Raw genomic sequence first — 121,788 nt, forward strand, 5'->3', positions numbered from 1 at the left:
TCTCCGTATTTAAAATATCCGACATCCATTAATTAATTAGAGCTCTGACAGCTTAAATTAATTAATCTCTTAATAATTCCTTAAGCAGTACCACTCAATCTTTATTATTACGCCTGAACTTAATCAACCTGCAGGGTTTAGCGTAATAAACCTTATTGAGCTCCTTAAGGGGATGTCATTATCCTATACCGGATACGGGTACTAATACAGATAATCAAATATCATATATTAACCGCTATCACCCAAGATACAGAGTACTCGAGTTAGTATTTAACTCTCGCCCATAGTAAGTCAAAGTGATATACGAATTAACATATATATCTGAATACTTATTAGTATTAAGATTTATGAGTCACCGAGATCTTGATTCTTCACTTAAGTCAGATAGAAGAATACATCTCAACTGTTGGTCCTATCAATACGTAATGACGTACCAGTATAGACAAGTAGCCAAGACAAACTACTTCCATCTATACTGCAGCCTAAACCAATAACTTGTCCTAGAGTTATTTCGGCTGTGATCATATTATATCTCTTAAGGTTATTCCAATTATATGGTCTTCTGTGATCTACAACACACCATATAATCTACTTATACAGAGATAAAGAACATACATATGCAATCATGAACACAATCAGATAGGAGATAAGAATAGTGAATAACAGGAATCATTGTATACAAGCATAAAGTTCTTGCTTTCAGTATACAAATCCAACAATCTCCCACTTATACTAAAGCAAAACTTTTAGTATACAATGTGTCTAAATACTAGCTATTACAAAACTTCACTTCATCTCTCCCACTTATACTGAAAGTTTTTCTCTAAGTGGGTGGCATCAACCGCAATCCCATCCCTCGAGCATGCTTCTCATAGGTCTTTTGCGGTAAGCTTTTCGTGAAAGGATCAGCTAGGTTCTCCAATGTATCAATCTTTTCTACTAGCACATCTCCTCTGTTTACGATTTCTCGTATGATGTGGTACTTTCTCTCTATGTGTTTTGACGCCTTGTGGCTCCTGGGTTCCTTAGAATTTGCCACTGCACCCGAGTTATCACAATAAATTATGATACTCTTAGGCAAATTAGGGACCACTCCTAGATCCAAGAGGTAGTTCCGGAACCATACAGCCTCCTTAGCAGCTTCCGAAGCAGCTACATACTCGGCTTCCATGGTGGAGTCTGCAATGCACTTCTGCTTTGCACTCCGCCATGATACGGCTCCACCTCCCAAGGTAAACACATAACCAGAGGTAGATCTCTTCTCATCCCGGTCAGCCTGGAAATCCGAATCGGTGTAACCCAAAGGAAATAGACTGTCTGACTGGTAAACTAGCCTATAATCTCGAGTCCGTTTCAGGTACTTGAGAATATGCTTTACCGCAGTCCAGTGTCCTGGTCCAGGGTTCGACTGATATCTTGCAACCATGCCAACGACATAGCAAATATCAGGTCTCGTGCATAGCATCGCATACATGAGGCTACCTACGGCGGAAGCATAGGGTATCTTCCTCATCTCCTCAACCTCACTAGGCGTCTTAGGACACATGTCCTTAGACAGAGGAATGCCATGTCTAAAAGGTAGCAAGCCTTTCTTGGCATTTTGCATGCTAAAACGAGCAATCACAGTATCAATGTAAGACGCTTGAGATAAGCTCAACATCCTTTTCTGGCGATCACGAACGACCTTGATCCCCAGGATGTACGCTGCATCTCCTAAGTCTTTCATTTGAAACTGTTCGGATAACCACTTCTTTATGTCCGATAATAGCTCAACATTGTTGCCAATGAGGAGGATATCATCTACATAAAGTGCAAGGAAAACCACGTCACCATTGGCATCTAAACGGTACACGCAACTTTCGTTCTCACAACGAGTAAATCCATAGGATTTAATGACCTCGTCAAAATGTTTGTTCCATGACCTCGAAGCTTGCTTAAGCCCATAAATGGACTTCTTAAGCTTCCACACAAGATGCTCTTCGCCCTTCTTCACAAACCCTTCAGGTTGCTGCATATAGATGTCCCTTCCTTCCTCAAGGAAACCGTTTAGGAAAGCGGTCTTGACATCCATTTGCCAAATCTCAAGGTTCATGTGGGCTGCTATGGCAAGGAGTATTCGGATAGACTTGAGCATGGCAACCGGCGAAAAGGTCTCATCATAATCTATACCCTGTTCCTGGGTATAACCTTTCGCCACCAGTCTAGCTTTAAAAGCTGCGACTTCGCCATCCGAATCTCTCTTTCTCTTGTATACCCACCTACTACCTATAGCTAAAAAGCCATCTGGTAGTTCGGTCTTCTCGTATACATCCATAGCACCCATGGATTCTATCTCAGAAACCATGGCCTCGTACCAAGAATCTGCATCTTGATCTTTCATCGCTTGTCTATAGTTATCAGGGTCGACATCCTTTTGTTCATCAACAGGGAGTAGATCCGAAGATTCTCCCAAGAACATAAATCGATCGGGTTGAACTACAACCCTCCCACTACGACGAAGCGGTGGTGGTACAGCTGTGACAATGGTTCGTGCAGTGTCTTGTGGTGCATTCACTTGCACACTTGGCTGGGGTGATGGAATCGCCTGTCCATTGCCTTCGATTTCTTGAAGGACAATCTCGGACTTAGACTTGTGTTTATCTATATAATCCTGTTCCAAGAATCGTGCGTTGGTGCTAACAACCACTTTCTGATCCTTAGGATTATAGAAATAACCACCTTTCGTTCCCTTAGGATATCCTACAAACAACATTACTTCACATCTAGGTTCCAATTTCTTCGCCTCCTTGTCTAGCACGTATGCAGGACAACCCCATATCTTTATATGGCTTAAGTTGGGCTGGCGCCCAGACCATAACTCGATAGGAGCTTTAGGAACCGATTTGGACGGTACTAGATTCAGCAAGTAGGCCGCTGTTTCCAAGGCATATCCCCAAAACGAAATAGGCAATGATGCATAACTCATCATTGATCTTACCATTTCCAAAAGAGTTCTATTTCTTCTCTCTGCTACACCATTCTGTTGGGGAGTACCCGGTGCAGTCAATTGGGATGTAATCCCTGAATCTGACAAGTATTGCAAGAACTCGTTCCCGAGGTATTCGCCACCGCGATCAGACCGCAATGACTTGATAGATTTACCCAATCTCTTCTCCACTTCCGCCTTGAATTCTTTGAATTTCTCAAAGCATTCAGACTTGCGTTGAAGTAGGTAAATATACCCATATCTTGAGTAATCGTCAATGAAAGTGACGAAGTACTCATACCCTCCACGAGCCTTTGTGGACATCGGTCCACACAAGTCAGAGTGAATCAATTCTAACACATGCGAGGCCCTATTCCCCTTTGCCTTAAAAGGCCTTGCCGTCATCTTTCCTTCTATACAGGATTCGCAGGTTCTAAATGGAACAGCTTGAAAGTCTTTCAAGACTCCATTTGAAACGAGCCTTTGGATCCTATTTAGATTGATGTGGCCTAACCTTAGGTGCCACGCATGTGTATATTGTTCATGAGAATAATACTTCCTCTTATTTGGATTTGGAAGAATTTGTGATGTAGATGCAACATGGACAGAGTTATTCATTGGACATGTAATAGTATAGAGAGAGTTGTTCAAAATTCCAGAACAAATAATCTTGTTATCTCTCATGATAGAGACACCCCCATCAAAAGTAACAGAATATCCATTCAAAAACAACTTTGAAACAGAAATTATGTTCCGCCGAAACTCCGGCACATATAAAATATCTCTCAAAACTAAAATGTCATCACCAAAACATAAAGATAAATCTCCAATGGCAACAGCTGCGACCTTCGACGCATTGCCCATGGAGATGGTGATCTCATCACTTGCCAGTTCCCTTGTTGGCTTGAAGCCCTGCAAGGTGTAACAAACATGGTCAGTTGCCCCCGTATCCACTACCCATGAATGAGTAGAAAACGAAGCTAAACATGTTTCAGTTACTAAAACTTGTGACGTACCTTGTCCCTTTGCCTTGAGCACTGGACAATCTTTCTTCCAATGCCCAACCTTGCCGCATTTGAAGCACTTTCCCTTGCCCGTTGGCTTCTTCACGCCGCCGGTAGGGCCATCTGCTTTGGCTTTACCGCTCCCACTAGCCTCATGGTCATGCTTGCCCTTTGGACCTTTCCACTTCTTTTTCCCGCCTTTCGACGAAGAAGCAGATCCCTTGGCAGCAACAAGGACCTCTTTCCCATTGCGCGTGCCCATGACTCCCTCTGCCGTAACTAGAGCATTCAATAACTCATTAAGAGTATAGTTGGCCTTACTCATAACGACGTTGAGACGGAAGTTCTCATAGGATTTGGGGAGAGTGTTGAGGATGATATCGACCTTGGCTTCGCCTTCGATACCCCCTCCTAGCAGATCAAGCCTGTCAAACAAATTTGTCATATGCATGACATGATCGTGCACAGGACTGCCCTCGCTCATCTTACAAGACAAGATTTCTCTCATCAAGTTAAAGCGAGCAGACCTCTCGGACTCCCCATAAACCTCCTTGAGGTTTAACATGATGGTTGCCGCGTCATCCATGACCTGATGCTGGAGTTGCAAAGTTTGCGACATAGTCATCATAATATAGCACTTGGCCATATTATTCGACTTATGCCACCTTTTATGCGCCTCACGTTCCGCATCAGTCGACTCATCAGTTAAGGCCGCGGGACGTGGAGTGGTAAGCACAAAACTGTGCTCGTCAGCGTCAAGTATGTACATAATATGGCGTTTCCATTCGGTATAATTAGGACCGATGAGAGGATTGTTTGCTAGAATGTTAATAATCGGAGACATAGACATATCTGAAAGTAAACAAATAAACATGTAAGAACATGAAACGCATATAGTTCGTAACAATAATATTGTAACCTTTTGATAAACCAATATTAGTGAAACCTCCAACGGCTCAAAGAATTCCACATGTAAGCCACGTTCGTGTGGACGTTTACACATGAATTCCTCAACCAGACTATTTACCTAGTCGTTTAATTTCTATCCATGTCAACTTAACCTTTTGACAAAAGAAATTAATAGTTGGACTTATAACTAGACCATATCATATTCAAGAAGGGACTCCGTTGGGGAGTTGTACATTGTACTTGAAATGATATCTAAACAATAACCACAATTTAACCTTGACAATTAAATTCTCGAAATTAGCATACTCACTAGGACCATACCGCTTTCAATTTAATCTCTTGGTTATCTTATTTAAATTCCATCCTCTAAAGTACTCATGAGAATTATACGAGTAAGCCACGTTCGTGTGGACGTTTACCGCATAGCTCCCACTACTTAAATGGATTTAAATATTTTTAATAGAAACCTCAACTTGACAAACTCGTGAAATTAAATACAAAGTAAGCCACGTTCGTGTGGACGTTTACTCATATTCTCAATCACTTTGTCTTGAGGCCGCATGTGGAGGTCTTATAATAATTTTTAAATGCTTTAAAAATTATTAAAACTGTTTAGTCTTTTTCTTTCAAAAGGTTTGTTCATGCTCAAGCACATAAACCTAAACATGCTTCTCTAGAATGCAACATGTAAATCATGCTCGCAGAATTCTAAAACATGCTTAAGAAAACGGCAAACCTACTAGCATGCTCGTCTAAGCGCAATTAATAAACAAATATTAATAAACAAAGACGGGCAAAAGCAGGTAAAGAGCATAAGGGATTAACAACCACGACATGCAAAGAACATAATTAAAGAATTAAAAATTCTTCGTGACCCATTCGTGGAAACCCAACATCTATTCTATTTTAAAAGAAAATAAAATAAATAAAAATGGACAAAAAAAATGCCCAAAACCGCCTAAACAGGCTGAAAAAACGAACCAGCCCTTGCTTAGGCCCAAAACACGCGGCCCAGCCGCACAGGCCCGTCCAGCAGCTGCCAAAACCGTGATTGGGCCAAAAAAACACCCAGCGCACAGGCCCAGCCCGGGCAAAAGGCCCAAACTCGCGGTCAAACCCAGACCCGCAGTCAACAGGTCCTACCCGTGAACAGTACCCGGATCCGCGCCTCGGATCCGGTTCTTCACCCTTCTGACCCGCGACCTGCTAGGGCTTTTGAAGAACTTTCGCGCCGCCTAAGCTTTTCTGCTGCCAAGAGCGGCGCCGCTGGCAGCTTCTCAGATCACCCACACGCAATGACGCCGCCGCACGCCGCCTCCGCCCTGGGAAACAACCGCCAGCGAGATTGGGGTGGAGATGGAGCGCGATTAAATCGCAGCTGCTCTCCTGCCGGCGACGTCTTCAGCCATCGCTGCTGCTCCGGTGAGCTTCCACCCGACACCAGCGTTGCAGCGCCGCGACTTCCCTCTGTCGCCGCACCCTCCGTCCGCACGCTCTGGCAGTCGAGCCAATAAGGAACGCCGGAGCGCCCCCAACCGCAGACGCCGAGAACGATTCTGCTAGCACCAGACACGGCGGCGCCCACCAGCGGCGCGGCAGCGACAGCCTGATTCCGGTGCCGGGCTCCCGCTGGTCGCCCGGAAAGTTTGAATTGGCAAAAAGCCTCATTCCCGTTCTTCGTGTTCTTCGTTTGTTCTCCATAATTACAGATTACAACAGAAAAACGAATACAATTCGAAAATCTAATCTAACCACGGATTTTCTCGTGGTGGAAAAACAATTACAACGTCAAACCGACGTATCCCACGAATCAACAAGCCACGAAGAACAACAGCAGTTAAAAACAACGCACATTATTAATCGTACACAAATTAATAATAGAGCCAAGAAATTAATCCTGGGCTCTGATACCAATTGTAGGAATATTAAATTGAATTAATACTCGATTGCCCGATGATCGTTTCTTGGATTATTATTAATTCATCATACAACGATTAATTCCTAACATGCTCCTATGAATTTAACAGCTGCACACAGGTGTTAGGAAAACTTACTTGAGAATCGGATGCACAGATGGTTGATGATCGCGTCGAATGATTCAGACTCCAGCTCTGATCTTCTCGACTGTATCCCGCTCAATTCCCAACGTTGGATGGACAACGAACTATGAGAACTCCCAAGACAGAAAAGCCAATCACGTTCTGCGCCCCCTCTCTGCTCTCAAAACCCTAATTTTTGATCAGTGTATTTTCCTGAGAGCTGACATCTGTATTTAATAATACAGAAAGAAGAGTGGGGCGCCAGTTTTAGGGTGTAGGCGTTTTTCTGCCCTACTTGGGCTAGGAGACATTGGGCCAGCCCAGGGACCAGATACAAGGAATAAAGATGGGCCTCAAATAAATTAATTTATCTATGGTCAGCCCAGACCATAATTAATTTATAAATATCAGTTCATTCCACTAGAGAACCGATACTGACTTACCCCTTTATTGCCGGTGATGAGTCGGGGCTTGTATTTAGACTTATTAAATCTCCGTATTTAAAATATCCGACATCCATTAATTAATTAGAGCTCTGACAGCTTAAATTAATTAATCTCTTAATAATTCCTTAAGCAGTACCACTCAATCTTTATTATTACGCCTGAACTTAATCAACCTGCAGGGTTTAGCGTAATAAACCTTATTGAGCTCCTTAAGGGGATGTCATTATCCTATACCGGATACGGGTACTAATACAGATAATCAAATATCATATATTAACCGCTATCACCCAAGATACAGAGTACTCGAGTTAGTATTTAACTCTCGCCCATAGTAAGTCAAAGTGATATACGAATTAACATATATATCTGAATACTTATTAGTATTAAGATTTATGAGTCACCGAGATCTTGATTCTTCACTTAAGTCAGATAGAAGAATACATCTCAACTGTTGGTCCTATCAATACGTAATGACGTACCAGTATAGACAAGTAGCCAAGACAAACTACTTCCATCTATACTGCAGCCTAAACCAATAACTTGTCCTAGAGTTATTTCGGCTGTGATCATATTATATCTCTTAAGGTTATTCCAATTATATGGTCTTCTGTGATCTACAACACACCATATAATCTACTTATACAGAGATAAAGAACATACATATGCAATCATGAACACAATCAGATAGGAGATAAGAATAGTGAATAACAGGAATCATTGTATACAAGCATAAAGTTCTTGCTTTCAGTATACAAATCCAACAGTAACCACGCCAACAACAACAACAACAACAACAACAATAGCACATGTATGCTTGAGCTTAAAGCTGAACATAAATTCACTCAAAGCCATGGTGAATAACTCGTATGTTATACCAATGGGAGACATTGACGTAATCTTAGGAGTGGATTAGCTAGCTGTGAACCAAACTACCATCATTTGCAACAAAAGACAAATTTCTTTTCGACCCCTTGGAAATGAACTGACACTTTCCCATGGAATCAGCATGAGCAAGAGGGAGGCAATCATCTCCACCCTCGACGCAATAAAGATGATAAGGAAAGAATATTCGGACTACCTTGTGTATTTTCATGGAGAACAAGGAACCGAGAAAAGCATTAGAGACGTGACAATCGAATGAGAATTTCTTGATGTTTCCTGAAGATCTCGTCGATATGCAACCGTTCTTTTCGAAAGAGGAAAATTGGCACATTGAGAATGTGTATAGATTATAAAGAGTTGAACAAGGAGACATTCAAGAACAAGTACCCCCTGTCGAGGATAAATGACCTTTTCGATCAGGTCAGAGGAGTGACTGTATTCTTAAAGATAGACCTAAGGATTGGGTATCATCAACTAAAGATTTGGTCAGGGGATGTACCTAAGATGGCCTTCCGAATTAGATATAGCCATTATGAGTTCGTAGTGGTGTCATTCGGATTGACTAATGCACCGGTCGTGTTCATGGATCTCATGAACCGAATGTTTCATCTATCCTTAGACAAATTTGTCATAATTTTCAGAGATGATGTCTTGATCTACTCGAAAAACAAGAAAGACCATGAGAAACACTTGAGAATTGTCTTAAAAACGTTGAGAACATAGCGTCTCTATGCCAAGTCCAACGAATGCGAATTTTGGCTCAATGAAGTCACATTTTTGGGACATATTATCTCATGAGAAGGGATCAGAGTGGGTCCTGACAACATACAAGTTGTACACAAATAGAGATCGCCTACTAACCCTAAGAAGATCAAGAGTTTCTTGGGATTAGTAATTTACTAAAGGAGGTTCGTAGAAGGATTTTTTTCAAATAGGAAGACCAACGACGCAACTACAAAAGAAGTGAATCAAATTTTCTTGGACAGAAGGATGTGAGAAAAGATTTTAAGAGCTCAAGGAGAAGTTAACCACTGCACCAGCGTTAGCTGTTCCAACGACTGACAAAGAATAGGTGAATTGTGTATACACGTCCAAGAAAGTACTCGGTTGCGTGTTAACACAAGAAGGAAGAGTGATAGCATACGCATCATGAAAGCTTAGACCGCATGAATTGAACTATCCAACTCATGATCTAGAATTAGTTGTAGTAGAAACACCACCTATATGGATTTAGATGTGAGATGTTCACAAACCATAAAAGTTTGAAATACTTTTTTTTCGAGCAAATGAATCTTAACATGAGACAGATGAGATAGCTCGAACTAGTGAAAGACTATGGCGGTGCTAATAACTACCACCCAGACAAAGCTAACATGGTAGTTGATACCTTGAGTCATAAGACTCAATTTAAGTTGGGATCTCTCATCACTCGGGATGAGGGACTCATGAAGGATTTTTGTAGAATAAGTTTAGAAGTTGTTTAACCACCAGAATCTGTAGAAGGGATTATCGCAACGATGGTAGTAACACTCGATTTGGGAAGAAAGATTTTAGAAGCGCAAACAAATGATGAGACCTTGGAAATTACGTATAGCAATAAGATCAGGCACACCTAGAGGTTGCTACAAAGCATCAGGTAATGTTGTGGTGTTTAAGGAAAGATTGTGTGTGTTCACACGATGAACAATTCAGAGATGAGATAATGAGCGAAGCTCATGACACGCCATATACTGGCCACCCGGGAAGCATAAAATGTACAAAGACTTGAAAGAAGAATTCCGATGGAAAGATATAGCTACACTTGTTGAGAGATGCCTAGCATGCCAACGAGTGAAGGCTTTGCACCATAGACCATATGAAAAATTACAACCATTGGAGATTTCATAATGGGAGTTAGAGCACTTTGCAACAGATGTCGTGACTAGTTTACGAAGTCGAAAAGAGGGAGTGCTGCCATCTGGGTAATAGTGGAGCGACTTGCGAAATGAGCTCGTTTTATATTAATACCGATCACATACGGATCAGACAAATTAGGATAATTATATGTTTGAGAAATTGTGCGTTCCACGGTATGCTCGTGTCAATCACTTTGGACTGAGATTCGAAGTTTACATCTGGATTCTGTATGAACTTGTAGAAGAAATTAGGCACAAGGTTAAATTTCAGTACCACCTTTTGCCCACAAACATATAGATGGTTGAGAGAATAATTCAGACTCTCGAAGACACGTTAAAAGTAGTACTAGACAAAGGTGAAAGTGATGAACAGTGATGTTATTGATTGAGTTTGCCTACAATAATAGTTATCAGGCAACAATCAATATGGCGTCTTATGAGGCAATGCATGGAAGAAAATACAGATCACCACTCTACTGAGATAAAGTAGGTGAAAGGAGAATTTTAGGACCAGACACGATGAATGAGATGATTGAAATAGTCTGACAGAAATTAAGATGAGAGAGTACCCAGAACCTTTTTGCAATGATATGCAAATTTCGGGACAAAATTTTTGTTAAGAGGGGTAGTATGTAATAGCCCGCTATTTTATTTTATGATTAAGAACAATAAATGCAATATTTATTTATTACATCTTTCAGTTGTTTTAATCCAGTGATTAATATTCAGCTCAGAGTTCTGAATTAGATGCCATTACCTGAGATGACCACGATTGAATTATTGAGTAGTCAATGATTTATTTCAGAATGATAATTGACTTAGCGAAGTCAAGTTATTATTTTATTTGTAATAGAAATATTATTTCTATTTATTTAACTTTATTACTTGAGTCGTGAGTTTACTCCGAATTGTGAAGTGAATTAAATCTACGGACTTAATTTAGATTTATTCTACGAGTCACGATATTAATAGACGAAAAGTCAGCTATCGAAATACGAGAATTGTTAGAGTATTTAGTATTATTAACAAAACCCGGGATTAGAATTACAGATACGCTATATTAGCAAGACCCAGGGACTAATATCAGATACCGCTTTATCAAGATACTGAAGGATTTTATTAGTCACACCACAACTTTTTAAACTTTACAATCACTCATTTCCTACATACCTATTACAACACCAGCTAGCAAGAAAAAGAAAAAAAAGGGAAGTGTGTGAATGTACTGAATAGCTGCAGCAGCAGCTTACTCCCTTCCCTGCAATAGCAACAGCTATTCTACCTCTGCAGCAAGCCACTTTTCCATTTCTCCAGCCATACACAAGGTACACAAAGGGCTCAAAGCAGCCACTCTACTGTTGTACCAACCCTGTAGACTACTCAAGTATAGCTACTAATGCACTCCTTCAAACAAACATATCAGCAGCAACTCTCTTCCATTTCACTTCTCATTTCCCCTCCATTCTGCACAAATAACCCACGTGAAGGAGGAACTCCATTCATTGCTCTTCTGCCAAACTTTAGAGTGAAATCCACTGATTCAATCACACAGCAGCCACCCAAACACAAGGATCAACAGGTATATACTAAGCTCCCTTATTCAATCCATTAGCATTTCATCCAACAAGCATGATCAGTTAATGAATACTAAGTATACAATGAGTATATATGCATAAGGGGCTTAGCAATCACGAAGTCAGTAAGAACTCCTATGATATAGAAACAACTACATGCTTAGTTTAATCTCTTGCATAATCAAATAGGAAACAAGATGATTTATGGGCTGCACCAACTGGAATAACACTAGAAACCAAACTGATGGATTTTCGTTTAGAACACCTTAAACCTGTGTGAGTGAGAGACTTGAAATCGGACGGAGGATGGCTGCCCTGACCCCGTCGAGACAGAGGAATCGCCGACAAAGGCGAGTCTTCGGGTGAGACAGGCGGCGGATTGCGAACCACGACGATAAGAAATGACGCGTCGGACCCGTGCATAGGACGGCGGTCCCAGCGGCGATTTGAGAAAGGAAGGAGTTAGGGCTCGGTTCCTGTTTTCGATTGAGCATGCTTGAGTCTGACTTGAGTAGAGAGAGGGCAGGGCCGTTGAACTTGGCCGGATTATCAGGAGCCGCGGCGGCGGCTGGAACAGTCAAGAGGTGCGGCTTCGCCGGTCCTTCAGATAGAAGAGCAGACTTAGAACGATGACCTCTCGCCGGGCCTCCAGTAACAGAGGCGGCGGCGGCGGTTTTAATGGTGGAAACTAGGGCTCGGGTTGAAGAATTGAGGAATTGAATTAAGAAGTGGAGGAGAGAAGGAGAGGGTAAGACGAAAGCAAAAGGAAGGCGACGCCGGGGATGAGGACGCCGACTCGCCGGCGGCGCGGACTTCAGAGGCAGCGCTAATTGTATTGAGAGAGAAGGCTATTTCAGCCGTGACATTGAGAGAGAGAGAGAGACGGACTTTGAGGATGAAACGAGAAAGGAGAGAGAGACCGAAAATGAAGAAAAGAAAATAAGGATGGGCTAGCTACTTGGGCTGGAGTTAATAGGTGGGCCGACTTATTTCCTATTGTGAGCTCAAGTATTTATTTAGTAAAGTGGGTTGTATTCGTGGGCTGATTTATTTAATAATTGGGGCTTTCACAATTTATTTTAGTTCAATAAAAGACAAGTCTAGATTAAGTGATTAATTAGATTTAACTATTTTTTTTAATTATGGGTTTAATTTAGAACGAGGTTATGAGATTAGTAAGCGGGTTAGCAAACTTTAAGACGAGTGGATTAATTAAGATTGATAATCCGATCTCATAAGACGAGCTTTAATACTATAGTTGGATTTTTAACAACAGAATATGAGTCATGCATAGTTAAATTACGCATTTTCATTTATTCGAGAATTTTTCCTCGAGTTAAAGTCTTACTTTATACTCTAGGATTAAAGGTCAAGTACAAGAGTAAGAGCTAGTCAAGGAGTCTTTGCTATCAGGTGGGCATTACTTTCATATATATTGAATGAGTTTCATATTATAGTTGCACAAGTTATTTCATGACAAAACCTTTGAATTGAAGTTATTTCAAGTATTGTCTTGCCATAAAATATTTCAATTTCAGTATGATATCTATCTGATGTGGCTTTGCCAAGTTATGTAATCGAATTCGGGTCCTGAGCAATTGATAGCTATCCTGCCAGGGCTAGTGTACACCAGTGACCGTGAGTCATCTAGCGGGTTGGCCGGTCAAGTGACCGTGAGAGGTGGCCACCTCTCCGGCACACAGCTTCAGATATGATAGATTATGAGAACTTAGACTGCAGTCGAACTTTAAGAATCACAAATGAATTTAGTAAGCTTGGGCCTTTTAGCTAAAACTCCCTTGATGTACTGTTTATGATGGCATGACAATTTACAGTTTCACGAAGCATGTTTATGTTTATACTTAGGCATACTTGCCCACTGAGTACTCTCGTACTCAGCCCTGCATATATTTCTAAATGTGCAGGTTGAGCAGTGGTTGATGAAGATGAAGTGATGAGCGGAGCTTTTGTCATAAGTTAAATAAATGAACTCTTGGATACATGTCTTCATACATGTAATCAGATTATATCATTCCGCTGTGTGCTCTCAAGTACTATGTCTTTAGGTTAAGTTGGATTCATCCGAACTTACAAGCTTATTTGAGTCTCTATGATTAAACTCCAATTATCTTATAAAGTCCTCTTCTTCTCCTTCATTAACAATAAGTTAAGTTTGATCCCCTATCATTTTCTCACCCCCTTTTCTGCCCCCGCTTCTAATCTCCATCCCTTAGTCACGATTTCTCGACTTAATTATCCTTAATTAAGTCCGGTCGTGACAGAATAGTATCAGAGCAGTTCGTTTGCTCTGAATCCAAGTGTTATCCAATTAGTCATAATTTGAATATTAGTATAAAAGAGTCAATCGACAAAAGCTCAGCACTTCATCGCATCGTCACGCTCAACAAGAAAGGAAGTGGTAATGACTTTCAAACCTTGAAAAGTTCACGTTTCATGCGAATGTACAGATGCTTACATTTATGTTTTATGCTTTATTGATTGATTAGAGATCTCAATGAACTTAGATACGTTAAGAATGCATGATCACTGTTACGAGAATAACAGTAGAAGCTAGTAACTCTTTCACTACAACCATGGTGAAGAGCCAAGAAAGATGAAGAAAATCAAATGTTGCTTGAAGAGACGTGAGAACTCAATGAGAAGTGTTGGGATGAGATTAAAAGAAGAGTGTCACACACGAGTCAGTGACACGGGCATAGTTCCTTATTCGGGCTATCTACACGTGATACAATACCGAACCAACTATTGCCTTACCCGACAAGAACTTACGTGAGACATTGCTCATAGCGATGAGTGTGACTTATGTAATTAGCTAGCAGTTACATAATAAGCTAAGCCTCATTTCAAACCCCTCAACTATCACCAGTTATGGCATGAAGAGAACCTTCATGATTTATGTTCAAACTCTTGAGTAAGACTCGCGTGTAGTCATGACGCTTTGTTATGATGTTATAATATTACGATTAGAGCTGTCACCTTATAGTTTTAGATATTCAGAACCTCTTTGCTTACAGTTACCTATTACATTACACGAGACATGATTGGGAACCCCTATTGATTATGATCACCTATTACGAATCGAAATGATGAGTTGTGGCATGGGTAATTAGCAATTACCAACCATTATGATTGATTAGAAAAAAAAAATCTACGCAAGTGCTTAAGATGGGGGAAGTTCCCGAATATGGCTTGGAGCTTAATAAGAGCTAAAATCGTCGACATCGATTCGATGCTGGAGCTGTGGGATTGAGATACTATTGAGACACTAAAGGTATACTCAAGTTAAGTATACATACTTTAACCTATCAGAGACATTTTTCCGGTTAGAACATCTGGGGTGGGACATTCAGTTTAGTAATTAGAATGAAAGCGATACCTAGGGTCATTCCATGACTTAGTATTATGTGTGGTGACACATACCTTGTAAAGATGCTCAGAGAAGCAAAGTCCATTTTCTTATGGAAAGTATGATGATTCAGAAGGTATTTCACAAGGGCATGAGAGAGTGCTTCAAATTACATGGTTGCATTCAAGCGCTATGTGAATGAACACTAAGTACCAGAAGTACTATATTAAGATCGTTTAGTGGAAGATTGTTGAGCAAGTTTGAATATAGTTGAAAGATCTTACTTCACTTATAGAAGATTTTGAGAAAAGATGTTGATTATAGAAACTAGATTTCAAGCTTGAGAATCTCCAAAATATTTTAAGGATAGATTTTTATGTTAAAAGGAAAGTAGAGACTTTATACCAATCACCTTTGCAGCCAATGATCAAGACCTACCTACCAAGTTTGGAAAAGTATTTCCGTGTGACTGAGAAGTAATTGTGTTGGACCTGGCCAGTCCACATGACCAAAATCTCGGTAGTCATCATATATAGGTCTGTAAACCTACATATTTAAACTTTCATTTGAAAGAGCTAAACGGGTTCAGACTATTATGTCACTTCGTTTCGACCTTCTAGTCAATTCATTTCTACCCGTGGTTATTCCTTGCAATTGTTTGGCAATTGTTGAAACACTTAGCCTAATTACCATCTACAATTTCATTCATTGTGATTTACTAACAGTTAGTAGATTTTCTTTGACCTAAGGACAAAATGTATTTCCCAGACTAAATCAGTCAGACACTTATGTCTCGACCCAAGTGTCAAACATGTGATGCATCTAGACCATCTCTTGTGTACTTAGCAGGACGTTATTTATGTATTTCGAAAATGATAACTGTTCTGATGCCACTACTACAAAAATGCACATACATAACACTTCATACATAACGGTTTTTTAAAAAAACCGTTATATATGAGCGCATTTTTGGAATAGATAACGGTTTTTACAAAAAACCGTTATCTATGTAGTGTTGTCCATACACTTAGATATCGGTTTGAGTTAAACCGTTATGTTTGTGCGTTATCTATTAGTTACATACATAACGGTACTACAAAACCGTTAAGCCGACCGTTATCTATGAGCATCTTTTTATAACGGTTGTTTTAACCGTTATATATGAGCGTCTCAAGACCGTTATATATTATTTTTTATATTTATTTTTAACTTTAATAATATTATAAAAAATTAAAATCCTAATTTCCTAATACACACTAGCGAACCCACAGTCTCATTCTTCTCTAAAGTTTGAAACGGTACCCCTCTCTCTCCCCATTCTCTGTCGACTCCGGTGAGCGGCCGCCCTGAATCGCAGCCTCCCTCTGGCGCGAAGAGGTCGGCCCCTGTTCTTCCTCCTCCTCTCCTTCCCTTTTGTGCCCTATTTTTTCCCCAAGAACAAAATCCTCAATTTCTAGGGTTTTCAGCCTCTCTTTCCTCTCTGAATTTCGCCCCTCCGGCGAATCCCGCCACTACCACCGCCGCCTCGCACAGCTGCTCCCTGCCTCAGGTAACACCTTTTCTCTCTCTCTCTCTCTCTCTCTCTCTCTCAAGATCTATTTCTCTCTCATTCTCTCAGTTCTCCATCTCGATCTCCATCTTTCCTGTTCGCGGCGGTCGCTGCGCTGGCGGTCGCCGCCGCCTCTGCTCTCCTCTCTCTCCCCTCATTCTCTTTAATTTCAGATTTGGTCTTCACTAATTTTATTTTTAATTTTTAGTTTTACTATTTTTTATTGTTAAATGTTGTGAAAAATGCTTAGCTTTTTAACTCAAATGATGTTTTGATGAGCTATTATCTTCTGAACCATCACCACTTATCTATTGTTTAATTTAATCTCTAAATTTCAGAATAATTTCTCGTTGCTGATGCCATGTTGGGAATTGATGTGAATAATTTCATATGGTGTTCTACTACTTCTTCTGTTTGTGTGTGTTTTTTGCTATCAAGATTCAGTTTTAGAACCAACCCATTTTTTTGGATTCGAGTTTGAATGATGAAATGTGGCGTTGGTGGGCCAAGCCATCGAGACAGGTATTCATGAGAAATACAATTTTCTTTCCTTTTATTAGCCATTCCCTCAGTTCAAAGAAATAGATAATATTATTGTGTTTACCCATATTAACTGTGAATTCTTTAGTGCCCTTCTTATCATTTCTTGGATAAAGTTATATTTTTTATTGGAAATGGGGATGTCCTGTTTACTGCGATTTCTACACACACACACACATATATAAATTCTTTGGTGAACAGGCTCGTATTCTTCGTGTTGCAGATTTGGGGATAACCATCCATTTTGACTGCATTTTCCAAGAGCTTCAAGTAAGCACTGCTCTCTCAGACTCTTATTTGAAATGGGTTCTTGTTTCAGACAATCTGATTTGATTGACTTGGCCTCTTTTTTGTCATTCACGCACACACGCGCAATTGCAAGTGCACGCACAAACTATACTCAAGATTTCTTTGTTGTGTTGATCTTTGTTGTTTGATGAAATGTGGGATCTGAAATAATTGGACAGTTATTACTGATTTGCGATCTGAATATCTATAGGACCCCCATTCTGCAGATGGCCTGCGTCTGTTTTGCCACAACCATGATAGTGAATTCTCTTTTATTAATTAAGTTTAGACTTTCATTTATATACGCTGGCTGGTATGATTCTTATTTAGAGACTGTAATTCATGCTATACTATGTTATGGAGCAATTGAAGCCCTAATGAATATGGAAAGCTCGGTCAAAGATGCTTGAGTATGTGATTGTTGTTAAGATAATATTTGGTTGAGTGTAGGCACAATGTGAGCTAGATGAGGATCATTGCTAGTTGACTTGTAGGCACTATGTTGTATCACAAGCTAGTAAATCTACTTTCTTATTAGCCTTGTGTCAATTAAAAGTCATTTAGCTAGAGAACATTTGAGGAGTGAGCTATCTATTCTTCGACAGCATGAACTAACAAAAAAAATGTAGAAACCAAGAACTTCTTAATTAATTAAATACTTTAGATATTTTTTTGATTATTAGCCTTGTGTTTTTGGAATTAGAATTACAAATTTGCTTGAATTTGTTTCGAATTTTACTCTGTTATTGTAGTTGGGTACAAGGAATATTGCTTAGTTTCATCTTCTTTGCTAAACTTAATCATGTGAAGCTTTTATTATTAAATGAAATATAAAGTATTTTCATAGGACTAGCAGATAGCTTGAAATTTGATATTTTGGTACTTTGATTTGGTATCTATTTTTTTATATTCATAGCTCTGATTCCATGAAGCATAGATGGTGTGTATGATTTTTAGTTGTCATTCTAGCTAGGCATTGACATTGAACAACGTGATGAAATCTTGAAACCAAATTGCCATTTAATTTGTAAGGCATCTGAAGTGTGGTCTTTTCTTTTCTTTTCCATATTAATTAATGTGTGTGTTGTGTTTGATTTGATGGGACTAATTGCAGATGGTGGGATATGGATGGGCTGAGATGTTGAGAAAATACTTGGTTGATCCAGTTGAGATGTGGTGGCCTTCCAATGTCACACAAGTTTCCTTGTTTAGGTAAAATAAATCAAAATTCTGTTATTAATTTCTATTTCCAAGAGTATTGCTGTAGAATACAGAATCACTACCTATGTAGTTATAGAAAGATTTAGGTTGTTAATATCTTTCATATTTCTTTTATTTAAGAAGCTCGGGTTGGCTATGTTTTGCAGGTGAACTCGCTCGTGTTGGTGGAGGGTAATCTTCTTTTCATTTTAACAATATAGATAGAATATTGAGATCTTGAAGATTACTTATGTGTTTTCTGTAAAACCTTTTACCAAAATATTGAATCCAAACCAATGTCTTGCTTTTGAGAAAATCATTCATCATATTTATATATCTATCAAATTTGATTTAGATTCTGCATTCTGTTATATTACTATGCATCAATATTTGATATAACTCACATGTTGCCGGATTTTTTTAATTCTCCAGCTCATTAGTGTAATTGAGTTTATCATCTTGGCGGATCAAGTAGATGGGAGTCGATGAGCTATGAGGACTACTACAAAAGAGAAGGCTGAAGCAGAGAACGTCGTTTCAAATGTCTAGCAAGTTGCGCGCATTTGTAATATTTTTTAATTAATCATATAGCTAACTAGAATATTTGTGTTTGTTTTCATTATATTTGGATGATAATGTATGAATATTTCGGATATTATATAATATATGTTATCGATGGCAATGTCATTTGTTGTTTTAAAATTATTAATTTAATTTTTTAGATAAATAATAGGAAAATAAAAATATATATATTACAGTTATAAAAAGTGTAAAAAACTGTTATAAAAAATGCATAAAACCGTTATGTATTTCTATCAAAGATAACGTTAAAACCGTTATAAAAAGTGCAAAAAACTGTTAACTATGATGGAAAAAAAAAATATATATATATCTAATACATAACGGTAAAAACAATAATACATAACGGTAAGAACCGTTATGTATCACTTGTAAAGATAACGGATATTAACCGTTATGTATGAGTGCATATACCGTTATCTATACGACTATACATAACGGTTTTTTTACCGTTATGTATGACCGTATCATAGATATCACCACTATACTTATCGGTTTTTTGGGGTCATAGATAACGGATTTTATCCGTTATCTATGAGCGTTTTTGTAGTAGTGTGCTTTTGTATGCCCTTATGGTGGCTTAGTTATTTTTATTAGTATTAGTACGAAAATGTTGGTCCACAGGGCAGTCCGTGATTAAGATCTTTGTGATGACTTTGCTATACAGCTAGTCCATCATGTGTAGTACTTGGATATATCAATAGATCTAGATTCATAAGTTGATGTAAAAGTCCTCATCGAGGCAATTTCTTATGTCTATTTAGCAACCTTGTCGGTCTTTTGCGGCAAGTCACTTCCACCATGGTTTACTTATATGCTTGCATGAGAAAGAGTGTGGGCAAGATTTGAGAATCAAGAAATGGTTTACAGAAGTGATGATATACAACTGTATGTTTTGATGATTGTATGTCAACTCATTAGTATGCCACCAAAACAAGTGCATCCAAGAAGAGGGAGGAGAATTCCCTAAGATAATGAAAGTACTAAGGCTAGAAAAAAAAAAAAAAAGCATAGCCCCATCACCCATACAACTAGAACATAGAATAGATGAACTATTTCACGACAAAACTCACCTGCCTTCAGTAGGACAGGAGATCCAGCAAAAGCTGAGACTTGGGTAAGAGCTATTGAGTGCATTTTCAATTTCATTTGCGTTTTACATACCAGGAAGGAAAGCACAGAGAAAAATGATGACAGTTGATCAATTAGAAAATTTTACGCGGGATCATTCTAAAATAGAAATATATGATAAGTATATACCCCAAAGCTATCGCAAGAAGAAGAAAAGTGGATTTTACAATCTAAAGTAGAGAGTAATGATCGTTACTCAGTACGATAGGATGTTCTGTGATATGTCGAGATATGCGCCAGAGCAAGTAGACATGGATGGAAAAAAAAAGGGGCTGAAAAACTTTGTGCCGCTCTGAGGCACGAGATTAGGATGGCTTTGGCAAGCCATGGTGGATTGTCTTACACTGCGCTTAGAAGAGCATTAAACATTAGGGCATCGATGTCGAGAGAAAGACCAGTAACGATGCCTATGCCAACACCTCCACAGGCACAAACTCATAACATTTGAGGAAAAAGAAAAGAGGACAACAGTAACAATTGTCAAGCGAAAAAAAAAAGACACCATGACAGGGGCAATCATCCCAGCAACAAGGCTACAAAAGCCAAAAGGGTACTCCTAGACAGATAGGAGATAACCAACAAAGAATCCTGCCCTGCCCAAATTGTAACAAGAACCATGGGAGATGCTGCAATAATGGAAGAGTGGAAGTGAAGGTTGTTACACAGTAGCTAGAAGGGCATTATGTAAACCGTTGTCTGAATAAGGAACAAGGGACGGGTCTATGCTGAACTTGCTTGTCCAGGCTCCGTATCTGCAAGCAATCCATGTTTTGCCCCAACCACACCAAGAGTAGTAACCACGCCAATAACAACAACAACAACAATAGCACATGTATGCTTGAGCTTAAAGCTGAACATAAATTCACTCAAAGCCATGGTGAATAACTCGTATGTTATACCAATGGGAGACATTGACGTAATCTTAGGAGTGGATTAGCTAGCTGTGAACCAAACTACCATCATTTGCAACAAAAGACAAATTTCTTTTCGACCCCTTGGAAATGAACTGACACTTTCCCATGGAATCAGCATGAGCAAGAGGGAGGCAATCATCTCCACCCTCGACGCAATAAAGATGATAAGGAAAGAATATTCGGACTACCTTGTGTATTTTCATGGAGAACAAGGAACCGAGAAAAGCATTAGAGACGTGACAATCGAATGAGAATTTCTTGATGTTTCCTGAAGATCTCGTCGATATGCAACCGTTCTTTTCGAAAGAGGAAAATTGGCACATTGAGAATGTGTATAGATTATAAAGAGTTGAACAAGGAGACATTCAAGAACAAGTACCCCCTGTCGAGGATAAATGACCTTTTCGATCAGGTCAGAGGAGTGACTGTATTCTTAAAGATAGACCTAAGGATTGGGTATCATCAACTAAAGATTTGGTCAGGGGATGTACCTAAGATGGCCTTCCGAATTAGATATAGCCATTATGAGTTCGTAGTGGTGTCATTCGGATTGACTAATGCACCGGTCGTGTTCATGGATCTCATGAACCGAATGTTTCATCTATCCTTAGACAAATTTGTCATAATTTTCAGAGATGATGTCTTGATCTACTCGAAAAACAAGAAAGACCATGAGAAACACTTGAGAATTGTCTTAAAAACGTTGAGAACATAGCGTCTCTATGCCAAGTCCAACGAATGCGAATTTTGGCTCAATGAAGTCACATTTTTGGGACATATTATCTCATGAGAAGGGATCAGAGTGGGTCCTGACAACATACAAGTTGTACACAAATAGAGATCGCCTACTAACCCTAAGAAGATCAAGAGTTTCTTGGGATTAGTAATTTACTAAAGGAGGTTCGTAGAAGGATTTTTTTCAAATAGAAAGACCAACGACGCAACTACAAAAGAAGTGAATCAAATTTTCTTGGACAGAAGGATGTGAGAAAAGATTTTAAGAGCTCAAGGAGAAGTTAACCACTGCACCAGCGTTAGCTGTTCCAACGACTGACAAAGAATAGGTGAATTGTGTATACACGTCCAAGAAAGTACTCGGTTGCGTGTTAACACAAGAAGGAAGAGTGATAGCATACGCATCATGAAAGCTTAGACCGCATGAATTGAACTATCCAACTCATGATCTAGAATTAGTTGTAGTAGAAACACCACCTATATGGATTTAGATGTGAGATGTTCACAAACCATAAAAGTTTGAAATACTTTTTTTTCGAGCAAATGAATCTTAACATGAGACAGATGAGATAGCTCGAACTAGTGAAAGACTATGGCGGTGCTAATAACTACCACCCAGACAAAGCTAACATGGTAGTTGATACCTTGAGTCATAAGACTCAATTTAAGTTGGGATCTCTCATCACTCGGGATGAGGGACTCATGAAGGATTTTTGTAGAATAAGTTTAGAAGTTGTTTAACCACCAGAATCTGTAGAAGGGATTATCGCAACGATGGTAGTAACACTCGATTTGGGAAGAAAGATTTTAGAAGCGCAAACAAATGATGAGACCTTGGAAATTACGTATAGCAATAAGATCAGGCACACCTAGAGGTTGCTACAAAGCATCAGGTAATGTTGTGGTGTTTAAGGAAAGATTGTGTGTGTTCACACGATGAACAATTCAGAGATGAGATAATGAGCGAAGCTCATGACACGCCATATACTGGCCACCCGGGAAGCATAAAATGTACAAAGACTTGAAAGAAGAATTCCGATGGAAAGATATAGCTACACTTGTTGAGAGATGCCTAGCATGCCAACGAGTGAAGGCTTTGCACCATAGACCATATGAAAAATTACAACCATTGGAGATTTCATAATGGGAGTTAGAGCACTTTGCAACAGATGTCGTGACTAGTTTACGAAGTCGAAAAGAGGGAGTGCTGCCATCTGGGTAATAGTGGAGCGACTTGCGAAATGAGCTCGTTTTATATTAATACCGATCACATACGGATCAGACAAATTAGGATAATTATATGTTTGAGAAATTGTGCGTTCCACGGTATGCTCGTGTCAATCACTTTGGACTGAGATTCGAAGTTTACATCTGGATTCTGTATGAACTTGTAGAAGAAATTAGGCACAATGTTAAATTTCAGTACCACCTTTTGCCCACAAACATATAGATGGTTGAGAGAATAATTCAGACTCTCGAAGACACGTTAAAAGTAGTACTAGACAAAGGTGAAAGTGATGAACAGTGATGTTATTGATTGAGTTTGCCTACAATAATAGTTATCAGGCAACAATCAATATGGCGTCTTATGAGGCAATGCATGGAAGAAAATACAGATCACCACTCTACTGAGATAAAGTAGGTGAAAGGAGAATTTTAGGACCAGACACGATGAATGAGATGATTGAAATAGTCTGACAGAAATTAAGATGAGAGAGTACCCAGAACCTTTTTGCAATGATATGCAAATTTCGGGACAAAATTTTTGTTAAGAGGGGTAGTATGTAATAGCCCGCTATTTTATTTTATGATTAAGAACAATAAATGCAATATTTATTTATTACATCTTTCAGTTGTTTTAATCCAGTGATTAATATTCAGCTCAGAGTTCTGAATTAGATGCCATTACCTGAGATGACCACGATTGAATTATTGAGTAGTCAATGATTTATTTCAGAATGATAATTGACTTAGCGAAGTCAAGTTATTATTTTATTTGTAATAGAAATATTATTTCTATTTATTTAACTTTATTACTTGAGTCGTGAGTTTACTCCGAATTGTGAAGTGAATTAAATCTACGGACTTAATTTAGATTTATTCTACGAGTCACGATATTAATAGACGAAAAGTCAGCTATCGAAATACGAGAATTATTAGAGTATTTAGTATTATTAACAAAACCCGGGATTAGTATTACAGATACGCTATATTAGCAAGACCCGGGACTAATATCAGATACCGCTTTATCAAGATACTGAAGGATTTTATTAGTCACACCACAACTTTTTAAACTTTACAATCACTCATTTCCTACATACCTATTACAACACCAGCTAGCAAGAAAAAGAAAAAAAAGGGAAGTGTGTGAATGTACTGAATAGCTGCAGCAGCAGCTTACTCCCTTCCCTGCAATAGCAACAGCTATTCTACCTCTGCAGCAAGCCACTTTTCCATTTCTCCAGCCATACACAAGGTACACAAAGGGCTCAAAGCAGCCACTCTACTGTTGTACCAACCCTGTAGACTACTCAAGTATAGCTACTAATGCACTCCTTCAAACAAACATATCAGCAGCAACTCTCTTCCATTTCACTTCTCATTTCCCCTCCATTCTGCACAAATAACCCACGTGAAGGAGGAACTCCATTCATTGCTCTTCTGCCAAACTTTAGAGTGAAATCCACTGATTCAATCACACAGCAGCCACCCAAACACAAGGATCAACAGGTATATACTAAGCTCCCTTATTCAATCCATTAGCATTTCATCCAACAAGCATGATCAGTTAATGAATACTAAGTATACAATGAGTATATATGCATAAGGGGCTTAGCAATCACGAAGTCAGTAAGAACTCCTATGATATAGAAACAACTACATGCTTAGTTTAATCTCTTGCATAATCAAATAGGAAACAAGATGATTTATGGGCTGCACCAACTGGAATAACACTAGAAACCAAACTGATGGATTTTCGTTTAGAACACCTTAAACCTGTGTGAGTGAGAGACTTGAAATCGGACGGAGGATGGCTGTCCCTGACCCCGTCGAGACAGAGGAATCGCCGACAAAGGCGAGTCTTCGGGTGAGACAGGCGGCGGATTGCGAACCACGACGATAAGAAATGACGCGTCGGACCCGTGCATAGGACGGCGGTCCCAGCGGCGATTTGAGAAAGGAAGGAGTTAGGGCTCGGTTCCTGTTTTCGATTGAGCATGCTTGAGTCTGACTTGAGTAGAGAGAGGGCAGGGCCGTTGAACTTGGCCGGATTATCAGGAGCCGCGGCGGCGGCTGGAACAGTCAAGAGGTGCGGCTTCGCCGGTCCTTCAGATAGAAGAGCAGACTTAGAACGATGACCTCTCGCCGGGCCTCCAGTAACAGAGGCGGCGGCGGCGGTTTTAATGGTGGAAACTAGGGCTCGGGTTGAAGAATTGAGGAATTGAATTAAGAAGTGGAGGAGAGAAGGAGAGGGTAAGACGAAAGCAAAAGGAAGGCGACGCCGGGGATGAGGACGCCGACTCGCCGGCGGCGCGGACTTCAGAGGCGGCGCTAATTGTATTGAGAGAGAAGGCTATTTCAGCCGTGACATTGAGAGAGAGAGAGAGACGGACTTTGAGGATGAAACGAGAAAGGAGATAGAGACCGAAAATGAAGAAAAGAAAATAAGGATGGGCTAGCTACTTGGGCTGGAGTTAATAGGTGGGCCGACTTATTTCCTATTGTGAGCTCAAGTATTTATTTAGTAAAGTGGGTTGTATTCGTGGGCTGATTTATTTAATAATTGGGGCTTTCACAATTTATTTTAGTTCAATAAAAGACAAGTCTAGATTAAGTGATTAATTAGATTTAACTATTTTTTTTAATTATGGGTTTAATTTAGAACGAGGTTATGAGATTAGTAAGCGGGTTAGCAAACTTTAAGACGAGTGGATTAATTAAGATTGATAATCCGATCTCATAAGACGAGCTTTAATACTATAGTTGGATTTTTAACAACAGAATATGAGTCATGCATAGTTAAATTACGCATTTTCATTTATTCGAGAATTTTTCCTCGAGTTAAAGTCTTACTTTATACTCTAGGATTAAAGGTCAAGTACAAGAGTAAGAGCTAGTCAAGGAGTCTTTGCTATCAGGTGGGCATTACTTTCATATATATTGAATGAGTTTCATATTATAGTTGCACAAGTTATTTCATGACAAAACCTTTGAATTGAAGTTATTTCAAGTATTGTCTTGCCATAAAATATTTCAATTTCAGTATGATATCTATCTGATGTGGCTTTGCCAAGTTATGTAATCGAATTCGGGTCCTGAGCAATTGATAGCTATCCTGCCAGGGCTAGTGTACACCAGTGACCGTGAGTCATCTAGCGGGTTGGCCGGTCAAGTGACCGTGAGAGGTGGCCACCTCTCCGGCACACAGCTTCAGATATGATAGATTATGAGAACTTAGACTGCAGTCGAACTTTAAGAATCACAAATGAATTTAGTAAGCTTGGGCCTTTTAGCTAAAACTCCCTTGCTGTACTGTTTATGATGGCATGACAATTTACAGTTTCACGAAGCATGTTTATGTTTATACTTAGGCATACGTGCCCACTGAGTACTCTCGTACTCAGCCCTGCATATATTTCTAAATGTGCAGGTTGAGCAGTGGTTGATGAAGATGAAGTGATGAGCGGAGCTTTTGTCATAAGTTAAATAAATGAACTCTTGGATACATGCCTTCATACATGTAATCAGATTATATCATTCCGCTGTGTGCTCTCAAGTACTATGTCTTTAGGTTAAGTTGGATTCATCCGAACTTACAAGCTTATTTGAGTCTCTATGATTAAACTCCAATTATCTTATAAAGTCCTCTTCTTCTCCTTCATTAACAATAAGTTAAGTTTGATCCCCTATCATTTTCTCACCCCCTTTTCTGCCCCCGCTTCTAATCTCCATCCCTTAGTCACGATTTCTCGACTTAATTATCCTTAATTAAGTCCGGTCGTGACACAACGACAATTAGTTGTTCAATTCTCAACTCAGTTTCCCAACATTGAGGTCCTCAAATCTCAAATTGTTTCCAGAGCAAGTGCAAGTTGTTTCAGCTGAATAGCAATGCACCTTTAATATCAAGGTTTCCAGGTTGGCCTCTCTTCTCATCTTAGCCCTGCAAATCAATTTTGAGTCACCATCCATTTTATAAAAATAATGCATCTAACTTTACAAATCGATAAAACTTGAATCTTTACACTTAGTTGGAGAATTGATATAGAAGGAAGCATTGTGCATATTAAATTGTGAACTTAGCCTTAGGCCTGGTGATTGTTGAGTGATTTGGAAATAGAGACGGAGATGGGGTTTTGATGGTGAGAATCAGAACGGCGGCGGTCGTGGGGCCGTTGCTGTCCGACCAGAGGAGAGGCGAATGCGGCGGCGATTCTCGCTATGAGAAGAGAGGCCGGTGGCTGTTCGCGGGCTAAGATTGAGAGAGAAGGGTTTCTGAAATTTGGGGGAATTATGGGTGGAAGGTCTGAGAAGGAATAGAGAAGGAGAAAGAGGCGGCAAGGGAGATAGGGAAAAAGAGAGATAGAGAGGGGGAGATGCCGGTGGTGACGGGGGCCGAAGGCGGCGCCCTTCGCCAGGGAAGAAGGAGAATGCGGCAGCGCTGGAGAGATCGAGAGAGTGAACAGAGAGAGAAGTCCGATTGATTAAAGGAGAGAGAAAGTGCTCATTTGGGCTTTGGAAACTGGGCTTGTTATTTTACTCTTCTTGGGAATAATTTAATTTTTGTTGGTCTTACTTTAATAATCAGATTTTGGGTATTATATCAAATGATCGATTAGGCTTTCATTCTTTTTAATAATGGGCTGAGACTAATGAGTTGAATTATTCAATTGAATAGAATATAGATTTGATAGCATAACACATTTAATTGTGTTGATTAAGTAGATGATGAGAATCATCATTAGTTTATTAAGTGACTTGTGATTAATCAAGTTAGATTGATTAAGAGTTATTCTTTCATATATACTATTAATTACTTGATTCATGAATTGATGAATGAAAATGCATCATAATTCTATTATGTGTATATAGTAAGTATGATTCACATATTATTTGATTAAAGTATTTATGAAATTATATTCTGATTTTGAAAGAAAAATATTTAAGCACAGAAAATATTTTCAAGTTAAAAATTTTCAACAAAAGTCAAGCAAGGATATTGTTGTAGGTGCCCTTAGCCGAGCAATTGATTTTCAAGATTTTAAAGTGAGTTTTAAAACCCAGGCATAGTGATTTAGAAATTAGTAAGCTTTACCCTACTTTGAACTAAGACTAGTATCACGAGACCTATTAAGATTAGATTATCTTGTAGGCTCAATTGACCAAGAGGAATAGCACCGCATTTTCAAGACGAGTTACGTTTGAACTTCAGGCTTTGTCCTATCAAGGTGGGCTTTATTTTCAAAAATTATGCTTGAGTTATATAAACTCGCAAATGCTTTATGAACTGTTTATTATCCATGAAATATTATCTGTGCACGTTTTGTATCAGGTTACTGCTATTTCTTAATTCATCGAGATTCATCGAGCTGGCCTAACACGTCGCGCGAGAATTGTGTACACAAGGTTAGTTGTGTAGTGGGTTAATCCCTTGTACCACCGCCAAGATTTCAACCATCATAGCACTTGAGATAGGCTGAGTGTCATAGATAAAACACCATTGTGCCTTCATGATTTCTAATTATGATTCCCACCCCATACGCTCCCTGATCTAGATAAAACAAAGCATTGACGTCAACACGGAAGCAACTATGCATCGGCTTAATCCACTTCTTCTTCTTCCCCAATGAGACACCCAAACATTTATCCGTCAAGTATGTGGGCTTGGCTACTACATATGCTTTCTGAATACGCCTTACTCGTCTCTTCATACGACAATTCAACAAACTCATTTGCACCATGCTTTTTGGTGCACAGATAAGTAGCACCATAACTCATATTCATCCCTTCATCATTCCTTCAAGATCACTTCTGCAATATCCATGAGTTGCATCCATGTTGCTTTTTGCATCACATCCCAAAAAACGTGATTGTCGGCATATTTGTTGCACCTCACAGCAAGACTCACAGATACCATCCGTAGGAACATAATGGTTTCAGAGGTTGGCCGTCGTCGGGATTAGATTAGAGAAGGCTCGCCAGAGAAAAAATTTGTATAACCCCATGCAGACCTTAGACCTATGAATACAATCATATCCGTTTCATTCCACACTTTCCATATCAAGCCCTCCTTAATCATCGATCTGCTCTAGGCAATAGAGTGCCAAAACATAAGACGATCTCGAGGGAGCATGAGCTTGCATCAAATCACCATTTTTGAAGTATTTAGCTTTAAAAACACGGGCTACCAGTGACTCATGATACAAAATCATCGCCCAAGTATGTTTCGCCACTAAAGCTTTGTTTCAAATCTTTAAATCCCTGAACCTCATGCTTATTTTTTGTTTCGGCACACACATGGGTTCCCACCTGGCCTAATGCATACATATTTTCTCATCCTTATTGCCCCACCAAAATACCGCGCATATTTTATGGATATCATCACAAATAGTATCCGGGATTATGAAGCACTGCACAGCAAACGTTGGCACCGCCTGAGCTACCCGCCTTGATAAGGACCTCTTTTCCCCCGCAGAGAACTTACTTTGATTCCAGCATAAAATTTTCTTCAAATACCCAAATTGGATTTCTTTTTGGTTTAAAGAGAAAGTAGGAAGGCCAAGATAGGCGTTGTATCCCACCTCCAGAAAATATAATAATCAAATACACCCTCCGTCCATGGAAGAACTTTATAGGGTGGAGTGATATGATTTTTAAGAAAAAAAATTTGGGTGTATTGAGTCACTTGAGTGTATTGAGAATGGTGAGAAAATATTGTAATTATAGTCCAAAAATAAATAGAAAGTGTTTTTGTGAACGTCCCAAAAAAGAAAAGTATGAAGTTCTTTTATGGACAAAAGGAATATAATAATTCATCGGTGCTCAAAAAATATAATATTCAAATTCAAATAAAATAAAACATGAAAAGAAAAAGAAATTTGAGAAAACTAATGGCTGTCGGAGAAGTCTGCAAGACTGCAATCGTCATTGAAACAGCAGATCCACATTCCACCACGACCCACCTTCTCTCCCTCCACTCACGATGGCCCGACGAACTCCACCGCCTCAATACCGTAGGCTCGGCTCTTCGGTCAATCTTTCTCTGCTTAGGCCGAAAAGCTGTTGGAATATCACGAATAGCTCACTCAACCATTGATTGAAAATTTAATTCATTCCTAACCTAGTTGATGATTGGTTGTTGAAATTCACACTTATGTCTGAGGTATGCCTATCAGGGTTCTTGGTGTTTGTTGGTCTATTATGTTCTATTATCCTTATTTGATTCTTGTTCAGGCCTCACACAAGAATCTGATGTACATATTGTTCGACGAAATGCCCCAGTGACTAATTGCGGCTACATTCTATCTCAGAATCGAACATGGCATGGATAGAATTAATCTCTTCAGTGCTAGTGCTCTGGTTTGCTTCTCTCTGCAAAGTTTTTCTAGAATCTCTGTCCTTCTCAAAAGCAGCATTCTTAAACGATGGTAATTTGTGAATTTTGTCCATGAGCAAGATGACATGTGATGAATTGCAGCATTTCAACATGAGGCACACTCCGCCCTAATTAAATCCAAATTATAATTATCAAACCATAATTGGAGACTAATAAATTCTGGGGAGGATGCACACAAGTTTTTGCCCTTTAAAATATGTTTCTTAAGTATTATTTTCTTCACTCTCCAAGAAAAAAATTGTCTGCTATTCAGCAATCCATAAATGTGGTTTATATAAAACTTAAATGTTTATAGTTGGTTTCTTGAATGATAGGTGCGAGTTCTAGAAGGAGAAATATCTTGTTGGTTATTGCTCATCCTAACGATGAGTCTATGTAAGATTGAAATTTCAGTATTCCCATTTGATGTCAAGCACCACTTATGCTTTCCTGAAGACTTGTTCTCTATCTTTGTCGTGCTTGATCCATTTGGGATTAATGTATAATTTATTGATCCACACTCGCAGGTTCTTTGCTCCTGTGATTAATTACGTGACTTCCAGGCATCATAATGTGAAGGAATATTAAACTGAATTAACGTTCCGTTTGCCCGATGATCGTTTCTTAGAATATTATTAATTTATCATACAACGATTAATCCCTAACATGCTCCTATGAATTTAACAGCTGCACGTTGGAGTTCAGAAATACCTGAAGAATTCAGAAGAATTCGCAGATTCGTATCTGAACAGACCAGTCAGCTTCAAGCCTTCGTTTGAAGCCTCAAACGTCCTCAAATCGTATTTCTCCCAGAAATACGACTTCTTCGTCTTCGAGAGAGCTTTCCGTGGCCGTCTGATTCGTCTGAATCGGAGTTCTGTGGAGGAAGTTATGGCCGTTTTACGGAGACTGCCAGAACTTGGTTTCCTGCGAAAATCTGACTCCAGCTCAGATCTTCTGAACTGTATCCCGCTCAGCTTTCACCGTTGGATGGACAACAAACTATGAAAGTCCCAAGAGAGAAATAAGCTCCACACGTTTTTTTCTTTCCCTGCGCCCCACAGCTCTCAAAAACCTAATATTTTATCAGTGTATTTTCCTAAGAGCTGACAGTTGTATTTTAATAGAATTAAAATACATATGGGGCGCTCCTTTTCTTGTGAGGGACGATTTTTATGTCTTCTAGGGCTAGGAGACATTGGGCCAGCCCAGGGACCAGATACAAGGAATAAAGATGGGCCTCAAATAAATTAATTTATCCATGGTCAGCCCAGACCATAATTAATTTATAAATATCAGTTCATTCCACTAGAGAACCGATACTGACTTACCCCTTTATTGCCGGTGATGAGTCGGGGCTTGTATTTAGACTTATTAAATCTCCGTATTTAAAATATCCGACATCCATTAATTAATTAGAGCTCTGACAGCTTAAATTAATTAATCTCTTAATAATTCCTTAAGCAGTACCATTCAATCTTTATTATTACGCCTGAACTTAATCAACCTGCAGGGTTTAGCGTAATAAACCTTATTGAGCTCCTTAAGGGGATGTCATTATCCTATACCGGATACGGGTACTAATACAGATAATCAAATATCATATATTAACCGCTATCACCCAAGATACAGAGTACTCGAGTTAGTATTTAACTCTCGCCCATAGTAAGTCAAAGTGATATACGAATTAACATATATATCTGAATACTTATTAGTATTAAGATTTATGAGTCACCGAGATCTTGATTCTTCACTTAAGTCAGATAGAAGAATACATATCAACTGTTGGTCCTATCAATACGTAATGACGTACCAGTATAGACAAGTAGCCAAGACAAACTACTTCCATCTATACTGCAGCCTAAACCAATAACTTGTCCTAGAGTTATTTCGGCTATGATCATATTATATCTCTTAAGGTTATTCCAATTATATGGTCTTCTGTGATCTACAACACACCATATAATCTACTTATACAGAGATAAAGAACATTCATATGCAATCATGAACACAATCAGATAGGAGATAAGAATAGTGAATAACAGGAATCATTGTATACAAGCATAAAGTTCTTGCTTTCAGTATACAAATCCAACATAATGTACACATACTTTGCATGTCAACTGGTAATGCTGCACATGTACTTACAATTTTCAGTATGTGCCAATAAAATTTTGCCCCAGACAACATTTGGTTATACCTGAATCTTAAATTATCAAAATTTGGAACTAACAAGGTTGTGAAAAAGAACTCAAACTTAGTTTCCAGAACCATTAGGCCTTGTTGGCTTGAGGATAATATTCAATTGACACAGGATATAAGATCAACTGACTTTGGCTTTTACAATTTTTGATCTTCTAATTCATGTTAGAGGGATTTCATTTTTTACAATAGAGCTTAATCTATATGTCACATAATGAAATGTAGCTCTATCATAGATCAGAACCAAGTTATTGATTGTAAAGATGGTTATTAGTTTGGAATATTTTACTCTTAGGTTTTGAGAATTTTCTCAGACCTTACAACACTTTTTGGTAATGTAGGCATAGCAGACGGCATGGGAAGTATTATAAAATAAGAGTTATACATGGCCACCGTGGTTCTCAAGGTTTGCATTTTGACTTTTGGTTTGTCTGCTGAAATAGAAATTTTATTAAAAAAGAAAAAAGAGAGAAAAAAACCCCTGAAAGCACAGACGCTAACAGAGGGCCGTGTCAAAAAGGAACGTAAAAAGCAAAACAAAAACCACAGAAAACCCGCAAAGGATCACGGGTGAACAAAATCAGAAACTATGAGGAGAAATCTAAATAAGCTTCGTCGTCCCCAACATCGTCGTCATCCACCTCTTCGTCGTCCAGCATATCTTCCCCATTTTTTCTTTTTTGTAGAGACCACTGCCGACATAGCTCGGGCTGCATCTGAAGAGGAGTGTATCACAAAGTTTTGCAGAATCGCCCCTCTCGACTGAGCATGCTGCACTTTATTCAAGAACTCCACCGGTAAAGCATCAAGAACAGCCCTCTGTAAAACTGCACCAGCAGCACCGCCTGCTATTTTTTGGAAATCCGAAGACATGCCATTCTTGATAATACGCCGGAGTCGATGCTTGATAGAGGAGTCATAAACCTTTCCCTTCTTAGTATCCCCCTTTGGTCGCCCTCGGCCTCGAGGAATGGGAGGATCCTCCATCGTCGTCTTAGCTGGCGTCACAACCAAAGCCAGATCTAGATTGCTCTCGGGAACAGAAGTATCAACCTCCATAGTGAACTGCTCGCTTGAAGTGAGCACTTTCAAATGATATGTAAATGATATATTTCTCCTAATTTTATCGTGAACACTTTCCATACCAGATACATAGTTCCTAATTTTGACGTGGTAAGATTTATTTTGGTTAACATGTCCCTATTATCCAATCAAGGAACACTTGTGTTGATATTTGAGTTGTTTGTGCTGGTGGAACCACAATTTGGTAGTACCTGTGCGCATTCTTTAGCTAATCGATACTGTATTCTGTTAAGCTCTTGTATTTTCTTTATTAGATCATTACATTTTACGATTACGGCATATCTGGTCATTGCAACCACTGCGACGTTCATCAAGGAGTAATATAAGAGCTAGATGAACTCGTAGGTTATGCTCTGTTGGCCATAAGTCGATTAAAAGAAGTTTCGGTGTTGTGTGCATCTGTTTAAATTGAAAATTAAGGAAATTCTAGTAGCATTGAGCAACATGTCAAGCTGTGAGATTGCTCACTGAGATGAATGCATCTCTTAGTTTTTCTTTTATTTAAGAAGATTGTATTGGAATGGCAGTTCTTTAATTTTATTCAATCAATACATAAGGTTCTTTTCTTTGTATTCCAGAAAGTTGTTGCACGATGCTTCAGGGAGACACCTCGAGGCTTGGGCGATTGTAAGCTACCCCAGTCATTTTTAATCTAGATTCATGCTTTAGATATTTCAGTTCAACATTTGTAAATCAACTGTACGTCATATCTGAAAAGTTCCAAACTATTGTTCCATATTTTTTCAAGTCTTGATTGACTTTACTACTATAATATTTTGACCCAAGTATATTATGATAAGTTTTCATTATTTTCAGGTAAGCCCTAACATAGTACGCATGTACATCGGACCAGTAGATATTTGGTTATCCATCTTGTTTAGCAGACTTAAAAAAGACGGACCATCTTGATAAGATAATATATCTTGAAAATGTGAGAACACAAATACTCCGCAGTGTCAAATATGCGACAAGTGCACGTAGAAGGATAATTTTCCTTGTTGAACTGAATATGCCTCCGCTTCCCACCAACACAACCCGAGGACAAAATGAATTCAAGGTCATCCGAATCATACTTTGATGGACCTTTGATTATATCCACATTCAAAGAATGATTGGCCTCATGCTCAAATTTACGAAAAACACTTCTCGTCAAGACTTTAGCTGCATTCTTCATTAGTTCATTGTGATCCACATATAGCCTAGACATTCCTATACATAGTGCATGCTCTTCACTTTCTTTACGCCTCCATTCAATTTGAATTTCATCAAACTTAAACACAAAATCATGCAAGGATGTGCTCGCATGTAATACCCCGCTCATTTCTATTTAGTTTATAATTTATTTTAGGGTTTTTTTGCAAATAAAATCACGAACAATTTTAAATTTGCAATTTTAACGTGACTTTTGAAGTGTGGCGAATTAAATCATAACCTTTTCAATTTTTACAATTTCGTCCCCTCAATCTTTTCCGACCACCGAAGTGATGAGTTGGAGCTTATGTGGATTATTTTTTTCCACGTAATTAATTTCTAACTAAGATTAAATTGCTGACTAAGATTAAAACAAAATCAAAACCTAATTCTTTTATTTTACTTCTTTTTCGTCTTTTATAAAAATATATTTGATGTGTATCTTAAGTTAAACATTATGACAAGATCTTAAATTTGATTTAAAATTCATTAAATATGAATTTGAAATAAATAATTTATTATAATTTAAAATTTTAAAGTGATTGTTTTTCTCCCTCCTATCTCTTTTACAATATTCTTTATTTTTTTCTCTTTCTCCTTATTTTGTTATTATATTATTTCTATTTGTATCTCTTTCTCCTACAAAATTTATATATCTTCTCTTATCTTTTGATTAAAAAAACATAATATTTATTTGTTGAATTATTTTATCAAAGAATACATAAAAATATTTAAATTAAAAATATTAATTAAAAAATATAATGCACAATTATCAACAAATATCGAGACAGTATTACAAAAGTATTTATTAATTTTAATTTTAATAGAAAATAATAATCGATAACAAAAAACTTTCGGTAAATTTAATTATTATTATACAATACTCATTGAACTTAATATTATACTCCTACTCATTAAGTTGATAAAATTATTACTATACACTACTTTAAATCAAATACTAATATTTAAATTAATATATTTTTTGTTAGTAATTAATTTGATTCATAAATAATAATATTTTTACATAATTTCAAATTTTAAAAATAAATAAATATATCGTGGCCGTGCATGGTACGGGGGGGCGTACTAGTTTAAGGAAAATGGGGGATACTGAAATAAGTTCGACGAAAAAGAAGAAAAATAAAATAATTAGGTTTTGATTTTATTATAATCTTAGTCAGAAATTAATTAAGTGGAAAAAAAATAATCCACATAAGCTCCTACTCATCACTCCGGTGGCCGGAAAAAATTGAGGGGACGAAATTGCAAAAATTGAAACGGTTGTGATTAATTCGCCACACTTCAAAAGTCGCGTTAAAATTGCAAATTCAAAATTGTTCGTGATTTTATTTGCAAAAACCTCGTTATTTTAAACTTAGATTAAACGATTTACGCCGGAAAAATAAAATAAATATATTTTTAATGCCAACCAAATGATTTACAAAATCGTTTGAAAAATTCATCTATTCAAATCTTTATGCATTTCATATTATTTAAAGTGATCATATGTGATTTATCTCTATGATTAAGTATTTATTTGTACATAATTTAATTTAAGTTTATGTTGAATTTTAACTATTTAATTGTGTTGGGCTTGATAATTTTTATTTGGGCCTTTTAGTTAAGGTTAATTGGTATATATATTTAGCATTTAATCCTTAGTCCAAACCCAACCCCATTTCTCTTTATGCCAATTCTCCCAAGTACAGCAACTCATTCTTTCATTCAAACCAACACATCAATTTTTACAACGTATGAACTTTATGAAATGTGTATACAATTTAGAATACAAGTAGTGGACAAGCATGTATAGAACTAGCCTTATAAACTGTAATTTCAAACTTGAGTCTTGGTTTTGGCTGTTGAATGTTGAGTGTGTACTTGAGAGAGATCTTTTGTTGAACTTGTGGTGTGTCTGTTGCTGTCATGAGAGTCGAGAGTAGAGGGGAGGGCAGCGACGGCTTCTCGCTGTCGTTCGCCGGAAGTCAGAGGGAGATGGGGGCGGTACGGTCGGCGGTGGCTCCGAGCTGAACAAACGGAAGAGAGAGGCAGGAGCTAGGGCACGGTCGCCGGAGTGGGGTCTGGTATTTGGGGATCTAGGGTTGGAGGTGGTGTTGTCGCCTGATATACGGGCGACGGTGGCTGCTATCGCCGGGGAGCGGCGCAGTACCTGTGTTCAGTGTGTGTGTTCTGTTTCTGGGGGAAGAAGAGGTGAGAGACGATAGAGGGAGATCGGAGGGAGAGGACGAACGAGTCAGTGGCCGGCGGCGGAGAAGATGAGAGAAGAGCGGTGGTGGCCGGCTCTTCGCTGCTGCTACCGTCGACTGCGGAGTCCAGAGAAATAGGTTGACCGGTGGCTGTCTCGCCGGTGAAGAAGGCGGCGCGGCGGCCGGAGTTTGGTGAGGTAGCGAGAGGGTGGTGAGTGTGTGGAGTCGGCAGGGATTGAGAGAGAGAGAGAGAGAGAGAGATCAGCATTGGTTGTGTGTGTGTGCGTGACTTAGGTTGTAGAAGAAGGGTGAGGGTTTGGGTTTAAGAGTGGGCCTTTGGGCCGAATTTGTTTTTGAAAACTTGGATTGGGTAATTTGTTAAATGGTGGACTGCTATTTACTTTTATTTGGGCTGCGAATTTTTGAAATAAAAATATGGGCTTCCATTTAATTGTTGGACTTGTTTAATTGATTTATTAATTTAACTCTTTATTTGAGTTTAATTAATTATTTTTAGAAAAAGTTTGCATAATAGTATTTTCTTATTATGTGCATATGTTAAATATATTTATTTAATTATGTGAGTTAAAGCATGAATTAATTTTGCATCAAACATTTTACATAGAATCATTTATGATTAAATTGGTTTTATTATTAATTCAATTATTTAAGAAAAATCGAATAAGGATATTGTTGGTGTTCTTGACTCAAGAATTTATTTTTCAATTATTTATTTATTAAAATATGAAAACCCGGCTAAGTGAATCATAGGATGATAAGCACTTCACTATGACTTAAGATTAGATTCAGGAGACCTATTAAGATTATAGATTTCTTGTAGGCTTTGTGGATCGTGAGGACTAGCACTGCTATTCCGATTCAGAGTTAAGATTAAACGACAGGCTTTGCCTAATCAGGTGGGCATATGTTACAAATGTATGATTTAGCTATTGAGCTTAAATGTTTCAATGAAATGAAAACTGTTTATCCGATAAGATATTTTTGTGCACTCTGCTCTGTTTAAAGCTCGCATAAGTTAATCGATCGAAGTTCTCTCTTGACCTAACACGTTATTTGAGAATTGTGTACACCTATTAGCTGACTCGGTGGGTTGATCTCCATTCGGGCACTAATCATGTATGAGGCGTTATAAGGGTGGTCGACGAGATGTGTTCCGGAGCATTGGGTCCCAAATGGGAACATGGCTGGGTTACGCCCTCAGTTCAAGTAAGCAGGAGTAATGGATTCGTCGGTGGCTAAAAGGTCCGTGATCACAGCGAGTATCGAAAAGGGAGTGTGACAATTGCGCGCAATATAATAAAATATTTTAACATGCTTAGAAGTTATTTCAATTTAAAACCTTCTAAGTCATGTCAAGTATAATTGGATAAACTGCTCTTATGATTTATGAAATGTTTATAAAATGCTATCCCACTAAGTACATTAGTACTTAGCCCAAAAATACTTTCAAATATTTTTCAGGTTGATTGGTCGGTGCTGACGGGGCAGATCTGAGGCTAGGGTTCAACTCCGTATTTTATCTTCCGTTGTTGTACTAGCTCTTATTGTCCTTTGTTTCTCTAACTTAAGACTTTTATGTTAAATTCTGAATTATGTTCCTTATCGAGCTTAGACTCTAAACTTCTGGTACTATGTTATTTAACATTGGTTATCAGAAGCATGAAACCAAACTTGTGATCCTAAGGTTTAGAATGTTGTTAATTGATTAGTATCACTCGATTTCTATCTTTCTTCATTCAAAGGGCGCTGCCAGACTTTTTATCCTATTATTTGAATTTCACAAGGTTCTCCCCTTGTTTATTTCTATGATTTTGGTCGCACCTCGATTATAGTTTATTCCTTCAAGAATTGGGGTGTGACACACTACAAATAGTCTTCAGAACTTTGTTTGTTACCTCACTCCGTGAGGTTGCATGTAGCCCGGCGAAAAATCTGTGATTTGTAAAAGCAGACGACCATCTTTTCTTCAATCCATACATGGTATTAAACCATCTATGCTCACCGAGGCCATACTCATGAATCATAGCCTTCCAAGCCTCTTCAAATTCGGTCTCCGTATCACATCCATTCATACAGTGAAACTAAGCTCTCTTGAAAGTAGCACTCCCGTTCAATTTGCCAAAATGAGATGGCGCGTTTTGGTTCATATTCCATTGGCAAAGACGATGACTAAAAGTCAGAAATACGGAATCAGTTGCATTCATAAGAGATTGACATTGATCGGTAAAAATAACCTCCGGTTCTTTGGCAGACATGCTGGTCCAAAAAGTAGTGAACAATCATTCATACGATCAGGTTGTTTCATCTGATGAAAACCTTAGGCCAAACAGAACATTCTTCAAGTGGTGGTTGACACTAACAAATGGAACACAAACAAGCTTGTACTTGTTTGTTCGATACATACTATCCACTGATAAGACGTCGCCAAAAGACTCATAATCCAAGGAGCTGCGCGAGTCTTTGAAAAAAAATTTCATAAGGTGGCCATCATCATCTAGTTGAAAGTCCCGATAAAAAAATGGCTCGCTATTTGCCTTCGGCGTAAAATATTGAACAAGCCACTTTGCATCACCATTCTCCACTTTTGTCTTCATCTTAAGGCTATTTATATGATTATATGCATCATTCCTCGTAAAACCGCCATTTTTTAGGACCACCAGACTCCTTCTCCATGAATCTACAAGCCCTAGCAACGCTAATGCCTGCTGAGTTCATCGCTTCTATCAAATTTTTCTTAGTCTTTCACAAATTACGTGTTGAATGTAGCAAATAGGACTGCTCACTGGGAAATAAATCATGATTGTGCTGTTTGTAGAAAGAAGAAACTTTCCATTGCCCCTCCCTCTTGCGTGACACCCTTAGCCTTGCCGTACGCAAAGATTTCCGAACTTGCTTCTTGAAAGTTGGCAGCCTTCCATTTAATGGTTTCGCTTCACTCTTCCCATGCCAACCACAAACAAATTCTTTGTAACAACATACTCTAGTACCACCAAAGTAACCTTGTTTACCTTTTGTCACACTAAAGCCCTTAAGTCTTCCATACTCACAATATATAAAGTGAGCAGCATCAGGATCTTTCACGGGGAACCCTGGTTCTAATTTTTTCTCAAATTCATCCACCAAGTCAAAATCTTCATCATTCAAATTTTGAATCTCATCTTTCAAATTTTGTTCACCAGCTTAAACATCTTCATCCCTTGCTACATCTTCAATAATAGGTTCTTCTACATATGGTTCATCAGTAACCAATACTTCGTCTTCAAAGCCAACATCATCAAAAAGAGGCTTATTCAAATCAAATTCCATGATTAACCTAAAATGTTACAAAAGTGATTCATAATACGAAAACATTACATCATACCATTAAAACAAGTTTCATGCCGAGTTAAAAAGTAAACTTCAGCCAAAATATTGACTTGCCAATATCGGCATATTTTTATTCAATAAAAAAACAGGCCTATCTATGTACTTGCCGAAATGAAAAACTGTCAAAACTCTACCAATATTTAAATTTATGATACTATTACAAAAAGACACTTTTCGAATTAAAAACAAAACTTTGCCGAAATATGCACTTGCCAAAATCGATAATTATGATATTCAATAACACACACAAAAAAAACTACATAAAAATATGATATTATCAAACTAAAAATACACAATAAACAAATAAAATGAACAAAATTCACTAATAATCCGTCAAAACTAGAAAAATACGTAACTTACAATGGAGCTTAGAATAGCTTGAATATGGACACTTCACAATAGAAAAATCGAGCTTACAATTTCAATTTTCATATAAGAAGAATAAAAATAAATGATTAAAAAATGAACAAAATTCACAAATAATCCGTCAAAACTAGAAAAGAAACATAACCTTACAATAGAGCTTCAAATAGCTTGAATATGGACACTTCACAATAGAAAAATCGAGCTTACAATATAAATGTTCATTTAAGAAAAATGAAGAGCTTCAGAATCAGCTCAGACTTCGTGTGGAAGAAAATCGAAGAAAGTAAACCCAAAAGTCATGTTTTGATCCCCCAAAAAATTGGAATTCAGAAAATGGCGCGGAAAATTAAGCATGTGTCATGCTTGCCGAGTGTTTCGGTAACAAATTTTGCCGAATTCTGATGCCATGACATCACGGTTCCCAAGAATCAATTGAGTGCTAGACGGAATCCATAAACGGAGTTAACTCAAAACTACAAAAGAAAAGGATAAATTGATTAAATGAAAAGCGCTACATGGCGCATCGGGAATAGGAGTGTTGGGCACCCAGGTGTAGCATAAAATTTACCCACATTTACACCTTCTCCTTAATTCCTGTGTCGAAAAGTTTTGAGCCACTTATAGTTGGACGGAGGGAGTAGTATTTAGTAGTGGGTGAGTTAGTGGGCATGTGATAGAAAACTGTATAATTATTTGTTTATAAATTGCCCTTATTTTATGATTATAATTGCAAATTTAACACTAATTTGGCGGCAAAATATTAGTTGTAAAACTGATGTTTTATTTATTATATAGATATCTGATTAAGGGAGGTGTGGACCTATATTTGTATTAAGAGCAGAGACGGAGACAGGGGGGTGGCTGGCAGTGGCCACCGCCCCCCTCAAAATTTTAAATTTTTCTATGTATATATATGCATAAATATATAAATATATATAAATGTTTATTTAAATATATATGTGTATACAATTTTTTTAGTGGCCCATTCTATGATCGAGCCCAATATAATTTCTACTTAAAATCCAATTTAATAAGTTGAACTAAACAAAATTTATTTAATAAAATATAGTGAAACTTGGTTATACAAAAATTGATTTGCTTGTTATATTCACTCATATATACTTAACTTAAGGATAATCGTGTTATTTAAAACTATATAATCTATGAAAATATTGTTCATTATTATTATTACTATTATTATTATACTTGTCTTTTAATAGAAAATGTATGAAATGCCCCAAAAAAAAATTGTTTGTTATTTAGATTATGCTTGTATTTTAATAAAAAAATGCTTAAAATATACGAAATGTTCAAAAAAAAATTGTAATGTATTGAAACTAATTTGTAATATATTGAAACTATATAATCTATGAAAATGTTGTTTGTTATTATTATTATTATGCTCGTATTTTAATAAAAAATGCCTTAAATATACGGAAGCCCAAAAAAAATTCTCGGGGGCTACCGCCCCCGAACCCCCGTAGTAAATTCTGCTCCCCCTGAACTTAATTTCTGGCTCCGTCCCTGATTAAGAGAATCTATGAGAGCCCAATGACATGCTATTTTTTAGCCCATTGTCCATTAAACCTCAATAGCTCAATCAATTACTCATTTTCTCACCCCTAAAAAAACTTACTCATTTTCTCACGTTTTCATTTATAGAACATAGTTGAAACTTGAACATAGAAAACAAAGATTTTTTTATTTTTTATTTCATTTCATGTATACAAAGCCTTCACCCTTTCACAGCGACAATTAGTTGTTCAATTCTCAACTCAGTTTCCCAACATTGAGGTCCTCAAATCTCAAATTGTTTCCAGAGCAAGTGCAAGTTGTTTCAGCTGAATAGCAATGCACCTTTAATATCAAGGTTTCCAGGTTGGCCTCTCTTCTCATCTTAGCCCTGCAAATCAATTTTGAGTCACCATCCATTTTATAAAAATAATGCATCTAACTTTACAAATCGATAAAACTTGAATCTTTACACTTAGTTGGAGAATTGATATAGAAGGAAGCATTGTGCATATTAAATAAAATTGTGAACTTAGCCTTAGGCCTGGTGATTGTTGAGTGATTTGGAAATAGAGACGTAGATGGGGTTTTGATGGTGAGAATCAGAACGGCGGCGGTCGTGGGGCCGTTGCTGTCCGACCAGAGGAGAGGCGAAGGCGGCGGCGATTCTCGCTATGAGAAGAGAGGCCGGTGGCTGTTCGCGGGCTAAGATTGAGAGAGAAGGGTTTCTGAAATTTGGGGGAATTATGGGTGGAAGGTCTGAGAAGGAATAGAGAAGGAGAAAGAGGCGGCAAGGGAGATAGGGAAGGAGAGAGATAGAGAGGGGGAGATGCCGGTGGTGACGGGGGCCGAAGGCGGCGCCCTTCGCCGGGGAAGAAGGAGAATGCGGCAGCGCTAGAGAGATCGAGAGAGTGAACAGAGAGAGAAGTCCGATTGATTAAAGGAGAGAGAAAGTGCTCATTTGGGCTTTGGAAACTGGGCTTGTTATTTTACTCTTCTTGGGAATAATTTAATTTTTGTTGGTCTTACTTTAATAATCAGATTTTGGGTATTATATCAAATGATCGATTAGGCTTTCATTCTTTTTAATAATGGGCTGAGACTAATGAGTTGAATTATTCAATTGAATAGAATATAGATTTGATAGCATAACACATTTAATTGTGTTGATTAAGTAGATGATGAGAGTCATCATTAGTTTATTAAGTGACTTGTGATTAATCAAGTTAGATTGATTAAGAGTTATTCTTTCATATATACTATTAATTACTTGATTCATGAATTGATGAATGAAAATGCATCATAATTCTATTATGTGTATATAGTAAGTATGATTCACATATTATTTGATTAAAGTATTTATGAAATCATATTCTGATTTTGAAAGAAAAATATTTAAGCACTGAAAATATTTTCAAGTTAAAAATTTTCAACAAAAGTCAAGCAAGGATATTGTTGTTGGTGCCCTTAGCCGAGCAATTGATTTTCAAGATTTTAAAGTGAGTTTTAAAACCCAGGCAGGCATAGCGATTTAGAAATTAGTAAGCTTTACCCTACTTTGAACTAAGACTGGTATCACGAGACCTATTAAGATTAGATTATCTTGTAGGCTCAATTGACCAAGAGGAATAGCACCGCATTTTCAAGACGAGTTACGTTTGAACTTCAGGCTTTGTCCTATCAAGGTGGGCTTTATTTTCAAAAATTATGCTTGAGTTATATAAACTCGCAAATGCTTTATGAACTGTTTATTATCCATGAAATATTATCTGTGCACGTTTTGTATCAGGTTACTGCTATTTCTTAATTCATCGAGATTCATCGAGCTGGCCTAACACGTCGCGCGAGAATTGTGTACACAAGGTTAGTTGTGTAGTGGGTTAATCCCTTGTACCACCGCCAAGATTTCAACCATCATAGCACTTGAGATAGGCTGAGTGTCATAGATAAAACACCATTGTGCCTTCATGATTTCTAATTATGATTCCCACCCCATACGCTCCCTGATCTAGATAAAACAAAGCATTGACGTCAACACGGAAGCAACTATGCATCGGCTTAATCCACTTCTTCTTCTTCCCCAATGAGACACCCAAACATTTATCCGTCAAGTATGTGGGCTTGGCTACTACATATGCTTTCTGAATACGCCTTACTCGTCTCTTCATACGACAATTCAACAAACTCATTTGCACCATGCTTTTTGGTGCACAGATAAGTAGCACCATAACTCATATTCATCCCTTCCTCATTCCTTCAAGATCACTTCTGCAATATCCATGAGTTGCATCCATGTTGCTTTTTGCATCACATCCCAAAAAACGTGATTGTCGGCATATTTGTTGCACCTCACAGCAAGACTCACAGATACCATCCGTAGGAACATAATGGTTTCAGAGGTTGGCCGTCGTCGGGATTAGATTAGAGAAGGCTCGCCAGAGAAAAAATTTGTATAACCCCATGCAGACCTTAGACCTATGAATACAATCATATCTGTTTCATTCCACACTTTCCATATCAAGCCCTCTTAATCATCGATCTGCTCTAGGCAATAGAGTGCCAAAACATAAGACGATCTCGAGGGAGCATGAGCTTGCATCAAATCACCATTTTTGAAGTATTTAGCTTTAAAAACACGGGCTACCAGTGACTCATGATACAAAATCATCGTCCAAGTATGTTTCGCCACTAAAGCTTTGTTTCAAATCTTTAAATCCCTGAACCTCATGCTTATTTTTTGTTTCGGCACACACATGGGTTCCCACCTGGCCTAATGCATACATATTTTCTCATCATTATTGCCCCACCAAAATACCGCGCATATTTTATGGATATCATCACAAATAGTATCCGGGATTATGAAGCACTGCACAGCAAACGTTGGCACCGCCTGAGCTACCCGCCTTGATAAGGACCTCTTTTCCCCCGCAGAGAACTTACTTTGATTCCAGCATAAAATTTTCTTCAAATACCCAAATTGGATTTCTTTTTGGTTTAAAGAGAAAGTAGGAAGGCCAAGATAGGCGTTGTATCCCACCTCCAGAAAATATAATAATCAAATACACCCTCCGTCCATGGAAGAACTTTATAGGGTGGAGTGATATGATTTTTAAGAAAAACAATTGTTGGGTGTATTGAGTCACTTGAGTGTATTGAGAATGGTGAGAAAATATTGTAATTATAGTCCAAAAATAAATAGAAAGTGTTTTTGTGAACGTCCCAAAAAAGAAAAGTATGAAGTTCTTTTATGGACAAAAGGAATATAATAATTCATCGGTGCTCAAAAAATATAATATTCAAATTCAAATAAAATAAAACATGAAAAGAAAAAGAAATTTGAGAAAACTAATGGCTGTCGGAGAAGTCTGCAAGACTGCAATCGTCATTGAAACAGCAGATCCACATTCCACCACGACCCACCTTCTCTTCCTCGACTCACGGTGGCCCGACAAACTCCACCGCCTCAATACCGTAGGCTCGGCTCTTCGGTCAATCTTTCTCTGCTTAGGCCGAAAAGTTGTTGGAATATCACGAATAGCTCACTCAACTATTGATTGAAAATTTAATTCATTCCTAACCTAGTTGATGATTGGTTGTTGAAATTCACACTTATGTCTGAGGTATGCCTATCAGGGTTCTTGGTGTTTGTTGGTCTATTATGTTCTATTATCCTTATTTGATTCTTGTTCAGGCCTCACACAAGAATCTGATGTACATATTGTTCGACGAAATGCCCCAGTGACTAATTGCGGCTACATTCTATCTCAGAATCGAACATGGCATGGATAGCATTAATCTCATCAGTGCTAGTGCTCTGGTTTGCTTCTCTCTGCAAAGTTTTTCTAGAATCTCTGTCCTTCTCAAAAGCAACATTCTTAAACGATGGTAATTTGTGAATTTTGTCCATGAGCAAGATGACATGTGATGAATTGCAGCATTTCAACATGAGGCACACTCCGCCCTAATTAAATCCAAATTATAATTATCAAACCATAATTGGAGACTAATAAATTCTGGGGAGGATGCACACAAGTTTTTGCCCTTTAAAATATGTTTCTTAAGTATTATTTTCTTCACTCTCCAAGAAAAAAACTGTCTGCTATTCAGCAATCCATAAATGTGGTTTATATAAAACTTAAATGTTTATAGTTGGTTTCTTGAATGATAGGTGTGAGTTCTAGAAGGAGAAATATCTTGTTGGTTATTGCTCATCCTGACGATGAGTCTATGTAAGATTGAAATTTCAGTATTCCCATTTGATGTCAAGCACCACTTATGCTTTCCTGAAGACTTGTTCTCTATCTTTGTCGTGCTTGATCCATTTGGGATTAATGTATAATTTATTGATCCACACTCGCAGGTTCTTTGCTCCTGTGATTAATTACGTGACTTCCAGGCATCATAATGTACACATACTTTGCATGTCAACTGGTAATGCTGCACATGTACTTACAATTTTCAGTAAGTACCAATAAAATTTTGCTCCAGACAACATTTGGTTATACCTGAATCTTAAATTATCAAAATTTGGAACTAACAAGGTTGTGAAAAAGAACTCAAACTTAGTTTCCAGAACCATTAGGCCTTGTTGGCTTGAGGATAATATTCAATTGACACAGGATATAAGATCAACTGACTTTGGCTTTTACAATTTTTGATCTTCTAATTCATGTTAGAGGGATTTCATTTTTTACAATAGAGCTTAATCTATATGTCACATAATGAAATGTAGCTCTATCATAGATCAGAACCAAGTTATTGATTGTAAAGATGGTTATTAGTTTGGAATATTTTACTCTTAGGTTTTGAGAATTTTCTCAGACCTTACAACACTTTTTGGTAATGTAGGCATAGCAGACGGCATGGGAAGTATTATAAAATAAGAGTTATACATGGCCACCGTGGTTCTCAAGGTTTGCATTTTGACTTTTGGTTTGTCTGCTGAAATAGAAATTTTATTAAAAAAGAAAAAAGAGAGAAAAAAACCCCTGAAAGCACAGACGCTAACAGAGGGCCGTGTCAAAAAGGAACGTAAAAAGCAAAACAAAAACCACAGAAAACCCGCAAAGGATCACGGGTGAACAAAATCAGAAACTATGAGGAGAAATCTAAATAAGCTTCGTCGTCCCCAACATCGTCGTCATCCACCTCTTCGTCGTCCAGCATATCTCCCCATTTTTTCTTTTTTGTAGAGACCACTGCCGACATAGCTCGGGCTGCATCTGAAGAGGAGTGTATCACAAAGTTTTGCAGAATCGCCCCTCTCGACTGAGCATGCTGCACTTTATTCAAGAACTCCACCGGTGAAGCATCAAGAACAGCCCTCTGTAAAACTGCACCAGCAGCACCGCCTGCTGTTTTTTGGAAATCCGAAGACATGCCATTCTTGATAATACGCCGGAGTCGATGCTTGATAGAGGAGTCATAAACCTTTCCCTTCTTAGTAGCCCCCTTTGGTCGCCCTCGGCCTCGGGGAATGGGAGGATCCTCCATCGTCGTCTTAGCTGGCGTCACAACCAAAGCCAGATCTAGATTGCTCTCGGGAACAGAAGTATCAACCTCCATAGTGAACTGCTCGCTTGAAGTGAGCACTTTCAAATGATATGCAAATGATATATTTCTCCTAATTTTATCGTGAACACTTTCCATACCAGATACATAGTTCCTAATTTTGACGTGGTAAGATTTATTTTGGTTAACATGTCCCTATTATCCAATCAACTTATCCAATCAAGGAACACTTGTGTTGATATTTGAGTTGTTTGTGCTGGTGGAACCACAATTTGGTAGTACTTGTGCGCATTCTTTAGCTAATCGATACTGTATTCTGTTAAGCTCTTGTATTTTCTTTATTAGATCATTACATTTGACGATTACGGCATATCTGGTCATTGCAACCACTGCGACGTTCATCAAGGAGTAATATAAGAGCTAGATGAACTCGTAGGTTATGCTCTGTTGGCCATATGTCGATTAAAAGAAGTTTCGGTGTTGTGTGCATCTGTTTAAATTGAAAATTAAGGAAATTCTAGTAGCATTGAGCAACATGTCACGCTGTGAGATTGCTCACTGAGATGAATGCATCTCTTAGTTTTTCTTTTATTTAAGAAGATTGTAATGGAATGGCAGTTCTTTAATTTTATTCAATCAATACATAAGGTTCTTTTCTTTGTATTCCAGAAAGTTGCTGCACGATGCTTCAGGGAGACACCTCGAGGCTTGGGCGATTGTAAGCTACCCCAGTCATTTTTAATCTAGATTCATGCTTTAGATATTTCAGTTCAACATTTGTAAATCAACTGTACGTCATATCTGAAAAGTTCCAAACTATTGTTCCATATTTTTTCAAGTCTTGATTGACTTTACTACTATAATATTTTGACCCAAGTATATTATGATAAGTTTTCATTATTTTTAGGTAAGCCCTAACATAGTACGCATGTACATCGGACCAGTAGATATTTGGTTATCCATCTTGTTTAGCAGACTTAAAAAAGACGGACCATCTTGATAAGATAATATATCTTGAAAATGTGAGAACACAAATACTCCGCAGTGTCAAATATGCGACAAGTGCACGTAGAAGGATAATTTTCCTTCCGCTTCCCACCAACACAACCCGAGGACAAAATGAATTCAAGGTCATCCGAATCATACTTTGATGGACCTTTGATTATATCCACATTCAAAGAATGATTGGCCTCATGCTCAAATTTACGAAAAACACTTCTCGTCAAGACTTTAGCTGCATTCTTCATTAGTTCATTGTGATCCACATATAGCCCAGACATTCCTATACATAGTGCATGCTCTTCACTTTCTTTACGCCTCCATTCAATTTGAATTTCATCAAACTTAAACACAAAATCATGCAAGGATGTGCTCGCATGTAATACCCCGCTCATTTCTATTTAGTTTATAATTTATTTTAGGGTTTTTTGCAAATAAAATCACGAACAATTTTAAATTTGCAATTTTAACGTGACTTTTGAAGTGTGGCGAATTAAATCATAACCTTTTCAATTTTTACAATTTCGTCCCCTCAATTTTTTCCGACCACCGAAGTGATGAGTTGGAGCTTATGTGGATTATTTTTTTCCACGTAATTAATTTCTAACTAAGATTAAATTGCTGACTAAGATTAAAACAAAATCAAAACCTAATTCTTTTATTTTACTTCTTTTTCGTCTTTTATAAAAATATATTTGATGTGTATCTTAAGTTAAACATTATGACAAGATCTTAAATTTGATTTAAAATTCATTAAATATGAATTTGAAATAAATAATTTATTATAATTTAAAATTTTAAAGTGATTGTTTTTCTCCCTCCTATCTCTTTTACAATATTCTTTATTTTTTTCTCTTTCTCCTTATTTTGTTATTATATTATTTCTATTTGTATCTCTTTCTCCTACAAAATTTATATATCTTCTCTTATCTTTTGATTAAAAAAACATAATATTTATTTGTTGAATTATTTTATCAAAGCATACATAAAAATATTTAAATTAAAAATATTAATTAAAAAATATAATGCACAATTATCAACAAATATCGAGACAGTATTACAAAAGTATTTATTAATTTTAATTTTAATAGAAAATAATAATCGATAACAAAAAACTTTCGGTAAATTTAATTATTATTATACAATACTCATTGAACTTAATATTATACTCCTACTCATTAAGTTGATAAAATTATTACTATACACTACTTTAAATCAAATACTAATATTTAAATTAATATATTTTTTGTTAGTAATTAATTTGATTCATAAATAATAATATTTTTACATAATTTCAAATTTTAAAAATAAATAAATATATCGTGGCCGTGCATGGTACGGGGGGCGTACTAGTTTAAGGAAAATGGGGGATACTGAAATAAGTTCGACGAAAAAGAAGAAAAATAAAATAATTAAGTTTTGATTTTATTATAATCTTAGTCAGAAATTAATTAAGTGGAAAAAAAATAATCCACATAAGCTCCTACTCATCACTCCGGTGGCCGGAAAAAATTGAGGGGACGAAATTGCAAAAATTGAAACGGTTGTGATTTAATTCGCCACACTTCAAAAGTCGCTTTAAAATTGCAAATTCAAAATTGTTCGTGATTTTATTTGGAAAAACCTCGCTATTTTAAACTTAGATTAAACGATTTACGCCGGAAAAATAAAATAAATATATTTTTAATGCCAACCAAATGATTTACAAAATCGTTTGAAAAATTCATCTATTCAAATCTTTATGCATTTCATATTATTTAAAGTGATCATATGTGATTTATCTCTATGATTAAGTATTTATTTGTACTTAATTTAATTTAAGTTTATGTTGAATTTTAACTATTTAATTGTGTTGGGCTTGATAATTTTTATTTGGGCCTTTTAGTTAAGGTTAATTGGTATATATATTTAGCATTTAATCCTTAGTCCAAACCCAACCCCATTTCTCTTTATGCCAATTCTCCCAAGTACAGCAACTCATTCTTTCATTCAAACCAACACATCAATTTTTACAACGTATGAACTTTATGAAATGTGTATACAATTTAGAATACAAGTAGTGGACAAGCATGTATAGAACTAGCCTTATAAACTGTAATTTCAAACTTGAGTCTTGGTTTTGGCTGTTGAATGTTGAGTGTGTACTTGAGAGAGATCTTTTGTTGAACTTGTGGTGTGTCTGTTGCTGTCATGAGAGTCGAGAGTAGAGGGGAGGGCAGCGACGGCTTCTCGCTGTCGTTCGCCGGAAGTCAGAGGGAGATGGGGGCGGTACGGTCGGCGGTGGCTCCGAGCTGAACAAACGGAAGAGAGAGGCAGGAGCTAGGGCACGGTCGCCGGAGTGGGGTCTGGTATTTGGGGATCTAGGGTTGGAGGTGGTGTTGTCGCCTGATATACGGGCGACGGTGGCTGCTATCGCCGGGGAGCGGCGCAGTACCTGTGTTCAGTGTGTGTGTTCTGTTTCTGGGGGAAGAAGAGGTGAGAGACGATAGAGGGAGATCGGAGGGAGAGGACGAACGAGTCAGTGGCCGGCGGCGGAGAAGATGAGAGAAGAGCGGTGGTGGCCGGCTCTTCGCTGCTGCTACCGTCGACTGCGGAGTCCAGAGAAATAGGTTGACCGGTGGCTGTCTCGCCGGTGAAGAAGGCGGCGCGGCGGCCGGAGTTTGGTGAGGTAGCGAGAGGGTGGTGAGTGTGTGGAGTCGGCAGGGATTGAGAGAGAGAGAGAGAGAGAGATCAGCATTGGTTATGTGTGTGTGCGTGACTTAGGTTGTAGAAGAAGGGTGAGGGTTTGGGTTTAAGAGTGGGCCTTTGGGCCGAATTTGTTTTTGAAAACTTGGATTGGGTAATTTGTTAAATGGTGGACTGCTATTTACTTTTATTTGGGCTGCGAATTTTTGAAATAAAAATATGGGCTTCCATTTAATTGTTGGACTTGTTTAATTGATTTATTAATTTAACTCTTTATTTGAGTTTAATTAATTATTTTTAGAAAAAGTTTGCATAATAGTATTTTCTTATTATGTGCATATGTTAAATATATTTATTTAATTATGTGAGTTAAAGCATGAATTAATTTTGCATCAAACATTTTACATAGAATCATTTATGATTAAATTGGTTTTATTATTAATTCAATTATTTAAGAAAAATCGAATAAGGATATTGTTGGTGTTCTTGACTCAAGAATTTATTTTTCAATTATTTATTTATTAAAATATGAAAACCCGGCTAAGTGAATCATAGGATGATAAGCACTTCACTATGACTTAAGATTAGATTCAGGAGACCTATTAAGATTATAGATTTCTTGTAGGCTTTGTGGATCGTGAGGACTAGCACTGCTATTCCGATTCAGAGTTAAGATTAAACGACAGGCTTTGCCTAATCAGGTGGGCATATGTTACAAATGTATGATTTAGCTATTGAGCTTAAATGTTTCAATGAAATGAAAACTGTTTATCCGATAAGATATTTTTGTGCACTCTGCTCTGTTTAAAGCTCGCATAAGTTAATCGATCGAAGTTCTCTCTTGACCTAACACGTTATTTGAGAATTGTGTACACCTATTAGCTGACTCGGTGGGTTGATCTCCATTCGGGCACTAATCATGTATGAGGCGTTATAAGGGTGATCGACGAGATGTGTTCCGGAGCATTGGGTCCCAAATGGGAACATGGCTGGGTTACGCCCTCAGTTCAAGTAAGCAGGAGTAATGGATTCGTCGGTGGCTAAAAGGTCCGTGATCACAGCGAGTAACGAAAAGGGAGTGTGACAATTGCGCGCAATATAATAAAATATTTTAACATGCTTAGAAGTTATTTCAATTTAAAACCTTCTAAGTCATGTCAAGTATAATTGGATAAACTGCTCTTATGATTTATGAAATGTTTATAAAATGCTATCCCACTAAGTACATTAGTACTTAGCCCAAAAATACTTTCAAATGTTTTTCAGGTTGATTGGTCGGTGCTGACGGGGCAGATCTGAGGCTAGGGTTCAACTCCGTATTTTATCTTCCGCTGTTGTACTAGCTCTTATTGTCCTTTGTTTCTCTAACTTAAGACTTTTATGTTAAATTCTGAATTATGTTCCTTATCGAGCTTAGACTCTAAACTTCTGGTACTATGTTATTTAACATTGGTTATCAGAAGCATGAAACCAAACTTGTGATCCTAAGGTTTAGAATGTTGTTAATTGATTAGTATCACTCGATTTCTATCTTTCTTCATTCAAAGGGCGCTGCCAGACTTTTTATCCTATTATTTGAATTTCACAAGGTTCTCCCCTTGTTTATTTCTATGATTTTGGTCGCACCTCGATTATAGTTTATTCCTTCAAGAATTGGGGTGTGACACACTATAAATAGTCTTTAGAACTTTGTTTGTTACATCAAATTTTGTTCACCAGCTTAAACATCTTCATCCCTTGCTACATCTTCAATAATAGGTTCTTCTACATATGGTTCATCAATAACCAATACTTCGTCTTCAAAGCCAACATCATCAAAAAGAGGCTTATTCAAATCAAATTCCATGATTAACCTAAAATGTTACAAAAGTGATTCATAATACGAAAACATTACATCATACCATTAAAACAAGTTTCATGCCGAGTTAAAAAGTAAACTTCAGCCAAAATATTGACTTGCCAATATCGGCATATTTTTATTCAATAAAAAAACAGGCCTATCTATGTACTTGCCGAAATGAAAAACTGTCAAAACTCGACCAATATTTAAATTTATGATACTATTACAAAAAGACACTTTTCGAATTAAAAACAAAACTTTGCCGAAATATGTACTTGCCAAAATCGATAATTATGATATTCAATAACACACACAAAAAAAACAACATAAAAATATGATATTATCAAACTAAAAATACACAATAAACAAATAAAATGAACAAAATTCACTAATAATCCGTCAAAACTAGAAAAATACGTAACTTACAATGGAGCTTAGAATAGCTTGAATATGGACACTTCACAATAGAAAAATCGAGCTTACAATTTCAATTTTCATATAAGAAGAATAAAAATAAATGATTAAAAAATGAACAAAATTCACAAATAATCCGTCAAAACTAGAAAAGAAACATAACCTTACAATAGAGCTTCAAATAGCTTGAATATGGACACTTCACAATAGAAAAATCGAGCTTACAATATAAATGTTCATTTAAGAAAAATGAAGAGCTTCAGAATCAGCTCAGACTTCGTGTGGAAGAAAATCGAAGAAAGTAAACCCAAAAGTCATGTTTTGATCCCCCAAAAAATTGGAATTCAGAAAATGGCGCGGAAAATTAAGCATGTGTCATGCTTGCCGAGTGTTTCGGTAACAAATTTTGCCGAATTCTGATGCCATGACATCACGGTTCCCAAGAATCAATTGAGTGCTAGACGGAATCCATAAACGGAGTTAACTCAAAACTACAAAAGAAAAAGATAAATTGATTAAATGAAAAGCGCCACATGGCGCATCGGGAATAGGAGTGTTGGGCACCTAGGTGTAGCATAAAATTTACCCACATTTACACCTTCTCCTTAATTCCTGTGTCGAAAAGTTTTGAGCCACTTATAGTTGGACGGAGGGAGTAGTATTTAGTAGTGGGTGAGTTAGTGGGCATGTGATAGAAAACTGTATAATTATTTGTTTATAAATTGCCCTTATTTTATGATTATAATTGCAAATTTAACACTAATTTGGCGGCAAAATATTAGTTGTAAAACTGATGTTTTATTTATTATATAGATATCTGATTAAGGGAGGTGTGGACCTATATTTGTATTAAGAGAATCTATGAGAGCCCAATGACATGCTATTTTTTAGCCCATTGTCCATTAAACCTCAATAGCTCAATCAATTACTCATTTTCTCACCCCTAAAAAAACTTACTCATTTTCTCACGTTTTCATTTATAGAACATAGTTGAAACTTGAACATAGAAAACAAAGATTTTTTTATTTTTTATTTCATTTCATGTATACAAAGCCTTCACCCTTTCACAGCGACAATTAGTTGTTCAATTCTCAACTCAGTTTTCCAACATTGAGGTCCTCAAATCTCAAATTGTTTCCAGAGCAAGTGCAAGTTGTTTCAGCTGAATAGCAATGCACCTTTAATATCAAGGTTTTCAGGTTGGCCTCTCTTCTCATCTTAGCCCTGCAAATCAATTTTGAGTCACCATCCATTTTATAAAAATAATGCATCTAACTTTACAAGTCGATAAAACTTGAATCTTTACACTTAGTTGGAGAATTGATATAGAAGGAAGCATTGTGCATATTAAATAAAATTGTGAACTTAGCCTTAGGCCTGGTGATTGTTGAGTGATTTGGAAATAGAGACGGAGATGGGGTTTTGATGGTGAGAATCAGAACGGCGGAGGTCGTGGGGCCGTTGCTGTCCGACCAGAGGAGAGGTGAAGGTGGCGGCGATTCTCGCTATGAGAAGAGAGGCCGGTGGCTGTTCGCGGGCTAAGATTGAGATAGAAGGGTTTATGAAATTTGGGGGAATTATGGGTGGAAGGTCTGAGAAGGAATAGAGAAGGAGAAAGAGGCGGCAAGGGAGATAGGGAAGGAGAGAGATAGAGAGGGGGAGATGCCGGTGGTGACGGGGGCCGAAGGCGGCGCCCTTCGCCGGGGAAGAAGGAGAATGCGGCAGCGCTGGAGAGATCGAGAGAGTGAACAGAGAGAGAAGTCCGATTGATTAAAGGAGAGAGAAAGTGCTCATTTGGGCTTTGGAAACTGGGCTTGTTATTTTACTCTTCTTGGGAATAATTTAATTTTTGTTGGTCTTACTTTAATAATCAGATTTTGGGTATTATATCAAATGATCGATTAGGCTTTCATTCTTTTTAATAATGGGCTGAGACTAATGAGTTGAATTATTCAATTGAATAGAATATAGATTTGATAGCATAACACATTTAATTGTGTTGATTAAGTATATGATGAGAATCATTAGTTTATTAAGTGACTTGTGATTAATCAAGTTAGATTGATTAAGAGTTATTCTTTCATATATACTGTTAATTACTTGATTTATGAATTGATGAATGAAAATGCATCATAATTCTATTATGTGCATATAGTAAGTATGATTCACATATTATTTGATTAAAGTATTTATGAAATTATATTCTAATTTTGAAAGAAAAATATTTAAGCACTGAAAATATTTTCAAGTTTAAAATTTTCAACAAAAGTCAAGCAAGGATATTGTTGTTGGTGCCCTTAGGCGAGCAATTGATTTTCAAGATTTTAAAGTGAGTTTTAAAACCCAGGCAGGCATAGCGATTTAGAAATTAGTAAGCTTTACCCTACTTTGAACTAAGACTGGTATCACGAGACCTATTAAGATTAGATTATCTTGTAGTCTCAGTTGACCAAGAGGAATAGCACCGCATTTTCAAGATGAGTTACGTTTGAACTTCAGGCTTTGTCCTATCAAGGTGGGCTTTATTTTCAAAAATTATGCTTGAGTTATATAAACTCGCAAATGCTTTATTAACTGTTTACTATCCATGAAATGTTATCTATGCACGTTTTGTTGGGAACCTTGTGGAATATCCTAATCCTTGTTTTGATGATACCAAAATTCATAGGTCTCAATTGTAATAGACTAGAACTGTTTTGAACTCAAGTGTTAGAGTTCGTTTCTAGTTTAGATTGCGGTGTCGAAGACTGAAGACTGAAGACTGAAGAACGAAGGACTGAAGACTGCAGATACCAACTGAAGTATCAGTTGGAAACTGATTACTTAATGCGTGCCACAGACTGATACTAAAGTCAAGTATCAGTTGAACATTCCTCCTCAGACTCATCTTCCAACGTTCAGAGGAAGCCACGTACTCACAAAGTATAGCCGCATTAAATGCAGAGATCTCAGGATCTTCCTTATCTCTGCAGAGGTCATTCGTATCTGATGGTTACTTTATCAGAGACGTCAGATCTCCTGTCCATTAAGAGAGTCGTTTCCACCAGACAAGGAACCGCGAAGATTGAAGCCTCAGCCCAAATTCGAATTGCTCTCCAACGGAAGAAATCTTGAGGACGTTCTACGCCAACGGATCTATTCAAGAGTACTCCTACAAATAGCGCTCGAGGATCACTTCAACCTTCACCGATTCAACGACATAAGCTGAAGCTCTGCCAAAATCGCTACTCAGCCTAAAGCTTAACTTCCCCAAAGCTTGAATCGAAGAAGAGAATTCCAAAGCCAAAATCAGTCACTGCTGATTACACACATTCTCTTAGACCTTAGGCTAACCTCTGTTTACCCAGAAGCCAAAGGTCATGTTGGGAACCTTGTGTGGAATATCCTAACCCTTGTTTTGATGATACCAAAATTCATAGGACTTAAATGTAATAGACTAGAATCGTTTTTGAACTTAAGTGTTAGAGTTCGTTTCTAGTTTAGTCGCGGTGTCGAAGACTGAAGACTGAAGACTGAAGAACGAAGACTGAAGACTGCAACTACCAACTGAAGTATCAGTTGAAGAATCAGTTGAAGACTGATTATTTAATGTGCGCCATGGACTGATACTAAAGTCAAGTATCAGTTGAACATTCCTCCTAGGACTGATCTTCCAACGTTCAGAGGAAGCCACGTACGCTCAAGTACAACCGCATTAAATGCAGAGATATCTCAATATCTTATCTCTGCAGAGGTCATTCCTATCTGGTGGCTACTTTTCAGAGATGTCACATCTCCTGTCCATCAAAGAGAGCCGTTTCCACACAGACAAGGAACCTCGAAGATTGAAGCCTCAGCCCAAATTCGAATTGCTCTCCAACGGAAGAAATCTTGAGGACGATTTACGCCAACGGATCTATTCAAGAGTTCTCCTACAAATAGCGCTCGAGGATCACTTCAATCTTCACCGATTCAACGACATAAGCTGAAGCTCTGCCGAAATAGCTACTCAGCCTAAAGCTTAAACCGCTCAAAGCTTGAATCGAAGAAGAGAATTCCAAAGCCAAAATCAGTCACTGCTGATTACATACATTCTCTTAGACCCTAGGCATATATTCTGTGTTCCCAGAAACCAAAGGTCAAACTTGCTTCAAAGAACTTGTTCTTTGTAAGTATAGTTGGCACTCGTTTAAACCTCTCCCCCATAAGAGTGTTTGAGTGACTCAGAGTTCAGGAAGGTACTCTGAACTCTGAAAGGGAAGACTGAGCACGAGGTGTGCTTAGCAAGGAAATCCTGCGCGAGCTGTGTAGGTGCTGAAATCCTGCGCGAGGTGTGTAGGTAGGGAAACCCTACGCGAGGTGTGTAAGTGCTGAAGAGAGTTTATCTTCAGTTCACGGTTTGCAGTGCACCAGGGAAGCACTTGCGGAGTGGATTGTTGGTCTGATCAACCAGCCGTGGATGTAGGAAAGAGTTTTTCCGAACCACGTAAAAGTCTCTGTGTTATTTACAGCTTTCAGTTTTACATTCATAATTGTGTTATTTCAATTGATAAAACTGAACACTGACTAACTGAAAAGAGAAACCCTAATCCAACTATCTGCTCCACCGAGGCTATTCGAAACTAAGTTTATTTTCCGCTGCGTATGATATCGATCTGACTCACTATCCTCTGATAGTAAGGAAGAGAGATATCATCTTCTTCTTTGCAAACACGACTGATGCCCTTACGTGGATCAGTTAAGTTCCAGTGACTTAACTGATAACTCTTTTACTGAAGAGCTTTCAGTATCAGTCGTCAACCCTGTTGGTCAATACTTATTTCGGTTAAACAGGTGTCTTGTTTGCATGAAAAGTTTCACTTCTATCTCTGATTGAGGTTAGTAGATAGTCACAAAAATAGCCTAAAGGTGTATTCCCTCCCCCCCCATACACCTATTCGAGACCCCCCGGACCTAACAATTGGTATCAGAGCAGGTTGTTCGCAAGAACTATCTGTCTCTGACTAGTTCCTTCTTGAACTAGATCATTCTTAAAGGTCTCGAAGAAGTTTTACTCTTTCTTATTTTTGTGCTTGATATGTGCTCTATCTGCTGTTATCTCTTTTTTTTATGGAGACTAACCACAGCAGATTATCTTCTCTACCTATGTTTTGTATTGAAAAATACGACATATGGAAGTTTCGGCTTGAAAGCTTCCTCATCGCCCAACATTGTAGAATGTGGGAAGTCATCACCAGCGGTCCGATCATCATCACCGAAACTGTAAAAAGGGTTCCTACTGACATCCGTCAGGAACCTTACGATGAGGACCAGCCCAAGTCAAAGGCAGACTTCACCACAGAAAAAAGGAAGCAAGATGAGTTAGACAACCTCGCCAAAAGCATCATCTCCGGCACCATTCCTGACAAGTATGTCATGAAGATCATCAAGTGCAGAACAGTAAAGGAGATGTGGGACATTCTGGAAAGAATGTGCGTAGGTTCTGAGGAAATCAAGGAGAATAAGCTATCCATAGCGTGTCAGAAATTCGACTCATTCCTCATGCTCAAGAATGAATCTGTAGAGGAAATGGAACAAAGATTCAATCTTATATTGAATGAAGTTCAATCCATTTTCAAAGACAAATACACTCAACGAGAAATCAACTTGAAGATTCTTCGAGCACTGCCACGAGGAGAATGGCAGATTTACTCAGTCGCTCATCAGCATAAGCCAGGATTCAGTCAGCTCCCGACAAACAAGCTTTTCTCCGATCTCATGGCAAATGAGTTCGACCTTCTGAGAAATCTTGGTAACAAGAAGGCTGAAGGATCAGACGAAGATGGTCCATCAACCTCAAGAGGAGTTGCACTGAAGGCCTCAACCAGAGAAGGCAAGAAGCAGATCAAGGAGCCAACGGAACTCAACCCTGAGGACTTCTTCAGTCAATATGCCTTGTTGACTGACAGATTCAACAAGATGGAGTCTAAGTTTCGGAAGTACAGAAGGTTCCACAAGCAGCACTATAAGGGAAAAGAAAGAGAAGGGGACTCCAGACATTCCACAGATCGAAGCGGAGAAAGGAAGTCAGCCGCTTACGACATCAAAGAATTGGAATGTTATGGATGTAGAAAGAAAGGGCACTTTCGACATGAATGCCCTGATTTGACTCCAGCTGAGCGCAGGGAACTGAAAGCAAAGAGAGATCGCAGATCTTTGAAGAAGAAAGCGATGGTTGCTGATGATGCTGACTCTTCCAACGACACATCAACATCATCCGACTTCGACAGTTCCAGCTCAGATGATGAGAGCCGAGCCCTGATGGCCAACGAATCAGAAAGTGTAGCTGACAACAGCTACAACAATGGAATGAATGGCTCAGAGGTAAAATCTCTCACAAAAACTCTATATACTGATAACTTCCTGATGATTTCAGGAGACCACTCAGAATCTGGAGATAGCTCATCCGTTGAAACTGACGAGTTTGATCAGCTCCTGACTGATCACTGTTAGCTGAGGAAAATGTTCGAAGATCTCCTCAAGCAGAATCAGAAAATGGACAAGGAGATCAATGATGAACGAGCTAAACATCAGACAATCATCTACTTTCCGGATGAAACTTGTCTTGATCAGCTAATCATGGAGAACAGCCGACTGGAAGAAGAGCTCAGAGTCTCCAACTCAGAATGTGAAAGAGCATCTCATGAAATCAAGAGGCTCAATCACAAGCTGGAAGAAACAGTCAAGAACTGCATGATGCAATCTCCCATGATGAGCAACTTTCCATCGAAAGGACTGGTCAACAGCATCGGAGGAAAGGTTGCAGCTGCCAAAGGAAAGGATATCATGATCATCTCTAAGAATGATCCTTCTGAAATCACAACCTCAGAAGAATCAAGAGATCATGATATGGATGAAGTTCACAAGCGCAGACTGATGGTCAGATCAAATGTTCCACCTCCACGAAGCTACAGACGAGCTAAGGAGGCTCCCAACCAGATCATCTTATTAAAAAGGCTGGAAAGCAGATTTCAGTCAAAGATCCGGGAAGGAACATCAGGAGCCAAGAAGAATCTTCCTCATCAACCCAGGAGGAAGAAAGGCCACATCAGTCAGAAACTGACATCCTCAGTTCAGTTTCAGAAGGAACAACATCCATGGAGATCAAGCAATGCTGAGTCCAGTCGAGCCATGCCACTTCCTCAACGACAAGCAATGGACATCAGACAAATCTCCATAAGTCTGCAAAGACTAAAGTATCTCACGGAAGATACTTCGCCGAGCAAAGAAGACCTCAACCACTCATCAGACAGAACTGCTACAAGAGTGAGGCCTTCAAAAGGATTTCTCAACGGAAGAATGCTCATGTGCCACCTGAAGCACCAACGACATTGATCAGACATCCAACAACGCGCAAGAAACCAGCCAGACCAATTCTGAAGCAGATTTGGGTTCCAAAGGGAACTCGAACTAACTTTGAAGGACCCAAAGCTTGATTGGGTGCCTGAAGCAACTCTTCCTTGCAGGTCAATGTCAGGAAACATAAAAGGAAGGAAGAGGCCAAAGCTTCAATCAGAACGTGGTATCTGGACAGTGGTTGTTCGAAGCATATGACGGGCTACAAAGAATACCTATCCCAGTATGTTGAGAAAGCTGGATCCAAAGTTGCATTCGGAGACAACTCAATTGGAGAAATAAAAGGTTACGGTGTGCTCAACATGGGTAACGCCATTATCAGTAATGTTAGCTTTGTTTCTGGTCTTAAACATAATCTGTTGTCTGTGAGTCAATTTTGTGACAGTGGTTTCACAGTGAAAATCAAAAAGGATGAATTCACTGTTATAAACAATCAGAAGAAGGTGGTTCTGAAGGGATTCAGACAAGGGAGTCTCTACGTCGTTTCTTGGGAAGACAGCCCACCAGAAACGTGCCTCATCAGCAAGAGCAGCTCGGAGCTCAATTGGCTATGGCACAAGAGACTCAACCATCTCAACTTCAAGACGATCAACAAACTTGCTAAACATCAACTGGTAGAAGGTCTTCCTTCTATTGTATTCCAGAAGAAGCAAGAATGTGAAGCATGCCTTAGAGAAAAGCAGACGCGGATGTCATTCAAGTCAAAGACAGGACACTCCTCTGAAACGATTCTACATCTACTTCACATGGATCTGTTTGGCCCAATCACTCCAAGAAGCTACAACGGTAGGAAGTACACCTTGGTAGTTGTGGATGATTATTCACGATATACTTGGGTTATCTTTCTCTTCAAGAAGAAGGAGACACTGGAGGAACTGCCAAAGCTGCTGAGAAGACTGAGCGTTGAAAAGGAAGTCAACATCATCAGCATCAGATCAGATCGTGGGACTGAGTTCCTAAATACTGTCATTCGTGAGTATTGTGATGAACAAGGAATCAGTCATCAAACTTCTGCAGCCAGAACTCCACAGCAGAACGGAGTTGCAGAAAGAAGAAACCGGTCTCTAAAGGAAGCAGCAAGGACGATGCTAGCCGAGTCAAAACTCCCCTTGAAGTTTTGGGCCGAAGCAGTCAACAACGCATGCTACACGCAGAATCGCTCCTTCCTCACTCAGAGACATGGAAGAACTCCATACGAATTATGGAAGAACAGAAAGCCATCGATTGCCTACTTTCATGCTTTCGGTTCTAAGTGTTTCATACACAACAATGATAAGAAGAGGTTGAACACCTTCGATAGCAAGGCTGATCCAGGAGTCTTTCTTGGATACTCTGGAACAGAACATTCAAGCAAAGCCTATCGAGTGTTCAATACTCAAACTCTTTGTGTAGAAGAAACACCTCATGTGGTCTTTGATGAGTCTACAGATGGTTTCAGGGAACAAGATGCTGAAAATGGTGTTCAGATCGCTGAAGGTTCCAAAGCTGAAATCCATACTGACGAGCCCTCTACTGTCTTGGTATGGGGACCTGGCAAGGATGAAGATACTGAGATGCTTCAGTATCAGAAGATCAACCAACGGTCTGAAGTTCAAACTGGAGCCAATACAGATGGCATTATTCAAGGGGGAACTCCAGTTGCTGAAGTTCAAGTTGAACGCGCAGAAGCCGCCCCAGCTCAACTCTCCCCTGCTCCAGAAAGTGCTCAACATCCCAGAGCTATTCTAACTGAAGAAGCTCCACCATCCCCTGAAGAAATCAAGAAGTATCGAAGATGGTTTGAACTCCACTCTAAGGAGAACATCATTGGAGAACCATCAGATGGCGTCAAGACTCGGAGATCAATGTGCAACCTCGTCTTCGACATCAACCAGAACTGCATCAACGAAGATAAGAATTTCAGCTGCTTCTTATCAACTACAGAGCCCAAGGATATTGAAGAAGCTCTGAAGTCCACAGAATGGGTCATCGCAATGCTAGAGGAACTCAATGAATTCAACCGAAATTCTGTTTGGGAGCTTGTGTATCGACCAGACGATGCAAAGGTGATTGGCTTGAAATGGATTTTCAAGAACAAAGAAGACGAAGAAGGAAACGTTGTGAGAAACAAAGCAAGGCTTGTGGCTAAAGGATACAATCAAGAAGAAGGAATCGACTACGATGAGACATTCGCCTCAGTTGCCAGATTGGAAGCAGTCAGACTCTTCTTAGCCTTCGCAGCTCACAAAGGGTTCAAGGTACACCAAATGGATGTCAAGTGTGCATTTCTCAATGGAGTGCTCACAGATGAAGTCTATGTAGAACAACCTCCAGGATTTGAGGTTGCTGGACCAGAAAAGGTGTACAAGCTGAAGAAAGCGCTCTATGGGTTGAAACAAGCACCAAGAGCGTGGTATGATACTCTCTCGGAGTATCTGGTTGAACAAGGCTTCAAAAAGGGATCTGTGGACAGAACTTTGTTCACTCTCAAAGAAGGAGAAGATCTCTTGCTTGTTCAAATCTATGTCGATGACATAATCTTCGGATCCAAATCCGAACGCATGTGCAATAAGTATGCTGACATCATGAAGAACAAATTCCAAATGTCCATGATGGGAGAAATGAATTTCTTTCTCGGATTGCAAGTCAAGCAGACCAAAGAAGGAATACTGATCAGCCAGTCCAAGTATGCCAAGGAGCTGTTAGCTAAGTTCGGTATTCAGCACATGAAGTCAGTCAAGATCCCAATGAACACAAACTGGAAAGTTGATCCAGGTTCGGTAGGAAGCTCTGTCTCTTCGAAGAAGTACAGAGAAATCATTGGATCTTTGCTGTATTTGACTGGGAGCAGACCAGATATCGCATTTGCAGTCGGGGTTTGTGCAAGATATCAATCAGATCCTAAGGAAGCTCATTTGGATGCAGCTAAGCGGATTCTGAGATATCTCAAGGGCACACCCAATTTAGGATTGTGGTATCCAGCAGACGATGACATCAAGCTTACCGGATTTTCAGACTCCGACTTCGGTGGATGCAAGCTTGATCGCAAATCAACCTCCGGAACATGTCAATTCCTAGGCAACAAGCTCATATCTTGGTTTTCTAAGAAGCAGACTTCAGTCGCCACCTCTACAACTGAAGCTGAATATGTTGTTGCCGGAAGCTGCTGCTCACAAATCCTGTGGTTAGTCCATCAACTAAAGGACTATGGGATCGAGGAAAAGGAAGTTCCTATCTATTGCGACAGCTCCAGTGCTATTGCAATCTCCCAGAATCCAGTTCATCACACCAGAGTCAAACATATTGAGATTCGACATCACTTCATTCGTGATCATGTCGAAAAGAAGAATGTCTCTGTGGAATGGATTCCCACTGCTATTCAGAGAGCGGACCTGCTGACCAAGGCTCTTCCAGAAGAGAGGTTCAATGATCTTTGTGCAAAGATCGGCCTCATCAATCCTGAAGAGTGATGCGGCGTTTGAAGATTTTCCCAAACAGTCATGCTGACTGATGGTCAACCAACTGCTGCTTCTACGAACGCCGACGTGGAAAGCAATGGAGTCCGAGTGCTCATCTGAAGAAGAAGTCATCCTGATGAATCATCCAGGATCACGTGGTATCAACTGACTACTATGTTCAGTTGATCAGTAAGTATTTTAAATGCTTACATTTTCACAAATCAGTTATTTCAGTTTAGAGCTTTAAGTGTTTAGTTCAAAACCTTTTCTCTAACTGATCAGTTTCTTTCAAAAACTTTAACTGATTGTTGGAATTGTTGGAAATTGGAATATCCGAAAAAGGACAAGATTTTTTTAAAGTGAAAATCTGTTTTGATTGAACTTGTCCTGATCTTTGTACCAAAAATCCTTCCAACCTTTTTGCCTCTGCAATAAAATTTCTTGAAACGCTCATTGACATGACATATGTAATGATGCCTTTTGAAGTCCCTCGCAATGACGGCAGACGCGAAATTTTTCTTCAATTGCATTTAAGGCACAGTTTTCGAAAAACCTTTTCATCTTCTTCATGGTTCACATCTTGTCTATTTATACACCATGCTGTCTTCACGATTTTTCTGCATCAACTAACAACTCTCCACAGCCTTCACTGTGAGAAAAAGTTTCAATTATTTCCAAAGTTGCAGAAAAAAAATTGTTCCGATGAAGTGGAAGAATGACGCTCATAGTCTTGGTCTTCACCGGACCCTTCCACTGGATCACAACGTCTCTCCGGCGTCAAAGTTTGCTCTACCCTCACTTGTATCCAGCGAAGCGAGTGTCTTCTATCCTCATGCCCGGTGCATCGGTTTGAAGTATCTGTCTGAAATAACACAGACTTCACCATCTTCACATGGAGGCATCTTGCCCACTGTGAAGCTTCGATGCCAAGCAACAACAAGGAGCAGGAGCTCGTTGTCAACCGGCGCAACATCGACCATGTCTATCCTCACGATAGCCACTCAGTCGATTTTCCTCCTCCACACAATTCTTCTCATATGCCTCTTTCTCTTCACCATCAACCCTCCTCTCAACCTCCTTTGGTTTGCATGATTGCTGCTCTCTTCTTCCCAGTCTCGAAAGCCATGCAAACCTGATCCCACCCCGTTCTCCATCTCCTTCCTCCCACCCCTCCTCACTCTTCAATTTTCTTTTCTAAACCCTCCGCCTTCTCCGTACACCTCTGACCCTCAGCATCTTTCTCTGGACCATTCTGCGATTCAATTTCCACGCAGTGGTCTTAGCTTCATCCTTCAGTCAAAATCCCGCCTTTTTTATGTTGCCAAAAATGGGGAAATTCTTAAGAGACTTATTCTCAAAAGACTGAAGACGATCAGGCAAAATGATCGTCCTATTTCATCAGGATGATCATGAGGAAGATACGCCAAGAGGAAGAGACCTCAATTCAACGGAAAACAAGTGAGAGTGGAACAAGCTTAGGAACATTGAAGACACGAAGACAGAAGATGAAGATCAAGAAGTTCAAAGCGCAGCCAAGCAGACTGCTGGAGTCCATGGTTTACCCATGATGTTTTTTTTTTTTCTTCTTATTACTCCAATGTAAGTCTTGCTTTGTACCTCGACTGATGGCTTATCAGTCCTTTTAATGAAATGAACTTCTTAATTGATTTCACCCTGAAGACAATGACTCTTTATCCAGGCTCTGATTTATGGTTTTTTTCTGTCTTCTTTATGTTCTGTGTTTAGAACTGTTTTCGTTCTTGCTCTAAGTACAAGTTGTTTAGGTTCTATTGTTAAGGGGGAACAGCTTTCACCCCTTGTCTAGAACTTGTACTGTGAGCTCAGTCTTTTTGTTGTCTAGAACTGCTGTGTGGTTTTGGCATCATCAAAAAGGGGGAAATTGTTGGGAACCTTGTGTGGAATATCCTAACCCTTGTTTTGATGATACCAAAATTCATAGGACTTAAATGTAATAGACTAGAATCGTTTTTGAACTCAAGTGTTAGAGTTCGTTTCTAGTTTAGTCGCGATGTCGAAGACTGAAGACTGAAGACTGAAGAACGAAGACTGAAGACTGAAGACTGCAACTACCAACTGAAGTATCAGTTGAAGAATCAGTTGAAGACTGATTATTTAATGCGCGCCATGGACTGATACTAAAGTCAAGTATCAGTTGAACATTCCTCCTAGGACTGATCTTCCAACGTTCAGAGGAAGCCACGTACGCTCAAGTATAGCCGCATTAAATGCAGAGATATCTCAATATCTTATCTCTGCAGAGGTCATTCCTATCTGGTGGCTACTTTTCAGAGATGTCACATCGACAATTAGTTGTTCAATTCTCAACTCAGTTTTCCAACATTGAGGTCCTCAAATCTCAAATTGTTTCCAGAGCAAGTGCAAGTTGTTTCAGCTGAATAGCAATGCACCTTTAATATCAAGGTTTTCAGGTTGGCCTCTCTTCTCATCTTAGCCCTGCAAATCAATTTTGAGTCACCATCCATTTTATAAAAATAATGCATCTAACTTTACAAATCGATAAAACTTGAATCTTTACACTTAGTTGGAGAATTGATATAGAAGGAAGCATTGTGCATATTAAATAAAATTGTGAACTTAGCCTTAGGCCTGGTGATTGTTGAGTGATTTGGAAATAGAGACGGAGATGGGGTTTTGATGGTGAGAATCAGAACGGCGGAGGTCGTGGGGCCGTTGCTGTCCGACCAGAGGAGAGGTGAAGGTGGCGGCGATTCTCGCTATGAGAAGAGAGGCCGGTGGCTGTTCGCGGGCTAAGATTGAGATAGAAGGGTTTATGAAATTTGGGGGAATTATGGGTGGAAGGTCTGAGAAGGAATAGAGAAGGAGAAAGAGGCGGCAAGGGAGATAGGGAAGGAGAGAGATAGAGAGGGGGAGATGCCGGTGGTGACGGGGGCCGAAGGCGGCGCCCTTCGCCGGGGAAGAAGGAGAATGCGGCAGCGCTGGAGAGATCGAGAGAGTGAACAGAGAGAGAAGTCCGATTGATTAAAGGAGAGAGAAAGTGCTCATTTGGGCTTTGGAAACTGGGCTTGTTATTTTACTCTTCTTGGGAATAATTTAATTTTTGTTGGTCTTACTTTAATAATCAGATTTTGGGTATTATATCAAATGATCGATTAGGCTTTCATTCTTTTTAATAATGGGCTGAGACTAATGAGTTGAATTATTCAATTGAATAGAATATAGATTTGATAGCATAACACATTTAATTGTGTTGATTAAGTATATGATGAGAATCATTAGTTTATTAAGTGACTTGTGATTAATCAAGTTAGATTGATTAAGAGTTATTCTTTCATATATACTGTTAATTACTTGATTTATGAATTGATGAATGAAAATGCATCATAATTCTATTATGTGCATATAGTAAGTATGATTCACATATTATTTGATTAAAGTATTTATGAAATTATATTCTGATTTTGAAAGAAAAATATTTAAGCACTGAAAATATTTTCAAGTTTAAAATTTTCAACAAAAGTCAAGCAAGGATATTGTTGTTGGTGCCCTTAGGCGAGCAATTGATTTTCAAGATTTTAAAGTGAGTTTTAAAACCCAGGCAGGCATAGCGATTTAGAAATTAGTAAGCTTTACCCTACTTTGAACTAAGACTGGTATCACGAGACCTATTAAGATTAGATTATCTTGTAGTCTCAGTTGACCAAGAGGAATAGCACCGCATTTTCAAGATGAGTTACGTTTGAACTTCAGGCTTTGTCCTATCAAGGTGGGCTTTATTTTCAAAAATTATGCTTGAGTTATATAAACTCGCAAATGCTTTATTAACTGTTTACTATCCATGAAATGTTATCTATGCACGTTTTGTTGGGAACCTTGTGGAATATCCTAATCCTTGTTTTGATGATACCAAAATTCATAGGTCTCAATTGTAATAGACTAGAACTGTTTTGAACTCAAGTGTTAGAGTTCGTTTCTAGTTTAGATTGCGGTGTCGAAGACTGAAGACTGAAGACTGAAGAACGAAGGACTGAAGACTGCAGATACCAACTGAAGTATCAGTTGGAAACTGATTACTTAATGCGTGCCACAGACTGATACTAAAGTCAAGTATCAGTTGAACATTCCTCCTCAGACTCATCTTCCAACGTTCAGAGGAAGCCACGTACTCACAAAGTATAGCCGCATTAAATGCAGAGATCTCAGGATCTTCCTTATCTCTGCAGAGGTCATTCGTATCTGATGGTTACTTTATCAGAGACGTCAGATCTCCTGTCCATTAAGAGAGTCGTTTCCACCAGACAAGGAACCGCGAAGATTGAAGCCTCAGCCCAAATTCGAATTGCTCTCCAACGGAAGAAATCTTGAGGACGTTCTACGCCAACGGATCTATTCAAGAGTACTCCTACAAATAGCGCTCGAGGATCACTTCAACCTTCACCGATTCAACGACATAAGCTGAAGCTCTGCCAAAATCGCTACTCAGCCTAAAGCTTAACTTCCCCAAAGCTTGAATCGAAGAAGAGAATTCCAAAGCCAAAATCAGTCACTGCTGATTACACACATTCTCTTAGACCTTAGGCTAACCTCTGTTTACCCAGAAGCCAAAGGTCATGTTGGGAACCTTGTCTGGAATATCCTAACCCTTGTTTTGATGATACCAAAATTCATAGGACTTAAATGTAATAGACTAGAATCGTTTTTGAACTTAAGTGTTAGAGTTCGTTTCTAGTTTAGTCGCGGTGTCGAAGACTGAAGACTGAAGACTGAAGAACGAAGACTGAAGACTGAAGACTGAAGACTGCAACTACCAACTGAAGTATCAGTTGAAGAATCAGTTGAAGACTGATTATTTAATGTGCGCCATGGACTGATACTAAAGTCAAGTATCAGTTGAACATTCCTCCTAGGACTGATCTTCCAACGTTCAGAGGAAGCCACGTACGCTCAAGTACAACCGCATTAAATGCAGAGATATCTCAATATCTTATCTCTGCAGAGGTCATTCCTATCTGGTGGCTACTTTTCAGAGATGTCACATCTCCTGTCCATCAAAGAGAGCCGTTTCCACACAGACAAGGAACCTCGAAGATTGAAGCCTCAGCCCAAATTCGAATTGCTCTCCAACGGAAGAAATCTTGAGGACGATTTACGCCAACGGATCTATTCAAGAGTTCTCCTACAAATAGCGCTCGAGGATCACTTCAATCTTCACCGATTCAACGACATAAGCTGAAGCTCTGCCGAAATAGCTACTCAGCCTAAAGCTTAAACCGCTCAAAGCTTGAATCGAAGAAGAGAATTCCAAAGCCAAAATCAGTCACTGCTGATTACATACATTCTCTTAGACCCTAGGCATATATTCTGTGTTCCCAGAAGCCAAAGGTCAAACTTGCTTCAAAGAACTTGTTCTTTGTAAGTATAGTTGGCACTCGTTTAAACCTCTCCCCCATAAGAGTGTTTGAGTGACTCGGAGTTCAGGAAGGTACTCTGAACTCTGAAAGGGAAGACTGAGCACGAGGTGTGCTTAGCAAGGAAATCCTGCGCGAGCTGTGTAGGTGCTGAAATCCTGCGCGAGGTGTGTAGGTAGGGAAACCCTACGCGAGGTGTGTAGGTGCTGAAGAGAGTTTATCTTCAGTTCACGGTTTGCAGTGCACCAGGGAAGCACTTGCGGAGTGGATTGTTGGTCTGATCAACCAGCCGTGGATGTAGGAAAGAGTTTTTCCGAACCACGTAAAAGTCTCTGTGTTATTTACAGCTTTCAGTTTTACATTCATAACTGTGTTATTTCAATTGATAAAACTGAACACTGACTAACTGAAAAGAGAAACCCTAATCCAACTATCTGCTCCACCGAGGCTATTCGAAACTAAGTTTATTTTCCGCTGCGTATGATATCGATCTGACTCACTATCCTCTGATAGTAAGGAAGAGAGATATCATCTTCTTCTTTGCAAACACGACTGAAGCCCTTACGTGGATCAGTTAAGTTCCAGTGACTTAACTGATAACTCTTTTACTGAAGAGCTTTCAGTATCAGTCGTCAACCCTGTTGGTCAATACTTATTTCGGTTAAACAGGTGTCTTGTTTGCATGAAAAGTTTCGCTTCTATCTCTAACTGAGATCCCTCTGATTGAGGTTAGTAGATAGTCACAAAAATAGCCTATAGGTGTATTCCCCCCCCCCCCTATACACCTATTCGAGACCCCCCGGACCTAACAGGTCAAACTTGCTTCAAAGAGCTTGTTCTTTGTAGTATAGTTGGCACTCGTTCAAACCTCCCCCCCAAAAGAGTGTTTTAGTGATTCGGAGTTCAGGAAGGTACTCTGACTCTGAGTGAGAAGTCTTAGCGCGGGTTGTGCTAAGCAAGAGAAATCCTGACACGAGTGAAGTGTGGGTACTGAAGAAGGGTTTTCTTCAGTGGTACTCTGTCTCTGTGTTGTTTACAGCTTTCAGTTTTACATTCTTACTTGTGTTGTTTCATTTGATAAACTGAACACTGATTAACTGCAAAGAGAAACCTAAGACCAACAAAGTGCTCAACCGAGGCTATTGCAAAACTAAGTTTAATTTCCGCTGCGTATGATATCAGTCTGACTGATCTATCTTCTGATAGTAAGGAAGAATGTTATCATCTCTGTTTTAGCAAACCCGACTGAAGCCCTTACTTGTATCAGTTAAGTTCAGGCAACTTAACTGATAACTCCTTACTGAAGAGCTTTCAGTATCAGTCGTCAACCCTATTTGGTCAAAACTATTTTCAGTAAAACAGGCGTCTGTGTTTGCGTGTAAAAGTTTCGTTTTGATCTCTATCTGAGATCCCTCTGATTGAGGAATTTAAAAATAGCCCATAGGTGTATTCCCCCCCCCCATACACCTATTCGAGACCCTCAGGACCTAACAATTGGTATGCATGTTTTGTATCAGGTTAATGATATTTCTTAATTCATCGAGATTCGCGAGAATTGTGTACAAAAGGTTAGTAGCGTAGTGGGTTAATCCCTTGTACCACCGCCAAGATTTCAGCCATCATAGCACTTGAGATAGGCTGAGTGTCATAGATAAAACACCATTGTGCCTTCATGATTTCTAATTATGATTCCCACCCCATACGCTCCCTGATCTAGATAAAACAAAGCATTGACGTCAACACGGGAGCAACTATGCATCGGCTTAATCCACTTCTTCTTCTTCCCCAATGAGACACCCAAACATTTATCCGTCAAGTATGTGGTCTTAGCTACTAGATATGTTTTCCGAATACGCCTTACTCGTCTCTTCATACGACAATTCAACAAACTCCTTTGCACCATGCTTTTTGGTGCACAGATAAGTAGCACCATAACTCATATTCATCTCTTCCCCATTCCTTCAAGATTACTTCTGCAATATCCATGAGTTGCATCCCTTTTGCTTTTTGCATCACATCCCAAAAAACGTGATTGTCAGCATATTTGTTGCACCTCACGGCAAGACTCACAGATACCATCCGTAGGAACATAATGGTTTCAGAGGTTGGCCGTCGTCAGGATTAGATTAGAGAAGGCTCGCCAGAGAAAAAATTTGTATAACCCCATGCAGACCTTGGACCTATAAATACAATCATATCCGTTTCATTCCACACTTTCCATATCAAGCCCTCCTTAATCATCGATCTGCTCTAGGCAATAGAGTGCCAAAACATAAGACGATATCGAGAGAGCATGAGCTTGCATCAAATCACCATTTTTGAAGTATTTAGCTTTAAAAACACGGGCTACCAGTGACTCAGGATACAAAATCATCGTCCAAGTATGTTTCGCCACTAAAGCTTTGTTTCAAATCTTTAAATCCCTGAACCTCATGCTTCTTTTTTGTTTCGGCACACACATGCGTTCCCACCTCGCCTAATGCATACATATTTTCTCATCCTTATTGCCCCACCAAAATACCGTGCAAATTTTATGGATATCATCAGAAATAGTATCCGGGATTATGAAGCACTGCATAGCAAACGTTGGCACCGCCTGAGCTACCCGCCTTGATAAGGACCTATTTTCCCCCGCAGAGAACTTTCTTTGATTCCAGCATTAAATTTTCTTCAAATACTCAAATTGGATTCCTTTTTGATTTAAAGAGAAAATAGAAAGGCCAAGATAGGCGTTGTATCCCACCTCCAGAAAATATAATAATCAAATACACCCTCCGTCCCTGGAAGAACTTTATAGGATGGAGTGATATGATTTTTAACAAAAAAATTGTTGGGTGTATTTAGAGCGGGGAAAAGGTTGTTGAGTTGAGTCACTTGAGTGTATTGAGAATGGTGAGAAAATATTGTAATTATAGTCCAAAAATAAATATAAAGTGTTTTTTGTGAACGTCCCAAAAAAGAAAAGTGATCACTAATTTATTAGCAACAAAAATAACTGCAACTAACACAGGTAATTGTAGCAAGAAACAAGTAATCGAGTATCGTATCCACAGGGACTGAAAAACCGAAATCACTCTAGCTATTTTCTAAACAAACTAAAATAGTAGACAGGCAAACGAAAATAGAGATTGATTAACTTAAACTAAAACGCAAATAACAATAATTAAAAGATCGTAGGAAAAATCAAATATTAAAGACAACTGATCCTAGGGTAGTAAATTTATTAACTAAATCTACGCAATAAATCTATTAATCCTATGTACCAGTTTAATCCAGTTATGATTAGAGATCACTTAATTAATCAATTACTCTCGCTAAAGCAGCAACGATCGTAGATTAGTAAATTATCTATCTCCGTTAGGTCTCAAGGAAAATCTACTAACTCCCAATAGCTCCTAAGAATAGCTCCCTATGATCCACCTATCTCCGCTAGGTCTCAAGGTTAAAATCATATCATACATTCCTGAATCCGCTAAACAGTTATCTCCGCTAGGTCTCAAACCGAATAGCTAAACATGCAAACTATTGATCAGATAGTTCACAAGAAATTAAGCACCAGGAATTATGAATCATAAACTGAAAGACACAAAGGTATTAACAAATAAATCACATAAATTCAATCAACTATTTACAAACCCTAGAATCAGCTAAAGGAAACTAGCCAGACATAATAAAATCAAACATAAACATAATTAAAAAGAACGCAATTGTAAAAACTGAATTGTATAAAAACCGAATAAAAACGATTGTAGCGGCTTGAATCTTCAATCTTGATCCAAGCCTTGAAAACTAGAAAGCAATAAAATTCTAAAGCTATAAAACTAAAATATGAATGCTGGGTTCGGTGTTTTTGAATAGGTCAAAAGAGGACCTATTTATAGTTTTCAGATTTCCTTAGTTCACCATGGAAGTTGCCATGCAAAGTAGAATTCTAAAGGCAATAGAATTTTAAAGGTAATAGAATCGTGTAAAATAAGGCAACTCTCCAGCTGGATGCGCGCTCTGGAAAATACTCCTACTCTTGCCGAATTCGCAGCTCTCGCCAGAGGAACGGGTGTTGTCAGAGGAACGGGTTGCGCCAGAGAAATGGCTATCGCCAGAGGAATGGTGATTTCTCTGCTCTGACTTATTTATCCTCTGGTGATGACTTTGCTACTATGGAGATTGATTTCTCTAACTTTTCACTTTTCTGATGCTGGCGCTTCTCTGCAGAGTAATGGGTGATTCCTCTGCTTTGGCTTCTTGATTTCGCTGCACTGGAATTCGGTTCCTCTGGCGCTTCTCCGCTCTGGCATTCGGTTCCTCTGGCGTTTCTCCGCTCTGGATGATTTCGCTGGCGATCGACTCCTCTGATCTGGGTTTTGACTTCGCTGCTCTGGATTGCGCACTTCTCTGGCAAGGGTCCGTTTCTCTGGCTTGGTGCATTTCGCTGCTCTGACCAGTGATTTCTCTGCTCTGGCTACTTCTGGCGTAAAAATGTCATTTTTAGCCAAAAATCGCCAAAAATGTACTTTTCTGCAAAACATAAAACAAACCATAAAATGCACCAATTTCCAGAAGATTATCTTAAAATACGCACATACAAACCCTTGAAAATAGAGCAATTTAAGCATAAATCAAAAAGTATGAAGTTCTTTTATGGATAAAAAGAATATAATAATTCATCGGTGCTCAAAAAATATAATATTCAAATTCAAATAAAATAAAATATGAAAACAAAAAGAAATTTGAGAAAACTAATAGCTGTCGGAGAAGTCTGCAAGACTGCAATCGTCATTGAAACAGCAGATCCACATTCCACCACGACCCACCTTCTCTCCCTCCACTCACAGTGGCCCGACGAACTCCACCGCCTCAATACCGTAGGCTCGGCTCTTCGGTTAGTCTTTCTCTGCTTAGGCCGAAAAGTTGTTGGAATATCACGAATAGCTCATTCAACCATTGATTGAAAATTTAATTCATTCCTAACCAAGTTGATGATTGGTTGTTGAAATTCACACTTATGTATGAGGTATGCCTATCAGGGTTCTTGGTGTTTGTTGGTCTATTCTGTTCTATTATCCTTATTTGATTATTGTTCAGGCCTCACACAAGAATCTGATGTACAGATTGTTCGACGAAATATCCCAGTGACTAATTGCGGCTACATTCTATCTCAGAATCGAACATGGCATGGATAGCATTAATCTCATCAGTGCTAGTGCTCTGGTTTGCTTCTCTCTGCAAAGTTTTTCTAGAATCTCTATCCTCCTCAAAAGCAGCATTCTTAAACGATGGAAATTTGTGAATTTTGTCCATGAGCATGATGGCATGTGATGAATTGCAGCATTTCAACATGAGGCACACTCCGCCCTAATTAAATCCAAATTATAATTATCAAACCATAATTGGAGACTAATAAATTCTAGGGAGAATGCACACAAGTTTTTGCCCTTTAAAATATATTTCTTAATTATTGTTTTCTTCAATATCCAAGAAAAAAAAATTGTCTGCTATTCAACAATCAATAAATGTGGTTTATATAAAACTTAAATGTTTATAGTTGGTTTCTTGAATGGTAGGTGTCAGTTCTAGAATGAGAAATGTCTTGGTGGTTATTGCTCATCCTGACGATGAGTCTATGTAAGATTGAAATTTCAGTATTCCCATTTGATGTCAAGCACCACTTATGCTTTCCTGAAGACTTGTTCTCTATCTTTGTCGTGCTCGATCCATTTGGGATTATTGTATAATTTATTGTTCCACACTCGCAGGTTCTTTGCTCCTGTGATTAATTACGTGACTTCCAGAACCATTAGGCCTTGATGGCTAGAGGATAATATTCAATTGACACAGGATATAAGATCAACTGACTTTGGCTTTTACAATTTTTGATCTTCTAATTCATGTTAGAGGGATTTCATTTTTTACAATGGAGTTTCATCTATATGTCACATAATGAAATGTAGCTCTATCATAGATCAGAACCAAGTTATTGATTGTAAAGATGGTTATTAGTTTGGAATATTTTTCTCTTAAGTTTTGAGAATTTTCTCAGACCTTACAACACTTTTTGGTAATGTAGGCAATGCAGACGGCATGGGAAGTATTAGAAAAGAAGAGTTATACCTGGCCTCCGTGGTTCTCAAGGTTTGCATTTTGACTTTTGGTTTGTCATCTATATGCAAAGCATTGCAAAGGATATCTTTCTCCTAATTTTATCGTGAACGCTTTCCATACCAAATACATAGTTCCTAATTTTGACGTGGTAAGATTTATTTTGGTTAACATGTCCCTATTATCCAATCAACTTATCCAATCAAGGAACACTTGTGTTGATATTTGAGTTGTTTGTGCTGGTGGAACCACAATTTGGTAGTACATGTGCGCATTCTTTAGTTAATCGATATTGTATTCTGTTAAGCTCTTGTATTTTCTTTTCTAGATCATTACATTTGAGGATTACGGCATATCTGGTCATTGCAACCACTGCGACGTTCATCAAGGAGTAAGGTAAGAGCTAGATGAACTCGTAGGTTATGCTCTGTTGGCCATATGTCGATTAAAAGAAGTTTCGGTGTTGTGTGCATCTGTTTAAATTGAAAATTAAGGAAATTCTAGTAGCATTGAGCAACATGTCAAGCTGTGAGATTGCTCACTGAGATGAATGTATCTCTTAGTTTTTCTTTTATTTCAGAAGATTGTATTGGAATGGCAGTTCTTTAATTTTATTCAATCAATACATAAGGTTCTTTTCTTTGTATTCCAGAAAGTTGTTGCACGATGCTTCAGGGAGACACCTCGAGGCCTGGGCGATTGTAAGATACCCCCAGTCATTTTTAATCTAGATTCGTGCTTTAGACGTTTCAGTTCAACATTTGTAAATCAACTGTATGTCATATCTGAAAAGTCCCAAACTATTGTTACATATTTTTTCAAGTCTTGATTGACTTTACTACTATAATATTTTGACCCAAGTATATTATGATAAGTTTTCATTATTTTCAGGTAAGCCCTAACATAGTGCGCAAGTACATCGGACCAGTAGATATTTGGTTATCCATCTTGTTTAGCAGACTTAAAAAAGACGGACCATCATATTGCTTGCTTAACTTAGATCTCCGTAAAGGTTATGCAGCTATGGCTCAGCATTTCATCCAATGGGTTTGGTTCGTCTGCCTTGTTTTCATTTCTAAAACATAGTTTTTGGTGTGTTTGAATTTTAGATGAATTGGTTATGGACGATTGATGCGATCATATATTTATCTTTTCAAAATCCCCATACATTTAGTCATTATCACTAGATCTTATCTCTTTGGCTCCCTATATAAACGTCTAGTAAAATACAATACGAATATGTACAAATTTACTGTGGAAAATGTATAGATTCAAAATTTGAAAATTTTCGTTTTCCTATGTAAATAATCCGCACAGTAAAACTTAGGACAACAAAATTAATCACAATAATGAAGATTTGTTGGAGAAAAATGATCATTGTCGAATCACAAGTATTATGATGATGAAATTGTGCTGAAATTGTATGTATACATGAATTATGTTTTATAGTACGTACGAAGCTTCAGAATGATCCAACTTCAACAGAGTTTTTGCGAGTGATGGTTAATGGTATGTCATGTTAATTAAAAATTAATTCATACTCCCTCCGTCCCAATAAAAGTGGCCACATTTCCTTTTTGGGTGTCCCATTAAAAGTGGCTACTTTCTAAAAATGGCAAAAGTTTACTTTAATTAAGTCAACAATTACTCACTAATTTGGTCAACAATTGTAGGCCACTTTCTAAAAATGTCAAAATTACTCACTAATTTGGTCAACAATTGTAGGTCACTTTCTAAAAATTACTCACTAATTTTGGTGGGTCACACTCAATTAAAACATAACAATCCCTTTCTTAATCTCCGTGCCCAAAAAAAAGTGGCCACTTTTATTGGGACGGAGGGAGTAATATTTTGTTGGGGATGCGTGCAATTTCATTTAAATTCATGAGTGACTGTTGATTCGTGTTTATTATTCAATTGGGTGAAAAACTGAAGAGAAAGAATAGGGATACATCTACCACAGACCCCGCTGAAATTTTGGAACTCCCTGCAGTTGGTTTAGAGTCTCCGGTAGCTTCTACGAAGAAGACAAGACATAACAAGCATAAACTTGCACCGAAAAACTACAAGCAGTTGGTGGTGAAAAGATACGAGGATTACCCATCCTCACTAGGAACACCCCCTGCGTTACGTTCAAAGCGGTTAAACTGTTGAAAGAAGCCCAGAAGCCGTGGCAACTTTGGGATTCGGTCACTTGATTGATCTTCCAATTTAGGATCTGCCTGGAAAGCTAGATTACTGGGTACTTGATTGTTTCAATGCCAGGAGGTCAAAGATCGTGCTTCCGTCTGGGAAGTTAATAGAGATAACAGAGGAGGATGTGTACCGGGTGTTTGGGTTTACTTGCAGTGATAAGAAGATTAATCTATTGCGCAAGGATGAGACTAGTGATTTATATGACGAGTGGGTTAGCTGTTTTCCAAAAAAATATTGAAACAACATAAAGATCAGTGACGTTAAAGATGCAATGTTGGCCTCTGTTGATGGTGGCCGATGGTTTAAGGTCCATTTTTTTGGTGATGTACGCATTGTCTGATTAAGATAACAACAAATTGATGCGTTATGGTTAGGGTTATGAAAACCCTTGGGGACCTTGAGGACCTAACGGCAGTTCGTGATTTCAACTAATGCGAGTATGTCGTGGAATCTTTGATTTTTAGCAAGTGGAACTGGGAAAAGGATACGAAACAAATGTTCATTGGACATATAATGTCTCACACGCCGTCAAGTCCTCAAGGGTGTTCATTACCCTAGGTATAATGCATCTATTTGTTGTGCTCTCAATCAGGCAATGCGTAACCATCACCGAAAATGGACCTTAAACCATCGCCCACCATCAACATAGGCTATCATTGCATCTTTAACGTTACTAATCTTTATGTTTTAAAAAATTTATATACATATATATATATATATATATATATATATATAGGGAAGGGATCAATGAAGAATGCTAAATGTAGAAGGAAACAACGAAGGCTGAATAATTCAATACATTTACTGAATAAATCACGCGAGCGTATGAACGAAAAATGTACGTGTTTATTCAATAAAATAACTATTCGTGCGGTCGCGTGATTTATTCGGTAAATTTATTGACTTATTCAGAACGAAATATAGTTACTTCTTCATAGATCCCAACCCTATATATATATATATATATATATATATATATATATATATATATATATATATATATAGGGAGAGGTTCAAGAAAGAATCACTAAATAAAAGAATAACGGAGAACCATTTTCAACCATTCGATCATCATCTTGTTGGATGAATGCAGATCCTGGGTTCGAATCCTGAAGGGAGCATTTTTATTTTTTATTTTTTTGAGTGCATTAATTTTAACACCAAATGTATTAATTTTTATAGTGGATGCATTAGATTTGATGGTTCTCACGTTCTCACAAATAATGTAGTTCTCTCTAAAACTACACCCTATATATATATATATATATATATAGGGAGAGGTTCAAGAAAGAACCATAAATAAAAGAAGACCGGAGAACCATTTTCAACCATTCGATCATCAAGATCTACGGTGGATGCATAATCTTGTTGAATGAATGCAGATCCTGGGTTCGAATCCTGAAGGGAGCATTTTATTTTTATTTTTTAGTGCATTAATTTTAACAGCGAATGCATTAATTTTTACAGTGGATGTATTAGATTTGATGGTTCTCCCGTTCTCACAAATAATGTAGTTCTCTCTAGAACCACACCCTATATATATATATATATATATATATATATATATATATATATATATATATATATAATGAAGTACAATAATATGAAAGGAGAATATTTTTAGCGGTTGAAATTTATAGGAAGCAAATATTTGATATAAACCGTAGCTTTTTATTTAAGAGGATATATACCCTAGCTAGACACCCTAAAAGTTTGACATTATTGTATAGTGGCCAATAGTGTTGAGTTACTATTGCTAGATTCCTTTATGAAGTATAGTATTTTATTTTAGGGTAAATATCACTTTAAACCTCAAACTATTTTCGCACAATCAATTATATCTTGAACTATCGAAAATAATTTTTTAAACCTTGAACTATTAATTTTGTATCAATTGTACCATTTCTTCATTTTTTTAGCTTCAAAAATTTGACGTGGCTCACCGGATACTACAATGTATTTAGAATCATTCTTTTTTGACCTATATTATATAAAACGACGTGATTATATGCATTAATCATTAAAAATTCAAATGATGAAAAATGGATAAATGGTACAATTGATACAAAATTGATAGTTCAAGGTTTAAAAAATTATTTTCAATAGTTCAGGATATAATTGATAGTGCGAAAATAGTTTGGGGTTTAAAGTGATATTTACCATTTATTTTATTATAATATGAACTTCATAATTGGGGTTTAATTCGAGTGCTAACATATATTGGCCCCTACGCACCTTACCTAGCAATGCACATTAAATTCAAGAAAGCTTTCAAATAAATGGTGAGAAACGAAAGCTTAATATATACTCTAATTTGTATAAAGTAATTAAATATGGTAGAGTTTACATTTTAAAAAAAATGGCATTTAGATCCTCCATAATGGTAGAGTCCCTTTGTGGATCTTTAAGAGATGGACTCTCCATTTAAGAGTCACCCCTTCAATTTAATTTCATACAATTAACATGTTCGATTTTAAAATTAAACATTTCATTAAATTTAAAATTTCAACATTACATTAATTGAAATACAATGTATAATAAATCAAAACATTATAATGATTAAAAATTAGGTATAAAAAATAAAAGAATTAAAAAAAGTTTAGAATTCGTTTGCGCACACGAACTCGTATCGAGATAATCTATCACTTTAATTCAAACTATATTTCCTGATTTAGCTTCAGGGCAGAAAGGGGAAGATGAGGCGGCGGCGCTAGGGCAGAAGGGGGAGTGGGAGGCAACTTAAAAAATTTAATTATCTTAATTAAATTCTGTAATTAATTGTGTAATTTGTATCAAAATTAATTAATGTAACAATTTTAATTAAGTAGGAAGTAAAATGAGAGTAATAGTATAACTTTTAATCATGTGAGCCAACATACTTTATACATTAAACACATTCGCATAAATTTTCGTGTCGAAAAGAATCAATACGCTTGTTATAAGACGAAAGAGTAGTGTTTTAAAATTATAAATGATACATTACTACTTAGGTAATAAGTACTTTCCTTAATAGCAAAATAATGTTTCTGTTAATTATAAATCAACCTTCACATAACTATAAGCAATACATTTATTCAAACAAAATGATACTTTCATAATGACATATTCCTCAATTTTACTCGATACTTCATTTTAAATGACAAAATTTCTGGAATTGATGCTATTGTTCGTTTTAAATAATGCATTTCTTTATTACTATAAATTATTACTAATACATACTCCCGTGCAGTGCACGAACATGGTTATGGGGATTCAGAATCACTGCAAATAACCACAGCAACTGGGAAATCATTTTGCAGCATTCTCAACTAAAATCAGAAGAACTATTCATGCAACACAACATTGCAATGTTAGATATAAATTAAGATGAGACAATGAACAAAGTTATCAGCATCAGATGAAGCATTTGCTAGCTTCTTTGATGATTATTTGCATTCACACTTAAGCACTTTCTCCTCCTCACTTCTTCCCTTCTGCAATTGCATACTTGAAAGAGCAAAAAATTCCACAAGACCAAAACTCTCAAACTTCTCTTCAATCAATCTTTACCAAAACTCTCTACAGGAACACAAGCCCTCTTCAAAATGGTGAAACCTCAAGGAATCCCTTACGACGATTCGTATACCTGCGAATTTCGCTATGAACTTGATGGTGTTATGACAATCACCACATATCCTCAGGTTCTTGAAGACCCTAATGGATGATTCATCTCTCAAACTGAGTATCCCGAAAGCAACGGCCAGCTTCTCACTGTGATTACACAAACTATGCTCCTGCTCCTCTCCATCCAAATCTTGTAGCACGAATTCCGTATCAGGATACAATCCTGCCAACTTCATTTTCACGCGTACTTCGTCTAAAAATTTATACATCTCGCTGCTCATATCGTTGTCTTTATCACCAACAACAAACGTGTGCACCCTATTGTTCACTCGAATCCAGCTGCAACCGGGCATTTTCCTGATTCCTCTGTCTCTCATCAATCTCCTAACCTCGGAGGCTTCACCCCACTGTTTAGCAGCTGCAAGGATGTTAAAGAGTAACACATAATTTCCGGGGTTGTTTGGTTCTATCTCAAACAGTCTGCGAGCAGCAAGACGCCCTAGTTCAACATTCTTGTATGTCCGGCATGCTCCAAGCAAAGCTCCCCACGCGGCTGCACTTGGTTCTGATGACATCTGTTGGATGAAGTTATGCGCCTGAACTAAGCGACCACCACGGCTAAGAACATCAACCATGCAAGAATAGTGCTCTGCATCAGGTTCAACTTCATGGTCCTTCATCATTGAATCAAAAATCGATAGCCCCTCATCCACCATCTGCGCGTGGCTACAACCGGATAGAACACCTGTGAAAGTAACAGAGTTTGGCTTCACTCCTGAGCCCACCATCTCATTAAACAGTGATACAGCTTTCTCTCCTCTCCCGTGCATCGAGTTTGCAATGATAATTGTGTTCCACGCAACAGTATCTCTCGATGGCATCATACTGAAAAGCCGGTTGGAGGCTTCTACATCGCCAGCCTTGGCATATATCAGCACTAGAGCAGTAGTGGCTGCCAGATCCTCCATTAAACAATGCCTAGTTATATACGCATGGACCTCGTTCCCTCCTCTCCATGCTTCTAAAACAGTACAAGCAGTCAAAGCACTCGTAACGGTGATCTGATTAGGCTTGCACCCTACTCGTTGCATATCTCTAAGCAACTCCAGCGCTTCTTGTGCTTTTCCATTATCAGCACAACCAGAAACGACGGAGTTCCAGGAAACACGATCCAACTTGACTCCTCGGCTTCTCATGTGTTGAAATGTATCAAGTGCTCTCTCACCCTCACCGTTTGCAAAATATGCTGAGATGATTGCATTCCACGACGCAACATCAGGCCGTGGCATGTTAGCGAACACTGATTGAGCGTGCTTGATGCTCGAGCAACTCGAATACATATCCACAAGAGCACTACTCACAAACTGATTCTCCCCCATCCCATTCTTGAGGGCAAAACCATGCATCTCGCGCCCCGAATGCAAACACTTCAAGCGGGAGCAAGCAGGAACCACCGAGGACAATGTCATTGCATTCGGCCTAACTCCACTCACAACCATATCGCGAAAAGCACGGAGCGCCGCCTCTGGAAGCCCGCAGTTGACGCAACACGAGCAAAACGATGTCCAAGTGATGACATCCTTGATCCTCAAATCTCTAAACACTTGCTCCCCGCCCTTAAAGTACTTGCATTTCCCATACATATCAATCAGAGCATTCCCAATAAGCAAATCCGAACTAAACTTGTGGTTCAAAGCATCAAAGTGGACTTCTTTTGCCTTCGCCAAATCCCCTGAAACCGCACAAGCTTTGGCAGCAGCTAAGATAACAAACTTATCTAGATTTATCTTTCCCCTGTTTTTCACTTCAGTGTAAAGCATAATCGCGTCTCTACTTCGGCCAGTCTTGGTATAAGCTGAAATCAATATTGTCCATGACTGCACGTCTGGTTCGGATATTCCGTCGAACAGTTGGCGCGCGCGCGCTAAATCTCCCAAGTTGAGAAATTTCTTGATGAATTTGGCATTCAAATGTAACGGGAGACCAGTGGGTACCTTTGCGAGCATTTTATTGCCGGCATTCAGTTGTAAAGAAGAAGCGGCGGCGCCAAGCCCATCTCCGGCGAGATTCAGCTCAACTTCTTCTTGATGGAAAGGGCGGTGCGTGGCCTTCGTAAATTGTATAATAAAATTAATTAGCATTAGTGCATTACTACAGAAAGATTTTTTTAATATTGAAAATATAAATTGACTTTTATAATTTTATTACATTAATTTGTCAGCTCAAGTAAATTGATAAATATGTAATTGATGAAAAATGTGTTATAATAAGGTGATATTTTAAAGGGAGAAAGACACAAGTAACCAAAATGAGATAGTTTAGGACTTATATAGCCACCACTTATAAAACATGACTTTAGGGGTCAAAAGTCATTGAAAAGACAAAACAACCCTTACTAATTATTGAATAAAAATAAAAGAAAAAGAAAGTAATATTTGATTTGACTTCAAGGGTTGAAAAAAAAAAGGCAAAAAACTAAATTAGATAGGGACTGATTTTCGAATTCAACCACTCTCTCTCTCTTCGCGGCTGTCTTCTCCAACTTTCCAATTTATGAAAATCTCCCAAAAAGCTCCCAAAATCGATAGCCCGCGGTCGCCTCTCTCGCCGCTCACGTCTCTCTGTCCTATCGCCTCTCTCTCGCCTCTCCGACCTCTCCGCGACCAACGACCCTCCACCTGTTGTCCTCGTGCCATGACCCTCCACCTGTTGTCCTCGCGCTGTGATCCTCCACCTGCTGTCCTCCGACGGCTCAACTTCAACCGGCGCCACCTTCCTCCAGCAGCATCTGCTCCATCGACGCAGTTGAGCTCTCCATTTGTTACGGGTAAACATGGTTGGGAAAGAGAGTTCTCCCGCGACATCTGCTCCATCAGAGCACACCACCACCGCCGTTGAAGGACCATCCACGGCGGCGGCGGAGACATCTGCTCCACCGGAGCAACAAGTAGAAGAAGAAACGGCCATAGCAACAATTAGAGAAGAAGTGAGTTTTCAAATTTTTTTTTTTAGTTGGAATTTGACTCTAAATTACATTTGGGAGTTCTAATACGGGGATTTTATGTTGTTTAGATAATTTGTGTTACAATGCATGTGGTTTTCTGAATTTATATTGCAATTGATCCAATGAAATTGGTTATACACAATTGGTGCATTAGAGCACATTTATATAGGGTTAATTGTTGATTTGGGGGCAATTATGGGGCAATGTATATGATCTTGCTTGATTTTGTGCGCAATTGAATAGAATACTGAACAATTTGTTGCTTATACACATTCGGAAATTTGCACAATCATTACTTAGTACACCATTGCGCATATTGCACACAATTACTTATACACATTGTGCACTTTAGTACACAGTTGAATTAAATTTTGTTATTTTTTTATTGCAGCCTCGATTTAGATGGGTTCGACCCAATATGAGGGGATACCAAGCGCACATAAATCTTTACGTGCGTGTGGAGGTCATGAATCGGGTTCGACAGAAACTGCACGGTATTGGCAGTAGTGAATTAGAGCAACGGTTCTTAGACGGAGTTTTTGGACATCTGGTCCAATTGCGGCGCTCCGGTAGTGCTAATAATGCGCTGTCCGAGCTCATTGCTCGGGAACTTCATGATGCTAGCTTCTCAGAGTTCGAGAAGCAGTACTTTGTGGGTGGGCATGAGGTTAGCTTCACCGCCCAAGATTACGCCTTGGTGACAGGGCTTAGGTTCGGCCCATCGGACTTTGACACCACAGCGGACCATAAAATCCCCCAGAGCAGCTTGTACATGCGTCATTTTGATGGCAAGAGAGTGAGGATTAACACGTTAGAACAAAAGTTCAATGAGGGATTGTTTAGGGACCCGGAAGATTTGTTGAAGGTTGCCCACATACTCATCTTATATCACATTTTGATATGTCGTGGGGAGAGCATATGGATTGATGAGTGGGTATGGGCGTTAGCAGAGGACTCCGATGCATGGGCTCGTTTTCCTCGGGGATCGTACAGCTTTTCTATTCTATGCCATCAAATGAGTGTCTTGGTAAAGCATCCAAGCCAAATCAAGAACAACAGAAAGACTTACCATATCTTTGGCCCCGTGTGGGCTTTTCAGATATGGTCGTATGAGGTGATACCCAAATTGGGAGGCTTGTGTGGGAATCGTGATAGCGAGATGAGCATTCCTCGTTGTTTGCACTGGGACACGCGTGCTGTTCCTGACGATCGAAAAACTCTGAAAAGTCAATGGCAGGAACAGCACGCGTGTCCCAGTGCAAACAACGAGGAATGCTCATCTCGCTATCACGATTCCCACACAAGCCTCCCAATTTGGGTATCACCTCATACGACCATATCTGAAAAGCCCACACGGGGCCAAAGATATGGTAAGTCTTTCTGTTGTTCTTGATTTGGCTTGGATGCTTTACCAAGACACTCATTTGATGGCATAGAATAGAAAAGCTGTACGATCCCCGAGGAAAACGAGCCCATGCATCGGAGTCCTCTGCTAACGCCCATACCCACTCATCAATCCATATGCTCTCCCCACGACATATCAAAATGTGATATAAGATGAGTATGTGGGCAACCTTCAACAAATCTTCCGGGTCCCTAAACAATACCTCATAGAACTTTTGTTCTAATGTGTTAATCCTCACTCTCTTGCCATCAAAATGACGCATGTACAAGCTGCTCTGGGGGATTTTATGGTCCGCTGTGGTGTCAAAGTCCGATGGGCCGAACCTAAGCCCTGTCACCAAGGCGTAATCTTGGGCGGTGAAGCTAACCTCATGCCCACCCACAAAGTACCGCTTCTCGAACTCTGAGAAGCTAGCATCATGAAGTTCCCGAGCAATGAGCTCGGACAACGCATTATTAACGCTACCGGAGCGCCGCAATTGGACCAGATGTCCTTAAACTCCGTCTAAGAACCGTTGCTCTAATTCACTACTGCCAATACCGTGCAGTTTCTGTCGAACCCGATTCATGACCTCCACACGCACGTAAAGATTTATGCGCGCTTGGTATCCCCTCATACTGGGTCGAACCCATCTAAATCGAGGCTGCAATAAAAAAATAACAAAATTTAATTCAACTGTGTACTAAATGCACAATGTGTATAAGTAATTGTGTGCAATATGCGCAACTGTGTCTTAAAATGTGCAATGGTGTACTAAGTAATGATTGTGCAGATTTCCCCATGTGTATAAGCAACAAATTGTTCAGTTGCGCACAAAATCAAGCAAAATCACATACATTGCCCCATAATTGCCCCCAAATCAACAATTGTGTCTCCGCCGTTTCTAATTGTTGCTCTGGCCGTTTCTTCTTCTACTTGTTGCTCCGGTGGAGTAGATGTCTCCGTCGCCGCCGTGGATGGTTCTTCAACGGCGGTGGTGGTGTGCTACGATGGAGCAGATGTTGCAGGAGAACTCTCTTTCTCAACCATGTTTACCTGTAACAAATGGAGTGCTCAACTGCGTCGATAGAGCAGATGCTGCTGGAGAAAGGTGGCGCCAGTTGAAGTTGAGCCGCCGGAGGATAGCAGGTGGAGGGTCGTCGATCGCGAAAAGGACGAAGAGGCGAGAGAGAGGCGAAAAGACAGAGAGACGTGAGCGACGAGAGAGGAGAATGCGGACTGTCGATTTTGGGAGCTTTTTGGGAGATTTTCAAAAATTGGAAAGTTGGAGAAGACAAGCACGAAGAGAGACAGAGTGGTTGAATTCGAAAATCAATCCCTATCTAATTTAGTTTTTTTCCTTTTTTTTCAATCCTTAAAGTCAAATCAAATATTACTTTTTTTTTCTTTTTTTTTATTCAATAATTAAAGTCAAATCAAATATTACTTTCTTTTTCTTTTATTTTTATTCAATAATTAGTAAGGGTTATTTTGTCTTTTCAATGGCTTTAGACCCCTAAAGTCATATTTTATAAGTGGTGACTATATAAGTCCTAAACTATCTCATTTTGGTTACTTGTTCTCCCATCAATTGGATAAATAAAAGAGGCAAATAAAGTAACAAAAGCAACGAAAAAAACTTTTCTTTATTGCTCTTAAAAGCAGAACAAAAAAATAAAATCAATACACTAAAGAAATTGAATTTATATAAAGAAATGGATCAGAATTTTGGCTTGAATTTTCTCCACAAAGAGAGAAAACATAAGAGCGCTCAGTTATTTCAGCGTCGAATCATCTGGGGAAAAATTCATCACATCCATTATCCAATTCATAATTTAATAGTTTTATTAAACATGGATTAAACTGGAAAATTTTCATATTAACCTAAAGAAAATTATTTTGTTTGAAAATCAATATAAAAATTTGAATTGATAGTAAGAGATGGATCAGAACATTGGCTTGAATTTTCTCCACAAAGGGAGAAAATAAAGGAGCGCTCAGTTATTTCAGCGTCGAATCATCTGGGGAAAGGATCATCATTTCCATCTCTAAAGAAATCAATCGTAATTATTCAAAAATTTCAAATTTAAATGAATGAAAAATGTCATAAATATAATTTTGCAGTGGCTCAAAAGTGCTTGAAAAAAAATCATGGTTGCTTCTCAATCCTCAATAAAGTTATTGAGATTTGAGAGAGCATCTCACCACATAAGATAATCATGAGTTTCTCATCATTGCCACATTTTACAAACTAATTGTTTTTTTCCTAATGTGAAGTATAATTTATAAAAATGAAAATTTGCCTTAAATCATTGATATTTTGAAGCTCAACGAAGCTGTAAATTGCCAAAATAAATGAAAATCTAATTGGAGAGGCATTCAGAATGAGTAGGAGGTTATGTATCAATCAACCGAAATTCAGACAAATTTGAAATCCTCATTATGCCCCAAAAAGAATTAGAATCAACAAACAGAAAAATCACAGATTAGCTCAAAATGAAAGGGAACGAATTTGGGAATTTTGATGAAATTTCGATGAAATGGAAAGAGAAAATCAGAGTGAGGAAGAGGATGAAATAGAGATTCTCTCAGACAAATGCCTCGTTTTGTCCTCACGATTTTATAACGAATGGATTTCGATCGGACTCGTCATCATAATTTGTTCATCACCGAGAAACACACACTATCACCAGAAAATTCTCGTGCCATCCACCAAAAACAGATTTTAAATAAGGAAAAATGGAATGAATACAGTAAATCATTGAGATGAAATAAAATAAGATGTTGATGAAATGATGGAGGGATTATTGAAAAACAAAAATGATTGGGGCGAGAATTAGAGATTGGTTTCAACTTTCAAGTACCTGAAACTCAATGAGCATAGATTAGGGCGTGAATGATTGAGAGCAGAGGCAAATGGGGCACAGGAGAGGAAGGAGCAGCTGCTACTACTTATAGTAGCTGTTTCATGTAGTTCTACTTCGCTTTTTAGGGTTTTGGATTAGGGTTTGCGCCTCCATGCTGTAAAAAGTAAATTTTCCATAGTCGCCCAAGGCCTTCTAACTCTAATTGGGCTCTTTCACCAAAATGTTCAGCCCAACTTCAGCAACAGCTACATTCTTTTTTCTTTCTTTGAGAGTCTACATAATTATTAATTTATTACTCCACTAAGAGCATTTCTAATGGAGTTTGACCGAGAGGCTTGATGCGAAACACAATTCATTCAAGATGACGAAGTCTCCGAGATTCTTGCACCCCCGAGATGACTAAGACGTGTTCCGGTTGCCTCTATCGTAAACCGAGCTAATTTGCTCCCTATAAGTCGATGCGACTCTCGATGCTATTAAAGGTGTCGATCAAAAGACGCTCGTCAGTTGGGGAGAAATCACGAAGCACTACAATGATTCTTGTCCTTTTGGCACGTCGATGCGACTCTCGATGCTATTAAAGGTGTCGATCAAAAGACGCTCGTCAGTTGGGGAGAAATCACGAAGCACTACAATGATTCTTGTCCTTTTGGCACGTCGATGCGCGATAACAAACAAATCAAGTCGCACTTATAACGTATGCAAAAGAATGTGAAGGCTTGGGAGGAAGTTTACAACGAATGTTGAACCAATTTTGGGGGTGGCATGAGTGATGATCAAATCACTTAACAAGCCCAAGAAATACTTGCGACCAACACCGGGATCAATTCAAATACTTCGTGACTTGTTGCATCCTCGGCGATCTCAACGATTCGCCTCCATCGGCGAAGACGTGCATTCAACGAAGAGCACGAAAAATACCTCTGAGGGGAGTACAATATGACATCCTTCCACCCGAGCATCACGACTAGACCTATAGATCAAATGGCGGCAAAAGCACGACAGGGACAAAAAGATAAAAAAAAAAAAAAAAAAAGGTTTAGTTGTCGTCAACCTCGGACAAAGGGCAGTACGTCCATATAATGGAAAAAAAATCGATGAGAAGCTCAACAATATATCCTCAAAGAAGCGCGACATAGCTGACACCCAAATTTACGCCCTCAATACTTTGCAAATAGGGCTGACTCAATTGGCCATGCATACTTTAATGTCGTAGGAGATCGTGAAACATCGGGGATGAAACCTCTAATTTTAATTGTAATTTTTAATTTTTAATGTTTTTTTATTTTAATAATTATGATTTTTGAATTTGAATTTAATGAAATCTTCGATCTTAAAATTCGATATTTATTTTATTTAGAATTCGATTTTAAATAAACAACATATAAGGACATGAATTATATTTATTTAGAATTCTATTTTAAGGGCATGAATTATATAAACAACATATAATAAAATGTGGTTTTTTTTTAAAAAAAAAAAGTCAATAAATTCGTAATTTATAATAACAAATAAGAAATTAATAAAACACACATAATTTATAAAAAATTAGGAACGAATTATGGATCTGATTTTTTGTTGCGGAAAATATGTTTTGGACGATATGTTCTCTTCTCATAATTAAACATGTAATAAATCCTTCAATTAAGGGATTGGTGATTACAATGGATGCAACTTTACAAACACAACCTTCACATTTAATAAAAACAATTAATTCGAATAATATCAGTCACAGGATTTGCATATCTGATGTTCCAAATTCATTGTCATTTTTCACCACATTTATCTATTCTCGTTTGATCCATTCTATAGTACTAACAATTTCTGCTCTGATATGATACTAATACATGTATACAATAAATGAAGTGACTTCTTTATTTACCTCCATAATTTGGAATTCTAAGCTTCATCCCAAATTTGCAGGAGCTAGTTTCTCTTGAAGCTTTGCTATTCTTGCCTAAAAATGAGAATAATCCCAGAATGGTCATAAAAAGGGTTACGTATCAGAATCTGACGAACACCGGTAATACCTTGAACGATTTGGAACGACGAATGGATGGGTCCAAATCTAAAGCAATTGAGTAAGACTCCTCAGCTTTGTCAAATTGATCCATAGCCATATAAACATCGCCTTCGCAAAGATAAGCCTGTAAATATGGCCTTTTGTGAATGTTTTCATGAATGAGTTGCACAAGTAAGGAGACACTACAGTAATGAAGTTGACAAACTTCTTCTGAAACAGCCTCATCAATCATCATACATTGAGATTATTTCCTTATCCACAGTTAAGAATAAAGATTGCAACATCAACAAGTAAAATCATATTAGCCAAATCCAATTCTGTCACAGCCAAACTTAGTTACCTGAGGATAGCGAGGTGCGATAGTCAAAGCCTCATTAACATCCCCAAACGCTCCGTCTACATCTCCCATTGCCAACCTTGCTGCTGACCTGATAAAAGCACACAATTCTACGAGCCTCACATCGTATTCAAATACAGAAACTGCACTTGCAAGTCGAATAAGTTGAGTTTCGACATGATGATATATCAGGTTTCAACTGCAAATTATGCATACAAGGCAATGCCATCGCGAGGAATTAACTGGAAATCGCAATCAAGGCAATAAACATCTCAAATATTCCTCATGAAACCATAGCAAATATGAAAGTGAATGAAGCCAAAGCAAAACAAACCTTTCCTTGTAGATTATATGCAAACCCCCAAATGGTGTGAGCTCTATAGCCTGCAAAGGCCATGTAATGTATCAGCAGTTAACAACATTCAAATCAAACCTCAATAAACAAAGAATCAATACTTCCAATACACAGGGGAGGGATCCACAAGCAGTAAATCAACCAATCATTCTATCTTCACCAATGATCAGAGCTCAATCACAACACAAATCACATCCAAATTATACCTGCGACAGCAAATGACAAGCATGCGCAAAATCAGACCGGTCCATCTCATCTTCAGCTCTCTTCCTCAACGCCAGCGCCTCCAAACACTTGCTCTCACCATCGCGGTCAGCTCCGCAGACAACCGCCATCACATTTGCGGCCTTGCTGGGGGTCCCACAATGCCCCACGAACACACTCCCAGGCAGGATCACGATATTGGGGCCGGCGCCGCACCGCCCGAGGCAGCCGCATGAGTTCACCGTCACGAACGGCGGCGCAATGCCGGAGAGAACTTGCAGGGCATCAAAAGAGCCCTGCTTCCTGCAAGCCCTGTTTGTGCACACTCTAATTTCGATCTTTTCATTCTTTTCTGAAGATGATGATGATGAGGAGGAGGAGGAGGATGTTGGTGTAAAGGGGTTGGCTTGTTTTCTGAAGTGGTTAGTGGAAAAGAGTAGCAAATGGGAGGTGGAAGCAGCTTCCATTTTCACTCAATTCTCATGGAGGTGACCAGCTCCTGTCTAGGTAACTGTCTCAAGCTCCAAGGAGATTGAATTGGATTAATTAGGGTTTAATTTGGGGGTAAAGGTGGCGACGACGTCGTTCAGAATAAAAGAAGTGCCTCTGAAAATAGCAATATATCGTTTAGCATCATTTCCCCCCCCTAAACTCAATCTCAAAATTATAACAGAAAATAGAAAACTGCTAATATGAATCAAAAGTTTTGTTTTTATTAATCAACATTAAATATTTTAAAATTTTGTCCGAATTAAAATATCGGCAACAATTAAAACTTTTTTTTTTTTATCGGGCAAAGTCATGTTAGATGTTAGTAATTAGTTCCCCATCCACTCCAAGAACCACCTTATCTCTCCATTCACCAAAATCCACCTTATATCTCCAATCTCCAAATTCGCTCCCAAGAGGGATCGAACCTGGGTCACTTCACTTAAGTGAGGACCCGGTGGTCAGTGGGCTAAGCCCCTGGTTCGGCAACAATTAAACCTACGTAAATGTCAGAGAATTTTCTTACATGACAATTCAACCAATAATTAAAACACCACATTTCATATAACATAAAAACAACATCGTTTTCTTCCTCTAGAATCACGCTAACATAAAATGGGGCTCTTTGAGCCCTATTGCTTGCAAGTTGCAACATAATATAAAAATTAAAATAATCGACATTATTTTTATACTCCCTCCGTCCCAAACGAAATGTCCTATTTATTTTCGACACGTAGATTAAAAAATGTGTATAAAGTGGATAAAGTGAATTGATGAAAATTATTTAAATATTAAGTATAGAGAGAGAGTGTATTGCCAAAAAAGGAAAGAGGACATTTTGTTTGGGACAACCCAAAAAAAAAAACAGGACATTTCGTTTGGGACAGAGGGAGTATTACATAAACAAAAAATTCAACACCCACGTTAAATTAATTTTTACCGTCTGGTCAAATTTCAAAATGCTAAAAGGACATTGTATCAATAATTAATTAGCCAAAAATATTGATTAAAAAATAAAATTTAGATATACACACAATTAACCCTATTTCCTTTTTCATTTGTATAGGATTTTGTAGTTAATGTAATCGAACGTAAGAATCAAAAATTACATAACTTTACTATTATCTACCAGGATTTTGGGATGAAACTCATCTTGAACACTCTACATTAGATAATTTTACACATGATCCAATGCAGAAAATACAAAGAAACAATGTGCAAAATTGTGGGTTGCCTATAACAGCCAGCTGCGACAACCCAAAGTTTGGCCTCAAATTATTTTTGAACCCACAAATGATTTCCCATGGAAAGCTGCCGCTCATGAAGTAGTTTGATCATCGTTGTGAAGTCAATCACGAAGAAGGAACGATGTCGTTGGGAGTCTCCGCGCCACCAGTGCATGTTTCCTCCGGCAACCTGAAGCTTAAACAGAACATTGCCTGCAGGAGATGAAGTCCATAATTCAGAATCTTGATTTCCATATATGAAGCACCAACATGGGATGATACCTTATTTGGCGCCACGTCTCTAACCCTGTGAAATATCGGATCTCGTATACTAGCACCAACTGCAGCCTCTGCTACCTGATTAGCACCGACGATTCCAAATTTATATGGAATGCCTAGCTTAAGTGAATTGAGAATAGAAACAGAAAGATGACATGAAAAAGCATACTAATTTTATTGACTCCTCCGTCTCATTTGATCGTATGAAGCAATAACAGTGGATCCATGGGAGAGACCCTTTCCAGTATTTTCTGTTGATAACACCTCTGAAGGCATCTGCACAAATATACAACGATCAAAGGCAATCTAAAAACACGCGCATACACAAAAGAAGTACTTAACAATTTATCATGTGCAATTTAGCATCAATCCCAGACATGGGAATCCTAAATTTTCATAGGTAAAACGTAGACTAGTTTCCCCTCAATGTATTCAAAGATCATCATTTTCTTGGATGCGAGATACTTGGTGCTTGGAGCCTTAGACAATTACCATGAGATTTTTATTTTTATTTTAAAGAGGATAAGTAATGGTCCCCCATTTTTCCACTATGATAGCTCAAACCCCCAATCTTAATGGTTGGAGGGGAAGCGTCTTACCAACTGAGCTATATTGATGGAGAAAGTTGGGAAACAAAAAATAGACAGTTACCAAGAAATTGTATAGCAGAAGCAGGTAGGTTCATAATGACATGATCAATGTGCTCCCAGGGCTTCGCATTAAAAGGCTGAGATCCTATAACGCGCTTATTCAAGCCTCGTTTCTTCCTTTCAGGAACACAGTTGCCAGCACTGCTACCATTTCCATTTTCTGTAGGCAATAGAGCATAGCTGTGGATTTAGCAGCTATATAAAGATGTAACAGACAAGTACTACTCACTTGATCCTATCCTCAAAATATTAGAGGTGACACCGACCGACTTAAAACATTTCAAACTTTTTACAACCCTACCATACCTTCATGCAAACTTTCAGAGCGTCTTTTTACTGAGGTTATATTTCCTTCTACCTTTGCTCTCGACAGTTCACTTTTTTCAAATTCAACACCAGTCTCACCTGGAGTTTCTTGCACAAAACCTTCATGAGATCTAAGGTCTAACTTGACGCTCAAAATAATACAAAATAATAATATTTCATATATGGAAAAAGAATCCACATAAGACATGTTACCAGTTAAACAGCTGTCTTTGAAGTTTGTCTGTGTGTTATGAGGCTTGTCCTCTTCCTCAGAAGTCTTCAAGTTTTCTTTATCAGAGACTAGACAACCTTCACTTAGAGGTACTTCCATAAGTGAAGAAATAAATTTCCGCCCATCCAAATTGTAGGTACGGACAAGATCAGAAACCTTGTTGGTTTCTGCATTAATCTTTAGAAAGCGAGCACTATCAGGATTTAAATCATTTGCATACACTCTGCATCCTTTTTGTGCTGCTGGAATAGCAAATGGGCCAATACCGGCAAACATATCACAGACAACATCTCCGGCCTGGAACTTCGAAATTAGCCTTAAATGCTCATGTTCCAATCTAGAATTCCAATAGACCAAACTGTAATCAAGCTTGAAGGTTGCTTTATACTGCTTCACCTCTGTAACCATATCTGAATCTCCCGCCAGTACTTCAAATTTCGGCACACGAAACTCATTAGTTATAGATCCAACTTTATTGACAATGGTTTTGATTCGTGGATAATTTTTCTGCAAATGGATCATAAAGGGGAAATTAAAGACAAATGGTCCAGATTCCAAAATAAGGTCATTCAAAATATACTAGTATCTTAATGATAATCTAACAGACTTTCCACTTAAATAGGTTATAAACTATTGTCTTAGTAAAAGATCACTTCTTTATATATAAGTTAGACTCTGTCAAGTACTATCAAGTATATACATTAAAACATTTTGTACCCAAAAAAATCCAAAGTTTCTAAAGCACGAATTTGAGTACTGATCTTTTTAAGATCCAAATTCGACATTGTGCAGTAATGTTTTATGATAGTCAAAATAACACTTAAAGCACAAGTAATCAGAAGACTAACATACATCATAGATAACTTTTGCTATAACATCCTTGTATGGGAGTAACTCATCTGCTATGTTGAGGTGGGCAACATGACCTGCAAAAGAATAAAATAAAAATTATGATCACTAACAGAGACCAGAGAAGCCAATCACATCCAACATGTTGCCAGTGGCCTAAATAAAGGATGTGAAACTTAAAAGTCATAAGCAAGAGGCTTAAACATAAAATACTTAACTATGGTCTCAAATGATGAAGGTACTTCAAGCCCAGGTGGCAGAATCTGCCTTAGAATATAATCTGTAACATAGTTATGAAGGAAAGTTAACATCCAAAATGGCATGCAGCATAGTAGGTCATAGTCACCAGAATGAAATAACACCACAAGCCCAAACTGGTGTGCAGTGAAGCATATGCAACCCAACCTCCACAGGACCACAACTAAAACCAAATATGATATACAAATCACTCTTATATATTAAACTAAAATCCACTGGTTGCGATAAAAGAAAGGCATCAGCAACCTGGAAGTAAACACAACTAAATGCAACTCTTTGAGGATGTCACTGAAGATCATTCTATCACATAACTTCATAGCATTGTTTTTTAACTTCATAGCATTGTTTTTTACACTTTCCAAAGACTCAATCTGTGTAAAGAAATATAAAATGATAACTAATTTGGACATAAAAGGGCAAATTGAGCAACTGAACGTGAAATGAGGGCATACAATCACCTCCCTGAAGGTATCCTGATTTCCACTTGATATTTGTTTGCTATGAAATAGAAAAGCCCTAATCTGGTAAACTGCATAAAGTGGATTATCTACCTGCACTCCAATATGAATATCCAAGCGTCATTGAATACGGAACTACTTGGATCTCAAAGTGCTCTTTCAGTTCATCAACTTTGCCAGCAGGAATTTCAGATAATTCTGTCAGCATTTGAAAAAAACAACGCACATTAGTATTCAATAATACTAGAATAAAAATTAACAATCTTAGAATTTTTAAGCAAAACCGCAAAGTTCCTCCAGAAAAAATAATACCAGAACTTTTAATCTTCTCGGATAATAACACGTAGCGATTCTTATCAGAAGTCGGATCCTCAGTTACAGGTTTGATACGTGGTCTGTCAAGTAAATGACTTCACAAACAAAAGATCAGTAATTAATCAATGCCACATAAAATTTGAGAAAAACGTTTGAGTAAAGACAACAAATAGGGAGATATTCATCACATACCCGTTTAGAATCCGCGTTGCAAGCTTGCAATGCTCCCGCGGAACTCGAAGCGCCAGCAAATTCAACTCCACGTCAAATGTTTTCTCGTCCAACATTTCACTAAAAAGATTATCTTTTGAGGTATCAAAATACAAAAATCAGTAGAAAAATGTTTGCAGTAATGTGGCAACTTACAGTCAGTTGACGGAGAATAGTGGTGGTATCTCCGGAGAGAATTTCGGGTTTCTTTCTAACTTCTTTTCCCAACTGCTTCTGATTAGGGTTCTTCTTTCCCCCCTTTTTGCTTTGAGTTTCCCCAGAGGAAGCCGTGTATCAAAGATGATTTATTAGTGGGGCGGGGCGAACGAGATTAGACGGGAGGCTGGACGCAGACGCGGATTCAGGGGCGGGGCGAGGCGGTCGAAGGCAGAACAGGGGGAAGCAGCGGGAGGCGCGTCGGACTGGAGGGAGGCGGCGCGGCAGACTGGGGTGGAGGAATCGGACGAGAGTTTAGTGAGGGTTTGATCCATTTGGACTTTTGGTGTGTTGAGAATTTAGTTAGTTCAATTACTAAAATTAAAAAGTACTACTCCCTCCGTCCCATAATAAGTGGTCACATTCTTTTCGGCACGAGGATTAAGAAATTGAGTGTTACTATATGTTTTAATAGAGTGTGGCCTACAATTGTTGACCAAATTAGTGAGTAATTGTTGACTTAATTAAAGTAATTTTGGCATTTTTAGAAAGTGGCCTACAATTATTGACCAAATTAGTGAGTAATTGTTGACTTAATTAAAGTAAACTTTTGCTATTTTTAGAAAGCAGCCACTTATAGTGGGACAGACGAAAAAGGAAATGTGGCCACTTATTATGGGACGGAGGGAGTAAAATATACTAATTTAATTTAAAATTTGTATAAAGATAAAATAGTTAGGGTAAATATCAATTTTTGGCCCCTTGAAGTGTTTCAAGGACTCATGATCCGTGTGAATGACGAACTCATTGGGCCACAAGTAGTGTTGCTACGATTGCAAAGCTCTCACCAAGGCGTACAACTCCTTATCATACGTGGGATAGCTCAAACGTTGCTCCGTTTAACTTCTCACTGAAGGGATATCCCCCTGGCCGTTCACATTCAACAAAAGCATCACATTCAATGATACGATTCTTGTCGGACCGTTCAAACGAACACATAAGCGGAAGACTGAAGAACAAACCGATAGTTGAATGGAATCCCAAAATCTCTAAATCTAACCCACAGAATGATTTAGGCGAACAAATCCCTAAACCCCAACTTGACGTTGACGCAGCAACTCTCAAATATATCTCACCCTAAGCATATTTACAAAACAATCCCCATCGTTTTATTTTTTTTCTTATTTGTGACTTGTAAAAATAATGTGACCGGTATTTGACGTGTTCCGGCCAAGTGCCATGTAGCTATTACACATCAATATTAATAAATAAAAAATTGAAAAAAAGTAATATCTACGTGGCACTTGGCCGGAACATGCCTTTATTTTTCTTAATTATGTGTATTTTCTGTTTAATTTTCTAGTAGTATTTTTTTAATTCTGACGTGTAATAACGTGGCACTTGGCCGGAACATGTCAAATATTGGTTGCCGGATTATTTTTACGGGCCACAAATAAGAAAAAAATAAAACGATAGGTATTAAGTATTTTGTAAATATGCTTAGGGTGAGATATATTTGAGAAAACACTGGAATGATGGGTCAAAAACTGATATTTACCCAAATAATTATAATAATTTAAATGTTTTATGAAAAAGTGAGTATATCATTTTTTCCCTATTTAATAAACGGTTGGTATATTTTATACTCCCTATGTTCGACTTTTAGTATCCATTTAAGAGTGACACAAGTTTTAATAAAGTGATTGAGTGTGTTGTGAGTGGAATATAAGTCTCATTTTTATGTGAGTGTTAAAATAATTAAAGTAAACTGAGAGTCCACCTACTTTTATTTAAATTAAAAATAAATAATAAAATGTGAGACGATCGAAAAATGAAAGTTGGATACTAAAAGCTGAAACGGGGAAAAGAGTAGTTTATTTTTAAGAATGGGTACATATCAATTTGACTCTATTTTTTAAAAGAAACCTTGTACTCCCTCCGTCCCACTCCAATAGGCTCAGTTTCCTTTTTGGGTTGTCCCACTCCAATAGGCTCAGTTTCCTTTTTAGGTAAAAAATTGTACTTAATTGGTGTGGACCACACCACTTTACTACCACTTTCCTACTAAAAAGTAAGTTTTCTTAATCTCCGTGCCCAAATGAAGTGAGCCTATTGGAGTGGGACGGAGGGAGTACTTCTTTGTTAAAAGAGAGAGAGAGAGACTGAGAGAGAAGGAAAGAACACAGAAAACTTTCGTTAGGACTCAAGAAGCTATCTTTACTGTGCTGTTTGTGGAATAGTAAGCAAGTGTGAGTGACAGACATTTTGAACAAAAACAATTCGGTCACCATAAACAAATGGCTTCTTTCCACTCCCTAATCCCTTGGAATTCATTATCCAGACCCATTTCTACACCCACTACTGATAGACAAATTACTCTTTCCACTTCCATCAATGGGATTGGAACCCATTTGTTCAGTCCTGTGCAATTTCGAGGCCACCATGTTCATGGTGGGTGCAGATTTTCTTGGAATTCTCATGGAAAAAGTTTCAATCTTTATGCGTCTTCGTCTTCCTCCGGCGACGGGCTGGACGCAGCTGCTGTCAAAGAATACAAGGATGATGAGTTCATTGTGGTGAATTTTTACCGTTTCGTGTTTGTCAAAGACCCCGAATACGAGGTCTCTAAGCACCTCCTTTTTATGAAGGTCTCTCTCTCTCTCTCTCTCTCTCTCTCTCTCTCTCTCTGTGTGTGTTATTTTCTTGGAACCATTGTTGTAACATGTGCCTTTTGATGCTCAATTTAGGATCGTAATATACATGGTCGAATCTACTTGAACGAACAAGGGATTAATGCGCAGGTACTTCATTTATCTTTCCTTTCCTCTCTCTAGTTTCAACATATGTGTGTTGTCACAATTTTAGTTGGTTTCCAGTTAAAAATGCATCATTTTCTGATCATATAGCTACTGAGGTTAGATGAGAGTTAATTCTTGGATTATTGTTGCCTACATACACCAGTTCAGTGGGCCATCAAAGGATGCTCTTGCATATGTTGAATGGGTTAAGAAAGATGAGAGGTTCTCCGACATATTGATTCAGATCTCTCCGGCTATAAACGGCCATGCTTTCCCAAAACTGAAATTGCGGTACAAGCCATCGCTTGTACAGGTATACCCCTCGTTGTTGTAAATTTCCTTACTTTTGGTTTCAGACACTAAGGGGGCGTTTACTTTGCATGACTGAGTATTTTTATCCTTGATAGGATCACTCCAATCGCGCCTTTTTAATGGCATAGGAATCAAGCAAAAGTAGCTTAATATCCCAAAGTTTCAATCCATCAAAGTAAACAAGGGATTAGCTTTACTATTTTTATCTATCAAGGCTAATCCTTCAAAGTAAACGCCCCCTAAATATACCATTCTTCAAGTAAGTTCCGCACACACAAGAGTTTTCTCTGTGTTCATTTTGCAATTGTAGAATGTTTCTTACATCTTCTAAGTGAACTCAACGATTGTTATGTAGATCTTAGGAGCTGAAGTAGTAGCATTTTCATTGTATCCATACTGCAGAGTAGTAATCTTTAGACCTGTTTCTCATCTCATGATAGTTGGAAGAGGGCATCTCACATCTCCCTTTGCTCGATCCATCAATGCGGGCTACGCCTCTTTCACCTGTTGAATGGAGGAGCAAGCTGGAAGAAGCAAGTGAGATTCAAAATTCATCGGATACACCAAACTCCAACTTTGTTCTACTAGATGTGAGAAATGGTAATCCTTCTCAACTTATCTTGTCACGTGTTTCCTGGATTGCACAGTCTCAAGTCTAAACTTTGACATGTGCTTTAGTCATTGTATGTAAACTGCATAGTTAACTGTGTTGCTGTAGTTTCACTTATTTGTGGATGTAATAAGCTAATTAGTTACTCATGACAAACAGTAGCATAGTAGCATATGTTCTCATTCTATGTCGTTTGATTTATGTGATTCGACAAGTTTGTTCTCCTTGAGTTCTGTTGCTGTTTTATGTAGGTATGAAGTAAATCACTTGCAAAAGTTTTGTTTAGGTAATATTGTTCCACCTAATTTCTTCATCTATATAGGTTATGAATGGGATGTCGGTCACTTCAAGGGGGCTCATCGTCCTGATGTTGATTGCTTTCGGAGCACTTCGTTTGGTTTATCCGAGGCAGAGGCAAGGCCGTCTCAAACTTCCTACTTAAATCACTTCCTGAATATCTCATCTGCTATGATTTTAACATCCATATCCATCAAAACAATAACTGAATATCTTGCCTCGTGATTCTTATAATTTCAGTTAGGTTACTATTAAACATGTTTAGCACTTATCTTTCGTCAGGTTAGGCCTTCCGACCCTTTAGCTGATGCTGATAAAGAGAAGACAGATGTATTGATGTACTGTACAGGTGGCATTCGCTGCGACGTATACTCCACAATTCTTAGGTTGATTCCACATTCTTATTTTCTTTAAGCTGCCTGAAATTGTTGCCTCACACTTCTCTTGTGACAGACAACAAGGTTTCAAAAGATTGTATACTCTAAAGGGGGGCGTTTCTCATTATCTTGAGAACGAAGGTCCTGTCGGATGGGTCGGGAATCTATTTGTTTTTGACGCCCGTCTCTCTCTACCACCTTCCACGTACAAGCCAGACATCAGTGCCGAGGCAAGTGGAAAGCAACAAGTATCTCATTCATTTGCTAAATGTTACATATGCGCGTCTCAAGTATCTGAGTTGAGGCACCGCAACTGTGCAAATCTTGACTGCAACCTGCTCTTCCTGTGAGTTAGTTGTGTTTATCGTTTTAGTCTTGCTTTATTTCTTGTACGAAATTTCCCCCGGAACAGCACAGCGTGATGAAGTCGTGTAATCATCCAATCTGATGCGCGTCTTGTTCATTTAGAGGTCGTTAGTAACAATGGCTGTGCACCTCGTTGCAGATGCTGTCGGGAGTGTGTGGATGGTTTGAGAGGATGCTGCTGCGTGAAGTGCACTTGTGCTCGTCGTCTCAGGCCCGTGCTGACGGGGCACCAAAGATACCAGAAATGGCATACTTATCGAGACGTCGAGGTGCAGAGCAGGTGAAATCGAGCACTTGTTCAATGCTTACGATGATTGATTTTTTTTTTTTCCTTTCTTTTATTTGTGTTCTTTTTAAGAAGATCAATGAGGATTTCTTCTATGATGATTCAAACTCTCAACTTAGTGATTGAAGAGAAAGCGTTTCATCAATGAAGTTGCCCTTAGTCGTCGATTTTATTATATATCTTATGAGTTGTTGACATGCACATAAACATCAAAATCTTTTGATTTACAAATAAAATGATGTTAGATTTTTTTTCTTTTTGGAGTTATGGCCAAAAAATACCCCAACTTTGAAAAAATTTGTAATTTTCACCCGAATTTTCAATTAAAGCCAAAAAATACATGAATTTATATTATTGTTGCAATTTTCACCTTAGTTTGATTTTCGGTGAAATTAGAGCTTAGTTGCAGTCGTAAATTCACTTGATGTTGGTCTAACTTTTGATGATGGGGAGTATTTAGAAGCTCGGAGGTCTGAGAAGGCAAAAATTAATATATTGACTTAATTTCGACTGTCAACTAAGTTTTAATTCCGTCGAAAGTCAAATTTAGGTGAAAATTGCAACAAAAATATAAATTCATGTATTTTTTAAGGTGAAAATTATAACTTTTTCAAAATTCGTGTATTTTTTTGCCATAACTTTTTTTTTTTTTTTTGTGGATTATATAATAAACAAAAAATAATGTATATAAGTATGTTGATAGTAAAGAAACGAGATACATGAATAATTGGAAATTTAGAGGAGGTGTGTTAGCAAAGCCCAGATAGGGAAGAGCAAGAGGAGGATAATGCCGATGGTGTTGGAGATGCCATGGCTCTGCGTAAACGAGTTCCGGAATCCACCACTTGCTCTTATGTGCTCCTGCAGCAGATAACAGCCGATCGCCAGGCAGATCGCGACGCCGATCCAGTCGTCTCTGAGGCTATGAGCGAAGAAATCGGGCGAAACCACGAGCAGAAGAATCAAGGATCCCGGCATCTCCAGCCAATCCGGGAAGTGGCTGGGGAAGAAGAGGCGGAGCACGACCGCAACGAAGGCGATCCATTTACCGACCTCTCCCCTGAGAAATCTGAACAGCGCGTGGGGCATGCTGAAGAAGATGTAAGGGATGAGGAGCGAGGTGAGCATGTTCGATCTCCAGTTGGTCCGATCCAGGATCAACAAGTAGCTGCCGATGACATCGTCACAATTCGCAATTTTAATCAGATCTAGAAATGATTGAATTTTTGAAGGAGGAGGAATTGAACTCACATGGCGGCGAAGGAGGCGAGCCATTTGAGGAAAGAAGTGCCGAAGGCAAGGCCGCCTAATGCGGCGGCATGGCTCAGGAGTTTTGTGGCGGCAGCCTTGAGCTCCTTCAAGTCTGTGTCCAACAATGCAGCGCTTTCTGCATCAGCTCTCATCGATAAGTAATCAATCCGCCCCATTCTCTCTCTCTCTCTCTCTCGGCTACTGCTCTGCTACTGAAACGAACAATAATCATCACACTCAAAATTGATGCTATTTATAGAGGAAGGAAAGTGGGATGCACAAAGCGTTGCGCTTTTACGGATCCTAACTGTTTTATCTACTTTCATTTTGTGTTGTCCAAGATTAGTTATTTTATTATAATTATTTACGGGGTCTAGCTTAAGTGACAAAGTTAAGGCACCGAAGACTCTTCTTTGTGAGAGGTCCGTCTGCGTGCGCTCTAGTTTTCCCACTTTTGTATGTGTAATGTTCTCACCTTTGTGTGAGTAGTGGTTACGCCTGTGTGCGGTTATTTTTTCACTTTTATGTGGTGTAGAGGTCCCTCTTGTATGTGATTGCTTATTTGATTATATTTAGATATTTCTTGTAATGCTAATTAAAAAAAATATATATTTTATTATAATTTGTTCTAGTCTTTTTCAGTATAGAGAAAGTACTTGTTTATTTGTTTATTTTTATAAAAAAATGTTACTCATCCCGTCCTATTACAATTTTTTTATTACTTGTAGCCACGAATATTAAGTATATATATAAATAAAGTGAATTGGTGGAGAAGGAGAAGCAAATTGGGATTTGTAAATTACATCAAACACAAATAAGAAAAGTAAGTAAATTAAAAAAAACAAACATAAATCTATACCAGGGAACTCTCAATCTCTCTCTCTCTATATATATATAAAAGCACAATCATTTTCAAAAAAATTAAGTTATATTTTTCCGTCAAAAATCACCTTATTTTTTCTAATTTTTTTTAATTCATTTCGCCTACTCTAAATTATACAGATATTTTTTTTTGTTATAATTTTTTCTATTGATCAATTTATCACATTTTCATAGTTTTTACAGTGTAGTTCTTATTTGACCAGTATTCCATGTTTATTTAATAAAATATGTAACAACATATTTTTATCTAAAAATGATCATAAAATATTTTCAGAGCATATATACAATATTTAGTTACATGTTTATTTAATGAAATATTTAATCACATATTTTTATCTAAAATGATCATAAAATCTTCAGCTAATGTATATACAATATTTAATAAACCTAAATAAAATTATTAAAATATTAACATTGATCAGGATTTACGATTTCATATAGACTTTTAACAAAATTATTTATTTATTTATTTTTCCTTTCTTTCATGAACATTCAGTTAACACGTATAAAATAAATAAACATTTAAGATTAATCAAGCCACTATAGTTGTGTATGAATTATAATCGCACCAAATTAATTATAATATAATCATGGCACTATAATTTATAGTACATTATTTAATTTTTTATCTCTTAAATATGACTTATAATCGAACCATTTTGTTTTTGACAAAATCACTTATAATTTCAGTTGGAAAGTTTAATTATTTGTTGGCCAAATTTGATCAAATCAATTTATTCATTTAATGCATAAAAAATATTTTAAAATGTCATGATCCTTGACCATCTATTTTAGGATAATTGTTGCTAGGTTGTATTTATTGTTATCTTATCAAAATACAAATTTTAAAATTAAACTATATATTCATTAAATATAAAAAAGTATATATAGATATATATACATACGTATATATTTTAGTAATGTATATATATATCGGTAGAAATTTTGTATAAGTTATTTTAATATAGGGTTAATATGCAAAAACACTCCTAACGTTACCACTCCAACTACACTTAAACCCCTAACCTAACGTTGATAGCAACTAATACCACAAAGTTCATTAATTACTACAATTAAACCCATAAACAAACAATTTCTTTCACAAAATTAAGAAATTTATTTTTTTTAATCTATATAATATATAAAAGATGAGTTTTCTCCCTTCATTTTTTCTCTTTCTTCTCCCATCAATTTTGTCATTATTTTTCATCTCTTTTTTCTTTTACAATTTTAATACTTTTCTAAATAATATCAAATTTAATTTTGGGTTAAGTACCACATTGCTCCCTATTGATGGCGTCCCTAACGCGTTTAGCCCCGTAAAGTCAGGGGAGAGAGCTGCCCACTACCTCAACTTGGCTTTTTGACACCAATTTCCCCCCCAGCCTTTCGACGGGGGCAGCTCTCCCCCTTGACTTTAGGGGGCTAAACGCGAGGGGGACCCCTATCGATAGAGGGGAAATTGGTGCCAAAAATCCACGTTGAGGTAGTGGGCAGCTCTCCCTCCTGACTTTAGGGGCTAAACGCGATAGGGACGCCATCGATAGGGGCAATCTGGTACTTAATCCTTTAATTTATGAAGAAATATTTAATAAGCATCTTATGTTTAAGTTTGTAACAAAATATTTAATATGGTATAAAAATTATTAAAAATAAATTTAAAACAAATAAGTTCTTAATTAAATTTTAAAATATTCTATTTTGTTTGTCTTTGTTAAAATTTTACAATTCTTTTATTTATGTCTGTGTATGAAAATATTTATTTATATGAAAAAATTGATGGGAGATGAAAGAGAAAAAAATGGAGGGACAAAACTCCCCTTTTATATATATATAAATTAAAAAAAAATGAATTTCTTAATTTTGTGAAAGAAATTTTGTTTATGTGTTTAATTGTAGTACTTAATGAACTTTGGGGTGTTAGTTGCTATCAACGTTAGGTTAGGGGCTTAAGTGTAGTTGGGGTGGTAACGTTAGGGGTGTTTTTGCATATTAACTCTTTAATATAATGTGTATATATTATATCATCTTAAATTTTTTCATGTATGTTTTGATTTGGACGAAATTAAAATTCACGGCAAATTCTAAAATGAGCTAATGTTTATGTATTTATACTACAACTTTATATATCAAAAAAAAAGTTGTGAAATGAAAATCAGTAAAAAGTAATTAAAAGTTCCAAAAACCCTTTCAAGACCAATAAAAAATTTGAAAGAAAATATCTAGATATTTTGATGGAAATTTTAAATAGATAATAATAATCATTAGATAAAAAGGTTTTGTCAAGTTCTTGGTCATTCATTTGATACGCCTCCAGCTATAAGATGATTTCATTTTCATTTTAAGGCTACTATCGTCATTCTAAATATAATATTTTAAAATATAATTTTTTTTATCACCAACTATAAGATGGTTTCATCTTCATTTTCACGCTACTACCTTCACATACTATAACATTCTAAAATATAATTTTGTTTTACTATGAAAGTGTTGCTCCACACGAAACCTTGTGTTAAAGTAACACACCAAACAACACAGAGTAAATCTTTGCAATGTGATGCACTATGCTAAGACAACAAACTAGTGCACACAGAGCAATAAAGCAGTGGAAATAAACACACAATTTTTGGAAAAATTTCTTCAAGTTATAAAATAACTTGAAGAACGCCTTATGGCAAAATGACTAAAGGGAGAATGACACTCACGTTCAATACCTTTACAATGAACTAGGTATTAAACTCTATACACTCTCACTAACAAACACAAACTGGATTCAAGAGCTACACTCCGAAATTCAACAAAACAAAGAATGCTATAGCTAATGTTGTCCTAACACGAGAAACAGCACTCCAACACAGATCACTCTAAAAGCTTGATTTCTTCTCTCTAAGTTCGTGTGGTATTTATAGATCTTCTCAACTTGATCTCCAAGTATGAATTCATGGGTTGGGAAGTGGATGAGTGGTCGTTGGTTTAGTTGGAAGAATCAGTCAACTCAAGCCACTCATTCCTTTGATTTAGGAGCTCCCAACAACTCCTCAACTCTCTCTCCTTATCTTGCTCCTTCCTTCTCTCAACTGAAAAACCATTCCTTCTTTTCCTTGCCTCAAGCTTCAAGACTTTCAACTCTTGACTTGGTCATAACCTACAAACACAATTTGAAGAAAGAGCAAAATTCTAAAATAATCGATACTAACATACTATTTTTAATTAAATAAGCATCGCACGAGAGTAATACTAGTATCAAATTGATTTCAAATGAATTTGAGTGACAATTTTGAAAAGATGTATAATATGAAAGGTACAAATAAATCACAACACATTCACACCTCCATTTAGGGGTGTCTAAATGGGGTGGGTCGGGTACCCTACCCGAATTTTACGGATACCCGATCCCGATTTTTCCGCAATTTCTCTACCTGATACTCGACCTGATGGTAATGTCAGGTACCCTAATACCCGATGCGGGTATCCAATGCGGGTATTAGGGTACCCGCATATTCGCATTTTAGTGAATTTTTTGATTTTTTTTTCTGTTTTTTTTTATTAATCTACCATCGACGCATTTGGTTCAGTGTTTCAATGTTTGCGGTGAAAATGACAATAATAAAAATTTTCTATGTGATATTGTTGCTTCAGGGACAAAAGGAAATAAAGCAAGACTAGAAATATGCACCTTGCAATTGGTTTAATATTCTAGTGCTAAACAATGCAAACAAAGTTAAGGCCGAACTGAATTTTTTTTTTCAAACAAACTCGAATTTGTGAGTTGGATGACTTCGAGTTCCCTTCAGCCATTATGAATTTCAAACTATTTGCAGAGATAAAAACAATTCAAAACATGACTAATGAAGTTTTGTTTGGTAGTACAATATCCACTCAATTGTAAATATCTAATTTATGTTCATGGGTTGGGAAGTGGATGAGTGGTCGTTGGTTTAGTTGGAAGAATCAGTCAACTCATGCCACTCATTCCTTTGATTTAGGAGCTCCCAACAACTCCTCAACTCTCTCTCCTTATCTTGCTCCTTCCTTCTCTCAACTGAAAAACCGTTCCTTCTTTTCCTTGCCTCAAGCTTCAAGACTTTTAACTCTTGACTTGGTCATAACCTACAAACACAATGTGAAGAAAGAGCAAAATTCTAAAATAATCGATACTAACATACTATTTTTAATTAAATAAGCATCGCACGAGAGTAATACTAGTATCAAATTGATTTCAAATCAATTTCAAATGAATTTGAGTGACAATTTTGAAAAGATGTATAATATGAAAGGTACAAATAAATCACAACACATTCACACCTCCATTTAGGTGTGTCTAAATGGGGTGGGTCGGGTACCCTACCCGAATTTTACGGATACTCGATCCCGATTTTTCCGCAATTTCTCTACCTGATACCCGACCCGATGGTAATGTCAGGTACCCTAATACCCGACGCGGGTATCCAATGCGGGTATTAGGGTACCCGCATATTCGCATTTTAGTGAATTTTTTTATTTTTTTTTCATTTTTTTTTATTAATCTACCATCGACGCATTTGGTTCAGTGTTTCAATGTTTGCGGTGAAAATGACAATAATAAAAATTTTCTATGTGATATTGTTGCTTCAGGGACAAAAGGAAATAAAGCAAGACTAGAAATATGCACCTTGCAATTGGTTTAATATTATAGTGCTAAACAATGCAAACAAAGTTAAGGCCGAACTGAATTTTTTTTTTTCAAACAAACTCGAATTTGTGAGTTGGATGACTTCGAGTTCCCTTCAGCCATTATGAATTTCAAACTATTTGCAGAGATAAAAACAATTCAAAACATGACTGATGAAGTTTTGTTTGCTAGTACAATATCCACTTAATTGTAAATATCTAATTTATGTTAATTACTAATACTATAGAGAACATTATGAGTTACACATGTCATTGTAGTGATAGTTTCGTACTTTCCACCAGAAACAAAACAATGCAATGGAAGATCTTCAATGCTCATTAATTTTACCGAAAACAAATAACAAAGTTGTTAAAATTAAAAAAATTAAAACTATTATGTCAAAATTCGGTTAAATCGAAAATCGAACAGAAACCGAAGTTTAAGTACGGTTCGGATTGGATCGGTTCGAAGAAGAATTCTGGTCTGGATCGATTGATGATGTTTAAAATTTTGAATTATTTGATTTTTGGGAGTTTGAAGAGGTGGTCTCTTGTACACCCGGGTGTAAAATGATACTAACACTTATACTAACACTAACACTATTTTATTTTACAAATAACACTATCATGTTATATAAATAACACTGTCGCAAAATGACATTAACATTAAATGACACTATCATATTATCGAAATGACACTGTACACCCGGGTGCACAGGAGAATTTGTGGAGTTTGAATTGGTTTCCAACTGATGTGACCAATTGCACACCCCTAGCCATGGATCACTAAATTTGGTTAAGAAAATTAATTTACATGAATCACTTAACACTAGGCAAGAGTATGAATAAATTTTTCATTAACACATATTGAACAGCTCTCACAACATCCCATTCATGTCCATATATTTATAATAAGCATGTTTCCACTCATTACACAAGTACAAGAATGTAGGGCTGAAAAAATGGTGCTTTTGCAATGAGAAAGCAACATGCCAACAAATCATCCAAATTTGCAAGCACACACATTTTAAAAAACTAAATAAAATCTGGTGAGACACACTCCCACTACCTGATGCTTTGTCTTTTGAACTGGAAAACACATCTCAAAAGCAGTGACCACTACTTGGGGTTGTATCCATTTTCTACTACCTGCCAAACTCATTCCCTTCTCACACTTTGTAACAAATCAGTGATTCAAACAACACAAATACTTCTGTGCAGCACCGTCCAACTGATTTTCAGAATGACACTTGAACATTTTCGAATGATGACACTTGAACTTCAAGTGTCATTTGTATGTTAAAGTAGTATCATTCAAAAACCAATTGCACGGGAGAGTGTCTCTTCAAACAAAACATAAAACAACACATTCATAAATTACTTGTATTCACATAAAATTAAAGTGGGAGTGGCAAGAATGAAAGATAGTTTTAAATTAAAAAAAGAAAAAATTTAAAAAAAATTGAAGAATTAAAGATTTATTGTTCCCGGCGGTGAGCGCGTGGCTTTCTAGTGTGGATGACGGTGGGCTCATGTGAATCGCAGACCTGGGTCTTAAACTTGCACCCGAACTTGGCCCGCCAACCAGCTTTCTCCACGTGTCCCGGCGGCCCCACCTTGTCTATCTTCTCTATGGCCTTCTTCATGTTGGTGCACTCCCTCTCCAGCTCGTGCACCCGCGTCCGCATCGTATCCATGTCCGATCTCAGCACTTGATTCTCCCTCGCCGCCGCGATCCACGTGCTCCTCGCCTCCGGCGTCCTCTCATTCTCGTTCTCGTTCTCCTCCTCGTCCTCGTCCCCTCCGCCGTGACTCGAGAGCCGTCCAGCCTCTGCTCCGTCGGCGGAGATCAGAGTTCCGGCGATGGCGTGGCGGAGCTGAAGCTGCTCGAAGAAGAGCACCTGCACCACCGCCCGCAGCGGCAGCCGCTCGTTCTGAGCGGCGTGAGTGCATGCCTCTAGCGTCAGCTTCTGGCAATCCAGAACTCCACAGATCTTCTCCCTCTCCGCCTCCGGAATCCACGGATGCGCCTGACAGAATTCGCGTGTAACATCCAATTAAACCAATCGACATTATATTTTCGATCAAAATCTCAATAATTTTTTTGAATTATTTATACCTTGAGGTAAACATCAACGGCTCGATAGAGGCCGTCGTCGAAGAGTCTGGCGTGATCCGGCAATGCGACGGCGAGCTCGTAGAACTTTTCCGGCTTCAAATTGGCGTCGGAAGCGATTTCCGATAAGTATCCGTCGATCAATTTTCCGACGAGCATCAACGCGGCAGATCTGACGCTGGTGTTCTCGTCTTCGCCTTCAGTTCTGTTTGCATATCTCTCTTCCATTCGTTCCAGAAAATAGCTCAAAATCCTCTCCACGCAGTCCACATCGTACAAAGTTTCATTCAAATACGAGTAGCTCGGAATCAACAGATCGTCTAATGTCGCCTGCTCTAACTGCAATCCGATCTTCTTCTCCAATGTTAATTTGCAGGCCTCGGAAGCATTCAAAATATACGCAGTTCTCAACAATCCGAACAAAAACCTCGTGGCGTTCGAAGCGGATCGCGAGGCTTTCTCCTTCGGCAGATTAGAGATAACCGTCTCGAGCAGCTCTCTCTGGTCGTTCTCCGTCGGCGCAATGCCAGACGATGACGACGACGGCGGCGGCGGCTTCCGATTCGTCCGCGAAATTCCAGGAATGTACTTCTTCGCGTAGTGAATCAGGCAGCTCTCGATTATCTCCCCGCTCACATCCAAAGCTTTCATGGCGAAGATCAAGCTCTTGAAGAAAGGCAAGCTCAAAAAACCTAACTCATCCAACCACGACTCCGTCGCCGCCGCAGCTCCACCTCTCGCAGCATTGCTAAATTTTCTTCGCGGATTCGCTTCATCATTGTTTTTCGTAGCTCCGTCGTTCATCGGCCAGCCGAAAAGCGACGGATCCGAGGCGGCGGCTTTCGTCGCAACAGCTTCGATGCATCTCTGAGCAATGCCTAAGTCCTCCGCCATCGGCAGTAGCGCTTCGCAGGAGGTGAGCGTTTTGATTGAGAGCTTGATATTCTTGAGGACTGACTGAGAGAGAAATCTTTCGGTTTTCAGGATGAGATTATCTTCGGAGTACTCCTCCGTCATCTCCAGATACTCGCCGGCGCAGCGGAGGGGGGCGGCGTTGGCGGCGGAGAGATCGATTTTGACGCCGTAACAGAATTTCGCGGCGGTCTCGAAAGACTCGGAGCCGCCCGGGAAATCTGCGAGCGTGATGTGACAGTGTGCGTCGTCGTCTTCTTCTTCTTCCTCCTCTTCTTGTATTTCTTCTTTCTCTGCAATGTCGTTGTCGGAATTGTGGTCGGGTTCAGAGGGTGCTTTGATCCTTGCTGTTTTTCGAGTTTCTTGGCTGTTTTCTTGCTCTGTAATCAGCTCGTGAAGCTTTCGACTTTTCGACATCAGAGGAAACTGCAGAAACGAACAATCTTGGTTCATTTACAACCAAACCGGAGAGGAAGAAGACAAAAACACACTGAATCTCCAGGTGATTTTGAGAGATCTAACCTTGTGGAGATGAAAAGTCATGTCATCAACTTCGATTATCACATCACTCGGCAATCCCGTGGTGCAGAACCTGAAGAAATATGCAGAGAAATATAATCAAACAGATTGAATGCAAGAGATTCAGATTTAGGGGTGTTTGAGCTCGAGCTCATCTCACCATGCTTGCCCTTTGGAGCTGGGTTTTTCGGCGGCCATATTTTTCTTCAGCTAAAAACAACCGAAAAAAGGAGGGAAATGGAATGATTCAAGCGAGTTTCATGAAGCTGGAAAAAGGGATTTTGACTTGGGTGTGAAAATGCAAGCTGAAAATGAGCCTAACTTTCCTGAGATTCCTGAGTCTTATGAAATGATTATGTTTTGGTGGAAGTCTAAAAGGGATGATTGAAGGTGGAGTTAGGTAAGTGAAGATTGATATGAGAAAGAAAAAGAAAAATGAAATGAAGCGAGAAAAATGAGACAATTGACAAATGAGGGGTGGAAGAGCAGAAATCGATAAAGGCGAAGTTTGAAGATGATGGGTTATTTGAGATTGTATTGATTGAATCTTTGCCCCTTTTGCTTTCTCTCTCTTTTCTCCTTTTTTCTTGAATCAGATCAGAATCTTCTCTCTCTTTATGGTGAGTGGGGGAAGAAGAAGAAGAGCAAAAGAAGAGTGACTTTGAATTTCTGCTTTATATTAGGAAACAATTCCTCCTTTTCTTTCAGCAGCTATGATTGCAGTGAAGATGGTGATGATTTATCTGCAAAGCAAGCGCCAGAAAAATTTGCATTGCTTGCCAACTGTGGTTTTCTCTCTCTACGCACTCTCTCTCTCTCTCTCTCTCTCCCAAAATGAGGTTTAATTTATTAATTTGAAGCTGCTGGGATTGCATTGGCCTCGTCACAGTTGCAACTTTCAATTTTTAATTTAAGTTGTCATATTTCAATTGGAATTTTATTCTTTTTTGTGTGTGATTGCAAATGATGTCATATTTATTTATTTATACGCGTTAAGTGATAAAATAGAATCGACACTATCTAAATATTAGTATTATTTATTTGTCTACTATGAAATTTTGTATATTGAATATTTCGAGGCTCATCAATTTAATCGAGTGTAAACGAATTATCTAAATTTATATTTATATTTATATTTAAAATAAAAATAAAAGAGACATGTACGTCTTATTTATTGGTTTGATCATTGCAGTGGTGCCGTGATTGTTCGGATTGGGGAATTACATTCAGGTGTCGAATTTAATTATCCGCTGGCATTATTATCATGCTTTTATTTTTGCACACTAGCAGTTCGCCAAGGAAAATATTGTAACTGATTTTTCATTGAGTAGTGCATTGCATAATAGGATATTATAGTAATTTTACCTAATTAATGATTAAAAAAATCTATTAAAAATATTAAGTGTATTGAAAATTAAGAATACTTGAGAATTCTTGCGAACGAATAAATCAATAATTTTTTATGAACAAGCATTTTGATCTAGGTTGAAATCTTAGAGGGATGAGAATTTCACCATATTAGAACACCCGCATCAGCTGACTCATGTATGCGGGTGACTTGAGTCGGCCAAACTGATGCAAGGCCCTGCTACTCGAGGCGTGACTCATGCCAACGAGCTCAGCTCATCCGGCCAAAATGTGTAAAAAATGAAAGAAAGACAACGGCTAGCAGCCGGATTTTTTTTCTTCTCTTTTTTTTTTCCTTCTATTTAAACCACATCTCTAACACACACTTTTTACATTAATCTTCTTTATTTTTCAACCATTTTTCCTTCATCCTCTTTCAAAATGGCTTCATTTTACTCTTATTCGTCTTTTTCGTCCGATGTGGAGTCAAAGAGAGTAGCAAAAATGATTGTCAATGCACAAAAGATTATCGTAGAAGTTTTAGATAACAAAGTACCCCAAATACTATCTCCAAATGTGGCTTTATGTACCGTGATCATGAGGCCGCCTATCAACGACTCATTGAAGATTATTTGAAGGACGACTCGGCCTAACCTTTTTCAGCCTCTTATCTTTCCACTTTAATCCCATATTTAGAAACTTGTAAATGAAGTCATTTCCCTAATAATTGAGAAATAAGACTACTTCGGATTTACGCAAATGATACGATAAATCTTAAATCCACCAATATGAAGATTAATATTGTCTAGAATAGAATATGATAAAGCGAAGATTTTGATGGGACGTTGAAATGTTGGAGCCTGCTTGTCGCATCATGATTATGGTCTGATTACCTATTAATTAATATCTTAATCCAAAATAATTAAACAATTATTAGGACAAATTATTTGAGAGTAGAGAGACTATAATGACGCCCACCCATCAGGTAGCCATGATTTTTGGCCAGCAGCTAGCCTACCAGTTTTTTAAATTAATCCATCCTACATTTAGGCTAATAGAATTATCAATTACTCGCTTCGTCCATAAAAATATAGTACATAATTTTCATTTTTTGTCCGTCCCATAAAAACATGCATAGTTCATTTAGAGCATCCGCATTGGTGTTACATGATAGCTTACTTTATGAGGGGGGACCACATGGTGTAAAGAGGCTGCATTGGGGTTACACGATAGCTTACGTGATATTTGTTATGTTAATGGCGCGTGTGAAGCCTTTTATAAATGAACAAATGGACTACACGATAGAACGTGTAGCCCTCGTGTAAGTTGCGCCCGCAACGCTTACACGATAGCAAACTTACACGAGTAAGCTGCTATCGTGTAGGCGTTGTGGATGCTCTTACAATAATAGTTCTCCCACTAAATAGCACAATCAATATCAGACTCTTTCTCCACTCGCACTACACTTTATAGAATTTCTTAAAACTCGTGTCGTCTCATACTATACATGTTTTTATGGGACGGAGGGCAGGGACAGATCTAAAGGCCAGACACCCTCGGCCGTCGCCCGGTCAATTTTTTTTATTACTTATATATATATATGATTTAATTTTTTTTATATATAAGTTAATCTCGCCTGATCATTATTGTGTTCAAATAATTATTTCAAGATTCAACTTGTTTTCTTTTGCTAAAATTTTATTAAAACTTTATTAGAATCATCAAGTGAAATCTCGCCCGGTTATTATTAAATTTATAGTCCCTGACGGAGGGAGTATATGGTAGTATTGTTTTTGATCAGTTATTCGCTTTATTATCAAATACACTTATAAAATACAAATTTCTTAAATTTCGTATCAAAAGGAAGTGTAATAATGATTGTATTAAGTAGACAAATCCACTACTACGCTCAAGATTATGCAAGATCATGCTTATCTTAAAAGGGAAAATATGTTTATCTCATTAAAATTCTAAATTTATAAATTCTACATGAAATAATAAACGAGGAAAAAAAAATATTGAACCATGAAATCTAGTCTGACAAGAAACACAAAAAAGAGCATTCTAGCCAAAGAATGAGTTGGGAGATCTTATATAACGGTTTCCCGAGTTCCAAACCAAAGCATAATCTTGCTGCAAGTAACGAGTAAATGAAAATATAAATGAAAATAGGGTTAATTGCATGAAAATACACGAACTTTAGTCGCAATTTCATTTTGCACATGACTTTTGAAACTTACATTTTAAATTAAATCATGAACTTTACATTCGTTCCAAATTTTCCTTAAAATTGAGCTCCAGTCACCGGAGAGCTGATGTGGCGCCTATGTGGCAACCGGGCATGTGCCATTTATACAGCCGGAAGTTTGCAGACATGGAAACGACGTCGTTTTGTAAAACGATGCCATTTAAACAGCCGAAAGTTTTTCTCTTCTCAAACCTCAAACGGCGGCCTCGTCGACGCCGGAACTGCAGCTTTTGAAAAAGGGAGAGATAGGCAGCGGCTTCGGCTTTGCATCTAGAAAGAGAGGAAAGACGCCGAAATGGAGCTAGGGGTTTAGCTTCCTAAAATTTGAGGAGAAATTTTAGAATGTGAGAAAGAAACGGAGGGATTTCAAAGAGGGAGAGAAACACGAATTGGAGAAAGAGTGGAGCGGAATCCACTCGCTGGTTCTACAACGGCGGCGGTGAATTCCAGATTAAGGAGGAGAAGGGGAAAGCCTACACTGTCGGAGAAGACCCGTTGCCTATTCCTTCTAATTTCCAGCAAGGTTTCACGCAGTCAATCCCCCATTTTCTCCACTAATTTTCGGAATCAAAATCGGCGATACTTCTCTTCGAAATTAAACTCACACGCCCACACTAATACGACGCACAGTTCACGCCGTCGATTTCCCTTTTCTCCTCCATTGACAGCGGACGGCGGAGAGCGCTGCCGCTAATGGCTGAGATTGAGGGAGCTAGGGTTTTCGATTTGGGGATTGAGAAACGCGGTATTAAAACGACGTCGTTTTGTGCCACGTCGTTTGAATTAATGGCGTGTCACATATGCATGGCATGTTTGAAGACACGTCATCTTTTCGGCTTGCCGGAGCTCAATTTTAAGGAAAATTTGGAACAAATGCAAAGTTCATGATTAAAAATATAAGTTTCAAAAGTCATGTGCAAAATGAAATTGCGACTAAAGTTCGTGTATTTTCATGCAATTAACCCATGAAAATATCAATTGAATGGATACTTTCGAGGGTATTTTAACTAATAATAAATCTATGTGGTCACAAATGTGACTGACCATTAAATTTTGGTCGATCATAAACTAGATAAATAGGAAATAATTTGATTTATTTAATTTATTTTTTGAATAAAAAATGATTTAGTTGTTTTATTGTAGTATATACGTTGTATCTATTTTATTATATATTGTTTTTTTTAATTTTTCTAAAATTAAAATATTACTACATAATAAAATAGTTACAATGTGAACAATACAGTAAAATAAATAAACTAAATTAATAATAAAAAAATATCTATTTAACTAGTTTGTGGGTAGCTATAATGTGGCTGTTTAATATCACTCTGTAGCTAAAACTTATTTCTAGAGAGTTTATAAATTTCAACAATGTATAAGATGTTTTAAAATTTTATAATATGTAGTAATATATTGAGAGTTTATTAATTGTTAAGTGTTTGAATAATTGGACTTACAAGCTAGAGAGAATTTTTTTATCAAAAAAAAAAAAGGTAGAGAGAATTGTGAGTTGGAGATAGAAAAAATAAAAAGAGATGAAATTAAGAGGGCATACAATATAATTTTTTTTTTTATTATTGAATTTTACAATTTTAGAAAGAAATAAAACAAAAGGTATAAGAAGATAAAGGAAAAAGAAAAAAATTAGTATATAGTTTACAAATAAACCTTCAATTTTATTAGGGTTAATTGTGTTTTATGTCCCGAACTTTCAACATTTTCCGCAAAATGTCCCAAATTTTCATTTTCTCCTAAAAAATCCTGAACTTTCAGTTTTTTTTCATAAAATGTCCCGCTATACAAAATTTGATGACGGAAAGATGATAAAAATTTTCAAATTTTCACCGTTTTCCAACAATAGTGGTTCTCAATATGGTTTTCCAACAATAGTGGTCCCCAAAATATTTCTTTCGGCGAGATAATTCATCTTTTTGTTACCGGATTTTGTATAGTGGGATATTTTATGGAAAAAATTGAAAATTAAGAGTTGTTTAGGAGAAAATGAAAGTTCGGGACATTTTATGGAAAACGCTGAAAGTTCGAGACATAAAACACTATTAACCCATTTTATTATAACTATAAAATTATCACTTAATTTTAAAATTAATTTCAAATTAAAATTTACCTTTTTAATATATTACGTATTAGATACATTAGTTTAAGTAATTTCCCACCAAAACTATATCTCTTTCTAGAAATATAATTGCACTCGCTCAACAGAGCACTTAATTATTTATGATAAAGGTTAGGTTGATCACATATAATATATGAAGTACATTAATGATTTTTGAGACAAATGGTGGGAAAGTGAATTGGGTTTGAACTTTGACATTAAATTACTCTTTTTCACATTAAATTAATTAAATTACTTAAAAATTGAAATAAAGATCCGAAGTAGAGTAACAGATATGCTGCTCTTCTTCCCCACTTGTTAATTCTTGCCATTTATGAGGGCATAGCTACCCTTTGTACGTTTTCTTGCATTCATAATTGTTGCAGCATTAATTTACTGACATGCTAGTAGGTATATATTAAATACCACTGCACTCATTTTTCAAATTTAAATAAGAAACCAATTAAGTATAGTAACCTCACTATGTTTTGCACAAACCCAAATTACTATTTATATATATATATATATGACGGTAATTAAATAATGTCACCACTCTTTCATGTCATTAAAAACACAAATGAAGATATGGTGGCCAACATTTTCAAAGTTTTAATGAGATGTGAATATATATATTAATATATATATATATAGTAGTATATATATCTTTTTATAGTAAAATCATGAAATAAATATCAATGCATTATACATTATATATAGAGAACCACATTCATGGTATAATTCAATGAAATTATATGTTTTCGTATAAATTAATGAAATTACGTATAGTTTAATTCTCGAATTATTGGTATGTTTAAGATTTTTTACGATCGCCTACTTTTTGGCTACCCGCAAAAGTAGTTCAAATGATGTGGCTGGCCGAATCAGAGTGTACGGCCGGCTAGATCATGTTCATTATTTTTGCAGCCAGCCAGAAAGTATTTAAGCATAAAATGATAATGTTTTGTGGTTTTATATGCAATAATATCAATTTATACATTGTTTGTATGTTTAGTTTGATAATGTTGTGTTTTGTTATTATTAAGTGTATAAAATATGTTAGAGAGGATCTAAAAGGTCATTTTATGACCGCGCACAATCTGGTCAGCTAGAAAAGTGATCGGGAAGATGTGGCCCGCCGGAGAATTTGTTCGAACGGCCGGCCAGATCGTGTGCCACCATTTAAATGTATAGGTAGGTGTTCCATTTCTTCGTCCCGTGACTATTAATCGTAAGCATGTCATCAGCACGTACTATATATAAGGAGAAGAATTTTTCCAAGTTGATGGCCACATTAATGAATATCAACGGTTAACTAGTTGACGGGAAGGTTGTTTCAGTCATTTCACTGATTCCAGAATGAAAAATAATAGGACTTTGCACTATATCTTATCGAAACAGATCGAGTCACAAGATGAAAATAAATACATTATATACCACTTAAAATACAACAAAAAACACACGTGTACACGCGCGTATAATTGTGTGTGTTATGAAATGCATTTGAAATTCTCATTAATTTTTTAAAACTAATGTATAAATATTTGCAACGTACGTATATATATTGTACTTGCAAATTAGGAAATACTCTTCAAAACAATCACATGATGAAGATATTACTTTAAGCCACATTATGAAATACAAGTAACGTAATCTTTAGTTTGACAAACAAAATTTCCAATAATTAAATGGCATGTGTATTTAATATGTGCAGACAGATTGGAGTTGTTTGTGATCACCATTTTCAGATTTTGTAAGAGTATAGATATCCGTGTATACATGTGAATGAATAGAAATTACTCTTTAACGATTAAACAGTTGAAATCTGCCAAGAATTGAATGAATATTGTATTATATGGACATTGTGTGCAGGCTAATTAATTCATAAATGCCAACGTTTTGTTCAAAAATGGACTTTTCCAATCAATGTATAATTGGGGAAATATGATTAGATTGTTGGCTTTTTATCCCTCTTTTATCTCTTTAAATAAATTGATAATGTAGTAATAAGATATAAGTTAATTATTTAAAGTAATAATTATATTTTTATATTTTATTGTTTTGAATGATAATAATTATCTCACTCTTTATAATATAGTACTCCCTCCGTACCTCAAACATCTTTCTAAGTGAGAGTGATACGAGTTTTAATAAAAGTTAATTGTGTATTAGATGAGTGGAGAATGAGTCCCACAAAAAGTGAAGATTGTAATAGTAATAGTGAGTGAAATTATTTTCAAAAGTAGGTTAGGAAGATGTTTTGGGGGCGAATCAAAATAGAAAGAGATGAAGATGTTTAAGAGACATAAGAAGTATAAAATTATAACATCTTTCTTTGGTATAAAATTACATATTGTCAAAGGAAAAATATATTGCCTAGAATTTTATATTCCGCTGTGCTCGAATTTTTTTTTATTGTATCAAAGCAAACGAGATATTAAGTAGTGAATGAAGCTTATCTCTTTATTATATTTCAAAAAAGATTATTTATTGAGTCGTACTTGTTTTATTATTTATCTGTAATCGCATGATTGTCATTTGATTAATTCATATAATTTCATGATGCAATATGTATCTTGCATCTTAAAAAAAATAATAAACAATTAGCTCTTAAGAAAAATAAAATCATCAATTAACACGTTGGTATAAAGCAAAAATAAGAGAAGAAAAGAAGATGAGGGGAAGAACACGAGATACAGTAATAATTGTCGTATAGGATGAATGTTTGCTTACCCACTTGCTAATTATAACTACTAATTAAACAATAAATCTATGCAGCCACATTGTGGCCACCCACACACTAATATAATAAGGATAATCTTGATTTATTTAATTTATTTTTTTAAATAATAATAGGATTTAGTTATTTTATTATATTCTCTATATTGTACTTATTTTTTTAATTTTTTTTTGCATTTTTTATTTTTAATTTATTTTTTAATAAAAATAAAAAAGTTACCAAAAAATTGCAAAAAAATTAC

General features: G+C 37.8%; 7 protein-coding genes, 1 long non-coding RNA gene, 4 other non-coding genes and 1 pseudogene across 18 annotated transcripts; 4 read left to right on the top strand and 9 right to left on the bottom strand.

The window, feature by feature from the left end:
• Positions 1-16,318: 16,318 nt before the first annotated feature.
• Positions 16,319-19,340, top strand: LOC130989860 (uncharacterized). 2 transcript variants are annotated; one of them, XR_009090766.1, is made up of 5 exons: positions 16,319-16,630; positions 17,394-17,440; positions 18,573-18,670; positions 18,826-18,850; positions 19,091-19,340. It is a non-coding gene; the product is annotated as an uncharacterized LOC130989860 (long non-coding RNA). The 2 variants fall into 2 exon arrangements; XR_009090767.1 differs by having other exon boundaries at positions 18,826-19,340.
• Positions 19,341-30,556: 11,216 nt separating this feature from the next.
• Positions 30,557-33,389, top strand: LOC130991022 (probable N-acetylglucosaminyl-phosphatidylinositol de-N-acetylase; annotated as a pseudogene).
• A 12,779-nt stretch (positions 33,390-46,168) lies between these two features.
• Positions 46,169-79,170, top strand: LOC130991023 (uncharacterized). Its single transcript, XM_057915223.1, has 10 exons — positions 46,169-46,446; positions 46,730-46,790; positions 46,922-46,992; positions 52,382-52,393; positions 76,249-76,358; positions 76,654-76,721; positions 76,978-77,026; positions 77,217-77,377; positions 78,591-78,732; positions 79,114-79,170. Exons 1-10 carry the CDS (start codon positions 46,338-46,340, stop codon positions 79,168-79,170), a joined length of 840 nt encoding a protein of 279 aa, XP_057771206.1. The 5' UTR covers positions 46,169-46,337.
• A 2,521-nt stretch (positions 79,171-81,691) lies between these two features.
• Positions 81,692-84,401, bottom strand: LOC130989861 (pentatricopeptide repeat-containing protein At1g20230-like). The gene has a single exon (XM_057914005.1). The coding sequence runs from the start codon at positions 84,263-84,265 to the stop codon at positions 82,067-82,069; it is 2,199 nt and encodes a 732-aa protein (XP_057769988.1). The 5' UTR covers positions 84,266-84,401; the 3' UTR covers positions 81,692-82,066.
• A 3,826-nt stretch (positions 84,402-88,227) lies between these two features.
• On the bottom strand, positions 88,228-88,332 carry LOC130991061 (small nucleolar RNA Z103). The gene has a single exon (XR_009091025.1). It is a non-coding gene; the product is annotated as a small nucleolar RNA Z103 (small nucleolar RNA).
• Positions 88,333-88,453: 121 nt separating this feature from the next.
• On the bottom strand, positions 88,454-88,558 carry LOC130991062 (small nucleolar RNA Z103). Its single transcript, XR_009091026.1, has one exon. It is a non-coding gene; the product is annotated as a small nucleolar RNA Z103 (small nucleolar RNA).
• A 333-nt stretch (positions 88,559-88,891) lies between these two features.
• LOC130991058 (small nucleolar RNA Z105) lies at positions 88,892-88,961 on the bottom strand. Its single transcript, XR_009091022.1, has one exon. It is a non-coding gene; the product is annotated as a small nucleolar RNA Z105 (small nucleolar RNA).
• Positions 88,962-89,095: 134 nt separating this feature from the next.
• LOC130991083 (small nucleolar RNA SNOR75) lies at positions 89,096-89,187 on the bottom strand. Its single transcript, XR_009091046.1, has one exon. It is a non-coding gene; the product is annotated as a small nucleolar RNA SNOR75 (small nucleolar RNA).
• Positions 89,188-91,077: 1,890 nt separating this feature from the next.
• On the bottom strand, positions 91,078-92,981 carry LOC130989862 (uncharacterized). The gene is made up of 5 exons (XM_057914006.1): positions 92,301-92,981; positions 92,074-92,123; positions 91,743-91,830; positions 91,410-91,526; positions 91,078-91,336 (listed from the first exon to the last, which is right to left on the bottom strand). The coding sequence occupies exons 1-5, from the start codon at positions 92,763-92,765 to the stop codon at positions 91,286-91,288; spliced, it is 771 nt and encodes a 256-aa protein (XP_057769989.1). The 5' UTR covers positions 92,766-92,981; the 3' UTR covers positions 91,078-91,285.
• Positions 92,982-93,812: 831 nt separating this feature from the next.
• LOC130989863 (tRNA (guanine(37)-N1)-methyltransferase 2) lies at positions 93,813-98,096 on the bottom strand. 6 transcript variants are annotated; one of them, XM_057914008.1, is made up of 11 exons: positions 97,787-98,081; positions 97,553-97,651; positions 97,358-97,455; positions 97,139-97,243; positions 96,547-96,609; positions 96,333-96,406; positions 95,249-95,987; positions 94,944-95,102; positions 94,462-94,568; positions 94,296-94,370; positions 93,813-94,226 (listed from the first exon to the last, which is right to left on the bottom strand). In XM_057914008.1, exons 2-11 carry the CDS (start codon positions 97,645-97,647, stop codon positions 94,140-94,142), a joined length of 1,602 nt encoding a protein of 533 aa, XP_057769991.1. In that variant the 5' UTR covers positions 97,648-97,651; positions 97,787-98,081; the 3' UTR covers positions 93,813-94,139. The 6 variants fall into 6 exon arrangements, with proteins under 6 accessions (XP_057769991.1, XP_057769992.1, XP_057769994.1 ...); XM_057914009.1 differs by having other exon boundaries at positions 97,727-98,081; XM_057914011.1 differs by having other exon boundaries at positions 95,249-95,347; positions 95,462-95,987; positions 97,553-98,081.
• Positions 98,097-99,911: 1,815 nt separating this feature from the next.
• On the top strand, positions 99,912-102,917 carry LOC130989864 (rhodanese-like domain-containing protein 8, chloroplastic). Its single transcript, XM_057914013.1, has 8 exons — positions 99,912-100,374; positions 100,474-100,527; positions 100,688-100,837; positions 101,277-101,436; positions 101,769-101,860; positions 102,026-102,129; positions 102,197-102,466; positions 102,626-102,917. The coding sequence occupies exons 1-8, from the start codon at positions 100,024-100,026 to the stop codon at positions 102,768-102,770; spliced, it is 1,326 nt and encodes a 441-aa protein (XP_057769996.1). The 5' UTR covers positions 99,912-100,023; the 3' UTR covers positions 102,771-102,917.
• Positions 102,918-103,445: 528 nt separating this feature from the next.
• Positions 103,446-104,338, bottom strand: LOC130989865 (cold-regulated 413 plasma membrane protein 2-like). The gene is made up of 2 exons (XM_057914015.1): positions 104,024-104,338; positions 103,446-103,940 (listed from the first exon to the last, which is right to left on the bottom strand). Exons 1-2 carry the CDS (start codon positions 104,197-104,199, stop codon positions 103,508-103,510), a joined length of 609 nt encoding a protein of 202 aa, XP_057769998.1. The 5' UTR covers positions 104,200-104,338; the 3' UTR covers positions 103,446-103,507.
• Positions 104,339-110,924: 6,586 nt separating this feature from the next.
• On the bottom strand, positions 110,925-114,009 carry LOC130989866 (BTB/POZ domain-containing protein At5g66560-like). The gene is made up of 4 exons (XM_057914016.1): positions 113,263-114,009; positions 113,106-113,175; positions 111,675-113,009; positions 110,925-111,585 (listed from the first exon to the last, which is right to left on the bottom strand). The coding sequence occupies exons 1-4, from the start codon at positions 113,298-113,300 to the stop codon at positions 111,034-111,036; spliced, it is 1,995 nt and encodes a 664-aa protein (XP_057769999.1). The 5' UTR covers positions 113,301-114,009; the 3' UTR covers positions 110,925-111,033.
• Positions 114,010-121,788: the final 7,779 nt, after the last annotated feature.

This window comes from Salvia miltiorrhiza, chromosome 6 (assembly GCF_028751815.1).
Source record: "Salvia miltiorrhiza cultivar Shanhuang (shh) chromosome 6, IMPLAD_Smil_shh, whole genome shotgun sequence".
NCBI classification, from domain to species: domain Eukaryota; kingdom Viridiplantae; phylum Streptophyta; class Magnoliopsida; order Lamiales; family Lamiaceae; genus Salvia; species Salvia miltiorrhiza.

What these genes read in the sequence shown, in the direction of transcription:
- LOC130991023 (XM_057915223.1), top strand. Translation starts at nt 46,338, where the DNA reads ATGGCATGGATAGCATTAATCTCATCAGTGCTAGTGCTCTGGTTTGCT. An exon ending in AGCAACATTCTTAAACGATG is followed by an intron (nt 46,447 to 46,729) that starts GTAATTTGTGAA and finishes CTTGAATGATAG; the next exon opens with GTGTGAGTTCTAGAAGGAGA. An exon ending in GACGTTCATCAAGGAGTAAG is followed by an intron (nt 76,722 to 76,977) that starts GTAAGAGCTAGA and finishes TTTGTATTCCAG; the next exon opens with AAAGTTGTTGCACGATGCTT.
- LOC130989861 (XM_057914005.1), bottom strand. Translation starts at nt 84,265, where the DNA reads ATGCTAATTAATTTTATTATACAATTTACGAAGGCCACGCACCGCCCT.
- LOC130989862 (XM_057914006.1), bottom strand. Translation starts at nt 92,765, where the DNA reads ATGGAAGCTGCTTCCACCTCCCATTTGCTACTCTTTTCCACTAACCAC. An exon ending in CTTGTCATTTGCTGTCGCAG is followed by an intron (nt 92,124 to 92,300) that starts GTATAATTTGGA and finishes TGGCCTTTGCAG; the next exon opens with GCTATAGAGCTCACACCATT. An exon ending in GTCGTTCCAAATCGTTCAAG is followed by an intron (nt 91,337 to 91,409) that starts GTATTACCGGTG and finishes TCTCATTTTTAG; the next exon opens with GCAAGAATAGCAAAGCTTCA.
- LOC130989863 (XM_057914007.1), bottom strand. Translation starts at nt 97,647, where the DNA reads ATGTTGGACGAGAAAACATTTGACGTGGAGTTGAATTTGCTGGCGCTT. An exon ending in CGAGAAGATTAAAAGTTCTG is followed by an intron (nt 97,244 to 97,357) that starts GTATTATTTTTT and finishes AAATGCTGACAG; the next exon opens with AATTATCTGAAATTCCTGCT. An exon ending in CGGAGGAGTCAATAAAATTA is followed by an intron (nt 94,371 to 94,461) that starts GTATGCTTTTTC and finishes GGTGCTAATCAG; the next exon opens with GTAGCAGAGGCTGCAGTTGG.
- LOC130989864 (XM_057914013.1), top strand. Translation starts at nt 100,024, where the DNA reads ATGGCTTCTTTCCACTCCCTAATCCCTTGGAATTCATTATCCAGACCC. An exon ending in AGCACCTCCTTTTTATGAAG is followed by an intron (nt 100,375 to 100,473) that starts GTCTCTCTCTCT and finishes TGCTCAATTTAG; the next exon opens with GATCGTAATATACATGGTCG. An exon ending in TTGGTTTATCCGAGGCAGAG is followed by an intron (nt 101,861 to 102,025) that starts GCAAGGCCGTCT and finishes ATCTTTCGTCAG; the next exon opens with GTTAGGCCTTCCGACCCTTT.
- LOC130989865 (XM_057914015.1), bottom strand. Translation starts at nt 104,199, where the DNA reads ATGGGGCGGATTGATTACTTATCGATGAGAGCTGATGCAGAAAGCGCT. An exon ending in CTCGCCTCCTTCGCCGCCAT is followed by an intron (nt 103,941 to 104,023) that starts GTGAGTTCAATT and finishes TGTCATCGGCAG; the next exon opens with CTACTTGTTGATCCTGGATC.
- LOC130989866 (XM_057914016.1), bottom strand. Translation starts at nt 113,300, where the DNA reads ATGGCCGCCGAAAAACCCAGCTCCAAAGGGCAAGCATG. An exon ending in AGCTCCAAAGGGCAAGCATG is followed by an intron (nt 113,176 to 113,262) that starts GTGAGATGAGCT and finishes ATATTTCTTCAG; the next exon opens with GTTCTGCACCACGGGATTGC. An exon ending in CCGTTGATGTTTACCTCAAG is followed by an intron (nt 111,586 to 111,674) that starts GTATAAATAATT and finishes GAATTCTGTCAG; the next exon opens with GCGCATCCGTGGATTCCGGA.